Source organism: Stenella coeruleoalba (assembly GCF_951394435.1).
Source record: "Stenella coeruleoalba genome assembly, chromosome: X".
NCBI classification, from domain to species: domain Eukaryota; kingdom Metazoa; phylum Chordata; class Mammalia; order Artiodactyla; family Delphinidae; genus Stenella; species Stenella coeruleoalba.
In genome coordinates, this window is record NC_137152.1 from 40,504,042 (window position 1) to 40,648,220 (window position 144,179).

At 38.3% G+C, this 144,179-nt stretch overlaps 1 protein-coding gene across 4 annotated transcripts; it reads left to right on the forward strand.

Annotated features, from left to right (window-relative positions):
• The first annotated feature begins 22,677 nt into the window (after window positions 1-22,677).
• MAGED1 (MAGE family member D1) lies at window positions 22,678-96,054 on the forward strand. Of its 4 annotated transcripts, none has more exons than XM_079911494.1 (15): window positions 22,678-22,696; window positions 57,330-57,433; window positions 57,535-57,628; window positions 89,902-89,975; window positions 90,689-91,417; window positions 92,079-92,747; window positions 92,880-92,943; window positions 93,160-93,239; window positions 93,468-93,559; window positions 93,786-93,865; window positions 93,957-93,999; window positions 94,273-94,335; window positions 94,907-95,021; window positions 95,256-95,641; window positions 95,851-96,054. In XM_079911494.1, the coding sequence occupies exons 4-14, from the start codon at window positions 89,931-89,933 to the stop codon at window positions 95,631-95,633; spliced, it is 2,358 nt and encodes a 785-aa protein (XP_079767620.1). In that variant the 5' UTR covers window positions 22,678-22,696; window positions 57,330-57,433; window positions 57,535-57,628; window positions 89,902-89,930; the 3' UTR covers window positions 95,634-95,641; window positions 95,851-96,054. The 4 variants fall into 4 exon arrangements, with proteins under 4 accessions (XP_079767620.1, XP_079767619.1, XP_079767617.1 ...); XM_079911493.1 differs by lacking the exon at window positions 22,678-22,696 and adding an exon at window positions 56,036-57,138; XM_079911491.1 differs by lacking the exons at window positions 22,678-22,696; window positions 57,330-57,433 and having other exon boundaries at window positions 57,502-57,628.
• Window positions 96,055-144,179: the final 48,125 nt, after the last annotated feature.

The window sequence follows — 144,179 nt, forward strand, 5'->3', positions numbered from 1 at the left end:
TAGATTGTCTTTCTCATTCCAGTTGAGATTTTCCTGGTTCTTGATATGATGAGTGATTTGTGTTGTATTTTGGACATTTTTTGTAGCATGTTATGAAGACTCTGGATCTTATTTAAATCCTTCGTTTCAACAGACTCCCTCTGACACCATACAGGTGGGAGAAGGGGAAGTGCTGCTTTATCATTGCCAGGTGTATGTGGAAGTCTAGGTTCCTCACTCAGCTTCCCTTGATACCCAGGAAGGGAGGGGCTCCTCATTACCGTTAAAAGGTGGACAGGAGTTCAGGCTCCCTACTTGGCCAACACTGAGACTACCCTATCTGTATGTTGTGGGGCACCTCATTACTGTTCCCTGTATGGCCTCTACTGAAACCACAGGGGAATGCTTCCTTGTCACTGGGTGAGGATAAATGTCTCAGCTCCCCACTGGGCTTTGTCTGAAACCACTCTGATTCAGGAAAAGACATGCCTTGTTACAGCCAGGTGAGAATGGAAGTCTAAGCTCTCCACTCAGCCTTTATTGACCAAGGGGTGAGGTAAGGCCACATTATTTTCCATGATGTTTGGCTGGAGTAAGGCAATAATTGCCTTAATTTTCCTATCTTGTTATGCTGATGCTTGTTATCTTTTCCCAGTTCTTTGGCTACAGAAATAAGGCTTTTCTTGAAAATGTACCCATTGGCATTTCTGGGTTGCTAGATTCTGTTGCACCCAGTCTTGGATATATGAGACAAAAGAAAAAAAATTTAGGAACTCACTGCTGTGTTGTACTTCATGTCCTGAGGTTCCTAGCTGGTCTGATTTCTTCTTTTCGCCTATCAAGTGTAGGGTTTTCAGCTGTTCTTAGTGGAAAGAATGAGAAGTGTGTCTACTTTATCTTGTCCCATAAACTGACAGGTGATTTTTAATGAGAATTTTAGTTTGCAAGTGGATCAATAATTTATATCTTTGCATCAGTATGTTCTCTTCATATCTACAATGGAAAAAAGTCCTAATGAGAAGGTTTCTTTGGCGCACAAATAAGAGTCATAGTTCTTATGGGTTATGTCAATGAACCTAACATACTCATCGCTCCTACCAAAGGAATTAAATGTTTAAATTTTCTTCTTAATGTACTACTTGCTGGACTCCATATTGACACCCCATTCCCTCTTTGTTTACTAGCTTTTCTACAGCCTGTGTCCAATATAGTCTATTAGATTTCAAGTTTCTTGGATTCTAGCCTATGCTTTTCATATTGTACTCATCATTTTCATGGATCTAGGCATTGCTAAACTACTTCAGACACAAATTTGTAGACATGGTTGCAAATACAGCATACATAGTAGTCCATGATACATTATATAAGAGCATTTTGGTATCTGAATAATACATGAGAAATTTTAAAATGAAGTTAATATACCTTAATGGCATGATAAAATGACTTCATAAGTTTAGAGAAAGATAGAACTCAATTATCTAAAGTTCTTATGATCACTAACTTTAAAATATCATAACATGTTAAAGACATTTAAGATGGTATATAGAATTGTACAGTGTAGGCCCATGCACCCACCATCCTGCCTAATAAATTAAACTATACTAATGCTAATGTTTTGTGTTCTTTGAATCATTATTATGGTTTGGCAATTTTTGAGTACAGAGTAAGGAACATAAGAGTTGATGTCAGGCCTAGGATCTAGTCCAAGCTTTACTATTCACTAGTTAATTGACCTAGGCAAGTCACTTAACCTCTTTGACACTCAGTTTCCTCATCTGTAAAACTGGGGTAGGGATGGTGCCTATTTCACAAGGTGGTTGTAACAGTTAAATTAGATGATTTTCTTAGTTAAGATGTTTTATCCAGTGCCTGGCACCCAATAAATGTAGTTTCTATTGTCATTTTTGTATCATCCCAAGCAGTGCGAGGAAAACAATAGTGAGTAGGCCATTATTCTAGTCTTCAAGGAGCTTGTCAAAAAGTAAGAAGGATAAATTGGATACAAAAACAGCTACTATAAGAGCTGTGGTAAGATAAATACCATAAGGGTAGGATTGCCAAAATGCTGTGAGAGTTCAAAGGTTTGGAACATGGTAGCTGATGTCAGAATTTTGTACCCAATTGTTACATGTGTGATTTTGTTAACACTGAGGTCTGGATATACAGCATTAAAGCTAGGAGGGCAAGTATGCTGCCACCCCCCTTCTTATATCCATGGGCAGACACTACTTCTTGATCTCAGATATGGCCTTAAAATTTTCTTGACATACTGCCTCAAGTCATCATTATTAATCAACTGGAGTTGTCCCTGAAATAGCGTAGGTACCTAAAGTATGATGCTCCTGGGAGGACATCAAGAAGAAAGGGACATAGGCTAACAGTGCCAAATAGTAGAAACAAGAGATAGAAAGGTATTAAATTTTGAAGAAAGTCATCATTGGTGAATTTTGAGAGACACATTACATTAAATTGGATCCATAGTAAAGGTCATAGAGTTTGGAGCTTGAAGTGGATAGAGTTAATGGCCATTGGTGTTGTGGGCATCAAGGAGCTTTGAGGCTAAATTTGGATGGGTAATCCAAATAAATGTTGAAGTTGCCCATGAAAACAGCAGAAATTGCAGTGAAAAACAAGAACTGACTACAGTAGTCCCACCTTATCCGAGGTTTTGCTTTCTGTGGTTTCAGTTATCCAGAGTCAACTGCAGTCCAAAAATACTAAATGGAAAATTCCAGAAATAAAAAATTCATAAGTTTTAAATTGCACGCCATTCTGAGTAGCATAATGAAATCTCTAGCTGTCCCGCTCTGTCGCAGGCATCCCTTTGTCCAACATGTCCTGCCTGTTAGTCTCTTAGTAGCCGTCTAGGTTATCAGATTGTTGCAGTTTTGCAATGTTTGTGTTCAAGTAACCTTATTTTACTTAATAATGGCCCCAAAGCACAAGAGTAGTGATGCTGACAATTTGGATACACCAAAGGGAAGCTGTAAAGTGTTTCTTTTAAGTGAAAAGGTGAAAGTTCTCTACTTAAGGAAAGTAAAATATATGCTGAAGTTGCTAAGATCTACAGTAAGAACAAATCTTCTATCTGTGAAATTTTGAAGAAGGAAAAAGAAATTCATGCTAGTTTTGCTGTCGCACCTCAAACTGCAAAAGTTAGGGCCGCAGTGTGTGACAAGTACTTAGTTAAGATGGAAAAAGCATTAAATTTGTGCAATAAGATATTTTGAGAGAGAGAAAGACCATATTCACTTAACTTTTATTACAGTATATTATTATAATTGTTCTATTTTATTATTAGTTATTGTTAATCTCTTATTGTGCCTAATTTAGAAATTAAATTTTATCATGGGTATGTACACGTAGGAAAAACATTATATATATATATATATATATATATATATATATATATATATATTTCAGTACTCTCTGCAGTTTCAGTCATCCACTGGGGGTCTACTCTTGGAATGTATCCCCTGCAGATAAGTGGGGACTTCTATACATGCTGAAGAGGAATTACCTAGAACATAGTAGGCTATAACAAGGAAGAAGATTTGTTTACATGTCTACTCCCTCCCTCTACTAGATTGTGGCATCTCAAAGCCAAGGAATTATATCTTATTTTCTTGGAATCTCAGCACCTAATACAGAGTACAAAACATTGAATGAATGGTTGAATGAATAAGGGAATGTTTGGTGACGATCAAGCAAGTGAATGTAGGCAACGTATTTGAAAGCAAGTTGAAAAGACCACCACAAAAGAGATTAGATTGGGGACTAAAGAGAAGTGCTGAAAGCTGAGTTTCCCTTGAGCAAATTGTATCTTCCTTTTCCTGAGTCTTCAATAGGCAATTTGCCCTATTAAGCACTCATCCTTACCTCAGTCTATTTCAAAGGCTCTCATCCTTGTCTGCAACTTAGAAACACCTAAGTAGTTTAATTAAAAATTCAGTTGCCCTAGCTGTACCCCCCAGACCAATCAAATCAGAATCTCTGGAAGTATGACTTAGTCATCAGTATTTTAAAAAGCTCCCCAGGTAATTTGTGCTGCCAAGATTGAGAACTACTGGGTTGGGACTGGCTAAAACAAAGTACAAGTGTATTAAATTATTTAATTACACAAAAATTCAGTTTTACAGCCAGAATTAATTTCTAGTACTTTTTAAAATAAGAAATGGGGCTTCCCTGGTGATGCAGTGGTTGAGAGTCCGCCTGCCGATGCAGGGGACACGGCTTCGTGCCCCAGTCCGGGAAGATCCCACATGCCACGGAGCAGCTGGGCCCGTGAGCCATGGCCACTGAGCCTGCGCGTCCGGAGCCTGTGCTCTGCAACGGGAGAGGCCACAACAGTGAGAGGCCCACGTACCGCAAAAAAAATTTTTTAAATAAATAAATAAATAAAAATAAAATAAGAAATGAAGTATCTCAGTTCTCAACTTCTGTTGACAATGTTTATTCCATGATTACATAGTGCCTGGAGGCCTATAGATGGGTTGTGTTAGGCCCTCATAGTGCTGAAAAGTTTTGAATTGATTGCCAACATTTAAAAATCAGATTTTACATAAAAATAGCAGCTTCCAACTTCTCTTGAAAATTAGAAGTGCTGGTAACATGATGTTTGCAAAATTTATTGAGAATGCGAGTTCACTAGTGGTACCAATCAGTCAAAACTGAATAGCTGATGCCCCAGTTAGATGGAAATATTCAGTTGTGTTTCCTTTTTTTTTCTTTCTTTTTTTTTCGTTCTGATTAGAGATTTACCCATTTTATTGATCTCATAGAATGAGCTTTTTGTTTCATTAATTATTCTGTGTTGTTTTTATCTTTTCTCTTTCATCAGTTTCCACTTTGATCTTCACTATTCCCTTTTTTCTGCTTACTTTGGGATTAATGTTCTCTTCTTTATCTAGCTTCCTAAGGAGGTCATTAATTTGAAACCTTTCTTATTTTCTAATGTAGACATTCAGTGCTATAAATTTCCTCCTAAGTACTTCTATATTTTTATATAATTGACATGTAACATTACATTAGTTTCAGGTGTAAAACATAATGATTCAATATCTGTTCTAAGTACTTTAGCAGTATCCCACAAAATTTGATATACTGTGTTTTCATTTTATTCAGTTAAAAGTACTTTTTAATTTCCTTCTTGATTTACCCTATAGTCCATGAGTTATTTAAAAGTTTATTATTTAGTTTCCAAATATTTAGGGATTTTCCAGAGTCTTTCTGTTATTGATTTCTAATTTAATAACTTTAGCATCTGATAATACACTTTGTATGACTTAATTCCTTTAAAATGTATTAGGACTTGTTTTTATTCCACAGAATATGATCTATAACAGCAAATGTTCCATGTGTACTTGAGAAGAATGTGTATTCTACTGTTTTTGGGTACAGTGTTCTGTAAATGTCAATCAGGTCTAGCTGGTTGATTGTATTGTTCAAGTTGGCTTCATGTCCTTGCTGATTTTCCGCTTACATTTTCTATTAGCTATTGAAACAGGAATATTGAAATCCCTGACTATAATTGTAGATTTGAATATTTCTCTTTGTAGCTGTGAGATAATAGAAAATGTATATTGGTCTCAGATCCCAGTTTCTGACACAGAGCTCCTAAAACCCTTGTAAGTTCCTAAGGGATAAGAGTACTAGAAACATCTTTTGTTACAATATTTAGTCTTTGACCTCAGTTCCTGACACAGGGCTCCTGAAACCCTTGGAAATTTCTAAGTGATAATAGCACTAGAAGCATCTTTTGTGCTAATGAGGTGACTCTGGGTGGGCCTCTGGACAGGAGGTGGTCACCAGAATGATGAAGTCATGGTGAGAAGCTTGGAATTCTCAGCTTCACCCTCCCATCCTCAAGAGAGGGAAAAGGGGATGGAAATGGAGCTAATAATTCATTATGCCTACATGAGGAAGCCTTCATAATATCCCAGTAGTATAGTATTCAGAGAGCCTCACCTAGAACGGTGATGCATCCCAAATTCGTGGAAACAGAAGCTCCTGTGCTCAGGACCCTCCCAGGCCTTCATCTACGTATCTGGCTATTCATCTGTATCCTTTATCATATCCTTTAATAAACTGGTAAATATAAGTGTCTCCCTAAGTTCTGTGAGCTGCTCTAGCAAATTAATCAAACCTGAAGATGAGGCTATAAGAACCCAGTGGTCAGAAGCACAGGTGACAACCTGGACTTTCAGTTGGCATCTGAAGTGAGGGGAGCAGTCTTGTGGGACTGAATCCTTAAACCTGTGGGATCTGATGCTATCTCCAGGTAGTGTCAGATTTGAATTGAATTGAGTTAAATTGTAGGACACCCAGCTGGCATCACATAATTGCTTGGTGTGGGAAACCCACCCACACATCTGGTGTCAGAGGGTGATAGTAGTGTGAGAGTAAAGGAAAAACACAGGAAGAGGACTGGTTTGTTTTTTTTTTTCCTAACACAGTTCTATCAGGTTTTGCTCCATATATTTTGACACGATGTTATTAGGTACATAACCATTTATGATTGTTATGTCCTCTTATTTAATTGACTAATTTATCATTATTAAATATCCTTCCTTTTCTGTGATAATATCCTTTACCCTAAAATGTACTTTGTCTCATAAATTTAACATCTCCAGGTTTCTCTCCACTAGAGTTAACATGGTATACCTTTATCAAATCTTTTATTATATTTTTGCCTTTGCCTATATTTCTTATAGGCAGCATGCAGCTGTGACTTGTATTTTTATCCAATCTGCCAATCTATAACTTTAAATTGGGGTGTTCAGACAAGTTACATTTTGTCATTATTGATATGGTTTAGTTTGAGTTTAGTATTTTTCTATTTATTTCTATTATTTTCTATTCTATTTTTCTATTTATTTTCTATTTGTCCCATCTGTTCTCTGTTTCTTTCTTTCTCTTTCTCTGCCTTCTTTTCCATTAGTCAAGTATTTTTCTGATTCCATTTTATCCCCTTTGTCAGTTTATACTATAACTTTTTGTTTTGTTATTTTAGTGGTCAGTCTTAGATGACATATATCTAACTTACTGTAACCTACCTTCAAGTAATATTATACCACTTTGGGTACAATATAAGATCCTTAAAATAGCCTGCTCATTCTCCCCTCCTGGTCTTTATTCTATTGCTCTATACATTTTACTTTTACATATATTATAAAACTTACAATACATTATTATTTTTTGTTTAAACAATCAATTTTCTTTTAAAAAGTTTTAAATAATAAGAAAAATATTTTCATATAGTTATCCTTTTTGGTACCATTTCCAGAGGAAAAACACATTACTGTGTGTCTCCTCCATTTTCAATACTCTAACACTACTTCACTTCTGACACCAGATGTGTCAGGGTGGCAGGGAGTTTCCCCACAGCACACAATTCTGCACCAGCTGGGTGTCCTACAACTTAATTCTGACACTATCTACCTGGAGATAGCGTCAGATACCAAAGGTTAAGAATTCAGTCCCACAAAACCACCCCCATCACTTCAGATGTCAATCGCAAGTTCAAGTTGTTACCTGTGCTTCTGACCTGCTGACTATAAATCAGAGGTTTCCATGACCCCCTCCTCAGATTCAATTAATTTGCTAGAGCAGCTCACAGAACACAGGAAAACATTTATTTACTAAATTACTGGTTTATTATAAAAGGAATAGTCAGATGAAAGAGTTGCATAGGGCAAGGTATGTGGGAAGGGGCAGAGTTTCCATGCTCTCTCTGGGCGCACCCCACTCTTCTTGCATCTCAGGATGTTCAGCAACCTGGAAGCTCTCTGAGCACGTCCATTTGGGTTTTCATGGAGGCTTTATTACATAGGCATGATGAATTAAATATTTGGCTATTGGTGATTGAACTCAATCTTCAGCCCCTCTCCTTTTGCTGGAGGGTGTGTGTGTGTGTGTGTGTGTGTGTGTGTTTAGGGGGTAAGCTGAAAGTTCTAACCCTCTGATCAAGGTTGTTTTCCCCTGGCAACCAGCCCTCATCCTTAGTGGCTTTCCAAAAATCACCTCATTAATAATCTCAGACGTGGTTGAAAGGGGTTTGTTATGAATAAATAACAAGACACCCATTTCACCTTTATGCCCTAAAACTATTTCAGGAACTGAGGACAAAAGACCAAATATTATAACAAAAGATGCCCCTATGGCTCTTATGCAGGAAACTGCAAGAATTTTAGGAGCTATGTACCAAGAACAGCAGATGAAGACCAAATATATATTTCTTATTATTAATAACAATATCACACTATTTCTGGCCCTCTTTATTCCTTTCTGTAGATACATATTGCCATCTGGTATCATTTTTCTTTTTCCTGAAGCACTTTTAGTATTTCTTGTAGTACAAGTCTGCCAGTAATAAATTATTTCAGCTTTTATATGTCTGAAAAGTGTCTTTATTTTGCCTTTATTTTTGAAAGATATTCTTGCCAGATACAGAATTTACCTTACCATTTTATTTCCTTTCAGTATTTTAAAGATTTTTCTGCACTGTCTTCTCACTTGCATCGTTTCCCAGGAGAAATCTGATGTCATCATTTTCTTTCTTCCTCTGTATATAACGTCTTTTATCTCTGGGTGCTTTTAAGATTTTATCTTTTTCACTGGTTTTAAACACTTTGATCATAATGTAATAGGTGTAGTTTTCTTCATTTTTCTTGTGCTTGGAATTCATTTATCTTCTTGGTTCTGTGAGTTTATAGTTTTTATCAAATTTATACATTTTCAGCCATTATTTCTTCAATTTATTTTCTGTCTCCTTCCCTTCTCTCTTTCAGACTCCAATTATCCTTTCATTATTTACTGGTCCATAGCCCACTGATATGCTGTTCATTTTTTATAACTCATTTTTCTCCTGTTTCATTTCAGATAGTTCATGCCATCAAGTACATTAATCTTTTCTTATGCAACGTCTAATCAGCCATTAATTCTATCCATCATATTTTTCATCATAAAAATTTTATTTTTCATCTCAAGAATGTCTATTTGGGTCTTTTTCATATATTTCACATCTCTACTTAACTTTTTGAACATTTGGAATACAGTTATAATGTCTATTTAAATGTCTATGTCTGCTAATTCTAACATCTCAGCTTTGAATCAGTTCTAATTGAATTTTCTCCTTGATAATTTTTGTTTATATTTTTATGCTTTTTACATTCTTTGTAATTTTTAATTGAATACTAGCTAGATATTATAGATTTTACCTTGTTCAATGTTAAATATGTCTCTATTCCTATAAATATTCTTGACATAGTTCTGGGAAATAATTAAGCTACCTGGAAATGGTTTGATATTATTGGGTCATGTTTTTGTTTTATTACAGTACTGGAGTAGTGCTCATTCTAGGCCTAATGATTCCCTGCTATGGAAGCTACTCTTCTGTGTACTCTAACCTCATGCTCCATGAATTTTGAGGTGTTTTAGTGTGGCTGGTGGGAACAGGCATTATTTCTGGCTCTGCCTTCCCAGCATATACTGTTAGTTCTAATCCTATTGGGTGACTCTATATCTGGCCTTGGGTACTTTCCTCACATTCATGTTCTGATCAGTCATCAACTGAATGCTGAAGGGGAATCTCAGTAGATATCTGAAGTTTGACCTCTGTGCAGTTTCTTTTCTTTAGTACTCTCTCCTGAAAGTTCTAGCCACCTAGGTCTCTCTGGACACTCAGCCCCATGTTATCAATGCAAGGAGTCCATCAGTCTTCTTCTCAATTCTCCCTCCCTATGTAAATTGATACAGCCACTATGGAGAACAGTACGGAGGCTCCTTAAAAAACTACAAATAGAACTACCATACGACCCAGCAATCCCACTACTGGGCATATACTCTGAGAAAACCATAATTCAAAAAGAGTCATGTACCAAAATGTTCATTGCAGCTCTATTTACAATAGCCAGGAGATGGAAGCAACCTAAGTGTCCATCATTGGATGAATGGATAAAGAAGATGTGGCACATATATACAATGGAATATTACTCAGCCATAAAAAGAAATGAAATTGAGTTAGTTGTTGTGAGTGGATGGACCTAGAGTCTGTCATACAGAGTGAAGTAAGTCAGAAAGAGAAAGACAAATACCATATGCTAACACATATATATGGAATTTAAGAGAAAAAAAAAGGTCATGAAGAACCTAGGGGTAAGACGGGAATAAAGACACAGACCTACTAGAGAATGGACTTGAGGATATGCGGAGGGGGAAGGGTAAGCTGTGACAAAGTGAGAGAGAGGCATGGACATATATACACTACCAAACGTAAAATAGATAGCTAGTGGGAAGCAGCCGCATAGCACAGGGAGATCAGCTCAGTGCTTTGTGACCACCTAGAGGGGTGGGAAAGGGAGAGTGGGAGGGAGGGTGATGCAAGAGGGAAGAGATGTGGAGATATATGTATATGTATAGCTGATTCACTTTGTTATAAAGCAGAAACTAACACACCATTGTAAAGCAATTATACTCCAATAAAGATGTTAAAAAAAAAATTCTCCCTCCCTGCACTATAGCCCAGAAAATCTCTCAAAGCAATAAACTGGGGCAATCTTTGAGCTTACTTCATTTGTTTCCTGGATCTCTGGATTGCTGGATCTCTGGACCCCCAGTGTCTTGAAAACTGATGTTTCATATTATTTAAAACATCTTTTGGTTGTCCCAGCTTTGAGGGTAAATCTTGGTTTTTTACTCCATATTATCCATAAGCAGAAATATCTGTTCCTTTTTCTTATTGTCTTTTAAATTGAGGTATTTTACATGAAATAATATGCACTACTCATGTGTGTAGAGCTCAATTATCTAAATATCTGTGCAATCATTGTCCAGATCAAGTTATTAAAATTGTTAAGCACTCCTAGAAGGTTCTCTCATCCTCCTCCACTACTTTGTTTTATTGCAAGACAGCTACCTTGTTCTTATGCTACAGTCATGATAAATCCATGTAATTTTATTGCTGCCACACTTCAGCTATCAATCCCTATCTTCTGTCTTCTAGAAGTAGTCTCACTTCAGATATTTTTTAACAGGTGGCTATTACAGAACAGAGTGGATTTATTTGTACTTTTTAAAAATTGAGTTATAAAAACTGGACAGCTACATGTAAAAGAATGAAATTGGAACATTTCCTAACACCACATACAAAAATAAACAAAATTGATTAAAGACCTAAACCTAAGACCAGATACTCCTAGAGGAAAACATAGGCAGAACACTTTTTGACATAAATTGCAGCAATATATTTTTGGATCCGTATCCTAGAGTAATGGAAAAAAAAAGTAAACAAATGGGACCTAATTACACGTAAAAGCTTCTGTACAGCAAAGGAAACCATAAACAAAACAAAAAGGCATCCCACAGAATCAGAGAAAATAGTTGCAAACAATGCAACCAACAAGAGATTAATTTCCAAAGTATACAAACAGCTCATACAGCTCAATTTCAAAAAAAAAAAAAAACAACCCAATCAAAAACTGGGCAGAAGACCTAAATAGACATTTTCCCAAAGAAGACATACAGATGGCCAACAAACACATGAAAGGATGCTCAACATCACTAATTATTAGAGAAATGCAAATCAAAACCACAATGAGGTATCACCTCACACCAGTCAGAATGGCCATCATCAAAAAATCTACAAATAATACATGATGGAGAGGGTGTGGAGAAAAGGGAACCTTCCTACACTGTTGGTGGGAATGTACATTGGTGCAGCCACTATGGAGAATAGTATGGAGGTTGCTTAAGAAACTAAAAATAGAGTTACCATATGATCCAGCAGTCCCATTCCTGGGCATATATCTGGAGAAAACTCTAATTCAAAAAGATACATGCACCCCAATATTCATAGCAGCACAATTTACAATAGCCAAGACATGGAAGTGACCTAAGTGTCCATTGACAGATGAATGGATAAAGGAGATGTGGTAAATATATACAACAGAATATTACTCAGCCATAAAAAAGAATGAAATCATGCCATCTGCAGCAACATGGATGGACCTAGAGATTATCATACTAAGTGAAGTAAGTCAGACAGAGAAATACAAATATCATATGATATCACTTATATGTGGAATGATACAAACGAGGTTATTTACCAAACAGAAATAGACTCACAGACTTAGAAGACAAATTTATGGTTATCAAAGGGGACGGGGGGAGAGATAAATTTGGAATTTGAGATTAACAGATACAGACTACTATATATAAAATAGATAGACAAGACCTACTGTATAGCACAGGAAACTATATTCAATATCTTGTAATAACCTATAATGCAAAAGAATTTGAAAAAGAAACAGATATATATATAAATGAATCACTTTGCTATACACCTGAAACATTGTAAATCAACTCTACTTCAATAAAAAAATTAAAATTAAAAAAATAAGTAAATAAGGTAGTGGAAAAGAATGATAAGGAAGGTAAAGAACCCAAAATAGGTGCACAATTGGAGTTAATCCAGCTGGGCAACTCTGGGAGATAGTGAATGCATCTTAGAGTTATATCAATTAAGGTAGAAGAAACTACTGTATTTAGCCACTCACTCCCATCACTCATTAGTTGAGCATTACTTCTAAGGGAAATATCTCTCTAACACTTTTGGCTTGTTCTGATTGAAAATAAGTGTACTCCTGTAGCAAGAAACAAAATCAAAAGGTCCCTCAGACAGAAAGTTGAGATGTTCAATAAGGGCAACCTTCATTGTAAAGACGTGAGTGTGGACAGGATATGGTCAGGGCAAAAATATCTGCCACAGTGTCTATTTGATACTTAGTGATTATGTGGGGTATACAAAACCTTCAAATGTCAAATGTCAAACAAGATATGAGTATTAAAGTGTTAACTGACAATATTAAATACTATAAAGATTTTCTTAAAGAACACGTGGATCAACATAAATAAAAAGTACAGATAAATCATTTACATTCAAAGATATGACAGTTCTAGGTGGGAAATGAAATAATAAAAATAAGAAAATGCAGTATATTTTTTGATCAGTCAACGTAGTGGAAAACAGATGGAAATCTAAACTTTGAAAAAAAATAAAATTGAGGTATAATTGACATATAACATTATATTAGTTTCAGGTGTACAACATAATGATTTGATATTTGTATGTATTACAAAATGATCACCACAATAAGCCTAGTTAACATTTGTCACCACACATAGTTCCATAAACAATTTTTTTATGATAAGGACTTTTAAGATTTACTCTCTTAGCAACTTTCAAATATACAATCCAGTATTATTAACTAACTATAGTGACCATCTGTACATTACATTCCCATGACTTATTTATTTTATAACTGAAAGTTTGTACCTTTTGACTCCCTTCACTGATTTTGCCCACCCCCTACCCCCTGCCTCAGGCAACCACCAGTCTGTTTTCTGTATCTATGAGCTTGGTTTTTTTGTTTCTTTGTTTTGTTTTGTTTTTATTTCCACATATAAGTGAGGTCATCAGATACTTGTCTGTGACTTATTTTACTTAGCATAGTACCCCCAAGGTTTCCATCCATGTTGTCACAAATGGCAAGATTTCCTTCTTTTTTATGGCTGACTAGTAGTCCATTTCATATATATATATATATATATATATATATATACCCATCTCTTTATCTATTCTTCCATTGATAGACACTTAGTTTTCTTGCATATCTTGGCTATTGTAAATAATGCTGCAATGAACATGGGGATGCTTATATCTTTTCTAATTAGTATTTTAGTTTTCTTTGGATAAATTCCCAGAAGTGGAATTGCTGGATCATAAGGTAGTTTTATTTTCAGTTTTCTAAAGATCCTCCATACTGTTTTTTATTGTGCCTGCACCAATTTACATTCCCATCAACAGTGAACAAGCGTTCCGTTTTCTTCACATCCTTGCCAACACTTTTTGTCAAATGATACTGAGCCTGAGTATTCATATTTTCCCAGTTTGACACCAAAACCCACCCAATCTCACCATTACCAGTTATTTATCATTCACATAGTAGCCTATCAATAGATGCTAGTAAAAGTAAGCGTTGCTAATAGAATTACAACCATGACTCCAATCAAGAAAAGTAGCATGATGCTGTGGAAAAAGTAGTGGCTTACCTCCTCTTTTTCATCTTTCCTGTCTAGATAGCAAGTCAAAAACTTTATTTTTAAATCCGTGGTATTCTTTCCTGAGTTTATGATGTTTTTTCATCTGCCAATTACCAATTTTTCATGTTTCCCAGACTTCAACAGTCAAAAAAACTTAAATAAATAATAAAGGAATATTTCTTTGATTCTGCTCCCACCTAGTCTTCAGAAACTTCAGTCTTTGCCAAATTGCACCTAAATGACTTTGAGAGAACCCAGGGAGGTTTCTTTTGCCCTCCCGGTTTTCTTACCTTGCTTATCATAAGAATTACCTCAGAATCTTCTCACACCTACCCTTCTCCTCCTCCTCCTCCTTCTCCTTCACCTCCTTCTCCTTCTCCTTCTCCTTCTCCTTCTCCTTCTCCTTCTCCTTTTCTTCTTCTTCTTCTTCTTCTTCTTCTTCTTCTTCTTCTTCTTCTTCTTCTTCTTCTTCTCCTTCTCCTTCTCCTTCTCCTTCTCCTTCTCCTTCTCCTTCTCCTTCTCCTTCTCCTTCTTCTTCTTCTTCTTCCTCTTTTCCCTCTTCCTCTCCTTCTCCTTCTCCTTCTTCTGTTAACTTTTTTGTATAGTATGAGGTAGGGGTCCAAATTCATTATTTTGTATGTGGCTATTCAGTTGCTGAGGACCACTGAAAATACTACTCTGTCACTATGAATTCTTGTCACTCTTGGTCTATGGTTGATGAAAATCAATAGACTAATTGCAAGAGTTAATTTCTGGACTTTCCACTTCATTCCATTTATCTATATGTCTATTTTTATGCCAATACCACAATGTCTTGACTGCTCTAGGTTTGTAGAAAATTTTAAGATCAGGGATTCTGTGTCCTTCAATTTTGAATTTATTTTAAAGACTGTTTTAGCCATTGTGAGCCCCATGAATTTCCATATGAATTTTAGGGCTACCTTGTCAATTTCTGCAAAAATAATATATGTAGGATTTGATAAGGGATTCCACTGAATCTGTAGATCAACTTGGAGAGTATTGCCATCTGAACAGTACTAAGTTTTCTGATTCATGAACTTGGGATTTCTTTCCATTTATTTAGGTCTTCTTGAATTACTTTTAATAATGTTTTGTAGCCTAAGAGTATAATTTTAAAATTTCTTTTATTAAATTTATTCCTAATTATGTTTTCTGATTCTATGGTAAGTGGAATTATTTCCTTGATTTCATTTTTGGATTGTTCAATGTTAATGTATAAAAATATAACTGAGTTTCATATATTGATCTTGTACTTTACAAACATGCTAAACCCATTTATTAGTTCTAATAGGTTTTCTTTTGGAGATTCTTAGGATTTTCTATAAACGAGATCACGTCTTCTGCAAATAGAGATAGTTTACTTCTTTTCAATCAAGATTTCTTTTTTTTTAATCTTGTTGCATAACTGCCCTCTCTAGAACCTCTAGTACAATGTTGAATAGAAGTGGTGAAAGTGTATATCCTTGCCTTATCATTTATCTTACAGAGAAAGCATTCAATCTTTAATTATTAAATATGATAATAGCTGTGCATTTTTCATAGAAGACCTTTATAAGGTTGAGGAAGTTCCACTCTATTTCTAATTTGGCTTTATTTTTTTAATCATGAAGGGGTATTGGATTTTGTCAAATGCTCTTTCTGTGTCTGTTCAGATGATTTGTGGTTTTTGTCCTTTATTCTATTGATATGGTGACTTACTTTAAAAGATTTTCAGATTTTATACTAACTTTGCATTTATAGGATATATTCTACTTAGTCATAATATGATCCCTTGTATATGCTGGTAGGTTTGGTTTGGTAGTATTTTTTTGAGGACTTTTGCATAGAGGTCTGTAGTTTTCCTTTCTTGTCATGCCTTTGTCTGCTTTTGTTAATAGGAAAATACTGGCCTTGTAGAATTTGGGAAATATTTCTTTTCTTCTATTTTCTGTAACAATTTGTAAAGAATTGGTATTGATTTTAATTAATCATTTAAAAGTTTGGTAGAATTTATCAGTGTGTCTGGACCTGGACTTTTCTTATAGGAAGTTTTATAAATTACAAATTCAATCTCTATAGTTGTTATAGGTGTATTTTGATTCTCCACTTCTTGAGTTAGTTTCAGTAGTTAGATGAAATGGACAAATTCCTAGAAAGAATCAAAGTATTCTAATTTATTGGGAACAGTTGCTCATAGCATTCTCTTATATTCTTTCTTGTTTCTTTAATGCCAGTAGTAACACTCACTCTCTCATTCCTCATTTTAGTAATTTGAGTCTTCTGCCTTTTTTCTTTTGGTCATTCTAGATAAAGAGTTATGAATTTTGTTGCTCTTTTCAGAGAATTGATTTTTTTGTTTTGTTGATTTTCAATTTGTTGTTTTATGGCCTAGTATATTGTCTAACCTGGAGAACGTTCCACATGTACTGGACAAGAATATGTAGTCTGCCTATTTTAGGTGGAGCATTCTATAGATGTCTATTAAGTCTAGTTTCTTTATAGTGCTGTTCAGGTCTTCTAGTTCCTTGTTGATCTTCTGCTTTATTGTTCTAAACATTTCTGAAAATAGACTGTGAAAGTTTCCAACTATTATTGTTGAATTCTCCATAACTCTCTTCAATTCTGCAACTTTCTGCTTCTTTCATTTGAAGCTCTGTTTTGGGATGTATATATATTTACAAATTTAATATCTTACAGGCAGATATACTCTTTTATCCTTATAAAGTTTTTCCTTTATTTATAATAAACATTTTTGTTTTAAAGTCTATTTTTTCTAATATTATTGTAGCCACTCCAGCTTTTATACCTAATAGTGAAAAGCTGAATGCTTTCCCCTTAATTTCTGGAACAAGACAAAGAAACTATTCTTACCTCTTCTATTCAACATTGTATTAGAAGTCCTAAACAGTGCAATTAAGCACGAAAAATAAATAAAATTTACACTAATTGGAAAGGGGAAAAAAAGTTTCCTATTTGCAGACATAATTGTCTAGAAAAAAATTCATAAGCAATCTAGTGGGAGGGAGACACAAGAGGGAAGAGATATGGGGACATATGTATATGTGTAACTGATTCACTTTGTTATAAAGCAGAAACTAACACACCATTGTAAAGCAATTATACTCCAATAAAGATGTTTTCTTAAAAAAAGAAAACCCTAGAAGTATCAAGTGAGTTTAACAAAAACTCAGGATATCAGTCAACACACAAAATCAATCATATATCTAAATACTAGTAATGAAATTTTTAAAAATTATACTAACTCCAACATTTAAACAAAATAGGAGAAACAATACAATTTATGATAGCTCAAAAAGGGAAGCAATTAGGTGTGAATTTAACAATAACAACAACGAAACAAACAGGATCTACATATTGAAAACTGTAGGGCACTGATTAAAGGAAACTACGAAGATCTAAAGAAATGCAGACAGATCTAGTGCTCATGGATTTGTAGAGTCCTCTTTACAAGAGAAAAGGGAACACTCTTGCACTGTTGGTGGGAATGTAAATTGATACAGCCACTATGGAGAACAGTATGGAGGTTCCTTAAAAAACTACAAATAGAAATAGCATACGACCCAGCAATCCCACTACTGGGCATATACCCTGAGAAAACCATAATTCAAAAAGAGTCATGTACCAAAATGTTCATTGCAGCTCTATTTACAATAGCCAGGAGATGGAAGCAACCTAAGTGTCCATCATTGGATGAATGGATAAAGAAGATGTGGCACATATATACAATGGAATATTACTCAGCCATAAAACAGAATGAAAGTGAGTTATTTGTAGTGAGTTGGATGGACCTAGAATCTGTCATACAGAGTGAAGTAAGTCAGAAAGAGAAAAACAAATACCATATGCTAACACATATATATGGAATCTAAGAAAAAAACAAAAACGTCATGAAGAACCTAGGGGTAAGATGGGAATAAAGACACAGACCTACTAGAGCACGGACTTGAGGATATGCGGAGGGGGAAGGGTAAGCTGTGACAAAGTGAGAGAGTGGCATGGACATATATACACTACCAAATGTAAAATAGATAGCTAGTGGGAAGTAGCCGCATAGCACAGGGAGATCAGCTAGGTGGTTTGTGACCACCTAGAGGGGTGGGATAGGGAGGGTGGGAGGGAGGGAGACGCAAGAGCGAAGAGCTATGGGAACATATGTATATGTATAACTGATTCACTTTGTTATAAAGCAGAAACTAACACACCATTTTAAAGCAATTATACTCCAATAAATATGTTAAAAAAGATGACAATTATCTCAAGTTAATTTATAGATTTAACACAATTTCAGTCAAATCACAACAGGATTTTTGGTTGTTATAGGAAACCTGATTCCTTAATTTATAGGGAAAGTCAAAGGAATTAGAATCACCAAACCAACTTTGAAAAAGAAGAATATATTTGGAGGAATCACACACTACTTGAGATTAAGATTTACTTTAAAACTACAGTTATCAGGATAGCATGGTATTGGTGAAGGGGTAACACATAGATCAGTGGAAAAGAATAGAGCATTCAGAAATAGACCAATACAAATATGGTGAATTGATTTTTTTAACAAAGGTACAGATTCAATGGAGAAATAATTGTCCTTTTAACAAATTGTGTGCATACTAAAATCACAAAGAGATTCTACTACATATCTATTAGAAGGCTAACATAAAAGTAGCGTAAAGAATACCAAGTGCTGGCAAGGATGTAGAGCAACTATAATTCTCACACATTGATGGTGGGAACACAAAATGGTATAGTCAGTTTGGAAAACATTTCTGCAGTTTCTTATAAAGTTAAACATCTACACATCATAACCATTTATGAGCAGTCCTATTTCTAGGCATTTCTTTTGAGAAATTAAAATTGATGTTCACACAGAAGACTGCATATGAATGCTATAGCTGCTTAATTCATCATCTTCAAAAGTGGAAACCACCCAAATGTTTTTCAACTGGTGAATTGATAAACAATTTGCAACACATCCATATGATGAAATACACGTCATAAATAAAGACTAATGAATGGTTGATATATGCATCAACTTGGATGAATCTCAAAGGTGTTATCCTAGGTAAAAGAAGGCTGGCTCAAAAGGTTACATATTCTATGCTTCCATTTATGTGACATTTTAGAAAAGAAGAAACTAGATTGAAAGAGAACATTAGGGATAGGGAAGACTGTGTGACTAAAACAGGATATCGTAGGGACTTTTGGGGGTTATGGGATCTGAACCATCTCTCAACCAAGATAATTATTAATTAATTTCCTTGGGCTATGCAATCCTCCTCTGCCTCTCATCAACTACCCTATCCATCAATCCATGTCTTTCTGTTCATATAGGCATGTGTTTCCTTTTTAAAAATTTATTGAAATTTTTTATCCTATTCCATTTAATCCCTCTACAGGTTTAAATGTATGCATTTTTCCTTATTCTACTTTTTACTCTCACTGTGAATCTGTTATTTTAGTGGTAACTTTTGAATATTTCTTATAATTATTTAACTTAACAATGTCTGAACTTTAAAAATATATTAACCTCTCTCCCAAACAAATGAATTCTGATGTCCATCTCCTCCTGAGTTGTATGATATTTTTGTTCAGAATCTTTGAATCACCATTTTTTTCAACCCCAGCAATCAGTATGATTATTATGTTTTTATACACACCATGTTTTTTTAGATTGACATACATGTTTATCATTTTATTTGCTCTTAATTCCTTAGCTTTTCAGACTGTCCTTCTGGTATCATTTTCCATAGCCTGTAGTGCAGTAATTTTCAATCTTCTCTGTGCATCAGAAAGGAGCTTTAAAGGAGGTTTAAAAATATAGGTAAATGCCTGACCTCACTCCTAAGCTTTAGATTAATTTTGGCTGGGATGGGGATCAGGCATTGGTATTTAAAAAAAGAAGAAAGACGAAAGCTCTCCTAGTGATTCTAATGGGCACCCAGAGTTGAGAACTACTGTTTTATAAGGTCCATATTTATGTTATTTTGTTTATTGCTTGTCTTCCTAACTAAAATGTAAGTTACAAAAGTGCAGGGATTTTTTTCACTCTTTTATTTATGCATGTATCTCTACTGCCTTGAACAGTGACAATTACACAGAAGTTGACCAACAAATGTTTGTTGAGTGAATGAAAGAAAGTGCTAAGAATACTAAACATGGCAGACAAGGGGAGCAGTTGTCTGGTTTTGGTTAAGGAGTGAAATGAAACATCAGCAAGGTTTCATGAGAGATAAAATGTGAGCTGACCTTTGAAAGATGAATATGAGTTAGCGGAGTGTGAATGCACAGAGATTTGAGATCTTGGTGCACTTTCCAAATTATAAACAGTTGTGTAAGACTTGGATTTAGGGTGGGAGAGGTTGAGTGATGAGAGATGGGATGAGAGAAAGAGACAGAGTTAGACAACCAAGGCTTTTGTATACCATAGTTGGCATTTGGGGAGTAATATAGAAGGTCTGAACTAAGATAGTGATCCTGGTTACTGAGAGAAGTGAATAAAGTTTATAAATGTTCAGTGAGCTCTTCTATAATGGCAACCCTCTTCCCGTCCCCCACATAGTGTAACCCCCATAGTACATTGCTATCCCATTTACCTGGTTTATTTCTATGTAGCGCTTGTCACCACTTAACATGTGTTTTCTTAAATATTTTATTAGCCATGAAACAAGAATGTAAGTTCTGTGAGGGCAGAAATTTTTGTCCATTTTGGCCATGGTTCTATCCTCAGGGCCTGGTGCATATTAATCTGCTCAATAAATATTTGTTGCATGAAATAATCAAAATTTCATGAGGAGGGCATCAAGGAAAATGCTCAGGTTTCACTGCTTCTGGATTTCTGATAATCCACTGACTATTTTTTTCCAGCTCAGTTCCAAATACAATTAATTCTTAATAGCATAAACCCCTCATTTTCTGTATTTGGTCATTGATTACCACAATAGCCTCTAAACCAACCTCTCTGCCTCCAGGTTGCACTGGTACAACCCATTTTCTATATTTTGGTTTAAGACATTACTAGATGCTTTTTGTTGTTGTTGAGGCAAGAGATAGAGACTTTATGTGGAAAGCCAGCAGATGGAGAAGATGGCAGACTAGAGTCCCCAGAAAACCATCTTGACTAGATGCTTTCTTGCTTAAAATTCATTTTTGGCTTTCTGTTTTCTTCATAATAAGCTCAAACTCTGTAACATGGCATGCAAGGTCCTTCTTCATCTGGCCTCTTCTTACATCCAGGCTTCATCTCTCATCACCGCTTCTTTCACACCACACTTCAAATCCACTGTCATTCTTCCTTTTCATTCATCCATTCAATCACTTATTCAACATTAAACCAGCCTTTATTGAGCACCTTCTAGGAGATAAGGTCTGTTTTAGGTTTTTAGTATTCACCAGTCAATTGGATAGCCATAGTTGCAACACTGTCTTCTCTTTACCGATTATTATTGTCACATTATAGTGCTGCTAGTTGTTTATGTGTTCATTTCCCCCACTGGTTGGAGGGTCTTGAAATCCAGGACTATGTCTTATTCTTCTTTATATGGACAATATCAGGAGCAGAACCTTACACTGAGTGGTTGTTCAAAATCTGTTGGGTGAATGACAAAATATGAGTCAAATGTTGAAATGAACTATACAAATACTAGCAAAAGTAAGGACCTTGTGTCAGCCCCCGTCATTGCCTTGACCACATTTTGGTCATTTACTCATTCGACAAACATTTATAATCACCTATTTTATGCTATACTCTTATGTGTTTAAATGTCGCCTTTAGCCCCTCCCTATGTTGTGGGGTTCTAGTGCAATGCCTCTGGGTATAGAATAGTGTTTGGTACATTTGTGGATTTATTGAAAATAACCACAAAAGAGGAGGCCTGGGGTACAGATTTTGGGCCCAGAAGAGCTTTCTGGAGGTAATGACAATAGTTAACTCAATATTGAACTTTTAACCAGAGTAAGGATTATTCTTATTATTGAAACTTTTTATCAAATTATCATTGTCTTCATTTTCGGGGGGAGTATACAAGAACTCTTTCTAAATGAGTTCACTTTTATTTATTTGGAAATTTGAGTATGGCACGTAACTCTCTGGATACCATTCCAAGACAAAAATGATTCAGATTAAGAAGTTTTAAAAATCTTGAAATCGAAGTATGCCACTAATAAACATGAATTTATTATTATTTTTTTAATGCCAGGAAGCAGTAAATCAGTATCGTAAATACGTAACTGTAGACATCCGAGAGTTAAGGGACTAAAGGTAAGGGAGGTATTTGAAAGTCTGCATCAGGAAGGCGAGGTGACAAATTGGATACGTAGAGTTTGGCGGAGATGCTGTAGTACCTGGGATGACTAGGGCTAGGATTTGTAAAAAGTTACTGATTCCCTCTTCCAGACATCTTACGTCACTATCCGGGTTCCCATCTGGTGAGAGAGCCACTGAGATACAGTATTTCAAGAGCTTGCTAGAGAGGCACAGGAAGTTGTCTGGAGTGAAGGCGGGGGAAGGGTGTGGTGGTCCGGGCTAAAGCTTCCTCCAAACAAAAGAAAATAGCACTTCCGGTCACGCCATCGTCGCGTCGCGGCGTTCTTCATCAAGGTGAGTGTAAAGGAAGGGACTGGTAATTTTCACAAGTGAGTCCGCAGACACCTCAGGGACGGTTTCCTCCTTGCTTCAACATGAGGTGGAAAGAATTCATCCCCAGGGTACACTGAAGGATGTTTCTGACGCTTGTGGTTCCTATCGCTCACTCTCTCCTCTCTCTTACGCCTCGGGAGATGGCTGGCCGTCATCCCCTTCCGCCTTCTGACTCTCGTGGTCCTTTTATCCCTGATTATTCTTCACTTCTCCTCTTTATCCCGAATCCTCTAACCAGTCTTTCTGAGTTTGGGTCATTCCCTCTACCACCGATTTCCTTCCTACCTCTTACTCCCACCTTCCACCCCGCTCCCCTCTTAGCCTCAGAACTTTTGCTACCTCCTTCCCCCACTCTGAACCTACATTCTTCCTTCTTTTTACTTTCGACCCCAGTATTTTACTCCCCCTGAAGACTTCTGATCTCTTCGGTCCCACTCCTGCAGAGGCCGGTGAATTATATACTTTCTGAAATTAGATGTGACTTCAATTTCAAGGGCAAGGCTGGCTTTTGTTCTTTTTAAAAATAAGAAAAGGAGCAGAAATTTTAGAGCTCTCAGAGACATAGGAACTTGTTCAAATTATGTCCTTTTATGTATTTATTTTTTACCCAAAACGAAATCACATATCAGGTATTGCACTGGTTTCAGCCCTCCACTCATGACACTTAAAAATATTTTGGTATACAATTGAATCCCCAAATTTTTAGAGTGGCAAACATAGTGGATTTTGCCTATAATTTGGTGTCAGCTTTAGAGGCTGGAAGCTTTCCCATCCCCTTTAGAATTTCTCACAGAGCAGAAATGGTTGACAGATATGACATCCAATCACAAATTTATCGTTTCATGTGAGTTCGGTTTATTATGTAAATCTTTTTCTGGTGTCCAGTAGCAACATTGAAGAGCAAGTTGGCAGAATTTTCAGGCAAAGATTTTTTTCTAGGAGCTTCGCATGTATTATCTATTTGGTGCAATATGAACTTTGTCTTTTTTTTTCATTTGTTGCAATGTGAAATGTATTTTTCTGCTCCATTTATCATGTGTAATTTGTCTTGCAAGAATATTCATTAATTATCACAATTTATTATTTCAGTTCTTTACCCAAGGGAGAGGAAATGATCATTAAATTTATAATGAGTGTCAGGGATTTTTCAGGCTCTAAAGAGGAATTTAACCAGAGATCTCTTTGAACAAGCAACTTATTCCCTCTTCCTCCTGTAGCTAATGTGTTAGGCTTGCCAAAATAAGAGATGATTCTTTTTTCTAGGCCAGGTATAATTTTCAGTTCTTTAACGAGGAGACTGAGGTTTCATGACACCAAAACACTTAGGAACTTTTTCAAAGGGTATTGCTGATGTCTATTTATTATCTATTCAAATCATAATTTAACAGCACTTAAATATCACACTGGCTTTAACCCACTGGGTGTGCATCCATCCATCCATTCATTCAAGAGTTTTTTTATTGAATAGCTTTTATACGCCAGACAGTGTTTTAAGCACTGAGGATACAACAGTGGAAAATAAAAACAAGAACAAAGTCCTTTAAACTACTCGAGAGACAATAAGTGAATATATAAGAAATATGTAATAGATTGTGATGGGGAGGCTGTACTATGTTAGATAGGATGGTCAGGAAGGCCTCCCTGGTATCGTGACATTTGAGCAGAAACCTAAAGGAAGAGAGAGCACAAACTATACAGTTATTAGTGGAAAAATAGGGTATATCTATGACAGTGTCTCTGCATTTGTTGGTCACTCTGCTTCCAACATTCCCTCTCCTCCCTTCTGCTTGTGGTCACTTTACTGCATAGCATTAATGAACCACTCTGCATACTCAGATGATCTAATCTGTCTGTGTAAATTCCCCATATTCTCTTCTGCTTGGCTAGCTTCTTGCTACCATTTAAGTGGATTGTCAGTTACCAGCCCCTCTAGGAAGACGTATCTCTGTCTCTATCCTCACCTCTTCCTCAATCTGTTTATTTGTGGTGCATTGTGTGCTGTCCTACAGCATACTTGCTTTCCTCTCTCACTGCTCTTATCACTGCGTGTTCATAATATGTTGCCCATAAATGTTTGGTATGGTAAATTGAAATGAATTTAGTGGCTCCCTAATTAATGTTCAAAACCACTCTCTAAAGTCAGTATCATCATTGTCATTTTCCTGATGATAAAACCAAGACTCAGGTGGATAGTAACTTGCTAACTAATAAAACCAAGTTAGTAACTTGCTAACTAATAAAACCAGGACTCAGGTGCATAGTAACTTGGTAGTGGAGTTAATGGAGTTAAAGTCTGTCAGACACTCAGTCCTGGCCTGGTCCTCTCTTTCTCTGTCTCTTTTCATTAATGAGAAATAGAAAATACACAGAATATTTTATTTTATTAGAAATAGTCTGGGTATAAAAATTTCATTTTGTAAGTTTCCTTTCACAAGTCAGATTATATCAGGTGCTTGATTTACTTCCTAGTTATAAATATTAAGAACTGAGAGGTGTGATTATTCTTTTTACTTGAATATTTTTTAATAAAATATTTAAACAAGCATAAGTTGAAAGAAGAGTACAATTAATACTTTTATACTCTGAACCTAGATTCAACAGTTGTTAACTTTTGCCATATTAGCTCACTTATTCACTGACTTGCTCACTATTCATCCATCCAATTTTTAAAAATTGAAGTATAATGTTTTATCTATTTTTTGATCTATTTTGGCTGAACCATTTGAGATTTGTAGGCATTATTTTTAAGTAAACTTAAATACATGCAGAAAGGTGCACATATAAGTGTACAGCTCAAAGCATTTTCACCCCTGTGTAACCTACCATATGATCTATCAATTCCACCCCTGGGTATATATCCAGAAAAAATGAAAACACTAGTTCGAAAAGATGCATGCACCCCAGTGTCCATAGCACCACTAATTACAATAGCCAGGATATGGAAGCAACTCAAGTATTCATCAACAGATGAATGGATAAAGATGTGGTGTATATATACAATGGAATATTACTCAGCCATAAAAAAGAATGAAATCCTGCCATTTGCAGCAATGTGTATGGACCTGGAGAATATTATGCTTAGTAAAATAAGTGAGACAGAAAGACAAATACATTATGGTATCACTTATATGTGGAATCTAAAAAATAATACAAATGAATGTATATAGCCAAACAGAAACAGACTTAGAGATATAGAAAACAAACTAGTGGTTACCAGAAGGGAGAGGGGCAAATTACAGGTATGGGATTAACAGATACAAACTACTATGTATAAAATAGATAAGCAAGGAGGATATGTTGTATAGCACAGGGAATTATAGCCATAATCTTGTAATAATTTTAATGCAGTATAATCTATAAAAATATTGTCACTGTGCTGTACACCTGAAACTAATATAATATTGTAAGTCAACTATACTTCAGTAAAAAAAAAATAGAAAATGATCAGTATTTGAAATCCCTTGAATGTATTCCCTACCAGTCACAAACTGAACTCCAAATTAATCACATCTTGGCTTCTATCACTGTATAGTAATTTTGCCTATTTTTGGACTCTATAAAAATATAATAGTATAGTATGTATTTTTTGGTGTTTGACTTATTTGGCTTAAGATTTTGTTTTTGAGATTGATCCAAGTTATTGGACGTAGTAGTAATTCCTTCATTCTTATTGCTGTGTATTCCATTGTGTGAATATACCGCAACTGATGGGCATTTTGGTTTTTTACATCTTTGGCCTGCAAATAGTACTGTAAACATTCTAGAACATGTCTTTTGGTGATTATATGCACAGCTTTCTGTTGAGCATACACCTAATAGTAGAATTGATGAATCACAGGTTATGGATAAGATTAGCTTTAGTAGATACTGCCAATTGGTTTTCCAAATTGGTTGTACTAAAAAACTCCTAATAGAAAATTTTAAGAGTTCCATTTGCTCTAGAATATTGCCAACACTTGTCATTGTGTTGTCTTTCTAAGGAAAAAAAAAGTAGCCATTCTAGTGGTTATTAATGGTACCTCATTGTGGTTTTAATTTGCATATCTCTGGTGATAAATGTGTGTCTTTTCATGTTTGTTGGCCTGGGTATCTTTTTTTGAGGTGCCTGTTCAAGTCTTTTGACCACTTTTTCTCTTTGACTATCCTTTTCTTATTGATTTGTAGGAGATCTTTCTATATTAAGGATGTGAATACTTGTTAGATCTATTTATTTGCAAATCTCAGTTGCTTGCATTTTCAGTCTCTTAATGGTGTCTTTTGATGAACTGAATAAGGCACACCTTGGTTTGGTTCTAGACCATTGCAATAAAGTGAATATCACAGTAAAGCAAGTCTTATGAAATTTTTGGTTCCCAAGTACATATAAAAGTTAATTTTACACTATGCTGTAGTATAGTAAGTGTGCAATAGCATTGTCTAAAAAACAATGTACATACCTTAATTAAAAGATACTTTATTACTAAAAAAAGTTAACCATCATCTGACAACACAGGGTTGCCACAAACCTTTAATTTGTAAAAAATGCAATATCTGTGAAGCGTACTAATACAAGATATGCCTGTATCTCAATTTTAATATTGTTCAATTTATAATTTTTCCCCTTCATGAGTAGTGCTTGTTTGTCCTGGTTAAGAAATCTTTGCCTTTCCCAAGGTCATGAAGATATTTTTCTATGTGGTGTTACTGTTTAATCTCATTTATATTTCCAATTCATTTGATATTCATTTTATTGTATGTTGCCAGTATGAGTTATGGATATAGGTAAAGGCCCACTGTTTTGTTGTTATTGTTGAAACAGACGTACAGTCAATCCAATACCACTTATTGAAAAGGTCATCCTTTCCCTCCTATAGTGTCATCATCTTTTTCATAAATCAAAGGTTAGGTTATATATGACGGTTTGTTTCTGGATTCTGTTCATTTTGGTTTCTCTATTCTTATATGAGTACCACTGTCATAATTAATATAACTTTATAATGTATCTTATTTATGGTCAGTAAGTCCTACAGTTTAGCTCTTTTTCTTCAATAATGCTTTGGTTATTCTTTTCTTTTTTTATCGATATGTGGGCCTCTCACTGTTGTGGCCTCTCCCGTTGCAGAGTACAGGCTCCGGACGCGCAGGCTCAGCGGCCATGGCTCACGGGCCTAGCCGCCTCGCGGCATGTGGGATCTTCCCGGACCGGGGCACGAACCCGTGTCCCCTGCATCGGCAGACGGACTCTCAACCACTGCACCACCAGGGAAGCCCTATTCTTGGCCTTTTGAATTCCAATATACATTGTTGAATCAGCTTGTCAATTTTCACAAAAATCTTTCTTGGCATTATGATTGAGGTACCATTTTAATAGATCAGTTTGAAGAGCACATATGGCACTTTTCCCATAAATATCTCAGTGTTCATCTCCTAATAATAGGAACATTTTGTAAATAATTTAATTGCCATTATCTCACTAAGAAAAAATAACAATAATTCCTAATATCATCTAATACCTACCTACTCCATTTTCAAATTAATTTTTTCCCCACAACTATTTTATACTTGGTATTTAAAACCATCAGCCAACATAATGTGTTTTTTTAACATCTTTATTGGAGTATAATTGCTTTACAATGTTGTGTGTGTTTCTGCTGTATAACAAAGTGAATCAGCTATATGTATACATATATCCACATATCCGTTCCCGCTTGAATCTCCCACCTTCCCTATCCCACCATGCTAGGCAGTCACAAAACAGCGAGCTGATCTCCCTGTGCTAGGCAGCTGCTTCCTACTATCTATCTATTTTACATTTGGTAGTGTATATATGTCATTGCTGCTCTCTCATTTTGTCCCAGCTTACCCTTCCCCCTCCCCATGTCATCAAGTCCATTCTGTACTTCTGCGTCTTTATTCCTGTCCTGCCCCTAGGTTCATGAGAACCATTTTTTTTTTTAGATTTCATATACATGTGTTAGCATACGGTATTTGTTTTTTCTTTCTGACTTACTTCACTCTATGACAGACTCTACGTCCATCCACCTCACTACAAATAACTCAATTTCGTTTTTTTATGGCTGAGTAATATTACACTGTATATATGTGCCACATCTTCTTTATCCATTCACATGTCAATGGACACTTAGGTTGCTTCCATGTCCTGGCTATTGTAAATAGAGCTGCAATGAACATTGTGGTACATGACTCTTTTTGAATTATGGTTCTCTTAGGGTACATGTCCAGTAGTGGGATTGCTGGGTCGTATGGTAGTTCTAGTTTTAGTTTCTTAAGGAACCTCCATGCTGTTCTCCATAGTGGCTGTATCAATTTACATTCCCACCAACACTGCAAGAGGGTTCCCTTTTCTCCACACCCTCTCCAGCATTTATTGTTTGTAGGTTTTTTGATGATGGCCATTCTGACTGGTGTGAGGTGATACCTCATTGGAGTTTTGATTTGAATTTCTCTAATGATTAGTGATGTTGAGCATCCTTTCATGTGTTTGTTGGCAATCTGTATATCTTCTTTGGAGAAATGTCTATTTAGGTTTTCCACCCATTTTTGGATTGGTTTGTTTGCTTTTTTGATATTGAGCTGCATGAGCTGCTTGTATATTTTGGAGATTAATCTTTTGTCAGTTGCTTCATTTGCAAATATTTGCTCCCATTCTGAGGGTTGTCTTTTCTTCTTGTTTATGGTTTCCTTTGCTGTGCAAAAGCTTTTAAGTTTCATTAGGTCCCATTTGTTTATTTTTGTTTTTATTTCCATTTCTCTAGGAGGTGGGTCAGAAAGGATCTTGCTGTGATTTATGTCACAGAGTGTTCTGCCTGTGTTTTCCTCTAAGAGTTTGATAGTGTCTGGCCTTACATTTAGATCTTTAATCCATTTTGAGTTTATTTTTGTATATGGTGTTAGGGAGTATTCTAATTTCATTCTTTCACATGTAGCTGTTCAGTTTTCCCAGCACCACTTACTGAAGAGGTTGTCTTCTCTCCATGGTTTATTCTTGCCTCCTTTATCAAAAATGAGGTGACCATATGTGCGTGGGTTTATCTCTGGGCTTTCTATCCTGTTCCATTGATCTATATTTCTGTTTTTGTGCCAGTACCATACTGTCTTGATTACTGTAGCTTTGTAGTGTACTCTGAAGTCAGGGAGCTGACTTCTCCAGCTCCGTTTTTCTTTCTCAAGCTTGCTTTGGCTATTTGGGGTCTTTTGTGTTTCCATACTAATCGTGAAATTTTTTGTTCTAGTTCTGTGAAAAATGCCAGTGGTAGTTTGATAGGGATTGCATTGATTCTATAGATTGCTTTGGGTAGTATAATCGGTTTCACAGTGTTGATTCTTCCAATCCAAAAACATGGTATAGCTCTCCATCTGTTTGTATCATCTTTAATTTCTTTCACCAGTGTCTTATAGTTTTCTGCATAGAGGTCTTTTGTCTCCTTAGGTAGGTTTATTCCTAGGTTTTTTATTCTTTTTGTTGCAGTGGAAAATGGGGGTGTTTCCTTAATTTCTCTTTCAGATTTTTCGTCATTAGTGTATAGGAATGCAAGAGTTTCTGTGCATTAGTCTTGTATCCTGCTGCTTTACCAAATTCACCTCTAGCAGTTTTCTGGTAGCGTCTTTAGAATTCTCTATGTATAGTATCATGTCATCTGCAAACAGTGACAGCTTTACTTCTTCTTTTCTGATTTGGATTCCTTTTATTTCTTTTTCTTCTCTGATTGCTGTGGCTAAAAGTTCCAAAACTATGTTGGATAATAGTAGTGAGTGTGTACAACCCTGTCTTGTTTCTGATCTTTGAGGAAATGGTTTCAATTTTTCACCATTGAGAACGTTGCTGGCTGTGGGTTTGTAATATATGGACTTTATTATGTTGAGGTAAGTTCCCTTTATGCCTACTTTCTGAGGGCTTTTTGTAATAAATGGGTGTTGAATTTTCTCAAAAGCTTTTTTTTCATCTATTAAGATGATCATATGGTTTTTCTCCTTCAGTTGGTTAATATGGTGTATCACATTGATTGATTTGTGTATATTGAAGAATCCTTGCGTTCCTGGGATAAACCCCACTTGATTATGGTGTGTGATTCTTTTAATGTGCTGTTGGATTCTGTTTGCTAGTATTTTGTTGAGGATTTTTGCATCTATGTTCATCAGTAATATTGGCCTGTAGTTTTTGTTTTTTGTGACATCTTTGTTTGGTTTGGGAGTGTTCCTCCCTCTGCTATGTTTTGGAGGAATTATAGGTGTTAGCTCTTCTCCAAATGTGTGATAGAATTCGCCTGTGAAGCCCTCTGGTCCTGGGCTTTTGTTTGTTGGAAGATTTTTAATCACATTCTCAATTTCAGTGCTTGTGATTGGTCTGTTCATATTTTCTACTTCTTCCTGGTTCAGTCTCAGAAAGTAGTGCTTTTCTAAGAATTTGTCCATATCTTCCAGGTTGTCCATTTTATTGGCATATAGTTGCTTGTAGTAATCTTCATGATCCTTTGTATTTCTGCAATGTCAATGTTACTTCTCCATTTTCATTTCTAATTCTATTGATTTGAGTCTTCTGCCTTTTTTTCTTGATGAGTCTGGCCAATGGTTTATCAATTTTGTTTATCTTCTTAAAGAACCAGCTTTTAGTTTTATTGATCTTTGCTATCATTTCCTTCATTTCTTTTTCATTTATGTCTGATCTGATCTTTATGATTTCTTTCTACGAACTTTGGGGGTTTTTTTGTTCTTCTTTCTCTAATTGCTTTAGGTGTAAGGTTAGGTTGTTTATTTCAGATGTTTCTTGTTTCTTGAGGTAGGATTTTATTTGTATAAACTTCCCTCTTAGAACTGCTTTTGCTGCATCCCATAGGTTTTGGGTCATCGCGTTTTCATTGTCACTTGTTTCTAGGTATTTTTCGATTTCTTCTTTGATGTCTTCAGTGATCTCTTGGTTATTTAGTAGTGTATTGTTTAGCCTACATGTGTTTGTAATTTTTACAGATTCTTTCCTGTAATTGGCATCTAGTCTCATAGCGTTGTGGTCAGAAAAGATACCTGATACGATTTTAATTTTCTTAAATTTACCAAGACTTGATTTGTGACCCAATATATGATCTATCCTGGAGAATGTTCCATGAGCACTTGAGAAGAATGTGTATTCTTTTGTTTTTGGGTTGAATGTCCTATAAATATCAACTAAATCCATCTTGTTTCTTGTGTCATTTAAAGCTTGTGTTTCCTTATTTATTTTCATTTTGGATGATCTGTCCATTGGTGAAAGTGGGGTGTTAAATCCCCTACTATTATTGTGTTACTGTCGATTTCCCCGTTCATGGTTGTTAGCATTTGCCTTATGTATTGAGGTACTCCTATGTTGGGTGTATAAATTTTACAAGTGTTACATCATTTTGGATTGATCCCTTGATCATTATGTAGTGTCCTCATTTGTCTTTTAGTTATGTTTATTTTAAAGTCTATTTTGTCTGATGTAAGAATTGCTCCTCCAGTTTTTTTTTGATTTCCATTTGCATGGAATATCTTTAACCCTCCCCCTAGTTTCAGTCTGTATGTGTCCCTAGGTGTGAAGTGGGTCGCTTGTAGACAGCATATATACAGGTCTTGTTTTTGTATCAATTCAGCCAGTCTATGTCTTTTGACAGGAGCATTTAACCATTCACATTTAAGGTAATTATTGATATGTATGTTCGTATTACCATTTTCTTCATTGTTTTGCATTTGTTTTTGTATGTATTTTTCTTCTCTTGTGTTTCCTGCCTAGAGAAGTTCCTTTAGCATTTGTTGTAAAGCTGGTTTGGTGGTGCTGAAATCTCTTAACCTTTGCCTGTCTGTAAAGGTTATAATTTATCCTTTGAATCTGAATGAGATCCTTGCTGGGGAGAGTAACCTTGGTTGTAGTTTTTTCCCTTTCATCACTTTAAATATGTCCTGCCAGTCCCTTCTGGCTTACAGAGTTTCTGCTGTAATATCAGCTGTTAACTTTATGGGTGTTCCCTTGTATGTTATTTGTTGCTTTTCCCTTGCTACTTTGAATATTTTTTCTTAGTATTTAATTTTTGATAGTTTGATTAATATGTGTTTTGGCGTTTTTCTCTTGAATTGATCCTGTATGGGACTCTTTGCGCTTCCTGGACTTGATTGCCTATTTCCTTTCCCGTATTAGGGAAGTTTTCAACTATAATCTCTTCAAATATTTTCTCAGTCCCTTTCGTTTTCTCTTCTTCTTCTGGGATCCCTATAATTCAAATGTTGGTGCATTTAATGTTGTCCCAGCGGTCTCTGAGACTGTCCTCAATTCTTTTCATTCTTTTTTCTATATTCTGCTCTGACATTGTTATCTTTTTTCTTTATTCTGCTCTGCCATTGTTATTTCCCCTATTTTATCTTCCAGGTCACTTATCCGTTCTTCTGCCTCAGTTATTCTGCTATTGATTCCTTCTAGAGAATTTTTAATTTCACTTACTGTGTTGTTCGTCATTGTTTAGTCTTCAGTTCTCCTAGGTCCTTGTTAAACGTTTCTTGTATTTTCTATTTCCAAGATTTTGGAGTATTTTTGCTATCATTACTTGAATTCTTTTTCAGGTAGAATGCCTATTTCCTCTTTATTTGTTTGGTCTGGTGGGTTTTTACCTTGCTCCTTCATGTGCTGTGTGTTTTTCTGCCTTCTCATTTTACTTTACTTACTGTGTTTGGGGTTTCCTTTTTGCAGGCTGCAGGTTCGTAGTTCCCGTTGTTTTTGGTGTCTGCCTGCAGTGGGTGAGGTTGGTTCAGTGGCTTGTGTAGGCTTCCTTTTGGAAGGGACTAGTGCCTTTGTTCTTGTGGGGGCGGCTGGATCTTGTCTTTTTAGTGGGCAGTGTTGCGTCTGGTGGTGTGTTTTGGGGTATCTGTGAACTTAGTATGATTTTAGGCACCCTCTCTGCTAATGGGTGGGGTTGTGTTCCTGTCTTGCTAGTTGTTTGGCATGGGGCGTCCAGCACTGGAGTTTGCTGGCTGTTGGATGGACCTGGGTCTTAGCTTTGAGACAGAGATCTCTGGGAGAGCTCTTGCTGATTGATATTACATGCAGCCGGGAGGTTTTTGGTGGTCCAATGTCCTGAACTCAGCTCTCCCACCTCAGAGGCTTAGGCCTGACCCCAGGCCAGAGCACCAAGACCTTGTCAGCCACATGGCTGCCGAATCAACTAGCTCTGAAAATGGATGGCGCTGGAGCGTGGGGCCCACGCCCTCCATTGCTGGCAGATGGAGAGTGTGGGAGAGGTCAGGGGTGACAATGCAGTGTCCTAACATGTTTTTATATTTCTTAAGATTTTATTGTCATCATTTTCTATATTTTATTGAACTTGTTATATATTTAGTACTTTTCAATTCATTGCATTCATTATTTCTTCTATTGCTCAAACTATCAAGTTTGGAAGGAGCCAGTTGGAAGTCTTTCACATTGGCTTGTTTTTTTTTTTTTAATTGAAATTTTCAGATAGATTTAACTATTTTTTTTTTTTTTTGCGGTACGCGGGCCTCTCACTGCTGTGGCCTCTCCTGTTGCAGAGCACAGGCTCCGCACGCGCAGGCCCAGCGGCCATGGCTCACGGGCCCAGCCGCTCCACGGCATGTGGGATCTTCCCGGACCGGGGCACGAACCCACGCCCCCTGCATCGGCAGGCGGACTCTCAACCACCGCGCCACCAGGGAAGCCCCCAGATAGATTTAAAGTAGAAAATAGTAAAACACACACACACACCCAAAAACTGTGCATGACTCTATCCCTAAGCTTCAACAAGTAATACCATTTTGCCAATTTTGTTTGATCTTTTCTCCTGACCCACTTTTTTCACAGGGACATATTAAAGCAATCCCAGCCATCCTGTCACTGCACAGATAAATAACTCATTCTGTATCCCTAACTCATAGGTGCGTTATATAAGGAACCACTAGGCCATTATATTTACCTAATAAGTTTAATAATAATTCTTTATATTATCTAATGCTCAGTCCATATTCAAATTTCCATGATTGTCTTAAAAATGTCTATTTACAGTAGCTTTTTAAAATATATGTCCAAAGGCCATTTATTGCTACTGGATGTTTTTCTGTTGAGTCTCCTTTCCTATAAATCCTCTATACACCCCTCCCCACCCCCAATTTTAAAAACCATTGATTTATTGGAGAAACTAAATCATTTGTCTGATTGACAAATGGATTTAGATGATTGCTTCTTTGAGGTGGTTTTTATTGTGTTTTCCCCTCCCCATGTTTCCTGTTCACTGGCATTTAGAGCTAGAGGCTTGCGTAGATTCAGTTTAATTATTTTTTAAGGGAAAGAATCATTTCAGGCAGTGTTACACACTTTCTTTTGCATTTCATCATGTGTCATTTTATCTTTTTAACTGATGCTGGGATTGATTTGTGTTTGCAGGTGATCTCAGCCTGATACCTCCATTGTAGCATTTCCTACCACCCTTTCTCCTGTTGATTTTAGCAGCCGTTGAAGATAATTGTCTAATTCATTATTTCAGTAGTGGTTGGAAAGTAGTGGTCTAATTCTAGCACTCATTCTCCATTTGTTAGCTGGGATTATTTTATAAAGGAGACCTTTTCCTTACCAGGTATCTTTTTCATCCTGAAATGTGTTTCATGAAAAGAAAGTCAAGATTTACAAACAGAAATAGACTCACAGACATAGAAAACTAACTTATGGTTATCAAAGGGGATAGCAGGGTTGAGGGGAGGGAGAGATAAATTAGGAGTTTGGGATTAATGTATGCATACTACTATATATAAAATAGGTAAACAACAAGGACCTACTCTATAGCACAGGGAACCATACCCAATATCTTATAAAAACCTATAATGGAAAAGAATCTGAAAAATTATGTAATATATATATATACACTTTCACATATGTGTGTGTAAATGAATCGCTTTGCCATACACTTGAAACTAACAGAATATTGTAAGTTAACTATACTTCAGTTAAAAAATGAGTTAACGTTAAAAAACAAAAGGATAAATACTTTTTTATCATTTATTAATTTTCAGAGAATTGGTTTCCTAGAGACCTTCATTGTTTAATATCATTAGGAATTCATGGATTTTTATGTAGTTAATGTGTATCCATTGTGATTAAAAAATGTTTTTTACTGTGGTTGGTTTACAATATTGTTTTAGTTTCATGTACAGCAAAGTGATTCAGTTACATTTTTATTCAGATTATTTTCCATTATAGGTTATTACAAGATATTAAATATAGTTCTCTGTGCTATACAGTAAATCCTTGTTACTTATCTATTTTATATATAGTAGTGTGTATCTATTAATCCCATACTCCTAATTTATCCCTCCTCCCCCCCTCTTTCCCCTGTGGTAATTATAAGTTTGTTTTCTATGTCTGTGAGTCTGTTTCTGTTTTTTTTAATTTATTTATTTTTATTTTTATTTATTTTTGGCTGTGTTGGATCTTTGTTGCTGAGTGCAGGTTTTAGTTGGGCGAGTGGGGGCTGCTCTTCTCTGCGGTGCGCGGGTTTCTCATTGCGGTGGCTTCTCTTGTTGGGGAGCATGAGCTCTAGGCACGCAGGCTTCAGTAGTTGTGGCTTGCGGGCTCTAGAGCACAGGCTCAGTAGTTGTGGCGCATGGGCTTAGTTGCTCCGTGGCATGTGGGATCTTCCCGGACCAGGGCTCGAACCTGTGTCCCCTGCATTGACAGGTGGATTCTTCCCACCAGGGAAGCCCTGTTTCTGTTTTGTAAATAGATTCATTTGTATTATTTTTTAGATTCCACCTGTAAGTGATATCATATGATATTTGTCTTTCTCTGCCTGACTTACTTCACTTAGTGTGATATTCTTTAGGTCCATCCATGTTCCGGTGGCAATATTTCATTTTTTAAGTCTGAGTAGTATTCCATTGTATAGAAATACCATATCTCTTAAGCCAGTAGTCTGTTGATGGGCACTTGGGTTGCTTCCATGTCTTGGCTATTGTAAATAGTGCTGATATAAGCATTGGCGTGCATATATTTCTTTGAATTAGAGTTTTTGTCTTTTCCAGATACATGCCCAGGAGTGGGATTGCTGGATCATAGGATAGTTCTATTTTTAGTGTTTTAAGGAATATCTGTACTGTTTTCCATAGTGGCTGCACCAATTTACATTCCCACCAACTGTATAGGAGGGTTCCCTTTTCTGCACACTCTTTCCAGTACTGATTATTTGTAGCATTATGATTTTTTTTGATGCTCAAATTGTGCCATTTTATTTTATTTTATTTATTTATTTTAAATATTTTTTATTTTTATTTTTTAATTATATTTTTATTTATTTGGCTACGTTGGGTCTTCGTTGCTGCACTTGGGCTTTCTCTGGTTGCGGCAAGTCGGGGGCTACTCTTCATTTTGGGGCATGGGCTTCTTATTGCACTGGCTTCTCTTGTTGCAGAGCATGGGCTCTAGGCACGCAGGTATCAGTAGTTTTGGCACGTGGGCTCAGCAGTTGTGGTTCACGGGCTCTAGAGAGCAGGCTCAGTAGTCATGGCGCACAGCCTCAGTTGCTCTGCAGCATGTGGGATCTTTCTGGACCAGGGATCGAACCTGTGTCTCCTGCATTGTCAGGTGGATTCTTAACAGCTGCGCCACCAGGGAAGTCCTATTTATTTTCTTAACTTAATTTTTATTGTAGTATAGTTGCTTTACAATGTTGTGTTAGCTTCTACTGTACAGCAAAGTGAATCAGCTATACGTATAATATATCCCCTCTCTTTTGGATTTCCTTCCCATTTAGGTTACCACAGAGCATTGAGTAGAGTTCCCTGAGCTATACATTAGGGTCTCATTAGTTACCTATTTTATACATAGTATCAATAGTTGTATATATGTCAATCCCAATCTCCCAGTTCATCTCACACCCCCCTTGGTATCAATATATTTGTTCTCTACATCTGTGTCTCTATTTCTCCTTTGCAAATAAGATCATCTATACCATCTTTCTCGATTCCCCATAAATGCATTAATATATGATGTTTGTTTTTCTCCTTCAGACTTACTTGACTCTGTATGACAATCTCTAGGTCCATCCATATCTCTACAAGTGACCCAATTTACTACTTTTTATGGCTCAGTAATATTCCATTGTATATACATACCACATCTTCTTTATCCATTCCTCTGTTGATGGACATTTAGGTTGCTTCCATGTCCTGGCTATTGTAAATAGTGCTGCAATGAATATTGGGGTGCATGTATTTATTGAGTTATGGCTTTTCTCTGGGTATATGCCCAGTAGTGGGATTGCTAGGTCATATGTTAGTTCTATTTTTTAGTTTTTTAAGGAACCTCCAGACTGTTCTCCATAGTGGCCATATAAATTTACATTCCCACCAACAGTGCATGGTTCCCTTTTCTCCACACCCTCTCCAGCATTTATTGTTTGTAGATATTTTTTGATGATGGCCATTCTGACTGGTGTGAGATGATACCTCAGTGTAGTTTTGATTTGCATTTCTCTAATACTTAGTGATGTTGAGCACCTTTTCATGTGTTTGTTGACCATCTGTATGTCTTCTTTGCAGAAATGTCTATTTACATCTTCTGCCCATTTTTTGATTTGGTTGTGAGTTTTTTTTGGTATTTAGCTGCATGAGCTGTTTGTATATTTTGGAGATTAATCCTTTGTAAGTTGCTTTGTTTGCAAATATTTTCTCCCATTGTGAGGGTTGTCCTTTTGTCTTATTTATGGTTTCTCTTGCTGTGCAAAAGCTTTTAAGTTTAATTAGGTCCCATTTGTTTATTTTTGTTTTTATTTTCATTACTCTAGGTGGTGGGTCAAAAAAGATTTTGTTGCATTTTACATCAAGCAGTGTTTGCCTATGTTTTCCTCTAAGAGTTTTACAGTGTCTGACCTTACATTCAGGTCTTTAATCCATTTTGAGTTTATTTTTGTGTAAGATGTTAGGGAGTTTTCTAATTTCATTGTTTTACATGTAGCTGTCCAGTTTTCCCAGCACCACTTGTTGAAGAGGCTGTCTTTTCTCCATTGTGTATTCCTACCTCCTTTGTCATAGATTAGGTGACCATAAGTGTGTGGGTTTATCTGTGGGCTTTCTATCCTGTTCCATTGATCTATATTTCTTTTTTTGTGTCAGTACCATACTGTCTTCATTACTGTAGCTTGGTAGTAGAGTCTGAAGTCAGTGATCCTGATTCCTCCGGCTCTGTTTTTCTTTTGCAAAATTGCTTTGGCTATTCGGTGTCTTTTGTGTTTCCATACATAGTTCTTTGAAAAATGCTATTAGGAATTTGAAAGGGATTGCACTGAATCTGTAGATTACTATGAGTAGGATAGTCATTTTCTCAGTTATGTTTTTTTAACACCTTTATTGGAGTATAATTGCTTTACAATGGTCTGTTACTTTCTGCTTTATAACAAAGTGAATCAGCTATACGTATACATATATCCCCATATCTCCTCCCACTTGCTTCTCCCTCCCACCCGCCATATCCCACCCCTCTAGGTGGTCACAAATCACAGAGTTGATCTCCCTGTGCTATGTGGCTGCTTCCCGCTAGCTCTCTATTTTACATTTGGTAGTGTATATATGTCCATGCGACTGTCTCACTTAGTTCCAGCTTACCCTTCTCCCCATGTCCTCAAGTCCATTCTCTACATCTGCGTCTATATTCCTGTCTTGCCCTTAGGTTCTTCAGAACCTTTTTTTTTTTTTTTTAGATTCTATATATGTGTTAGCATATGGATTTTTTTAACATCTTTATTGGAGTATAATTGTTCTACAATGGTGTATTAGTTTCTGCTGTATAACAGTGAGTCAGCTATACGTATGCATATATCCCCATATCTCCTACCTCTACCTTCTCTCCTACCTATCTCCTATCCTCCTACCTCCCATCCTCCCTATCCAACCCCTCTAGGTGGTCACAAAGCACCAAGCCAATCTCCCTGTGCTATGCAGCTGCTTCCCGCTAGCTATCTATTTTACATTTCGTAGCGTATGTATGTCCATGCCACTCTCTTTCTTCCTCCCAGCTTACCCTCCACCCTCCCTGTGTCCTCAAATCCATTCTCTACATCTGCGTCATTTGTCCTGTCCTGTGCCTAGGAATTTGAGGACCGTTTTTGTTTTGTGTTTTTTTAGATTCCATATATATGTGTTAGCATACGGTATATGTTTTTCTCTTTCTGACTTACTTCACTCTGTATGACAGTCTCTAGGTCCATCCACCTCACTACAAATAACTCAATTTCGTTTCTTTTTATGGCTGAGTAATATTCCATTGTATATATGTGCCACATCTTCTTTAGGCATTCATCTGTCAGTGGACACATAGGTTGCTTCCCTGTCCTGGCTATTATAAATAGAACCGCAATGAACAATGTGGTACATGTCTCTTTTTGAATTATGGTTCTGTCAGCGTATATGCCCAGTAGTGGGATTGCTGGGTCGTATGGTAGTTCTATTTTTAGTTTTTTAAGGAACCTCCATACTGTTCTCCATAGTGGCTGTATCAATTTACATTCCCACCAACAGTGCAAGAGGGTTCTCTTTTCTCCACACCCTCTCCAGCATTTATTGTCTGTAGATTTTTGATGATGGCCATTCTCAGTGATGTGAGGTGATACCTCACTGTAGTTTTGATTTACATTTCTCTAATGATTATTGATGTTGAGCATCCTTTCCTGTGTTGCCAATCTGTATATCTTCTTTGGAGAAATGTCTATTTAGGTCTTCTGCCCGTTTTTGGATTGGGTTCTTTAGTTTTTAGTTATTGAGCTGCATGAGCTGCTTGTAAATTTTGGAGATTAATCCTTTGTCAGTTACTTCATTTGCAAATATTTTCTCCCATTCTGAGGGTTGTCTGTTGGTCTTGTTTATGGTTTCCTTTGCTGTGCAAAAGCTTTTAAGTTTCATTGGTCCCATTTGTTTATTTTTGTTTTTATTTCCATTTCTCTAGGAGGTGGGTCAAAAAGGATCTTGCTGTGATTTATGTCATAGGGTGTTCTGCCTATGTTTTCCTCTAAGAGTTTGATACTTTCTAGCCTTGCATTTAGGTCTTTAATTCATTTTTAGATTATTTTTGTGTATGGTGTTAGGGAGTGTTCTAATCTCATACTTTTACATGTACCTGTCCAGTTTTCCCAGCACCACTTTCTGAAGAGGCTGTCTTTTCTCCACTGTATATTCTTGCCTCCTTTATCAAAGATAAGGTGACCATATGTGTGGTAGTTTATCTCTGGGCTTTCTATCCTGTTCCCTTGATCTATATTTCTGTTTTTGTGCCAGTACCATACTGTCGTGATTACTGTAGCTTTGTAGTATAGTCAGAAGTCAGGGAGCCTGATTCCTCCAGCTCCATTTTTCGTTCTCAAGCTTGCTTTGGCTATTTGGGGTCTTTTGTGTTTCCATACAAATTGTGAAATTTTTTGTTCTAGTTCTGTGAAAAATGCCAGTTGGAGTTTGACAGGGATTGCATTGAATCTGTAAATTGCTTTGGGTAGTAGAGTCATTTTCACAATGTTGATTCTTCCAATCCAAGAACGTGGTATATTGCTCTATCTATTTGTATCATCTTTAATTTCTTTCATCAATGTCTTATAATTTTCTGCATAAAGGTCTTTTGTCTCCTTAGGTAGGTTTATTCCTAGATATTTTATTCTTTTTGTTGCAGTGGTAAATGGGAGTGTTTTCTTAATTTCACTTTCAGATTTTTCATCATTGGTGTATAGGAATGCCAGAGATTTCTGTGCATTAATTTTGTATCCTGCTACTGGTAGCATCTTTAGGATACTCTACGTATAGTATCATGTCATCTGCAAACAGTGACAGCTTTACTTCTTCTTTTCTGATTTGAATTCTTTTTCTTTCTTTTTCTTCTCTGATTGCTGTGGTTAAATCTTCCAAAACTATGTTGAATAAGAGAGGTGAGAGTGGGCAACCTTGTCTTGTTCCTGATCTTAGTGGAAATGCTTTCAGTTTTTCACCATTTAGGACGATGTTGGTTGTGGGTTTGTCATATATGGCCTTTATTCTGTTGAGGAAAGTTCCCTCTATGCCTACTTTCTGCAGGTTTTTTATCATAAATGGGTGTTGAATTTTGTTGAAAGCTTTTTATGCATCTATTGAGATGATCATATCATTTTCTCCTTCAGTTTGTTAATATGGTGTATCACATTGATTAATTTGCATATGTTAAAGAATCCTTGCATTCCTGGAATAAACCCCACTTGATCATGGTGTATGATCCTTTTAATGTGCTGTTGGATTCTGTCTGCTAGTATTTTGTTGAGGATTTTTGCATCTATGTTCATCAGTGATATTGGCCTGTATTTTTCTTTCTTTGTGACATCTTTGTCTGGTTTTAGTATCAGGGTGATGGTGTCCTCATAGAATGAGTTTGGCAGTGTTCCTCCCTCTGCTATATTTTGGAATAGTTTGAGAAGGATAGGTGTTATTTCTTCTCTAAATGTTTGATAGAATTTGCCTCTGAAGCCATCTGGTCCTGGGCTTTTGTTTGTTGGAAGATTTTTAATCACAGTTTCAATTTCAGTGCTTGTGATTGGTCTGTTCATATTTTCTATTTCTTCCTGGTTCAGTCTCGGCAGGTTGTGCATTTCTAAGAATTTGTCCATTTCTTCCAGGTTGACCATTTTATTGGCATAGAGTTGCTTCTAGTAATCTCACCTGATCCTTTTTATTTCTGCAGTGTCAGTTGTTACTTCTCCTTTTTCATTTCTAATTCTATTGATTTGAGTCTTCTCCTTTTTTTTCTTGATGAATCTGGCTAATGGTTTATCAATTTTGTTTACCTTCTCAAAGAACCAGCTTTTAGTTTTATTGATCTTTGCTCTTGTTTCTTTCATTTATTTCTGATCTGATCTTTATGATTTCCTTTCTTCTGCTAACTTTGTTTTTTTTTTTGCTCCTGTTTCTCTAATTGCTTTTGGTGGAAGGTTAGGTTGTTTATTTGAAATGTTTCCTGTTTCTTAAGGTAGGATTGTATTGCTGTTAACTTCCCTCTTAGAACTGCTTTTGCTGCATCCCATAGGTTTTGGGTCATCATGTCTCCATTATTATTTGTTTCTAGGTATTTTTTGATTTCCTCTTTGGTTTCTTCAGTGATCACCTCCTTACTAAGTAGTGTATTGTTTAGCCTCCTTGTGTTTGTATTTTTTACAGATCTTTTCTTGTAATTGATATCTAGTCTCATTGCGTTGTGGTTGGAAAAGATACTTGATATGATTTCAATTTTCTTAAATTTACCAAGGCTTGATTTGTGACCCAAGATATGATCTATCCTGGAGAATGTTCCATGAGCACTTGAGAAAAATGCGTATTCTGTTGTTTTTGGATGGAATGTCCTATAAATATCAATTAAGTCCATGTTGTTTAATGTATCATTTAAAGCTTGTGTTTCCTTATTTATATTCATTTTGGTTGAACTGTCCTTTGGTGAAAGTGGGGTGTTAAAATCCCCTACTATGATTGTGTTACTGTCGATTTCCCCTTTTATGGCTGTTAGTATTTGCCTTATATTTTGAGGTGCTCCTACGTTGGGTGCATAAATATTTACAATTGTTATATCTTCTTCTTGGATTGATCCCTTGATCATTATGTAGTGTCCTTCTTTGTCTCTTGTAATAGTCTTTATTTTAAAGTCTATTTTGTCTGATATGAGAATTGCTACTCCAGCTTTCTTTTGATTTCCTTTTGCACAGAATATCTTTTTCCCTCCCCTTAGTTTCAGTCTGTATGTGTCCCTAGGTCTGAAGTGGGTCTCTTGTAGACAGCATATATATGGGTCTTGTTTTTTATCCATTCAGCCAGTCTGTGTCTTTTGGTGGGAGCATTTAATCCATTTACATTTAAGGAAATTATCAATATGTATGTTCCTATTATCATTTTCTTAATTGTTTTGCATTTGTTATTGTAGGTCTTTTCTTTCTCTTGTGTTTCCTGCCTAGAGAAGTTCCTTTAGCATTTGTTTTAAATCTGGTTTGGTGGTGCTGATTTCTCTTAATTTTTGCTTGCCTGTAACGTGTTAAATTTCTCTGTCAAATCTGAATCAGATCCTTGCTGGGTCCAGTAATCTTGGTTGTAGGTTGTTCCCTCTCATCACTTTAAATATGTCCTGCCACTACCTTCTGGATTGCAGAGTTTCTGCTGAAAGATCAGTTGTTAACCTTATGGGGATTCCCTTGTGTGTTATTTGTTGTTTTCCCTTTGCTGTTTTTAATATGTTTTTTTTGTATTTAATTTTTGATTAAATACATATTGATTAAATATGTGTCTTGGCGTGTTTCTCCTTGGATTTATCCTGTATGGGGCTCTCTGTGCTTCCTGGACTTGATTAACTCTTTCCTTTCCCATATTAGGGAAGTTTTCAACTATAATCTCTTCAAATATTTTGTCAGTCCCTTTCTTTTTCTCTTCTTCTTCTGGAACCCCTATAATTCGAATGTTGTTGCGTTTAATGTTGTCCCAGAGGTCTCTGAGACTGTTCTCAATTCTTTTCATTCTTTTTTCTTTATTCTGCTCTGCAGTAGTTATTTCCACTATTTTATCTTCCAGGTCACTTATCCGTTCTTCTGCCTCAGTTATTCTGCTATTGATCCCATCTAGAGTATTTTTCATTTCATTTATTGTGTTGTTCATCGTTGCTTGTTTCCTCTTTAGTTCTTCTAGGTCCTTGTTAAATGTTTCTTGTACTTTCTCTATTCTATTTCCAAGATTTTGGATCATCTTTACTATCATTATTCTGAATTCTTTTTCAGGTAGACTGCCTATTTCCTCTTCATTTGTTAGGTCTGGTGGGTTTTTACCTTGCTCCTTCATCTGCTGTGTGTTTTTCTGTCTTCTCATTTTGCTTATCTTACTGTGTTTGGGGTCTCCATTTTGCAGGCAGCTGGTTCGTAGTTCCCGTTGTTTTTGGTGTCTGTCCCCAGTTGCTAAAGTTGGTTCAGTGGGTTGTGTAGCCTTCCTGGTGGAGAGGACTAGTGCCTGTGTTCTGGTGGATGAGGCTGGATCTTGTCTTTCTGTTGGGCAGGTGTACGTCTGGTGGTGTGTTTTGGGGTGTCTGTGGCCTTATTATGATTTTAGGCAGCCTCTCTGCTAACGGGTGGGGTTGTGTTACTGTCTTGCTAGTTGTTTGGCAAAGGTTGTCCAGCACTGTAGCTTGCTGGTCGTTGAGTGAAGCTGGGTCTTGGTGTTGAGATGGACATCTCTGGGGGTTTTCGCCGTTTGATATTACGTGGAGCTGGGAGGTCTCTTGTGGACCAGTGTCCTGAAGTTGGTTCTCCCACCTCGGAGGCACAGCACTGACTCCTGGCTGGAGCACCAAGAGCCTTTTATCCACTCAGCTTGTATCCAGAAGAAAGCACAGAGAGACCACTGGGAAAGACGCTTGGCTGCAGAAACCAGGCTGCCTAACCTGGCCGAACAAACCTGGAGCCAGGCCGAGTTTCACTTGCTCACAGGGTGCCTCGTGCAGAGGCCTTGCACGGCCCTTCAGCACAGATTCCCTGTATGCTATAATTTATAAACCACTCTGTCAACCTACGACAGTATTTTTCAAAAGCATTTTTGTTATTTTTGAATCCCTGTGTGGACATATTGAAAACAGCACTCCAATGATTGTTGTAAAGCAAAGGATGCAACCTTTCACGCCACCCTAGTCTCGAAGCTCCCATCCCTGTTCCTCAGGCCGAGTCCCCATGGGAACCCTCCTTATTAATTTTCTGTCTGGATGATCTGTCCATTGGTGTAAGTGGGGTGTTAAAGTCTCCCACTATTAATGTGTTACTGTCGATTTCCCCTTTTATGGTTGTTAGCATTTGCCTTATGTATTGAGGTCCTCCTATGTTGGGTGCATAAGTATTTACAATTTTTATATATTCTTTTTGGATTGATCCTGTGACCATTATGTAGTGTCCTTCCTTGTCTCTTGTAACAGTCTTCATTTTAAAATCTATTTTGTCTGATATGAGTATTGCTACTCCAGCTTTCTTTTGATTTCCATTTGCATGGAATATCTTTTTCCCTCCCTTTAGTTTCAGTCTATATGTGTCCCTAGGTCTGAAGTGGGTGTCTTGTAGACAGCATACATACGGGTCTTGTTTTTGTATCCATTCAGCCCGTCTGTGTCTTTTGGTTGGAGCATTTAATCCATTTACATTTAAGGTAATTATCAATATGTATATTCTTATTACCATTTTCTTAATTGTTTTGGGTTTGTTTTTATAGGTCTTTTTTCTTCTCGTGTTTCACACCTAGGGAAGTTCCTTTAGCATTTGTTGTAAAGTTGGTTTGGTGGTGCTGAATTCTGTTAGCTTTTGTTTGTCTGTAAAGGTTTTAATTTTTCCGTCGAATCTGAATAAGATCCTTGCTGGGTAGACTAATCTTGTTTGTTGAAATTGTGCCTTTCTAGAAATTAGGGGTCCTTTTTGTTTGGTTCCTGTATCATTTTCACATGATTTCATTAGATCTTGACTTCACTGCTCTCTGATATATTTTCAGCTCATCATGTATACTCCCTGCTCCAGCCCTGGAATCAGTTATTTTGCAAGGAATTGTGTATTCTTTCAGTAGGGATTGGTACTTAGAAAACAAGATGTGAATTCTCAGGGGATTTTTTTTTTTTTTTTTTAGTCCTGCTGCCTGACCTTTTGTTATGCCATTTTCCTCACTATTTTGAACACATTTGAATGACTCCATCAGCATTGCATTGAAAATTTGCTGAGCATGACCTTTATTTGTTTATGTACTCATTCATTCAGCAAAAATGTATGGAGCACTTACAACCAGGTATATGGTCTTATGTTCAGTGCAGGAGATGTGAAGGTAAACCTGACTGGTTTCCAGTCCTTGGTGAAGATTCATTATTGTGGGGATATGAGTAAATAAACAGGCAATGTCTAAAGACTGTGATCAGTACTATGGTGGACATAGGCAAGTGGGATTGACAGTCTGTGGGAGCACAGATTGGGCACCTGAAAATGCTTTGGAATGGGGCGATAATGGTTGATATTGGATGAGTAGAAGAAGTATGAAGGTGAAAGAGCCATGAAGGGTGTTCCAGTCAGAGGAAGCTGGAAGAGGCAGTGGGATCTTGATGTATTCAAGGAGAGGTATGTATGTAGTTAGTTATAAGTGGAACATAAATTTTATGTAGGGGAGGAGAGACAAAACTGGAAACATGAATGGGGGCCAGGACATTGAGAGCCCCAGAGGTCAGGTCAGAGAACTGGGATTTCACTCTGAAGGGTATGAGGGAGAAGTAATGCAGTTGTCTTAAGCAGATGAGATATATAATCACCCCTGTGATGTACTGATGATGCATTGGGTGGTAGATGGGAGTGGGGCAGTATGAGAATGGTAAGAAGGAGAGAGGTGTAACTGTCAGGAGAGAGATAATGTCATGTTACAGTGCGCTTTAGATGTGTGTGTGATATGTGGGAGAATTGTGTGTGTGTGTGTGTGTGTGTGTGTTACAATAGGTTATAATATACATACCATAGGTTATATATACACACAATAGGTTATATATGTTATATATACAGTTGTATACAACAGATTATGTATAAAACACATAATATATAATGTATATACATATACATAACTTTCCCACACACCACACACATGTATAGAATAATATATAATATATACAAAATAGATCTGTGCATACACATGGATGTAGTGTTGTATGTCTGTAATTCTGTTTGCTCATGTATATCCAGGGGCCGTCTCATTGCCACAGGTCTAAAATAGAGAATATTTCAGTGGAGAAACATCCCCCAAGGAAAGCTGAAGAGTGGGAAAGGGCTAACAAAGACTGTCTCCTTGACCAAACTTTAGTCATGTTGCTTTGAGCCCTCTTTTCAACTAAACCTCATCCTTGGGCATTGTCTTTGGCCTGCTTAGTTTTAGAAAGGATTCTGCTAATTCAATTTAGCCAGAATCCCCCAACCCTTACTTGATATTTTAACACTCTGGTCTGCCTTCAGCGAGAATCCCAAGTTAGTTTAGCAACAATCACCTTCGTCTTGACGTTTCCTTTTAGTAATTTTCTATAGCTTCTTGGCTATAGATCCCCAGCTGTCTTTACTGTACTCAGAGTTGAGTCCAATCTCTCTCCCCTGTAGCAATAGTCTTGACACCTATCACAATAGTCCTCAATAAAGTCTTTCTTACCATTTTAACAAGTGTCAGAATAATTTTTTCTTTAACAGGCCACACCAAAACTTTTGCCTATTGTGCTCTTCCTCTTCAAAGCTCCACCAGTTGGCACCGAGGCCCAGTTGTGTATCCTTGAGTAATCTGAGAATTCCTCTTCCTCCTCTCCTTCCTGGGATTTAAGGATATGAGGTGATTTTTTTTTCAGCTTCTCCCAGAGGTTAGAATATAGCTTTAACAGTTATCTCTGGGAGGGTGGAATGATGATTGAAGATGCTTATCTCCTTTTATGTGTTTCTCTGTGCCAGGCACTGTTGTACACTAATGAACATGTATTGCACTTCTTTTTTAAAACTACTATCTTAAACTTTTAAAAATATAAAATGTGAAATTTATCTACATGGATATATAACGTGGATTTGAGAGTGTTCTGTTAGGTTAAGGATTTAGGGGAAACCAGAGCAGTGAGCGTGTATGGATCAGTGCATTGATGAAGGCTAAAATACAGCAGGCCAGTAGTGTAATTGGCGAAAGTGTTGATGAAGTGAATGTAGACTACTGTGTCAAGACTCTTGTCTATGAAAAGTAGAATAGATAACAAATGGTATGTGTATATTTTTAGGATGAGAGATCTGAGCGTGTTTATATGTTCTGCAGAGGAGGAGCTAATAAAAACAGAGGTTATTGAAAATACAGGAGAGAAATGGGGTAACTGGAGAAGCAAATGTGGAAAAGCTGTGGTATAGAGAACACGTGGAAGGACTGGCCATGAACAAGAGAAAGGGCATCACTTCTGATATTGCAGTTAAAGAGGGTCAGAAAGGCTTGTTTGTGAGGTTTTGGAAAGGCAAGAGATTGAGGGAGTTTCTTTCTTGCCCCAATATATTCTCTCTGAATAAGGCAGTAAGGGCATTCTGGAGTGTGAGAGGGGATGACCAGGAGCCAGAGGAAAGAGGAAGAAGGTTGCACCCTTCTTTGGGGAATGAGAGAAGATTGATGGGCAGTAATGAACACCTCTCTGAGCTGGAAATAAAATGTTTTTAGTCTTGTCCTTTTTTCCAGGTGTGTTCGGCTGCCAAAAAGTGGGAGCAAGGAAGGCAAGCATTGGGTTTGATTTTAGACTTGTGAATGTGTGATGATGATTTTGGGTGGTGGGAGGTTTGAGGGGCTAAGTAGATTATTGAGGTTACTGATGAGATTAGTTCAGGTTATAGACCATGGGATTTAGTCTCATCAGGAAAAAGTGTGTTCTCAGGAGGATTCTGTAGAACCAGAGAAGGAGAAGCTGTGTGAATATGTGGGTGGGTGTCAGTGAAGCTGTGTGGAGGTTTCAAAGCTCAAAGAGTGGATGTTAGATAGAGGTGGAATGGCAGACAAGAAATCATGGTCAGAGTAGGATATAGGAGCTTAAGATTTCAGGGGGAAAGTAGTTCTGGATGATGAGAAGATTCCGTGGGTGGGTGAGCTGGAGTAGAAGGAGGTCAAGGAACTGTGAAGCTGGGGTGATGGACAAGTTAGCCATGGGATCATCAAAGATAGTAGGAAAGGTTTAGCGTGTAAGAGTAGAGAGGAAGGCGAGAAAGATGCTCTTTTGTGGAAGAAGGGGTGAGTGTAGCTAAGAGGCACATGGCATGACAAAGGAGTGGGGATTTTTACAGAAGGGAGGAAGAGTTAGGGAATGGAAGCAGCAATGGCCAGCGTGAGTAGTTGCCCTTAACCAGCTTTGCAGTAGATCCCTTGGATAGTCCTGGCTTTGTTTCAACTTTGTCGTTACTTCACAAACCTTATTTTATTTTTGCCAATAACCAGGGCCAAGAAAGGACTGGCGGTAAAATCTTGAATGTAAGGGGAGCTAAGATAGCATTCTATTCACTGCTTCCTGTACCTGGAGGGACTTGAACAACTGCCCTTAGCAACTTTAAGGGAAATGGCACTGCTGGTAGGACCCTGGCCTGCCCAGGCTTCCCTTTCCAAAAATCCTATTGTAAATGAATGTGGATAACCAGTCCCCATAGCTTTTACAGAGGGGTGGATGCTTTTTATGTCATTCCTTACCTCAGAAAGGTTGAGAACACGTGCACTTAGGGGATGCTTTAAGGGAGTTCCATAGGGAGGCCCGAATTCTTTTTTTTTTTTTAATGTTTTTCGAATTGTGCAATATAACAAAAATACCAAAAGTTGCATAAAATGTAAATGTACACTAAAATGAATAATTATAAAGTAAACACCCATAAAAGAACCTTCCAGGGCCAAATATAGAACATTGCAAGTTATCCAGAAGCCTCGTCTTATCCCTGTTTCTCTCCCAAAGGTAACCATTTATCCTGACTTGCCTTTTATGATAATCATTTCTTTGCCTATGTATACAGATACATGTGGACACACACATCTGTCTATACATTCTACTGTTTATGGACATTTGGATTGCTTTCAGTTTTGGGGTATTGTGAACGGTACTGCTGTTCTTATATATGTCTCCTGTTCCACATGTGCTTGAGTTTCTCTAAGATATATATCTGGGAGAGGGATTATCTGGTATTAGTTTATGCATATTTTCAGCTTTACTAGATAGTGGAAAATTGATTTTCAAAAGGATTGCATCAATTTTAACTCCCACTAAAAGTATATGAGGATACATACCTTGGTTCTTTTCTCCCCCAGTCTTGAGGCCAGAAAACTATGGCTCAGAGATGATCAGGGATAGCCAGGACTTGTGATTTGCTGTGGATATGGGGGGGTCTTGGTTACTATTTCACATTTCTCCTGGAACAGTTGCCCTTAGCTGCTTCAGTAGGAGAACCTTGGTTTGGTCCTATCTTTTCCAGAGTTTCTAGGCCCAAGAATTGGGCCCTAGAATTGAGTGTGGTTGCTCAGCCTCTGAGGCCATTTGAGAAGGAAGACAGCTGGGTTAGCATCCTACAATGCTCCTCTTTCTTGGATGGTCCAAACAATTGATCTTAGCAATTAGCCAGAGGTTCTGTGGGTGGGCTCTGACTCAGTTAACTCTTCCTCAAACTCAAGGGTCAAGAACCAGAACCAGGAAGTGATCAGAGATAATTAGCATCTATGTCTAGCAGAATATGAAGACTGGGGTAGTGGCTTAGATGACCCTGTGTCTTTGGAGGATCCTTGAACAACCATCTTTAGCCATCTCCAAGGAGGGAGCTGGCTTGTTCCTTTCTTTTACACAGTCTGTCCCTTAGGGAATCTTGTCCTTAGGGAGGACCCTGGCTTGTTTGTTTCTCACCCAAAATCTCAAAGATTGAGAACCTTGGTTGGTTTATTTCTGTGGCCAGTTAGAAGTGAAGATGGCTGGGTAAGCATTTGGAGTGCCTCCTAGAGTCTCATCTTATGTTTGTTTGTTTATGGCACACCTTTAATTACCTGAATTTTGTAGAAATACAGTTGAAGTGATCAAAAATTGCATATGAGTTTATCAACTTTTAGAAAATTGACAAAATTTTATATGAAGGTGTGAAATATTATACATATGTATTATTGTTTTTTAATTTTAAAACTAGTAATGGAATAATAAATAATTCCAAACCTTAATTAAAATTAGTATTTAATGTACTTCTTGGACCTGATTTACTTCACTAATATTAGAGCATATTTAAAATTAGGAGATGCTTATTTCGTATTTTAGTTCTCTGTTTCTTTACTTTTTACTATTGTTATTATTTTTGCTTTCTCTATGCATGTTGAGAATTTGAATTTTCAAGATATTGAAAACAGTGGCATATTTATTGTGGTTCTCCACTTGATGTCCTTTCATCCTTTGGCTTCTATTTGTGTCAATCTGTTTAATGCTCTTGGCTGCATTTCCATACATACTCACAAGGCAGAGTTATTCTAGAAAACATCATCCTTCTTTACTACCAGTTGAACACTACAGTGTAGTCCTACAATACAGTTAATATAGGACCCAGTTATCTTTTACAACACGTTGGGCTCTGCTCTGTATCACAGGGCAAGCCACCTGAGAATGTCCATCTGACAGATACTTCTTGAGTAGCATGTTATGCAGAGGTTTCACATACCAGTGTGTGTGGTTTACCAGTTGGGAATTTTGGGACCAGGGATGTGGGAGAACCAGCAGGCTCAGGAGAGAACTATTTCATTTATGGCTAGAAGGTGAAGGGGGTGTTCTATACATCACTGAAGGGTGTGGTAAGCTTATTTTTCAAGGAGGGGGATCCTGGAGGTCACAAAGGAAAGATTCTAGGTGGGAAGGAGAATAGTGAACTGATAGCTTCAAGAGGCAATGAGCGTGGCTTGCTACTTTTCATTCCCTCTATTTTCTTGGTTATCAGAAAAATATTTTCCCAGGACCCTCGTAGATAGGAAGTATGAGTGAAGAAAGAGGGAAGTTACAGAAGATGAGAGAGGAAAACATACATAGTCTGAGAATGTCAGAAGTGGTAGGATACCTGTGGGGAAGATAGATTGATTTCAAACCTTAGAAAAGTTAGCTAGACCATTAATTAATTAATCAATCAAGAAAATAAGTAAAAAATGTAGTGATATAGACTCTGCTGAATAATGAGGACATGTTGTTGAATTAGATGTATTTTCTACTGAGTCTGGTGGGTGAGATAGACACAGACATTACAACAGGGAATATTATGACAGAGAGACCAGGGTGTGGTGCTTTCAGTAGAAATATGGAGGAGGGTATCTCTAACCCCGGGGCTCAGAGAAGGCCTCCTGGAAGGCACCATGGTAAGAACTTAATTTTCCATAGAAGTAGCAGTTAATCTGGCAGTGGCTGAGAATCCTCTTGAGTGTGGGGACCAGAGAGCAGGTGGTCATTTAGACCATGTACGGTAGCTACCTGGGTATGTCATCTAGCCTTGAGCTTGGGAAGTACCCGAAGAAATGAGCAGTTGAGAGGCCACTCTGGTCTAGAAGAGCTAGGGAAAGGGGACAAATAGAAATAGTTTCATAAATGGTTCAGTTTATGCTATAATATTGATCACCTTAGCCTTCATGGAAGAGCAGCTACTTCCATTTCCCCATGAAATTATCAGTTTCTCTTTATGACATGTTTTTTGCATCTTGTTTAGGGAATTCTTTCTCACCTTGATTTCATAAAGGTGTTTTACGGTATCTTCCTGTAAAATTTTTATAATTTTCTTTTCACAATTAGGTTTATGATTCACTTGGAATTTATTTTTATGTACTATATGATGTAGAGATCTTATTTTTTTTTCTGAATGATTAATCGGTGGTTCAAGGACTATTTACTGAGTTGTCTGTTCTTTCTCCACAGATTTATAATGCTGTCTCTATAATATACCAAGTTGTAATGTATGTATATATCTGTTTCTAGGCTTTCTGTTCTCTTCCACTGGTCTATTTGTCTATTTCTATACTAGTATTACACTGTTAATTACTATAGTTTTGTAATGCATCTTAATATTTGGTAGGGAAAGACCCCTTCCTTAACTCTTCCTCAAAAGTATATTCTTTGCCTTTTACTTTTCCATATGAATTTTGAGATACGCTTAATATGGTCTCTGAGAAACTGAAATTTTGATTAGAACTGCATTTTAGTTATAGATTATAGATACAGAAATGGCATCTTTACAACAATGAACGTGGTTTATCTCTCCTTTTATCTAGATATTTTTAACGTCTTTGAAAAAAGTTTATTATAATTTTCTCTGCAAGGGTCTCATGCATATCTTGTTAGGTATATTTCTGTGTACTGATAGTTTTTGTTGCTCTCGCTAATATTTTTAAATTACATTTTGTAATTCATTGTGACTGGTATATGGGAATGCTTGTTTCTGGTGTATAGTTTCTAGATCCATTCACCTTACTAACCTCTTTCTCTAGATCCAATTGTTTGTTTGTAGATTTTATTGTTTTTATATAACATTTATGTAAATCATACTTAAAAGTACGTGAATTATACCTGTACAGCCCAGTGAATTATCACAAAGTGGTTTTGGTTTGTTAATGTAATTTGTGAATAACTATAATTATTTTTCCCTTTCAGTCCTTATACCTCTGTAAGTTGATATCATTGTGTATAAAGTAAAGTAGAATTCTTTTCTGAAACAAGTTCACTTGAGCATCTCTGAGGCCTCATGCTCTAATGAGCTGTGTTTGACGTGTAAATACTTTAGAAGTCATCAAAGAAAGGAAATTACCTTTATTTGGAAATTTTAACAGTACTTAATAAAAGAGCCTACAAGGTGGTAGTATTTCAGTTAATTGACTACTGTCCAGGATTTGGTCTTTAGCATTTGTGAAATGCTAAAATGAAACTTGGTGATAAACAAATACAAATTAATTTACTGAGACTAAGATTCAGAGAGAAAAGCACACACGTCTCACACTAATATTTTCTTGTGGCGAGAACACTCAGGTCCTCTCTCTAGGGTATGTCATTTGGGGTACTTGGGAAGTCAAACTAAGAAAACAGCATGTTGCTTACTGTGAGATCATCGAGTTAAAGCAAAAAGGTAGAGCATCTCACAAACATGGAGTCTTTTGTGCAGCTGTGGGTTGTTTGAGGAATACATTTAGATGTTCTACCCTGTCTTCATCACACCCCAAGCAGTTTGAGAGGCAGCAAGATGTAGTGAAATAATACTAGACTTTGTAGCCAGTAGACAGGGATTTAAATCCTAGCTTATAGTGTACTGACCTTAGGGGTTTCATTTTTCTCACTGGTGAAATAGAAATCATGACACTGTTCATTTAAAAGAAATATATCCTCTCAAAGTATTTGTTACATAGTAAATCCAGCAGAATCATGGATTTATATTTGTTTATCCATGCCTATGGGTAGAGAGGAAAGTGCCAATGATCTTTTCCTAATTTGTCAGAATGGTCTTAGAAGTATTAATCTGTTTTTAAATACAGAGATAGCAATTTCAGCTTTATCACCAGATGTATTAGTTTCCTATTGCTGCTGTAATAAATTGTGGCAAACGTAGATAATAAACACAGATTTATTATCTTGTAGTTCTGGAGGTCAGCAGTCCTAAAATCAAGGTGCTGGCAGGGCCGAGCTCCCTCCAGAGGCTCTAGGGGAAATCGGTTTCCTTGCTTTTTCCGGCTTCTTAAAGGCTGCCGGCGTTCCCTTGGTTCATGGTCGTTTTCCCTATCTTCAGATCTACCAGTATATCGTCTTCAACTCTGTGACTCTGACCTTCTACTTTCATGATCATATCTCCTTCTCTGACTCTCATCCTCCCGCTTCCTTCTTATAGACTCTTGTAATTACATTGAGCCCACCAGTATAATTCAGGATAATCTCTCCATCTCAAGATCCTTAATCACACATGCAAAGTCCCATTTGCCATGTAAGGTGACATACTCACAGGATCAGGATGTGGACATCTTGGGAAAGCCATTATTCTGTCTACCCCACCAGGTTAATGAATTACCAAATAAGATACTTAATTAGAATTACACATTTCATTTGTGGGTTATTTTCGTAGAAAAAAGCATCAATTTCTAAAGTTGCAAGAGTCTTATAAAATGCCTTTCTTTAAATAATACTTCTAAGGAAAGATATGTATTAACAGAGAATAGAATTAGTTGGTAGCAGTTATGAATATTCATAAGTCTCCATATTGTAAAAGAGAACAAGATTGACATTCTCATTAAAATTCTCAATTTAACATCTTTCAAATTTAGATTATTTGAAATAATTGTGAAGCAAAATGGTTTCCACCCCTTCAAGGCTGTAGGGAGAGAGTACAGAGCCCACATTTCTTTTTGAGTTTCCTTTTGTTGATTGTGAACATTTGCATTTGTAAAGTTAGGCTCTGGAATTTCACTAGCTACTTTTAAAGAAAAAGCAGGTCTGGAGCCCAATTTTGCTTGTAGAAATGGAGAAAGGGCTGAAAAGGATTTTCTGTATTATCAGTGAAATTATATATTTTGTGCCTCGTAAAGTAGTTGTTAAGATTCAGCGTGATCACTTTTACGAAGTCCTGACACCTGCTTCAGTGAGTGAGAGCAGTTTGAGTCTCTTACACTCTTCTGTACTTTCCATCTTTTGTCTCTTATTAATTTCCTGACTTGTCTTAAATTTTCATAAATTATTTTCCTAATCTCCTGATGAAAGCTATACCTTGAGTTTTTCATTTGGGGTATTGTATTTTTTTTTAAGTTGATTAGGTTTACTTATGATATACCACTTATTACAGTTTCCTGTTGCTTGGAAGTATCTTTAAGTTTGTTACTTATTTCTTTATCCATGGTAAAATACTGATTTTATGGTTTGTGTTTGCTAATCCCAGTGTTTGAAGTCTTTTCTGTTATCAGCTGATCCTGCTGATTTGCTTCTTTGTCTAATTCAAGGTTCAAGGATCCCAGGGCAAGTCCTGTAGTTCAACCTGAGCTACAAAATGACCTGCTTCCTACCCCGAGATGGTAGTCTTTGGGGTCCCAGCTTATTGTAGGGAGGGTCTCCTGATAGTTTTCCTACTCTGTGTAGTTCTGGGCTTTATCTGTTTCCTTTGCCTTTCAAGGCAACTGAAATATAGAAAGTTAAATTTTGGGGGGATTGCCTCTCTGCTTATATTTACTTCTCTAGGTTCCCCTTTTCCCATGGTGTTGCTCTGATATTTCCATATTTTTATTGCCCTGTCTTTTTGTTGTTTTCAAGTAGTTGTTACTTCTTTTTCACCAAGATTTTTTTTAGTTGTTTTATCATGAGGGTTTGTCCAAACAAGCTGCGGGGGCAGAACTAGCAAATTTTCCTAGAACTCTTTCATTTTCTTTTGAGATTAGGTTTAGGCTCAGAACGTCTCATTACCTTTTGGGTTTTTATTTGCTTTATTTTATAGAGGAAATATCTGTTGGCTGAGGAAATATGTACAACCTAAAAGTAGCGAGTTAAGTTTGATTCGGGGACCTTACTGAGGGAGGAGACAGGGTATATAGGAGTTCTTTGCTGGAAAAAAATGTAGTTGAACATCAAAATATTACTGCTAATCACAAAAATAGACATCTCAAGTTAACCATTTTAGTACTTTCTATGTATGGGAAGATGCGAGAGTCCAGGCTCAAATTATTCCTTAGATACGCATCTTATAACTGTCTAGGGCCAGTATCCCCAGCACAGAATGCTTCCTGTTTTTCTCCATCGTGAATTCCTTTCAGGGCGCACCATGCGGGAGGAGTGGGGGGCGGCTGCAGTGGCTGCTGACTTGATGGCTGGCAACATTGTTGTTTACTGGAATGGCAAGCAACACTCCCTTTGCACACATCCAGTGCTCAGAAAAGTAAGGATATTTGCCCAAGGTCCAATAGCAAGTAAGAAGTAACATTGGGATTTTAGCCTTGCTCTCTTCAACCCTGAAGCCTATATGCTTAACCAATTCAGTGCACTGTAACCTTTGGATTCCAATGTTTTCTGTTCCTGGATGATGGAACAAATCCATGGAGAGTAAATGACTTGTGTTTTTCTTATCAGGTTTTCATCCCTCAAGGTCAGCGCCCTCTCCGTGGCTCTTGGGAACACAAGCATTTCTATGCCTCTTTCACAAGACCTTTGCCTGGTTCTAAAACATCTAATAAGTAAGAAACCCCCTTCCATCACCCCCCCTGTACCCTTCAGAACTGAATTTAAGGACATGCAGTACCCCACCTCTAACCACAAACTTTTATTTCCTTTTCAGCTGCAGGATTTTCCACATCAAAAGACCAAAATAAATTCCCATCTGAATTTGGAAAGAGCTAAGGACAAAAGAACCCAGAAAGAAATCCTCTTAGGTGAGCAAAGGAAGGAAAATGAGGTAGGGAGGGACTTGTGAACTTACAGCTTTATTAGATAGTGTTAGGATAGTTTTGGAATTTTGGTTGGTGAATGCCCACGAGGCCCCTTGGCATGGTGGAAAACACAGGAGCTTAAGAGCCAGGCATACTTGAATTGGCTGTCAGTTCCCCTACTTACTAATTCTAAAATATTGAGTAACTCAGTTTCCCTCTCTGACCATCAGTTTCTTCATCTATACATTTGTAATAATAATACCTATCTCTCAAGGTTTCCATGTGAAATATAGTATTTCAGTGAGTGTTTGTGCTTGGTATATGCTTACTAAATAGTTGTAGTAGTTGTTGTCTTTATTGTTGCAACTGTAGGGGTGGGAAAATTTTCCCTTCTTCCTTTATAGGTCCCTTGACTGGTCTAATAATTAAACTGACATAAGACAGATTAACAGGATAAAAACAAATTTAATTTTGTATGTACAGGAGTCCCACAAAAATGTGAGACTCGAGTGATCAGAACAGAGAGCTGTTATACCTTGTAGATTAAAAAAACAATGTATTGGGCTTCCCTGGTGGCGCAGTGGTTGAGAGTCCGCCTGCTGATGCAGGGGACACGGGTTCGTGCCCCGGCCCGGGAAGATCCCACATGCCGTGGAGCGGCTAGGCCCGTGAGCCATGGCCGCTGAGCCTGCGCGTCTGGAGCCTATGCTCCGCGATGGGAGAGACCACAACAGTGAGAGGCCTAAATACCGCAAAAAAAAAAAAAAATGTATTTATGAAGAATCGACAAGGCAAAGGGGTTTGGCCTAGAAATAGTAAAGAATTAACAAGGTTTGTTTGTACAGCCTTCTCGGGCCCTAAATTCCCTGTCTCTGGTGATAAGGATGCCTTCTACCCTTCTGGTACAGGGAGGATCTCTTTCTCTTGAGAAAGTTTTCTCCTGCTTTCAGGGGGACAAAGGAGGGTCAGAGTATCATTCTTGCACCAGCTGGTTCTCAAGTACCTTTAATTCAAAATAATCAATATGCCAACATGGCATATTTTGGGGTTACATATTCTAAACCCCTATACCCCTCTCAAACTCTCCATCTGGTGGGTACCATAAAATCAGGCAAAAGAGAATCTTTCTTTTCCTGTTTTCTTTTTGGTTACCTTTTTGTTAGCATGCCCAGTTACTTCTCCCTTCTCTATTGCTTCCCCTTCTTCAGTGCCCTGAAAATGAATCTCTTGCCGTCTCCCTTCTTCCAAATCCTTGCTTTTCTCTCTTAGTTCTACACATTCAACACCTCCTTTGTTTAGGGCATCTTCCCATTTCCACTCAGTTGAATCTCTTTCATTGTCTCTGCCATTAGCCTCCAAACAAACTAGTCATCCTCACATCACTTTGCTTCTCCAAGTCCCTCTCTCCCTGAGTTGGGAGGCCACCTAAAAGTGAGACAAAGCCATGAAGTCCCTAGACCTTAGTTTTCTGACTAATTTTCTTTCTACCTCATTTTGGCAGCTTCATTTCATCAAGTAAAAGTTATATGTGTTTTTTCTATCTATTCTGTGTTTGCTTGTGGATATCTTTATCTTTTTTTTTTACATACTTTGTATTATAAAGGTAGACACATGCTCATCGTGAGGATTTTGGAGAACAACAAAACTTTATAAGGAAGGAAATAAAAATTGTTCATTTCATTACCCAGATATAAATCCTATTAACTAATTGATATATTTCCTTTCAGTATATACAATTTTGTATCCTGCTGTATTAGTTTCCTAGGACTGCCATAACAAAGTACCACAGGCTGGGTATCTTAAACGGCAGAAATTTATTTCCTCAGAATTCTGAGGCATAGAAGTCTAAGATCAAGGTGTTGACCAGGTTGGTTTCTTCTCAGTCCTCTCTCCTTGGCTCGTAGATGGCTATCTTTTCCTCCCTGTGTCTTCACATGGTCTTCCCTCTATGTGTCTCTGTGTTCTAACTTCTTCTTATAAGGACACCAGTCATATTGGATAAAGGCCTACCCTAATGATCTCATCTTAACTAAATTACCTCTTTAAAGGTCCTATATCCAGGTACAGTCACATTCTGAGGTACTGGAGGTTAGGACTTCAACATGTGAATTTTAAAGGGACACAATTCAGCCCATGCTTTCTCCTCTAAAACCTGTTTTCTTTAAAAATTATCTCACATGAGAATCTCCCTTGTCAGTAACAATTTTGGGCAACATTTTTGTTGGCTGCGTAATATCCCTTCATAAAAGTATACTGCAATTTATTTAACCATTTCCATGTTTTTGGATATTTTGTGTGTTTCCATTTTTTCACTAATATAAATGCTTCAATGAATCGTTTTGTACATGAATCTTTATTTGCATATCTGACCATTTTGTTTGGTAGATTGTTTAAAGAGTAATTACTGGCTCAAAAGGTATGACTATTCTATGGCTCATAATTACACACTGGAAAGTTGTTTTCTAGAAGTTTTTACCAGTTTACATTCATACCAGCAAGGACAGCAGTCAAACATGCACTCATATAAACTGCTTGGTGAGAGTGAGAGAGGAACAGTTAATCTCACATGGTTGTTTCAATTTACAGTTATTGATGACTGATAAGGTAAAATATTTCATGTTTTTATATTTCCTTTTTTGTGACTGGTTTACGTATGTTTTTTTGCCCATTTATGTTTGAGGATCTATCATTTTAGATGATAAGCTTATGACTAAGACTAGGATCTATTTCAATGAGGGAAATCTCAGAAAAAGCCAAATTCCGAAGAATATTATGGATCCAGAATCCAAGACCAATTGGTCAGAGTCTCTTCTGTGGAGAAGACTTGGCATGTGATGACATAGGCTGCAAGAAAGCTTTGCAGGGAAGAATCTAACATATTCCTTTCTCCAGGGAAGTCTGTTGTGGGCACAATACTGCCACTTATAAAAATAATCTTACTGAAGAGAAAGGCTGAGAGTGCATTGGCTGAGAAAAGGCTGAGCTAGATGTCTGTTATATGAGGAGAGCCCCTAGGAGAAAGAGCATAGAGATATGGTTCATAGGACTATGACTCTGCACAGTTTTTAGAATGTGTGAGACACTGGGAAATTTTTGATGCACAGAAGCCCTACATGTATGATTAGTGTCTAAAAGTCTTTTGTTAGTGTTCAAGGTTGATGCCTCAGAGAACTCTAGTAGAGAGAAATCCTGTGAAGGTAATGAATATAAAGGAATTTTTAGTCATGAGGCCGATCTTAATTTGACATCTGAGGATTCACACTTGAGAACTTATTAATTAATATGGCTGTAAAAATGTGGGAAGGCCTTCAGGCAGAACTCGGTTCTCTTTCAACACCAGAAGTTTCATAGGGTGGGGAAACTTTCCCAATGTGAAAGAAATTGCAGTGAATAATCAAGGTTTTTCCACCATATGAAAATGCATAGTGAAGAGAAACCCTATGAGGGTATTAACTGGGAAAGACTTCAGGACAAGCTCAGACATTTTCTTTTGAAACATGAAAGAGTTCCAAGGTAAGAAAATGGTTGCAATGCCTGTGTGGAAGGCTTTTCAGATCTAGCTCAAATCTTATTAAGCCAAAAAAGAATTCATGGTGCAAAGAAAGCTTATGCATGTAATGAATGTGGGAAGGGGTTTTGGTGATATCAGTCCTTATAGAATATCAGAAAATTCATAGTGGAGATGGAAGGAGATCCTTGTTTATCATCTGCAAATTCATAGTGGAGAGAAACTACTAGAATGAATAAGCCTTCAATTAGAGGCTAAGTCTTATCTATCATTAAGTGATTCATAAAGGCAAGACCCTCAATGTATGTAAAAAATATGAGTGGGCTTCCCTGGTGCCGCAGTAGTTGAGAGTCCGCCTGCCAATGCAGGGGACGCGGGTTCATGCCCCGGTCCGGGAAGATCCCACATGCCGCGAAGTGGCTGGGCCCGTGAGCCATGGCCGCTGGGCCTGCGCGTCCGGAGCCTGTGCTCCACAACAGGAGAGGCCACAACAGTGAGAGGCCCGTGTACCGCAAAAAAAAAAAAAAATGAGTATGCTTTCCTTAGGATTTAGCCTTATTTGGTATCAGTGAGTTCATAGTGCAGTGAATGTAGAAAGGCCTTCAATTTGAAGTGTAATCTTGCTCAGCATTAGACAGTACAGGAATCTGATTAATGTAATGCTGTGGAAAGGTCTTTGTGAGAAAAATCAGATCTTGGTAAAAATGAAAAAAGGATTCATAATAAAAGTTAATTAAAATACTTTCCATTTATTGCATATAATTATACACTTACCATGTATACTACTACTATAAGAACTTTACATAGTTTGTTTAATCATTTAATTCTTGGAACAATCGGATAATATAGGAACTCTCATCCTTGTTTTACATGTGAAGAAACCAAGAAAAAGAGATGGAAGAATTTTCCCAAGGTCACACAGCTATCACTGGAAGAGCCAGGGTTTGAATCCTAGACAGTTTAATTATTCTAGGTTTATACTGGCAATGTGTAAATCTTCAGAGATTTGTTAGCCTTTATTCATCATTAAGTGATTCATTCCAGAAATCACAATTCACTCTTCAGTGCAGTGAGTTTTGGTAGCCTTCAGTCAGTTTTGGAATCTGGTAAATACTCCCAGAAACTCCACATTGAGCTCCAGAAAATGGAGTAAAGGTTATAAAGCATTTATTGCTTTGAATAGGGATCACCTCCAAACTTGAAAGATTTCATTAATAACTGGATTCTCTTCTCAAATGTTCACCACAACCACTTCTCATGGTGTAGGCTCTGAAATTGGCTAGGTCAGTTTCATCATCACAAAATAAGGGAGAATTGTCCAGTTCTACAAAAGACTGAGTAGGAATGAAGGCCAGACAGATGTGTGTGCTGGAAGCTTCAGGAAAGGTTCCAGATCATTTTAGGAATTATAACCAGAAAAGCCAAAATAAACCGAGAAAATCTAGCCGATAAGAAGTGGAGAAACTAGGGTATATGGAATGATTTTCCTCCCGGTATGGGTATAGACATAGGTTGCTTGTCTATCACCCAGTATTCAGAGGAACTACTGCTTGAAATTGCCATAGGAATATTCAGTGCCTTAGCATTGACAGATCAGTATGCCTTCCAGAAACTCAAGGTATAAGAACTCTAATACATTGATTTTTATATCCTCTCACTTTAAGAAGGCAGCATGGGGATTTCCCTGGTGGTCCAGTGGTTAAGACTCTGCGCTTCCACTGCAGGGGGCATGGGTTCAATCCCTGGTTGGGGAAATAAGATCCCACATGCCGTGTGGCACGGCCAAAAGAATAAAAAAAAAGAGAGGCAGCATGGTACAGCAGAAAAGTATTTGTGTTCTAGAATCAGCTATACCTAGGTTTATTTACCAGCTTAACCACCTTCTAGCTGTGTGACCTTGGTTATATTTAATAAATCTCTCTGAGTCTCATGTTGCTCATTTTTTGGGTCAGAATATTAATACCACAACAAGTTGTAAAGATTCAAGGGATTTTAAGGGTTATAAAGTGTCTAGTGTAGTGCCTGGCACATAGTACACACTTAATGAATGTTTGCTATAATTTTTTTAGTTCTTCCAGGGCCTCAACCCTCTATAATACAGAGCTCCCTGACCCCCGTGTTTTACAGCTGTGTTGAGATATTAATCACTTTAGACCATGAGCTTCTGCTAAGTCATATGGTACCTTTGTGTGAATTGGAATATGGTATCTCTTCCTCAAAACATTTTATTACTACCTGCCAGAAAATTGTCATAATAAATGCAAATATCTATGATGTGCACAGTATGAATGATACCCTGCAGAATCATGTGATGCACAGCTTGCACAATCTGCAAATGGTAGGCTAAATAGTGGACCTCCAAAGATGTCTGTCTTAATTCCCAGAACCTGAATATGAACCTAATATGTTACTTGAAATGGTAAAAGGTTAAGGATTTTGAGCTATGGAGATTGTCCTAGATGATTAGGGTGGGCTCAGTATAATCACAAGGCTCTTTATAAGAGATAGGCAAGATGGTCAGAGTTATAGAGAGAAGATATGTGGGCAGAAGCAGGGGTCAGAGAGGAAATAAGATGCTAAGCTGATGACTTTGATGTTGAAGAAAGGGACCATGAGCCAAAAAATGTAGACTCTAGAAGCTAGAAAAAGCAAGGAAATGCTTCTCCCCTAGAGCATCCAGAAGGAATGCAACCTTGTGAACCCATTTTAGACTTTCGACTTCTAGAACTGTAAAAGAATAAACTTATGTTGCTTTAAGCCACTAAGTTTGTGGTAATTTGTAGTGACAATAGGAAACTAATACACTGTACAGGCAGCCCAATTTGCCTGGAGCTTCCAGGCCAGTTACTTCTGGCAATGAACAGTCTTGTCCAGTATAGCCCCATGTCTGTAGATAAGTTATCATTTTGTATATGTGTTATGGTCTTAAGATTTGGAAACAGTGCTCCAATAGATTGTTGTTCCATTTGAGAAAGGAGTTTTTTCTCTTCTGTACTTTCCCAGGGGTTCTGGATGCAGAAGGAATGAAGATAAGTTGATCCATTGTTTCTCCAAGTGTGATATGCCTGGTAGCTCAGGTGCAGCACTTTGCTTGTTATCAGATTTCTGATCCTTAGAGAGGAATATTTTCTGAATCAATTGAGACGAAATTGAAGTATAAATCAGAATACCAATATGTGGGGTTTTGTCTCTTCTGATGACAAGATGTCTCTTCAATGGGTAGTGCTGGATGTATACAGACAGAATTTACCTCCTGATGCCAATTTTTGCTACAACATACTGTTGCAAAGAGTGTTTAGGAGATACTCTGCCATTGGTTATGTTTATTCTCCCATGTTAATTCTCTTAGATCAACTCCAGTAATTACTGAGGCACTCCATTGTGACAGCCTACATTCCAGGATAAGAAATAAATTTTATATCTTGTGCCAATTCCAATTGATTGAAATCGGTTTTAATAATATGCTGGCTTGACAATGATTCTGAGGTGCAAGGGGACAATTCTATGGTAGATTGCTGATGTCTGCCATAGATAGGAGATTGGCATCAGGCTGGCCTCATATATTACATCCTTATGATGATTCTTTTATTTATTCAGAAACATTTGTTAAGCATCTTCTTTATACCAGGCACTGTGATATATATTTTGAATAGAGAGGTGAAAAAGATATGTTCCTAGTCCTAGAGAAGCTGATATTAGTAGAAGAGACACATAAACAAATGTACACAGCAAAATATCACAGATGCTTGATAAAAGTCTATATAGAATACATTAGAGACACAGAGGAGGACATAGTTAATTCTGTTGGGTGGGAGAGGGTTCCAGAAAGAAATTAATGCCTAAGTCCTGCAAGGTGTGTAGATGTTGTCAGCTTTAACTGTTGGGGCTGAGAAATAGAAGAGAGTCATTCCAAGCAGTGGTGGTATGAGCAAAGACACATTATATGAAATAATTCAATGTTTTCAGTATATTTATGGTATGTTCAAAATGGTTAGTATACTTGGAACATAGAAAGTGAGAGGGTATTTAATGAGAAGAAGATAGTGGCCAGATCATTGAGAGCCTTGAATGCTATACTAAGAACAGTGGGGAGATATTGGGATTTTAGTCAAGGGATTATTAACAGGAACAGATTTGCATTTTAGAAATATCCAGTGAATGAGTTTTTTTTAATTAATTTTTATTGGAGTATAGTTGCTTTACAATGCTGTGTCCATTTCTACTGCACAGCAAAATGAATCAGCCACACACATACATATATCCCCTCTTTTTTGGATTTCCTTCCCATTTAGGTCACCACAGTGCATTAAGTAGAGTTCCCTGTGCTATGCAGTATGTCCTCATCAGTTGTCTAGCGGATGAGATTTTGATGGATAGACTGGAGAAGACAGAACTGGGTACAGGGAGACGAGTTCAGAGGCTATTACAAAAGAGGAGAGATGTTGAAGCCTGAGTTAAGGCAGTGGGAATGAAATTAGAATACATGTATGTGAAAAATTAAGAACTCAGTGGCTGACTGGAGGATATAGGGAGGCCGATGAGAAGAAGGAATCTAGGATGATCTTCAGTTTTCTTTCTGCCTTTGGTGGTTGAAATGTAAAAACCATTCCATAAGCTGGAGAACTCAGAATGAGGAACAGGTTTGAGGGGAAAAAATGATGAGTTCAATTTTGAACAAAGTCTGAAGCACCTTTGGAATGTCCAAGAGGAAGTATTCAGCAGGCAGTCAGGAATTTATTCTGCTGTGAAGCAAGTAGGGTTACAGATAGATTTGGAGGTCATCAAGCATAGAGGTGCTGGTTTTAATTAAGGTATGAATGAGCTTGCCCCAGGAGAGTGTGTGGAGTGAGAAAAGGTGGGGGCGGGGAAGAATCTCAGAAATACAGGCATTTGGGAGTGGGGATGGGGGCAAAAAAGCTGAGAATGAGCAGCAGGAAAGGTAGGAGGGGAACCAGGGGAAATACTACATTCTTCTTGTGCTCTCTTGTGGCAGTCTGAGTTTCTTTCCCAGAATAAATTTCCCCTCTCCTGTCTTCAGTCTCCCCTGTCTCTGACTATCTTGGACCCATAATTTCCAGTTCCACCCTACCTGTGAGACTGGGGCTACCAGGTCCTCTGGTGGTCACTTCTCAAGTGTAAAACTCCCCTTTGACTATTGCTACAATTTAAGAACAATTTGGAACACCCACTTCCCTGAGTTGCAAAAGAATAAAAGGCAAACATTGGGAGCCCTTCACTTTCTACATTTATATGCTCCTCACCTCTTGATCTATTCTGTTGGCCATATTAATTTCAGTAAATCCCAGTTCTCATCATATCCCTTTCCTTTATAATTAACTAGCTCCCTTTATAATGAAAGTATATTCTATTTTGTATTTTTATTATAGTAAGTATAATATTTAGATACAGTATATTCTATATTATAATAAGGCCTATATATGGCTTAAAAATATTTAGTCATAACAAAAAATAGCAGTATTTAGCTTCACCTCCCCACACTCACCAGGCTCAAGTGCCTGAAGTAACCAACTTTGAAATGTGTTAGCTATTTATTTTGGTTTTTATCTCAATAATTCTAAACAATACGGCTATACTATTATTTCTTGAGTTACTTATTTCAGGTATTAGCTGTTGACTTCCTGTTGTGGTAGATGAAGATTAAATTTTCACTTTTCCTCTCCTACTTCCCTTCTCCATCCTTTTAATATAGTTATAGCATACATTTTTAATGATAACATTTACATTATTGTGTGTGCATTGTTCACTAAAGAAACCAGTAGTGAATTGTGATTACATTTTTCTTGTACACATTTTTATCAATTCTAGATTGAATAATTGCTTTTCACTTGCATTTTTTATATATTACTATCTTTTCCATCTAATCTGTATGTCTGTTTTTTTTGGTTTTGTTTGGGTTTTTGCAACATACTCAAGTAAGTTAGGTTATTTTCTGGAAATCCCCTTTCTAGAGCTTTCTGTCCTATTCCAGTCTGGACTATTTCCACCCCCAACTCCTGGAAGCTTTTAGAATTTCTACTTTATCACTGATATTCTGAAATTTCATGGTGATGTGTGGATATCTGTGTATCTATTGTACTGGACACTTGGTAGACTCTTTCAGTGTGTATGTTCTTGTGCTTAAGCTCTGGAAAATTTTATTGCAAGCTCCATAAGGACGGAGATTTTTATCTAATTTATTTCTGTGTCTACAATGCCTAGAATAATGCCTGATACATGATGGGCACTTATTATTTGTTGAATGAATGAATGATTATTTACATTTAAAATAATATGAATAAAATAATGCCAGTAAACCCACCATCCAGGACAAGAAATAGAACATTAGCCATACCTTAGTGCCCCCCCTGCCATGTGCGCTTCTCCAATCACCCCTCCCGTCTACCTCCATCTAGAGGTAACACTTCTCCCTGACTTTTGTATTAACAGTCCCCTTGGTTTTCTTATAGTTTTATCACCTTATATGTATGTCCCTAAACAATATATCGTTAATTTAAAAAAAATTGAAAAGCACACATCTAGTTGCATGAGAAAAGGGTAGTATTGCCCCTGTTAGATAATGTGTCCTAGGAAAACATAGGTTCTGAGTCAAAGACTGACTTCAGCGTTCCTGAGAATTTAGTAAAGCCATTTCTGGGAAAATTAGTGATTGAAATCATGAAGTTTCGTGTAAAGTTCTTTGCCTGTCTGGCTTTAATTTTTCTATTGTAGATAATTTTTTCTTTCTATCTGTAAGGTTGTAAGATGTTTTCTTTATTCTTTGAGTTCAGGAATTTGATCAGGGTATGCCTAAGTATGTTTTATAATGTAAGCTTCATGAAGGCAGGGATTTTTGTCTGTTTTGTTTACTGATATATCTCAAGGGCCTTAGAACCATGCCAGACACATAACAGGTCCTTATTAAATGTATTGATTAGATTAACATATAGCACCATAAAGTAATGAATGGATAGGTGAATGGATAAATGAATTAGTCAGTGTCAGTCTTGTCTGGAATTCAGAGGGATCATATGGTAGTTCCATTTTTAGTTTTTTGAAGAGCTTCCATACTGTTTTCCATAGTGGCAATTTACAACCCCACCAACAGTGTACAAGGGTTCTCTTTTCTCCACATCGTTGCCAACATTTGTTATTTGTAGACTTTTTGATGATAGCCATTCTGACAGGTGTGAGGTGATATCTCATTGTGTTTTTTTTTAAATTGAGGTAGAGTTGCTGTACAATATATGTTTCAGATGTACAATATGCTAATTCACAATTTTTAAAGGTTATGCTCCATTTATAGTTATTATAAAATATTGGCTATATTCCCTGTGTTGTACAGTATATCCTTGTAGCTTATTCACTTTATACCTAGTAGTTTCTGCCTCTTAAATGCCTACCTCTGTCTCGCCCCTCCCCCTTTCCCTCTCCCCACCGGTAACCACTAATTTGTTCTCCATGTCTGTGAGTCTGTTTCTTTTTTGCTATATTCACAAGTTTGTTTTATCTTTCAGATTCCACATATAAGTGATATCATAGAGTATTTGTCTTTCTCTGTCTAACTTATTTCACTTAGCATAATACCCTCCAAGTCCATCCATGTTGCTGCAAATGGCAAAATTTCATTCTTTTTTTATGGCTGAGCAGTGTTTCATTGAATATATATGTCACATCTTCTTTATCCATTCGTCTGTTGATGAACACTTAAGTTGCTTCCATATCTTGGTAATTGTAAATAGTACTGCTAATGGATTAGCAGTATTGACCTTGTTGTATTTGGGTCAGTACCACTAGAACACCCAACTATGTGCAAGTATGAAAAGTGTTCCTATGCAAAAGAGGTCACATGTGAAGTCCAGTTCTCACACTGCTTTATTTCCAGAGAACAGTTGGCATTTCTGTACAACACAAATTGTCCTAGGGTAAAAACTGAAAATTCCAATATTTGGGCCTAGTTACCTTGGACACAAATTGTACTCTGAAATGGTGTTATTTCACTAATAAGTAGACAAGCACAGTATTTAAGTTTGTATGCAAGGGCTCAAAAGCTAGCACAAAGCTAGCTAGCAAAAAGAAAAAAAAGAAATAGCTAAAATGTCTGTTAGAGTATAAATTTCCAGAAAACTTGTTAACAAGAACATCCTATCAGACTAAATTCTAGTTTTTTCTTAAAAGGGTTTTTTACCCCTTAAGAAATGGTTCACCGATGTATAATCTTGTCTTTCTCTAGTAAGGCTTCCGTACATCTGGATGAATATCTAACTCCTTTTCTAGTATTTCACATAAAGGTTTGCCACCCTATCCCATGAAAGAATTCTAAGCAATCTTAAGTGCTAATCAAAAACAAACTCCACCTTGAAACTTGTTTGTGTTAAAGACAGATAAAGCCAGTAAAGAGAATTTACATGATTTCAGTGGTCTACATTGTGTGGGAATTGTAAGGGATCAATAAATAACACTTGTCTTCCCTGCCTAGGTTCAAAACCAATTGAAATATAAATGTAGGAATCAGATAGATGGAGATCAAAACATCATCTTCATTACTAATAAAGCTGGTTGGAGAAGATGCTTTTAGTGTGGAGTTCCAATTAGTGTGGACCCCAGAATTAGGCAGATTTGCCCAGACAACTGCAAAACCACAAGACTCCAGGCCAAAGTAGGCCCCTTATTGTATGGCAGGGAGCCAGTCAGAATGCATGTTCACTATAGGCACACAGATTCCTGAAAGAGAAGCAGAGAGCAAGGGCCCAAGCCAAGCCTACTCAGATATTTCTCCTAAACATATTAGTCATATAACTCATCTCTTTTCCCATGGACAGAAAAGCAGGAGTGTTAGTCTAGTTGAAGTTCTTCCACATGGAAGCATGAGAAGTGAAGATTAAGTGTTCCATCTAACATAGCTTAGTGATATCTTCAGTATTGCCATTTGCTTGAACCTGTCTATCCTCTACAGTACCAAAAATATCACAATTTTGCTTTTAGCTTCACAAAAAAAACTGTTGGGATATTTTAGGAAGACTTAAGTATAGTGCAAATAACTTAACTGCATAGTTTCATATTAAAGTCATATCAATGGAATATTTAAAAACTTCATCTAAATGCAGTAACAAAACATGAAGAAATGTTTCTTAAAGGCAAATGTACCAAAAGGAATCCATTTACAACTAGCTAAAGTGGGAACACAAAATATTGTAATTTGACCATGGTCTGTTCCTCTACTTACTAAAGCTTTGAAATGAAGCTTCATGTAAGAAATTTCCCTACTATATCTGCATTCATGTAATAACCACATATTGGGAAAGTATGTGGTATGGGGGTGGGAGAGAAGAGAAGGGAAGGGAAAAAAGAGAGAAAATGGGAAAGATTGCAGGGGATGGGCACCATGTGTGAAATTGTGGATGATCTGAGCTGTGTATTTGATGCAGAGATGGGGAGAGTATTGAGTGACAGTGGGATAGTGGGAAGTGATGTGAGCAAGGTATGTGTGATCATGGTGGCAATGGGGACGGTGTGAATAATAGTGGAGGATGGTATGAAATCACTGAAAATGAAGTCGGGCAATGTGAATGTTAGTGACAGGACAAGATCAGAAAGTATGTGATAATGATAGGGATGCAGTGCATGTCATACTGTGGAAGATGAGAACTGTGCATATGTATGGTTGTGTGAAAGAGTAGGGAGGGAAAGAAAATAGTGAGAAAGGACACGATGTTAATGAGACCCTGGGATGCTTGTGTGTTTGAAAATGTGGATGGGGCATTTCAAGCAATAATAGGAGGACGTAGACAGTGGGTGGAATGGGGAAAATGTAGTGTGATGGTAGAAGATAGGTACATGGTGGAAGTGATAGGGTTAGTGTGTTTATATGTTTGAGTGTGTGATGCTGGGGGCAATAAGAAGTATATCAATTAGTGGGGGCAGATAGGTACAGTGAGCATGCATGACAATGGGGAATGGTAATACTTATGATAACTTAGAGCATGGAAATCATGAGTGTCTGAGTGCAGTTGTTGAATAAAGTGTGTGATGGGTAAATGCAGTTTCTGAGTGTCAGTGAGGAATGGCAAAAGAATGTGTGAGAATGGAGGTGATGTGGTTATTGATTGTGAGTGTGTATGATATGGAGATAGCATGAGCATGTGGGAAAGGAATTTTGGAGGATGATGGAGGTTTTATAGTGGGGATGTGGACTGTGTGTATGATAGTGGGTATGGATAGGCACTGTGTGATAGTGTAGGGATTGAGTAATGGTAGATGTGACTGAGTGATGGAGATGGTGTGTGTGATAATGGAGGTTGATTAGAGGTACTTACATTTGACAGTGGGTGTCATGGTACTGTATGGACACTTGTGTGTATGATAGTACAGGATAGGATAATGTATGTGCAGAAATGGGAGTAATAAAGACAGTGTGTGGGTTAGTGTGATAGTTTGGAGAACTGGGACAGTGTGTGGAGATCATAAATCACAGTCATTATCACATAAGTCATAGAGGGAATCATGTGTGAATGAGATAGTGTATTAAAGATTCCGTGTGTGTGTTTGTCAGAGAGAGAGAGAGAGAGATTTCATGTTTTGTGATAGGCATTTGGAATTGCATTTGGATATGAGTAACAGAGATCTGAAAAGTAAGTTGCTTAAAATGACTAGGGGATATCTTTATCTTACTAAAACAAATCCAATGGTATAAAGCCCAGGACTTCCATGATTTCATCAGTGTCTCAGGTACCACATATTTTTTTGTTGTTGTTCCATGATCCTTAGCATGTGGCTCCCATCATGGTTGCAGGATGGCTGCTGCAACTCCACCCATCATTTACATGTTCCAGGTAGGAAGATGAGGAAGAGGAGAGGGTAAAATAACTTGTCAGTAGAATTCATCTCCTTTATACAGAGCTTTCCCCCAAATCCTACCCAACAATTTCCATCTACATCCAGTGGACAGAACTGTGACACATGACCACCACTGTCTGCAAGGGTGTCTGGGAAGTATGTTTACAATTGGGAACATTATCACCCATAATAAAAATCAAGGTTTATTTAGTAAGAAAAAGGGATGTTGGGTAGGATACAGCCAGTAGAGAAAGAGGTTGAAGATATGGGAGAGAGGGTTTATAATTAATAGATTAAAATCCCAGAGGTGAGAGACACAGTATTCAGGGTACAGGAACACTATATGATTGGCACAGTTTGAGTTGCTGGGGATATCATAGTAGGCAGAAATAAACATGTTTTCTTTACCCTCATGGAACTTACTGTCTTGTGAAGAAGACAGACATTAATCACAGACCAAATTTTTGTGAAGTTGACACTGCTGTGGAGGGTAAGTAGGGGGCTTTGTGAGTAGGTTTAAAGAGGATTTGATCTACTCAGGGAGGTGAAAGATGGAGGAAGTGATGATTGAGCTGAGACTTGAAGGCAGATTCAGAGTTAACTGGATGAAGGATGGATGGATGGTTGGGATGGGGGAAAGTGTTCCCAAAAGAGGAAACAGTGTAAACAAGGGCATTTATGTGCTGTTTGTTTTTAAATTTTTATTTTTATTTAATTTAGAATGTTTGCTATTGTTATGTCTTCAAGTTCACTTGGAACTTGAATTAACTAGGAAAGTTCACTAATCTTTCCTAGTTAATTCCATCCAGTGTATTTTTTATTTCAATTATTCTGCTTTCTATCACTAAGCCCGTGATTTGCACCTTATTAAATATATCTCATTTCTCTACTTAACATGACCATTCTTTTTTCTAGCCTTTTGGACATATGGAACATAGTTATAATAACTTTTTTAATGTGCTTGTCTGCTAAATATAGCATCTGTGTAAGTTCTGGGTCAGTTTGGATTGATTAACTTTCTTTTTCCTCCTCATGATGGGTCACATTTTTCTGTTTTTTCATATGCTTGAGTTTTTTTTTAATTGCATGCCAGGCATTATGAACTTTACTTTTTGGTAAAATTTTGGTATAAAGGTTTACCTTTTGGTGCTATTATTGTATTATTATACATCTTCTTGAGCTTTATTATGAGAAGCAATTACTCGGAAGCAGTTAAATCTTTTTCAGGCCTTGCTTTTAAGATTTATTAGGCAGGACCACAGCATTGTTCTGCTAAATTATCCCAGCCTACTGAGGCAAGCCCATCTGAATACCCCATGCCTCAGGAATTGAGTTTTTCTGCTCTGGATGGTGGGAACAGGCATGATCCCCAGACCTGTCTGAGCTTCTGACACTTGTTCCCTCTAACACTTTCAGGTGGTTCTTTTCCAAGCCTTGGATAATTTCTTTATATGCATTCACTAATCAGTACTCTCCTGAATATTTTATGGCAATCCTTCAAAGGTGTCTGGAGTTCTCCCTAAGTGCAGCGCTCTCCTTTTTGGTATTCTGTTCTCTGAACTCTAGCCACCTTGGTCTTTCTGGTCTCATCTCTGTCACCTAAACTGAGTGAATCCTTTGGACTTTGACTGCGTTCTCCCTCATTGCACCACAAACTGGAAACTCCCCCAAGTTGTAAAGGTTCACCTCATTTTTCCTCATCTCTCAGGGATCACTGATTTTCATTCCTGGATGTCCAATGTCTTGAAAACAATTATTTCACATTTTTTATCCTCCATTTTTTTAGTATTTTTGTCAGGTTGGAGGGTCAATTGAGTCTCTAGCTTGCCTCTTAGGAAGCTATGTGGTGGAGACTTGTTTAAGAATAATTTCCTTTCTTTCTTTCCATTTTCGTTTCCATTTCCTTTTTCTCTTCTTCTTTACTCTTCCTCTCCTCTCCTTTGAGCTGGTTGGTTTCCTCACTACTGCCAAGTATCAGATATAAGTGATAGCTGTACTTTAAAAATCTGTGTTATCAGATGAGGAGAAAGAGCCTGAAAAAGAACAAGAAATTTATTCAAAATCAAGGATTTGAGGAAGATTTTGGATCACGGGTAATGTGACCACATATTCCAAGGATAACTCTTCATAACTCTGAGTTTAAGAAACTTCTGAGTGTAAAGACAGGTTAAAGAGACAGATTAACCTCCCTTCAAAGGATAGATGTTTAAGCCTTAGGATAGATACTCACAGAATTGGCTCCCAGCCAGGGAGCTTCCAAGACTATAGTAAGAATTAGAATAACTGTGCTCTAATCTTAGACACTGTCCTACATTAGGATGAATCTATACATAGGACAGACAGCCCATGATGTGGGTCACATGATCATAGCTTCAGTCCAACTTCAGAGATTATAAGTCACCAAGAAGGTCATGATGGTGAGAAAACATGTGCAAAGAGTATTGAAGAGCCTTTAACCAGGCTTCAGATCTCGTTAACATCAGAAAATTCATCAGCAGAGATAAGCCCATGTATGTAGTGATCATGGATGATCTTTCAACCAGAGTTCAAGTTACTCAACATCGCTAATCATCAGAGAAATGCAAGTCAAAACCAAAGTGAGGTATCACCTTACACCTGACAGAATGGCTATCATCAGAAAGAACACAAATAACAAATGTTGGCAAGGATGTGGAGGAGAAGGAACCCTCTACACTGTTGGTGGGAATGTGAATTGGTTCAGCCACTATGGAAAACAGTATGGAGGCTCCTCAAAAAACTAAAAATAGAACTACCATGTGATCCAGCAATTCTACTCCTGGGTATATATTCGAAAAAAACCAAAAAACACTAATTCAAAAAGATACATGCACCCCAGTTTTCATAGCAGCATTATTTACAATAGTCAAGATAAGGAAGCAACCTAAGTGTCCATCAACAGATGAATGCATAAAAAAGATGTGGTATATAAATACAGTGGAATATTAACCATAAAAACAAATGAAAGTCTGCCATTTGCAACAACATGAATGGACCTAGAAGGTATTATGCTTATTGAAATGTCAGAGAAAGACAAATACTGTATGTTATCACTTATATGTGGAATCTAAAAAATAAAACAAACAAATGAATATAACAAAACAGAAACAGACTCCCAGATACAGGGAACAAGCTAGTGGTTACTAGTGGGGAGAGGGAAGGAGGGAGGGGTAGGGGATTAAGAAGTATGAACTACCATTTATAAAATAAATAAATCACAAGGATATATTCTACAGCACAGGGAAATATAGCCATTATTTTATAATAACTTTAAATGAATATAATCTATAAAAATATTGAACCACTATGTTATATACCTTAAACTAATATAATATTGTAAAACAACTATAATTCAATATAAAAAAGTTATTAAGTGTAGTTGAATACATGGTGAAGAGAAGCCATAGGAATGCACTTAATGTAGAGAGGTCTTTAGGAGCAAGTCAAACCTTAGTAATCATCAGAAATTCCAATCTGGAAGGAAACTGTTGACTATCCAAAATGTGATAAAATACTCCCCTCTCTTCTTATCTCATGCAGATTCCCCCAATCTCTATAAGTCGTTCTTTGGATCCCTCTTCACATGGCTTTGGCAAGGGAGTCGCATGCCCTTCCCTTCCTCAAGGGAGAGAAAGACACTCTTTCCCAAGCCAAGGACCCACAACACTGTAAATTGTTCTCTAATTCTTTCTAGTCTCTAAGTACATTTGGGCTGAGAAGGAATGGAATAAGTATCAGTAGTATGAGTAGTCTGCCACCCCTGCCTAAGCCCTATTGGATTGTGTTCAGGACTCCTTGGTGGCTCTCTTTAGAATATGGGGATACTTGGCATCTTTTTTTTTTTTTTTTTTTTTTTAGCTATGTGGCTTTAACCAAAATTCTGAGGCAACTGTAAAAGTCCCAGTGAATATCCTACTGAATTTGTATTGTGTTTTCTTACTTTATACTTCATGCTTCTGTCATGAAAATCATCAAAATAATTCAGATTTTTATCATTTCCCACTTAGAGCATAGTCTTGAAAGGTAAGTTACTGAGAAAGTATTTTTAGGCCCTAAATACACATTTCCAAATTAATCTCCAGAAAAATGAATATTTATTTGGCTTTTGGATTGGGAAGGACATCTGTAGCATTAAAAATATAGAGGAAATGACAATGGAAAAGAAAGTAATGGCTTACATTTTTTCCTAGATCAAGAATTCATGAACAAAATTAAGAGGCAAGCCACAAACTAAAAAATAAATTGCAGCAAATGAGCTAGATATAAGGTTAATAATCTTAATATTTAAAGAACTCTCACAGCAGAAGTACAAATGTCTAATAAACATTGAAAGTGTGTTCCACTTCATTAATCATGAAAGAAATGCAATTTAAATCAATTAAATATCATTTTGTCTATCAAACTGGAAAATATTTTTCAAGCAAACACTCAACACTATCAGAGGTACATGTGACCTCTTCTACATTACTAGTATTGATCAAAATCTTTCTGGAAAGCGTTTTGGTATTATTGAATAGCAACCTTAAAATAGTTCATACACCTTTGACCTAGTAATTCCATTTCTAATAATATACCATGAGAAAATAATTTGAAATATGCACCGAAGTTTGTGGGGAAAAAAATCACCACAATGATAATTTAATGAACAAAAATAAATAGAAATAATACTTTTGTTAATTAGTCATAGGTAAATTCATATCATTGGATATTGCATAGTTATTATAAAGGAAGTTTGCAAAGGCTTTTTAATGTCATGGAAAATGTTATGTCAAAATAATTGTGATGTAACATCATGTACTAAAAAACAGTCTCAGGTGGAATATATCATTTACCATTGTGCATGTGCGTGTGTGTGTACAATGTTGGAGTTGGTATGGTATCCCAGTGCTTTTCAGATTATCCTTGTTTCATTAAATGAATCAGGAAATGCCATAAAGCTGAAGTATGTGATGACTTGTCTAAGCCCAGCTCCCTGTTATAGTTGTCGTTAAAGCTTTGTGATTCTCAAATTAGGGGGTTTAGAAGTTTTATATTGATGCTGAACATTAAAAGACACATATGGAGCTAAATCATATCCCAGGTATATGAGAACATTCAGATATACCTCTGTATTTTCCAATGCAAATGATAGAGGGCCTGTGTGTCACAAGATACCAAGAGCCCTTATGGCAAGATCATCTGATAAAATATCAAACATCCTCAAACTGTGTGGAAGTTCTACTTGCAGGCTTCTTCCTCTTGTCTCTTCTGGTAACCTTCTGCTTATTAATGGAATATTAATTGCTAGGTGGTGGGAGGGAGGAATTAACTGGAAGGGAAATGTGGAGTATGAAGGAAGGTGTAACCTATTTAAGTTTATAAAAAAATCATTTGATGTAACCTCGAGATGTCAGTTTGGCTGATCCCGTGATACAAATTGGCATGAACCGCTCAGTAAGGTTTCTTAAAATTGTGTGAGCGTGACTGGACTCAGTTTGTTTACATTAGACTGAGATCCATTAGTCCTTGAAAGCAGGTAATATGTGTGTTTTTGCTCATCATTATTTCCCCAGCACTTACCACAATACATAGCACCTCTTAAGCATACAGTACTTTAAAATTTCTTTCTTCATTCTTACACATATGTAAATGAAACAGATGAAATCAAGTTACCTCCATTCCAGAAAACATGGAAGAAGGATTTAAGAATTCCATAATGCTCATTTTGAGGCACCATAATATTTTATGTTTGGGCCTCAATGAACAGTATCTTTGTAAGAGTTTTAAGAATCATATTTTGAATGATTAGTCTATCATTCACTTAGGGGTGTTATAATAGCATGATATGATTTTGGTTTTATTATTCCTTCTTGCACATCTATTAAATTATGATTTGTATATTATTCTGTTTACATTATGCAGTGAACTTTTAATCTAGAATGTTTTGCCTTAAAGTACTATGTCTAATATTAATACATCTTCTTTTGTTTATTAATTGTGTGCCATAACTTAATTCATCCTTTTATTTTATCCTTGCTATATGTTTATGGTTGAAATATTTCTATTGTGAATTGCATGTAGTTGTTTAATAATGGAAAAATGTATTGCATAAATTTCCTTTGATTAAAGCATCCCAGAATGTCTATAATTGTAGTTTTGATTTCCTCTTTGAAGGAAAGCTTCATTTATTCCCTCTCTGATGCTTTTCCTGTCTTTATGTAGTTCTGCACTTCTGCCCTATATCATTTTCCTTGTGCCTGAAAAATCTTTTGACACTTCTTGCAGGGCAGATCTACTGGTGATGAATTCCTTCAGTCTTTGCTTGTCTGAGAAAGTCTTTATATCTCCTTCACTTTTAAATGATACTTTTGCTAGACATAGAAATCTAGGTCACTGGATTTTATTCTTTTAACATTTTAAATATTTCACTCCACTTTCTTCTTGCATGCTTGGTTTCTGGTGAAGTCTTCTGTAATTCTTGTCCTTGTTCTGATATAAGTATACTTAGAATTTTTTTCCCTCTGTCTTCTTCCAATATTTTTCTTTGTTTTTGGTTTTCTGCAGTTCGAATATGATGTTCCTCAGTGTAAATTTTTTAGTATTTACCTGCTTGGTGTTCTCTGAGTTTCTTGGACCTGTGATTTGTTGTCTTCATTAATTTTGGAAAAGTCTTAGCCATTATTATTTGCAATATTCTTCTGTTCCATTCTCTCTCTTTTCTCCTTCTAGTGTTCCAGTTATGACATAGTTGTATCCTTTGAAATTGTCTCACAATTCTGGAATGTTCTGTTCTGTTTTTTTCATTCTTCTTTCTATTTATATCAGTTTGGCAAGTATCTCTTGCCCTGTCTTCAAGTTCATAAACTCTTTCCTCAGCTGTGTCCAGTCTACTAATCAGCCCATCAAATGCAGTCTTTATTTCTGTCATGAGATTTTTTTATTTCTAGCATTTCCTTTTGATTCTTTCTTAGGATTTCCATCTCTCTGCTTACATTACCCATCTGTTCTTGCATGTTGTTTGCTTTTTTCATTAGAGCCTTTAACATATTAATTGTAGTATGTTAAATTCCCTAATAATTCCAATAGCTCTGTCACATTTGAGTCTGATGCTTGCTTTGTCTCTTCAGACTTTTTCTTCCTGCCTTTTGGTGTGCCTTGTAATTTTTTGTTGAAAGCTGGACAGGTCATAGGAACTGAGAGAAAGAGAGGCCTCTATTGTGAAGATTTATGTTAATCTTGCTAGGAGTTGGGCTTTGTTTAAAATTTACTTTAGCAACAGGTGGCAGAGGCTTCATATTCCTCTAGCGTCCTCTCCTCTCTTGACTTTGGGCTTCCTTAGAAAGTCTCTGTCTTGCAGCTCATTCCGCTATAATCCACTATAATATAGTGGAGCCCTGTTGGTATGGTGGTATGGTGTGGGGGAAAGGGAGTGTTTTGTAATATTCCAATTAAATTTCAGTGTTTTAGTGAGCCTGTGACCCTTACAAGTACTTCTTCTTGTATAGTCCCCACATCTCCACCCACACAACTCTCCCTCTGCCACACACACACCTTAGGTGAGACAAGAAAGCTAGAGGGGGGCTGGAGTGAGAAAAATAATGTCCTACCTTCATGGCTCTGGGACAGGGCTCTGGTAGTCCTTCCTCCTGGAAAGTAGGGCGTTGTTATGGATAAGGCTCTGGGCATATTTCACAAGGATAATCACAAAGACTCTTACCCTCCTCCTGCTGGGGCTGCCAAGGTGTCTTTCTCGTATCTTTACTGTGAGAACCTGGTGAGATTCCTGGAAATAAAGCCCATGAAAGTGTGCTTTCTCAACAAGACTACCACTCCCAGGAGTTTCTCACTCTCATTCTAGTCCATATTCAGCCTCTAGCAGTTTGTCAAATTTTTCATTTAAGAGTTCCTACAAGGTTATGGCTCTAGTGGCTTCTGCCTTAGGTAAGCAGATCTTGTCTGTGACTCTTGATTTGCCTGTCCCTCAATATTTCAGGATGGTGGTTTGCTCTGAAACCTTGTTTCTCCTTGAAGTCTAAGAAAACTCATTGACTTTTAGTTTGTTTAGCTTTTTGTTCTTGTTAGCACTTCTTTTCAAGACTGTATCTCTAGCCTCATATTCATTTTGGGAAGAAAAGCAAAGAAGAAGTAAGAAGTCAGTAGATATTGTGGGTTACTGAAAAAAGGAGAAACCTAGACCCTGTGTTACAGGGATGGGAAGAAACCCAAGATAGGTTTGTAAGATCCTCTAGCAATGTGGCCTTGTGCCTCACTTCTTGGGTAAGGCCAGGAAGAGGACAAGGACAAGACTACAAACTAAAAATGGTTGTGTGGTATCTATATGCTTTCTGAGCTTTGGGCTTCCTCACATAGTTTCTCTCAGCTCAGGATATCATGGGAGTATAAAAAGAATATGTTAATCAAAGACAGCCTCACAGAGATGAACATATGATAGGAGTAGCAGAATATTTCCCATGTATATGAGTGGGGTATGACACCCTCAGAGAGAGTCAGACCCCAAAAGGGGCTTTGTGGTAAAGAATTAGGCTCAACTCAACAGCTAGCTGCTTGGACAAACATTGGTAAACCAGATATGACATCATGTCATGCTGGCATGGACATGTGATACTCAACATATATCACTCATCCTGATGTTTTGACACTAAGATACCATAACTTACAATCCCAAAGAATGGAGTGCGGAGAACTTCACACTGCTGGAGTTGAGTTTCAACCACTCAGTAGATTGGGAACTTGACAGAATTCAAGTTGAATTGCAGAGAAAAAGAAAACTTACATTTCCTGCATACCTAAATTTGTCAGATAACATCCATACCTGATGAATAACGAGCAGCAGAAAGTATGTGATAAATGCTGAGTATCACACACAAATTTATCTATTCAAAATGTGGGGCACGTGGTGCTTACTGGTTGAAAACCACAGTGGTCTTACCTCTAGGCAAGAGTGACGTCCTGTGAGAAATTACCTCTGGCACTTTGATGGGTACCAAATATAAAGGGAACTAGGTATTTGAGGAGAAAAAAGAAGTTCTAACATTAAGCATTCTTCTCTCTGCAGACTGAAATCTGCCAATAGTGAGGTGTGATTCCACATCATTCCTCCTTCTCCCTCTCCCCCATCCCCCTTCCTCTTCCTCCTCCACCCTGCCCCTCTTACTTCAGACACTCCTCTTTCCTCCCTAGTTATTTTCTCTACACCCTCCTTCCTCTTTCTCTTCCTTCCCCTTGTTTATTTTCCTTTCTTTTTCATTTACCCCTTAATCTCTCTATCTCCTTCCACCTCCCTTTCACACTCTTCCATCCTACATCTCTTCTCCCTTATGCATTCTACTTCCTCATTCTCTTTCATCCTGCTTTGTCTATTTCAACTTAGTATCCATTCCTTCTCCATTCTCTTATTTCTCCTTATCTTAATAATTCCATTTACTTGCAACTGCTATTGTCACTCATTCTTTCTTTTTCTTCTTTCCTTCCTCCCTTCTCTTTCTCTTCATCCCCTCTCTTTTCAACTTTTCTCTCTCCATTTCTCCCTCTCTTCATGCATCCTTCTAGCAATAGGATGATGAAAAGCGAGAGAATAGAATGGAATCGAGGTGTACTTAAAATGGTAGAATCAACAAGAATAGGTGATGGATTAGATTTGGGAACAAGGCAGAAAGAAACATGAGTAACTGTAAGTAAAATAGGAAGAGAAATAAACTACTAAATATGTTGTTTGAAAGCTACTTATAAAAAAGCAACAAACATTCTAAATGGTAAAATCATTTCAAGAAAAAGAAAGGGATGTTACTTTTTCAGATTATTGCCCAATATTGTTTTTGTTATTTCAGCAACTCATATAAGACATCAAAATGACTGCAATATATATTGTTAATTAAGTGATCAAATTATTTTTTTCTTATAGTATGATTTTACATTAGAAATCTCAATAGTTATAACTTTTTTAAAAGCCCCCAACTAGAATTGGGGGCTTCTGCTTCCAGCAGGAAGAGGTAAATGGTATAGATGTACTCTTCCCTATTTGTCACTGAGCATTATATATAAACCAAACGTGTAATGACCCTGAAAGTAGGAGATAAGATGGCATGCTCTCTAGGGAACTTGGATCCCAAGCAATGATGTGGTGGTGAGTTCCCTGGCTATGTAATTAGGCACCTGGTCTCTCCCAATCAGGGTGGTATCAGTAAAAGCTTAATATGGAGCTGGAACTCTCACTTAGCCCTCAGTAACAAGAAGCCCCTCTCTCCCAGGTGTCAGTGGAGGCTGAGTAGGAATGTGGACTTCCACCCACATGTGGTAAACCAGAAGATTTAAGTAAGATTCAGATCCTTATAAGATGCAAAATATCCTGGATGCAATTGAAAATCAATTGTCATATCAAGAACTATGATAATCACAACTGGAATGAGAAAAGACAGTCAACACACACCAACACCAAGATGACAGATATTAGAGTCATCTACAAGGGTTTTTAAACAGCCTTGATAAAAACGTTTCAATGAGCAATTGTTCATAGGACACATGAAAGAATAGAAAGTCTCAGCAAAGAAATAGAAAATCTTCAAAAGAATAGAAGATATAAAGAAGAATTTTAAAAATTTAGGAACTGAAAAATCCAATAAATGAACTTAATCAATAGATGAACTCAACAGCAGAATAAGAAGACAGAAGAATGAATTAGTGAACTTGAAGGTGAAATGATAGAAATTATATCTGACAGAGAAAAATAGACTGAAAAACAAAAATAAATAGAGCCTTCAGGTATTTGTTGGACTATTGCAAAAGATCTAACATAGGTGTCATCATAGTCACAGAAGGAGAGAAGGAGGAAGGGCTGAAAAAGTGGCTGAAAACTTCCCAAATTTGGAGAAAAGTATAATCAGATAGACTCAACATCATCAGCCAACAGGATCTAACTGATATTTATAGAACACTCCACCCAACAACAGCAGAATACACAAAACTCTGATGAAGAACTCAAAGAAGATCAAAATAAAAGGAGAGACATACTGTATTCATGAATTAGAACAATCAACATAGGAAAGATGTTAATTCTCCCTAAATTGATATACAGGTTGAATGCAGTTGCTATCAAAATTACAGTAAGATGCTTTGTAGATATAAATTATTCCAAAATATGTAGAAAAACAGAAGAACTAGAATAATAGATAAAATAATTCTGAAAAAGAAGAATAAAATTCTATCCAACTTCAAGACTATTGTATAACTACAGTAATCAGGACTATTGCAGTATTGATGGATGAGTAGACACACAGACCAGTGGAACAGAATAGAGAACTCAGAAATAGCCTCATGCAAGTATGGCCAACTGATTTTTTACAAAGGTGCAAAGATAACTCAATGGAAGGATTATCTTTTAAACAAATTGTGCTGGAATGATCAGATGGATTTCTGTAGCTCTGCCTCTCCCATACCCCCAAATAAAACTCGACCTAGACCTCAAATCTCATTCAAAATTTCAATCCAAATGGATGATAGACTCCCATATAAAAGTTAAAACCTGGGCTTCCCTGGTGGCACAGTGGTTGAGAGTCCGCCTGCAGATGCAGGGGACACGGGTTCATGCCTCGTTCCGGAAAGATCCCACATGCCGCGGAGCAGCTGGGCCCGTGATCCATGGCCACTGAGCCTGCGCATCCGGAGCCTGTTCTCCGCAACGGGAGAGGCCACAACAGTAAGAGGCCCGTGTACCACAAAAAAAAAAAAAAAAAAAAGTTAAAACCATAAGTCTTTTAGAATATAATATAGGATAAAATCTTCAGATCCTTATGGCTTGTTGAAGAGTTCTTAGAAATGACACAAAAACCACAGTCTTTGAAAGGAAAAAAAAATCAATAAATTGGACTTCTAAAAAGTTTGCCATGTGACTCTGTTAAGAGGATGAAAACACAAGCTACAAACTGGGAGAAACCAGTTTGCGAACCATATATCTGACAAAAGACTCGTACATAAAATATATAAATTCTCAAGGTTCAACACTTTAAAAAAAAGAAAGAAAACAATCAATTGAAAAATGGACAAAAGACATGAAGAAACATTTCTCCAAAGAGGATATATTGATGGCAAATAGGCATATGTTAAAAATGTTCAACATTATTAGCCATTAGGGAAATGTAAATTATAACCACAATGAGTTATTATTTCACATTTATCAGAATTCCTAAAAATATGCAACACATGCTGCCAAGGATTTGGAGAAAATAGATCCACTCACATATTGTTGGTGGGAATGTAAAATGATACAATCACTCTGGGAAAGTTTGGCAAGTTTCTTATAAACCTAGCATGCTCTTATTACACAATCCAGCAATTGCCCTCTTGGGCATTTATCCCAGAGAAATGAGAACTTATGTTCACAGAAAAAACTGTACAAAAATGTTTATAGCAGCTTTATTCTAATAGCCCAAACTGGAAACCACACAGATGTACTTCAGTGGGTGAATGGTTAAACCAACTGTGGCACATCTATACCATTGAATAGTACTCAGCAATAAAAAGGAGAAAACCACACAACTTGGATGTATCTCACAGGCATTATGCTGAGTGAAAAAAGTCACTCAAAATGTGACATACTGTATGATTCCAATTTTATAATCTTCTTGGAATGTTAAAATTACAGAGATGGAGAACACATTAATGGCTTCCAAGGGTTAGGGATAGTGGTGGGAATGGAGGTAAGTGTGACTATAAAGGGGTAGTACAGGGAAATCTTTGTGGTGACAGAATAGTTCTGTATCTTGGTTGTTGTGGTGATTACTGTGGAAACCTCCACATGTGATAAAGTGACATAGAACTATACACACATGTGATACCAATGTCAATTTCCTGGTTTTGATATTGTATTATATGTATATAGATGTGCTCACTGAGGGAAGCAGCTAAAGGGTACATAAGACCTCTCTGTACTATCTTTGCAATTTTCAGTGTATCCATAATTAATTTTTAAAATTTAAATATTCTTAAGTATGTTAAAGTGGTAGAATTAATAAAATAATTTGCTAAGAGCAGCTGGCCCAGCTGTATTTCAAAAATCATGCCATAAATATTGGCATGGTTGGATACTATTACTGTCACCACTGAATAATACTGTATACTGGATGCTGCCCTTGGCCCTGCTACCAATGCTGCGCCTAGAAACTGGATTTTCTTGCGGTTCCTGCTCCCACCATCACAGATATGGCATTGAATTCCATCATTGAATCTTTGAATCACTCCTTTCAGATCAAGTGTTAGGTTGGAATTATGACTGTGCAGTAGAAGACTTGACTCGGCAGGTCTGGGGTATTCAAACCCTGTGCATTCCGAAAAATGTCTGCACATTCCAAAGAAAGGTCCAGCTCTTGACAAACCCCTGGGAGATAACCTCTAAGCCTTTGGCATATGGTGCCTGATTAGAGTCTCTTTGTTCACCCGGGGCTTTGGGCCAACAGATGGTTTATGTTAAGAGTATGATTTATAGTGGGACCTTGAGCCTTGCGGCATTAGTTTGACCTCTGCACAGGCTGAAGACTGAGTAAACTAAGGTTAGCCACCCAGGTGTTCCATGCCTACGTGACTGACCTCCAGTAAAATCCCAGGCGCCAAGGCTCAGGTGAGCTTCCCTGGTTATCACACATCTTGCTGGGAGAAGCACTGCCATACAACTCCACTGAGAGAGGACAACTGGAAGCTCATCCCTGTTCTCTCCTGGACTTTGACTTAATGCATCTTTTAGCTTTGTGGATTTAAATCGATATCCTTTCATTGTAATAAACCATAGCCATGAATGTAGCACCTATCCTGAGTTCTGTGAGTGCTTCTAGTGAATCATTGAACCCGATGGTGGTCTTCAGGACCCCACCACACTGGTAAATCCTAGATCACATTCTCTTAGCTGCTAAGGGAATGTGCATAAGTGAATAATATATCTGGCCTTTTTGGCAGATATATTCTTGCAGTTGGAACTGTTACATAGTATAGAGTATACACACTTACTAAAATGTGAAAAAAAACATTTGCAATACATCTAGCTCTAAGGGATTTCAATAAGCATCTGTAGGACTGTACCAAGAAGTCCGCAAAATAATTAAGACAAAGACAACACAAGAAAAATAGGTAAAAGACTTGCATAAGTACTTTCCAAAAGAAATCCAGTAGGTCCATTCTTATATGAATATGTGGTCCACTACTTACTTATCAGAAATGTAAATTAAAAACAGAAGGAGATACCAATAAAATACACATCAGATTGGAAAAAAAATTGGAAAAGTCTTATGACACCAAACGTAGAGTATATCAGTCTTACTCCTGGGCATCTGATGTCATAGGAATAAATATTGAGCATTAAAATATAAGGATATATGTACAAGTATTTTATTGCAATGTTGTTGGTATGTGCTCCCTCCCTCCGCCAAAACACCTGAAACCAAAATGAATTACCATCAGTGAGGAAATGGTTGAATACATTGTGGTCCATCCCTATTATGGAATATTATGCAGGAATATAAAAGAATGAATCAGAGGTAGATTAGCATTAACTAAGATAAATCAGATGCATTAAAGTGTATATAATATGATCTTAATTTTTGTAAAACAAAAAACATGGAACATGTTTGGACATAAAAGGATATAAAAATGGCTGTTAAAAATGCATGTCTCAGGACTTCCCTGGTGGCACAGTGGTTGAGAGTCCACCTGCCGATGCAGGGTACACGGGTTTGTGCCCCGGTCCGGGAAGATCCCACATGCCGCCGAGCAGCTGGGCCTGTGAGCCATGGCTGGCTGAGGCTGCGTGTCCAGAGCCTGTGCTCAGAAACGGGAGAGGCCTGCGTACCGCAAAAAAAAAAAAAACAACCATGTCTCAGATGAGGGTATAGAGGTGAAAGAAAGTGGGAGGCAGTAAGTAAAAGAATGCAATTTAAAGTATGGCATATATAATGTAATCCCATTTATGTAAGAATATATATGCATAAAGTGTATGAAAAGGTAGCATCAAAATCTTAATAGCAGTTACCTCAAGGTGGTGAGATTTGGAGTGATGGCTACTTAATTTCTAAAATATTTAGGTAATGTTTGAATTTTTAATGATGAATATGCATTATTTGTGTAATGAGTAAAAGTAAGTGAATTCATCACAGGAAAGAAAAAAGAGTGCCTCTCAGGTTTCTTGCATAAGCAGTAGGGTGGATGGTGGGATTCATTCATTCATTAAATATTTTTTGAGCATATAAAATATGCCAGGCATCATTTTAAGTGCTAGGGATACAGCAATGAATAAAACAAACAAAAATCCATCTCTCTAAAAGAGAGAGAAGGGCATGACTAAAGGAGAAACACAATGTGCTGAGGAGGAGGATATATGGGACCTGTTAATAGTAAAAATACCAAGACAATTGCAGAAGTGAGGTAGTCTGTTGGATTATAGATCTAGAACTCATAAGCCAAGTCAAGAACTGGAAATACAGATTTGGGGGCAGAAAGCATATAACATGGTGTTTCAGACCTTTCCTGAGTCTGATCACGTCCCACTGCAGACACTTTACAGAGGAAGTGCTGAGGAAAAACAGGCAGCTTGACAGGGGAGGTTGCTATGCAACAGATGAGGAAAGTCATCCAGCCAGGCAGAATTGATGTTGGCCCTTGGGGACCAAATGCTGCAGTTCTTCCCAGCATTAGCTTCCTTTCATATGTTGGCTCCTGGCAGGAGCTGATGCAAGAACAAATGTGAAGTGTACAAAGATCTACCTTGGATTTTTGGAGAGTATCAGTTCAATTTGAGTCATTTCACATCTGTATATCATTTTCTGCCTTTTTGAGCTTCTCCAGTCATTCTGGAAGTGCAGCACGTTTGTTGTTGGGTAGGACCCCCGTAAGTACTACTTGTGCTTCCCGTTGAGAAGCCAGGCTCAGAGAATTCCAGTGGCCTGAGTGGGCTCATGCAGCTAGTGACACACTGGTCCAGCACTCCATCCCACGAATTGAGGCCCAGCCCTGGAAGGAAGCAGGGCAAACGTTTACTCTTAATCAAGGCTTGCCATGGCTCAGACATACAGGTGCCTTATTGTCCTGGCTGCTCCAGCAGGCACCAGAAAGGCCTCAGGGACAGCGTTTGTGCCACTCATAGCAAAGAGGCCTGACGGAGCAGGGAGTGGACCCCAAGGAGCAATTTGCACACTGGGATGGACCCACGTAGAGCAGGCGGGGAGGGGGGAGCGGGGGACTTCCACCTGTGCCCTCCGGGATGCAGAGCGTGAGCTTAGGTCTCAGGGAACAGAACACTTGCTTGCTTGGGACGGGTGCTGACAGAGCAGGGGAGGTGGGGCGGATCTGTTGCTCAAACTGAAGAAGGGAGGGTGCCTCAGTCCCCGGGCCAGCGATGGTGCAACAGGGGTTTTTAGGGTCTGGAAGACCCAGGCCCACATTTTGCATTTTCTGTTTACTGGCTCAGTGTCCTTGTCTAGTTCATGTTATGTCTGTAGCTCAGCGTCTTTATCTGTACAATGGAGATGCTGATATCCACCTCCCAAGGCTGCTGTGAGAGGAAAACAAGCTCCAGCGTAGATCGTGCTGTGAAGTACACGTTGTGCCCTTCCCTCCCCTCCTCCCCGCCTCCACACACAAAATAAATAGCTGGAGCTGCAAAAGGGCAGGAAAGAAGCTAATGTTTATGAGTCTGGAAGCTGTTGGGTGGGGGGGAAGATCATGTAGAGTCACGTGGCAGGCACAGACTTTTTCTACCTCCATTAATGTATCCTCTCTGGCCATTCCTTTTCCTAGGCCCCCTAAGTGGATGAGCTTATTTTTAGCAGGAGCCAAGCACTTGTTGCAATTAGAGACCCCACACAGAGACCTCCTTAATAGTGACCTAAGTGCTGCTAGACTAGAGGGTGGAGTTGCATGCCCACCTGACAGGAGGGGCCTTGAGAGGGAGGGATAGAACAGAGACGCATTGCGGAAAAGGTAGGGGGCCGGTGTGTGGGGCAAGGGGTGGGATCTAGAGGCACAGCGCATCTGTTTGGGGGAGGGGATATAGAGGAAGGGGAGGGACCGCTGTAAACTGTCCACCTGGTTGGTGGTGGGGTGGTGTGTTGGCAAAGGGGCGGGACTGCTTCCCGCTGCACATGCGCAGCTTAGCCTTCAGGGCGAAGCTTTTGTTGGGCAAACGGGCGGGACTCTTATTTGGTCGGTCAGTTCTTGCGCATGCGTACAACCATGTGAGGCGGTGGGTGGTATATTAGGCGAAGAGGCGGGGTCGTCCTAGCTGCCGCGCTGGCATTTTCTCCTGGACAAGGAGAGGGTGCGGCTGCTGAGAGCAGAACACTGCAATCCCGATCCTCTGAGTCGTGAAGAAGGGAGGCAACGAGGGGGTTGGGGTTGGGGCCTGAGGCAAGGTGAGAATTAGCCCCCAGACAGGGCATCTTGCCCCCTGGTGCGGGCCCCCCATTTTTCATCCCGATCCCTTTACCCCGGATTCTGATCCCTCTTCCACTCCCCGAACCCCGATTCACACACCCCTCACCTGAACCTCCCTTATTCAGAATCCCTGTTTGCTCTCTGAACCCCTCCCATCGTTCAGAATCTCTACAGATTTCTCGACCTCGATCTGTACTGTTATACGATTCCTCCTGATTGGAAAACTCCATTCAATTTCCCAAATGCGAATCCCAACGCAATCTGCCTGGATTCAGAACTCTTATCTGAACCCCGATTTGAAGCTTCTCCCCGTCGTAGCTTCTCGGGATTCAGAACCTCCATCCGGACACCCATTCACTTTTCGCACTCCGATCTGGCCCGTTCCCCTCACATTCAGCACCTCATCCGCCCCCACAATCAAACCTCAAACACCACCATCTCCCCAAATTTGTTCCTTCGCATTTGCCCTCTGTAGTATAATGCCCAACTCCTCCTCCACACCCCCCAGGCTCTGCTCTTGCCAGAGGGACAAGAACCATGTCTCAGAAAATGGACTGTGGTGCGGGCCTCCTCGGCTTCCAGGTGAGATCTCCACTCCCCTCCCCACCATTTCCCTAGCCGACAGTTCCCCCCGGGCCCCTTTGGCTGTCCAGACGCCTGGATCCGATTTTGCCTTCTTGGTGCCTAGATTCCGTCGTTTTTCAAATTCCCATGGTTTAAGGGCGCGGGGTGTGGGGGGGGGTCGTCCCTTTTCAGCCATCAGTCCCTGCTCAGAGAAAGGGGAGACCCTGTTAGTAGTCAGGGCAATCTGCCCAGAGAATCCTGGTTGGGTAAGGAACCTTTTTTTTCCGTAGTCCTGAGGCTTGTAGAGCTCTCCGCCGCCCCCTCCCCCAACCTCCCGCCTCCACCCTCCCTTTCTCCAGCACTCCCCACCCCCTGCGACCCCCTTATTCTCCTCAACTCCTCAAGGCGGCACTCTTGCTCCGCCTCCTCCTCCTGAGCTCCTACCTCACTCTGCATTGCCCTGTTCTAACCTCACTCCTAGATCAGCACCCCCCATCCACTTTGCCCCCTCTCCTCATTTGGCCCCACCCCTTTGTTTAGCCCCTGCCCCACTCAGCCCCTACCACAAGTTTTGTTATCCCTTAATCCACGCAGGCCACTAGATCTCTTCCTCAGCCTTCCTCTTTTTGCACCAACCGCTCGCCTGCACCTTCCCTGCATGTTCTCTCCCCTATCCTCCCAACCCCACTTCGCAGACCCAGAGATTTAATTTTTTTCCCCCGTATTTGCAGGCTGAGGCCTCCGTGGAAGACAGCACCTTGCTTATGCAGACCCTGATGGAGGCCATCCAGATCTCAGAGGCTCCGCCTACCAACCAGGCCACAGCAGCTGCCAGCGCGCCGAATGCTAGTCCTCAGAGTTCACAGTCCCCAACAGCCAGTGAGATGGCTGATATGCAGGCTTTAGCAGCTGCCACTAAGCCTAAGACAGCTTTTAAGGCCCAGAATGCCACCACAAAAGGCCCAAATGCTGCCTATGATTTCTCTCAGGCTCTTAATGCCAAGGAGACTCCCAACACACCGCCTACAGCAGCCTTTAAGTCCCAGAATGCCCCCCCAAAGGGCCCAAATGCTGCCTATGATTTTTCCCAGGCAGCAACCACCAGTGAGTTAACTGCCAACAAGTCGGAGATGGCCTTTAAGGCCCAGAATACCACTACTACGGTGGGCCCAAATGCCACCTACAATTTCTCTCAGTCTCTCAGTGCCAGTGAGATGGTCAGCACTCAGCCCAAAACAGCCTTCAGGGCTTGGAATGACACCACTAAGGCCCCAGTAGCTGATACCCAGACCCAGAATGTTAACCAAGCCAAGATAGCCACTTCCCAGGCTGACATAGAGGCTGACCCATGCCCGGGTATCTGTGAATCTGATGGTGCAGCTGCACAGACATCAGCAGATGGTTCCCAGGCTCAGAATCTGGAGTCCAGGACTATAATTCGGGGCAAGAGGACCCGCAAGGTGAGATCCCTGCTAGTTCCACTTTGCTTTGGGCGCTCTCTTTTCTTCTCTGAGGTTGTTCATTTGTTCTAAACAAAACAAAACAATATATGTAACTGTCTGTATTTGACTAGGTTGTAGGGGATGATAAAGGTGAAAGTGTTAATTCCTGTTCTCTGAGTGTCCGCAGACTAATGGGGAGATGAGACATGGACACATAATATATACAGCCTGTATGTAATTCACTTTACGTTTTGAAAGTAGCCACCATGTGTTAGGTCTTGGCCTAGGCACATTCACACAGGTTATCTCACTCACTAAATCTTCAAGGTACCTCATACCAGCTAGGGATCATAGTTTCAGTTTTATGAGAAGGAAACTAAGTCCCAGAGAGGTGAAGTGACTTGAGTGATTTGTCCAGGGTGGTACAAGCAGAGCCAGTGGTGGACATGGGAAGAGGAGAAGCCTCAGGCCCCACCCTTGGGTTGCTCCTGGCCTGGTTCAGAGATGAAACTCCTGCCTGGAAGACAGTGAAAGACAAGCCCAGGACTCAGGGTGACCATTGGCTAGTGGGTCAGGCTGTCACTACAGGTGAGGGTTTTAGGGGGCCTTCCTGGAATAGATATGGTGAGGACATAGAAACAGTTGGTGACCCTGACCTTCCTTTTCTCTGATGATGCAGATTAATAACTTGAATGTGGAAGAGAGCAGCAGTGGGGATCAGAGGCGGGCCCCACTGGCTCCAGGGACCTGGAGGTCTGCACCGGTTCCAGTTACCACTCAGAGCCCACCTGGCGCACCCCCCAATGTGCTCTGGCAGACCCCATTGGCTTGGCAGAACCCATCAGGCTGGCAAAACCAGCCAGCCAGGCAGACCCCACCAGCACGTCAGAGCCCCCCAGCTAGGCAGACCCCACCAGCCTGGCAGAACCCAGTTGCTTGGCAGAACCCAGTGATCTGGCCAAACCCAGTGATCTGGCAGAACCCTGTGATCTGGCCGAACCCCATTGTCTGGCCTGGTCCAGTTGTCTGGCCGAACCCATTGGCCTGGCAGAATCCACCTGGATGGCAGACTCCACCTGGATGGCAGACTCCACCAGGCTGGCAGGGTCCTCCAGATTGGCAAGGCCCTCCCGACTGGCCACTACCCCCTGATTGGCCACTGCCACCCGATTGGCCGCTTCCCACTGACTGGCCGCTCCCACCTGACTGGATCCCCACCGATTGGCCAGTTCCACCTGACTGGCAGAACCTGCGCCCCTCACCAAACCTGCGCCCCTCTCCCAACTCGCGTGCCTCACAGAACCTGGGTGCCTCACAGCCCCGAGATGTGGCCCTTCTTCAGGAAAGAGTAAGAACTGTAACTCCCCAGTCACTTCTCCCCCCACCCCTTGCTCTTTTCATTGTTGTCTTTCCATCTATAATTCAACCAAGTGTTCTGTAAATATCTTATAACTTTTATGATTTCCTTTTTCCCTCCCAGGCGAATAAGTTGGTCAAGTACCTGATGCTTAAAGATTACACAAAGGTGCCCATCAAGCGCTCAGGTAGGTATCCAGTGCCCTCTCCTGGAGCTCTGCTCTTCCCCTCACCCCGTGCTCTGTGGACATCTCTTTGCTTATATGTCCCCTCCTCTTCAATCCCGTCCTTCCATGGTTGAGTCTTCCTTTTTCACTGACTGTGCTCCCCTGGGCAGGGCTGGCAAAGAGGTCGCAGCTCTGTGGCCCCTGCTCAGCTCAGGTGCTCCCTCCTCTCTCCTACAGAAATGCTGAGGGATATCATCCGTGAATACACTGATGTGTATCCAGAAATCATTGAACGCGCATGCTTTGTCCTGGAGAAGGTGAGAAGGCAGCCCTGAGGAACAGAATGATGGGGAAAGGTTTTTTGGTTTTTGTTTTTGATAGATATCATGGGAAAGTCTTGATTTAAAAGATTCATGGGATTCCTACTGGGAGTTTAGGGCAAATCTCACAGGGAGGCGAAGGAGTAGCTGAGTGTGGGTAGTACTGAGTGGGGGTAGCTTATGCTAGATTTTGTAATTTCATAGTCTGTTTTCTTGTCCCTGTAGAAATTTGGAATTCAGCTGAAGGAAATTGACAAGGAAGAACACCTGTATATTCTCATCAGTACCCCTGAGTCCCTGGCTGGCATACTGGGAACGTAAGATGGGAAAGGAGGTGGAACATTGCCTTTCTCAGTGATGCTTTTTTCCTGGAGTTTCGAGTAGGCCAGGGTCCAGGATTCAGGGTCACATAGCAGGTCATGGGCAGACCTGGGGTAGAATTATCCCCTAGCTGAGGAATACTGGGGAAGCTAGATGGGTAAGCTGCCTGGGGTGTCTCATGCAAATGACTGCTGAAAATATATTCTTTTTGTACTTCTTTAGGACCAAAGACACACCCAAGCTGGGTCTCCTCTTAGTGATTTTGGGTGTCATCTTCATGAATGGCAACCGTGCCAGTGAAGGTGAGTGGCTGGGCCAGCAGCTGGGGGTTGGCTACCGCCTGTTTTCCACGCTCATTTTCCATCCCTTGTCTCCCCTTGCCTCCCATTGCAGCTGTCCTCTGGGAGGCACTACGCAAGATGGGACTGCGTCCTGGGTATGATTGGGCTCTCTCATCTCTTGCCTGTGTATATCATCCTTTGGCAACAGAGGATGGTCCCAGGATTGCATCAGCCTGGTGGTCTAAGGGAATTGGTTTGGGGAGGTACAGAGCCCAAGGATGTGACCTGGGTGGATGGGGAAATAGTCCTGACCTCTCTGCCTCTTCTCTTGTCTCTGACCTCTGTGCTGGAAAACTCTTTTCTTTCCTTTGGGCAATGTCATAGTGTGTGATTATGGATCCCTTTTTTGTTGTTGTTGTTACTATCAGGGTAAGACATCCCCTCCTTGGAGATCTGAGGAAACTTCTCACTTACGAGTTTGTAAAGCAAAAGTAAGTGATGCCTAAGCAGCTTTGTCTGGTCTTCATGAATTCTGTGTGCTGGTCAGCCTCAGAAAACCCTTTCCATGCTCATTTCTTATACTAACTATACCTATACCTATGCATATACACACATATGTACGCAGGAGTATTTATTGAGTATGCTCCTTGTGGTTGGATTTTCCTGCAGTATAGTGATCTTGCAAGTGGAGCCTGTCCACCACGCCCACAGTAGATATTCCAAAGGCTGAGCTTAGCTGAGGCTTTGCAATGGGCCTATCTGTGATTCAATGACAAGATTATAAGCACTTGGAGCTAGAGCTGTGACAGAGAGGGTGAAATTAAGTGTTGTCCTTTCTATGACCCTACTCAAGCCACCCTCCAGGCCTAGGTGACTGCTTTGTGTAGAAGCACTGGCACAGGAATTCAAAGGCCTGATTATTAGAGGGTAAATCTGTGTTTAGGAATGAGACTGGGGGGAGTTGCTACCTGAAATCTGGGATGTCAGAATCTCAGATTATTATGCATTGATGGACTATCATTCTGCCTGGGTAGAAACAAAGGCCTTTCTCCTCTTTCTAAGGTACCTAGACTACAGACGAGTGCCCAACAGCAATCCTCCTGAGTATGAGTTCCTCTGGGGCCTCCGTTCCTACCATGAGACTAGCAAGATGAAAGTGCTGCGATTCATTGCAGAGGTAATAGAGGAACTGCAAGACTCAATAGGTTAAGGGATGAACTGTGACTGACTGGGAAAATTCCAGAGCAGGAATGAGATTTTAGGTATCACACACGGTAGGTACCACATTATTGGTGGTATTTGTTGTTACTACATAAACAATAGCACAAAGTAGGGTGCTAAATATATAGTAGGTGCTTCATAAATATTAACTAATACTATTATGGGTTTTATTTTCTATTCCTCATCTCAGGTTCAGAAGAGAGACCCTCGTGACTGGACTGCGCAGTTCATGGAGGCCGCAGATGAGGCCTTGGATGCTCTGGATGCTGCTGCAGCTGAGGCCGAGGCCCGGGCTGAGGCAAGAACCCGCATGGGGATTGGAGATGAGGCCGTATCTGGGCCCTGGAGCTGGGATGACATTGAGTTTGAGCTGCTGACCTGGGACGAGGAAGGAGATTTTGGAGATCCCTGGTCCAGAATTCCATTTACCTTCTGGGCCAGATACCACCAGAATGCTCGCTCCAGATTTCCTCAGACCTTCGCCGGCCCCATTATTGGCCCTGGTGGTACAGCCAGTGCCAACTTTGCTGCCAACTTTGGTGCCATCGGTTTCTTCTGGGTTGAGTGAGATGTTGGGTAGGTATATCACTTTGGATTGGGCACTTAGGGTCATTGGGAGATATAGAATCCATGGGAATGTATTTATGTGCTCTAGCTGGGAGTCCTAGGAAACACGTGGTGGGTAGCAGAGGGAAGTATGCGGAAGCAGTATTTGTTATTTATGTTCCTTACTATTTGGTATATAGCATTGACTTTTACATTTTTTTTCTTTTTTATGTTCACAGATATTGCTAATCAGTTGCAATAGTCTTTCCCCTGAGTGAGGCTGAAGCCTCAGAATCCTTCTAAACACAGCTATCTAGAGAGCCACATCCTGTTGACTGAAAGTGGCATGCAAGATAAATTTATTTGCTGTTCCTTGTCTATTGCTTTCTTCCCCCCCTTGTGTGCTGTCAAGTTTTGGTATCAGAAATAAACGTTGAAACTGCAAAGTGAATTAGATGTGCTCCCTGTTTTTTCTGTGTTTAGGGAGAGATCAACATGTTTATATGGGAGAGATGGGGCCTCAGTTCTAGCCTGAAGGGCGGATCAGCTTTCTGACTAATGGATAGGGAAACAAAGGAGGGATTGATGAACACGAATGTTAATGAGGTCTAAAAAAAAGTATGGTATTAAATATCACTGAAGTGACTCATATGTGATAGATATGCTGCTAGGTGTTTTGAAGTGACATTGAAAGATGAAATAATGAGAGAGGGTGTAGGTGGTCAGACAGTTGCATTTAAGAAGACGGAGGAGGTAGAACTCCAGGTAATAATAATAAAGTTCGGAGAGTGGGTAGTTGAAGGTAAGGGGAGATAACTGTTCCTGGAGATAATGTTCTGGGGACTCCAGGGTGTTCGTTATATTATCCATGTGGAAAGTGAAATGACCCCAGGATGGGGGCAGGAATAGGAGCAGAGAACATGATGAGCCAGGTGCCAGAGTTTCCTGTGTGAGAAGGAAGATCTCATACCCCTAGTCATATTGCTCATAAAGGGTCAGTCCCACTGGTGCCCCTTACTTCTGGAAATGCTGCCCAGGAATCTGCCTCTAGAAAGCCTTCACAGTCCCCACCCCCACAGGAACAGGGCCTCATCACAGAGACAAGTTCTTATGCATAGTGAAGGAGGCCTCACAATGGCCACTTCTCCCCCTCCTGCAGGGAGAAAGAGGAACCTTTGTTGCTCAGGGAACAAGAATTGAGAAAGTAAGACAAAGCTCCATGCAGAGCCAGACAGTCTTTCGGCTGTGACTGTGAACGGGGATGGCTTGAGCTGCTGAGGTCTTGCTGGAAGCAGAGCTCTCTCGCTGAGGATCAACTTAGAGGCCATAACTTCCTCAGAGGCTTAGTGTTACCTGAGCATATGGGCAAGGGCAGACGCAGGAGCTCCTGGGGTAGAAGAAAGCAGGAGCAAAGGCAATTTAGCCTCCTGGGAAGGGCTCAGTAGTGGGCAGGGACAGTGTCCAGGGCTTCCACAGTTTGCCGGGTGACATTCACATTCTGAGAGGAGAGAACCCAGTATTAGCAGGAAGCAGCCAGCAGTGTGGAGCCCCCGCCCCTCCCTGCCTCTTGTCCTTACTGCCAGGCTCCCCTCTTTCAGACAGGCCTGGATCCTGACCCTCTTCTCAGGCAAGTATGGGGGAACCTCAGCCAGAGAGGCCTTTTAGGCAGGGTTGCTCTAGCTGTGCGTGTCTATGGTGCCTCGGGTCTGGGCTGTGGTTCCTGCATTTCTGGGTGCTGGTTATTCTACCTGTTGGTGGAAACACCCAAGCTCTGTGGGACTGGGGCTGCCTTTCTGCAGGGGAGGGTGCTTTCACCACGTGCCAGCTTAGGCCACAGAGTCCCTCACCTACCTCAGGCTTCTCCCGATGTGTGTTTACAGCCTCCACGTTCAGGTAGATGGACTCCACTTTGCAGCCTCAGAAAAGAACAACCCGTTCATCCATAAGCCACCCGGGTAAGCACAGGTCTTCCCTGAGGTGTCATTCCCTCCTCCACCCGTCACCACCCACACCCCCAGCTCCACGCTGTGCGCAGACTGTGACTGCCCTTTAGGGAGGGGAATTTAGACCACTTGTGTGATGTCAGGGGAAGACACTAGGCCTAAGAGACAGGAATGGGGCATCCCCCCAGCTCTGCCCCTAATAGTCTCAGACTTCTCTGAGCCTCCCTTGCCCAGTTGTCAATGGGAATGAGAGATGACAAGAGATGATTTTTGCACCCTTCCCCAGCTCGTGTCTGTGAGACAGAAACCTAATAATAACAATGGAGCTCTGTGGATCCTCCCAGCTGTGTTAGGTGCTAAAGTGGTGGAAGAGTCCTGGGGCCTCTGCCTGGGGCGACCAGTCCCAGGTAAAGTTTATTTCCAGAACTATGTGGTTATGGCAACATCAGAGGTGTGGAAGGTCACAAGGGAGTTCTAGGAAGCCTGAAGAAAGAGGAGGGTGGTATCATTGGGGCCTGGAGCGGGCAGAGGAGGCCCAATGCCTATGGAAGCCCCCTTAGCTCCATCCCTGTGGATTGAACCCTAATCCAGGCTTCAGTACACCATCTGCCCTATTCATATCCCAGAAGAGATTTGATTCTTTTCCTTCACTGCTCATGAAATTCTGGTGCAATTTGGACAGTTGGCAAAATCTGAATAAGGTCAGTTATTGGTCTGTTAGTGTCAATGTTAGTGGTCTGATTTTGATTATTGTACTGTTTTCTGTAAGAGAATGTGTTTGTAACTTACTCTCAAAATATTTTAAAATTTGTGTCCACATGTATGTGTGTATAGAGTGTGAGAGACAAGGAGAATAACACAAATATAGTAAAATACTTACACTGGAGAATCTAGGTTAATTGTACACGGGAATTCTTTTTACTATCCTTGCAACTTTTTTGTAAGTCTTATCAGAATAAAAAGTTAAAAAATTATTTTTACTTTAATATTTACTGAAGTTCACTTATCCAACATCTACACACACTCCTTGCCATTGCACCCTTTGGAAATATATATATATATTATATGAATATATAGGATATGCATCCAGATCTAAGTCCGGGGATAATGGTTCATCCTAATTAGCAGAGATTTTGAATGAGGACATTTGGGAAAATGGACACAAAACAGATCTAGGGAAGTGGTATATGGACTTCTTGGAACCGGTCCGGAGCATGAGACTATTAGTGTTAGATGTGACTGCTCACATCAATATGCTTTCAGTAATCAGGTGGGCAATATGACCCATTCAGTGGAGGTCAGTAAACCTCTTTTCTCAGACACTCCTGTGCTTCCTTAATGGGCACCTGTAGAAAGTGGTCATGGTGGCATGAACAGAGGCTATACATGACCTCAGCAATATGGTTTCACTTTACAAAGGCTGATGTGACCACCCCCGCTGCTGAATGCCCAACTTGTCAACACTGTACTGAATTCCTGTTACATATCAATCTCAAGGGGACCAGCCAGGTACCTGGGGGTAAGTTAATTAATTTGGAGCCATTATATCATGGAGGAGTTAGTTGGCTTTATAATTTCTCTGGAATAAGTGAGTATTCTAGACATGGATTTGCCTTCACTGCCTGCAGTACTTCTGTCAGTACCACCATCTGTGATCTTACAGAATGTTTTATCCATAGTTGTGAAATTTTATGCAGACTTGCTTCTGATCAAGGGACATTTTAAAACTAAAAAAGTGTGGTGATTGGCTTATACCTACGGAATTCGTTGTTTTATCATGCACTCCATTACTCATAAAAAATGTTGTCCTTATACAGTGGAATAATGACTCTATTGAAGACAGTTATGCCACAAGTTGAGAGACAACACCTTGTGTGTTAGAGGTGCTGTCCTACAATATATGCTATGTGTCTTGAACTAGCCACCATATACAACATATAATGTCATCTAGTCAACAACCAGAATTCCTAGGTCTAAGAACTGAAAGATGGAATTTAGAGTTGCTCCTAAAGGCCTATTCACAAAATGTTTCTGGTCCTTGCAACTTTGGACTCTACTGGTTTAGAATTTTTAGTAGGCACCTGGCTCCAAGCTGTATAGCTACCTTCAGTCATAAAGAGATGAGAAGTTTGCTTTCCCTCTGTATAAAGCCAATTAGCTGACGCAGATGGTCACCCCAATTACCGGATAAAGTTAGTGACAAATGGTGCTGTCAAGTGCTAACATGACTGATTTCAATCTTCAAGGGGAAGTAGGGTTGCTGCTACATAATGGGTGCAGAAAGGAGTGTGTCTGGAGACCAGGAGATCTTCTAGTGTGCCTTATCATGTCCCAACATGGTTAAAATTATTAAACAGCTGCAGCAATCCCATACAGGCAAGGCTACCAATCTCTCAGACTGCACATAAATAAATGTTTGAATCATTCTTCTACATAACCCATCCAACCCAGTCAACCCATGCTGACTGGATGAAAAGAAACATAACAGGAAGAGTGAAAAAAGAAAGTTTATATCAACTTTGACCTAGTAACCAGTTTTAGAAATGAAGGCTGCAGTAGCTGCCATATTTGATTCTTTGCAAAAATATGCATATATGTATATATTTTAGTGTGCCCCTTTTTATTACTTTCTTTTTACTATTACTCTCTTTTCTTACTATTTTATACATGGTGAGTTGGTGGTAGTTTTATTTTTTATTTATTCATCTTATTACAGAATATTGATGCAGTATTGTATTGAACTAGAGGAAGAATGGATGCCATCTGAAGACCCTGAACTTGCACATGGATACTATGACTGATAACACTTCAGGTTTGGCTCCCTTTGGGGATGAGTGAATACATTTCTTCTTGTATGAAGAATAGTTGCATGTTGCCATTTTCCAAAGTATAAGATGGCAAAAAGTATGTGTAGATGTTGGACAAATGGACTGTAGAGAATATCTGTCTTGTTGGTATACATTCATTCTCCTAATGGCACTCAATTTCCTTTTAAAATAATAGAGTTCCCCCATTTTTGTGGTAGGAAGAATTCTAGGATGACTCACGAGATCCCCACCCTTGGTGTACATACACCTTCTCACCATTATTCAATAAAACACTAATCTAGACACTGCTGTGAAGGGATTTTCCACATGTAATAAGGTCCCAAATCAGTTGACCTTAAAACAAGATGATCATCCTGGGTGGGCCGGACCTAATCAGGTGAGATCTTAGAGGAGCCTGTACTCTTCCTGTTAAGAGATATTTGAAGACTGAGAGAGATTTAATACATGGAAATCATCCATTCCTGGATTTGAAGATTGAGGGGCTATATGGCAAAGAAAATGGGTGGCCTCTATGAACTAAGTGAGGCCCTCAGCTGATAGCCAGCAAAGAAACGAGGACCTCAGACCTACAGCTCAAAGACAGGAGTTCTGCCAATAATCTGAATGTACATGGAAGTGGATTCTTCCCCAGAGGTTCCAGAAGGGAATGTAACCCTGCTGACTCCTTGATTTCGGGCTTGCCTGAACAGAGAACCCAGGCAAGCCATGCCTGGACTTCTGACCTACAATTACTATGAGATAATAAATGGATGTTGTTTTCCACTCAAATTGTGGTCATTTGTTTTTCATTAATAGAAAACTGATACATAGTCTTTGTGGGATGACATGTTCAGATGTGTGCCTCCTCCCACTGAAATGTTATAAGCCAGATTCTTCCTCTCCCTCTCCTGGTATTGTCAAGGGGCAGGCATGCAACCTACTCTTCTCAATCACATGTCCTTTCCTTGGACTTTGAAACTTAACTGATTGACACAAGAGTAAAAAAAATGGGTTATGGGATTTTTATCCCCAGGGCAGCATTCTGATCAGACTATTTCTGTCTTTGTGCTCCCTATCCAGTTCTTAAGTTCCTTTCTCCAGTCTCCCTCCAGTTCTGTGAGTCTCTGATACCTTTCTAATAAAGCCTACTTATTTACTTTGGCAAGAAAGACTTCCTATTGCTTATAAGCAGTGATGTGCTGCGGCCAGCTTGCTCCTGTGTGCACTTCATCCTGCCTTTACATTCAGTGAAACTGGTAACTTGAAGTTGACCATGGTGAGATTATGTACTCCATGAAAAGCGGCAAAGACTACCAATCAGGGATATTTTTGTTTTGTTTTGAGAACCAGTTGTTAACCATTTACCAGCATACCATTGCTTACAATCTTAAGTGATGGAATAGGTGAGTGCATGGAAAAGGGCAGGGATACTGTGAGCTCTAGGAGAGCTGAGACAGCAGGATGTTGTAGAAAGAACTTGGACTTTGCCATCAGAGAGCCCTAGCTTCTAATTCTGCCTCCCCCAGTGGTGTCACTTGGGGCAAGTATTTTCTCTTCTCTGTGTTTTAGCTTATTTATCTATGAAAGTATATGAGAAAGCCCATATACAACAAACCCACAGCAAACATCATTTTCAATGGTGAAAAACTATAAGATTTCCTCTAAGATCAGGAACAAGACAAGGATGTCCACTCTTGCCACTTTTATTCAACATAGTTTTGGAAGTCCTAGCCACGGCAATCAGAGAAGAAAAAGAAATAAAAGGAATCCAAATTGGAGAAGTAAAACTGTCACTGTTTGCAGATGACATGATACTATATGTAGAAAATCCTAAAGATGCTACCAGAAAACTACTAGAGCTAATCAATGAATTTGGTAAAGTTTTAAGATACAAAATTAATACACAGAAATCTCTTGCATTCCTATATGCTAACAATGAAAGATCAGAAAGAGAAATCAAGGAAACAATCCCATTTACCATCGCATCAAAAAGAATAAAATACCTAGGAAGAAACCTACCTAAGGAGGCAAAAGACCTGTACTCAGAAAACTATAAGATACTGATGAAAGAAATCAAAGATGTCACAAACAGATGGAGAAATATACCATGCTCTTGCATTGAAAGAATCAATATTGTCAAAATGACTATACAACCCAAAGTAATCTACAGATTCAATGCAATTCCCATCAAATTAGCAATAGCATTTTTCACAGAATTAGAACAAAAACTTTTACAATTTGTATGGAAACACAAAAGACCCGGAATAGCCAAGGCAATCAATTTTTTTGGTTTATTTTTAAATTTAATTTTATTTTTTATACAGCAGGCTCTTATTAGTTATCTAGTTTATACATAGTAGTGTATATATGTCAATCCCAACTTCCCAGTTCATTCCACCACCACCCCCTCCCTCCACGCTTTTTCCCCTTGGTGTCCATATGTTTGCTGTCTACATCTGTGTCTCTATTTCTGCAGCCAAGGCAATCTTGAGAAAGAAAAATGGAGCTGGAGGAATCAGGCTCCCAGACTTGAGACTATACTACAAAGCTACAGTAATCAGGACAGTATGGTACTGGCACAAAAACAGAAATATAGATCAATGGAACAGGATAGAAAGCCCAAATAAACCCACACACCTATGGTCACCTAATCTATGACAAAGGAGGAAAGAATATACAATGGAGAAAAGACAGTCTCTTCAATACCTGGTGCTAGGAAAACTGGATAGCTACATGTAAAAGAATGAAATTAGAACATTCTCTAACACTATACACAAAAGTAAACTCAAAATGGGTTAAAGACCTAAATGTAAGACCAGATACTATAAAACTCTTAGAGGAAAACATAGGCAGGACACTCTCTGCCTGATCTTTTTTGATCCATCTCTGAGAGTAATGAAAATAAAAACAAAAATAAACAAATGGGACCTGATGAAACTTAAAAGCTTTTGCACAGCAAAGGAAAACATCAGCCAAATGAAAAGAAAACCCACAAAATGGGAGAAAATATTTGAGAATGAAGCAATCGACAAGGGATTAATCTCCAAAATATACAAACAGCTTATGCAGCTCAATATCAAAAAAACAAACAACCCAATTTTTAAAAATTGGCAGAAGGTCTAAATAGACATTTCTCCAAAGAAGACATACAGATGGCCAAGAGGCACATGAAAAGATGTTCAGCATCACTAATTATTAGAGAAATCCAAATCAAAACTACAATGAGTTATCACCTCACACCAGTTAGAATGGCCATAATTTTAAAAATTCTACAAACAAGAAATGCTGGAGAGGGTGTGGAGAAAAGGGAACCCTCCTATACAGTTGGTGGGAATGTAAATTGGTACAGCCACTATGGAGAACAGTGTGGAGATTCCTTAAAAAGTAAAAATAGAGCTACCATATGATTCAGCAATCCCACTCCTGGGCATATACCCAAAGAAAACTATAATTCGGAAGGATACATGCACCCCAATGTTCATTGCAGCACTATTTATAATACCCAGGACATGGAAGCAACCTAAATGTCCATTGATGGAGGAATGGATGAAGAAGATGTGGTACGTATATACCATGGAATATTACTCAGCCATAAAAAGAATGAAATAATGCCATTTACAGCAACATGGATGGACCTAGATATGGTCACACTGAGTGAAGTAAGTCAGACAGAGAAAGACAAGTATTATATGATATCCTTTATATATGGAATCTAAAAAATATGGTACAAATGAACTTATTTACAGAACGGAAATTGAGTCACAGATGTAGAAAACAAACTTATGGTTACCAACGGGGAAATGGGGGGGGAATATTGACACATAGACACTACTATATATAAAAGATAACTAATTAAAACCTACTGCATAGCACAGGGAACTCTATTCGGTGCTCTGTAATGACCTATATGGGAATGGAGTCTAGAAGAGATTGGATACATGTATATGTATGGCTGATTCACTTTGCTGTACAGCAGAAACTAACACAGCATTGTAAATCAGCTATACTCCAATTTAAAAAATTAATTAAAAAAAGAAAGTATATGAGGAAAATTCAGTATTTGGCAACAAAGCAAAAAACAAACAAACCAACAAACAAAAAAACCCATCAAAACCACTTAGTGCTTACTTTTCCCAGGCACCTTTGCAATTTTGTTGGGATCATCTGACTATTTCTAGCCAATGGATAGAAGTAATATGTGCATTTCCAGGACATCACCTAAAAGCCCATGTATCTTTAAAATAATGTGTGCCCAGCAGACTCCTGGAGGAGGTTCCCTGCATGGGTAGCTTGATGTCATGGTGGAAGTGGGACTGTTAGTAGTAGAATGAGAACATGGAAGGACTGGGGTGGCCTCTAAATCCTGGGTCTGGCCCCAACTTTCTCTATCTCTGCCAGAACACTGAAGTACAAAAAGGTTCACACGCAGAAGTAGTTTTTAGTAATTTGGTTTGTTATGGAGAGGTGCAGGTGAATGACATAGACAGACTGGATTGGGGGTTCCCAGTCCAAAGGGAAACAGAGGAACAAGTGTAAGCTGGGGCCAGATTAAAGAAAATCCCCAAAGACCAGCCTGGGCAGCTTAGACCCTCTTCTGGGGTATTAGTCATCCACGCACATGATGCCAATTTTTTTACCCATTAATTTTAGTATCATTGATAATTCTTGCCTCATTCAGTTATTACCATGCTTATTGTCCAGAGATGACTTCTATTTTCATCACTTTTTCTACTTTTTAAAAGTTGGATTTCTACTATTGAATTCTCTGCTATAAAGAAATTTCTTTCTCTTCTCATGTAAGAATGTATATATGTATGTATGTATGTATGTGTGTGTATGTATATCAGTGTTGACTCTGATTATTATTCTATTCAATACAGTATAATCCTTTACTAAGATTTATTTAGATATGCAAATACTTACAGATTTGATCAGTAGGAATCCCTTCTAGTTGACTCTTCAGTTCATTTGATGCATCCCCATCATTTATTGAGCATTTCTTACATTTGGCACAGCAAGGTAATACAGACTCATTTTGTATGTTTCCTGCCTCAGCCATCATACATTTCACCATGGAGCTCTTGCTTTTTTTTCTTCAGTGGGAAATGGTGTTTATAAACCAAGACCTGTGTGCTAAATGTACTCACTGCTATTGAGGTATCATTGCTACAGGCCATCTCAGAAGACAGATCTAGGAGAAGTGTGTGTGTGTGTGTGTGTGTGTGTGTGTGTGTGTGTGTGTGTGCATCCATATTTTAATCTATTGATATTTTACATCCATTTTAAAAGCAATGAGTTCATACTGTTACCTTACTTCCAGTCCAACACAGGATTCATTTCAACCTTCTCCCTTTCAATAATTGTAATCCCCTTCTCCAACAGTGAGAAACCTGGCTCTCATTATCCACTAATTTATTTATTTGTTCAATGCTAGTCTACACAAAATTTAGTTTCAGAATTTTTAACCCATACGTCTTAAAGAAAAATAAAATCAACAACAAAAACGACAATAAAACTATTACTTAGGGCTTCCCTGGTGGCGCAGTGGTTGAGAGTCCGCCTGCCAATGCAGGGGACACGGGTTCGTGCCCCGGTCCAGGAAGATCCCACATGCCGCCGAGCGGCTGGGCCCGTGAGCCATGGCCGCTGAGCCTGCACGTCTGGAGCCTGTGCTCCGCAACGGGAGAGGCCACACAGTGAGAGGCCCACGTACAGCAAAAAAAAAAAAAACCCAAAAAACCCCCTATTACTTAGAGTTCAATATTTAAGTTGGTTTTGTTGTTAGTCCTAAGGCATACAATGCACTTTTCAAAAGTCACTTTGGGGGACTCTTGCTTCCAGAAATATGGAGTAGACGTACTTAAAAAATATTCCTTCCAGAAATAAACCTTTAGACAGTAACTGCAAAACATCATGAAAAAACTGCAGTGCACTCCAACACCCTCACCCCCAGTGAAGGTCAAATGGAGAGCCTAGATTTCTACCCTCGCATGGGTGTAGACAGGCACTATAGACTCTGACCTTGCCAGGATGGTGTCAGAGAAAAGTAAATGGGGATCCAGAACTTTTGTCCTGTCTGGGTAGCAACTAGTTCCACTCCTCGCCTCAGATGTCAAGACCATGTGCAGAAGTAATGAGTAGTCCTTCCCCCTTCTGATTGTGGTGATGTCAGAGAATACCTAAGTAGAGAGTCAGAAATTTCACCACCTCTAGGGTAAGGAGTCTACCATCATCTCTGGAAGTGTCAGTGAAGGCAATATGAGGAGCCTGGACTTCTACACCTACCCAGAAATAATGAAGCACCCCTCCATCCCCACTGGGATGGTGTCAGAGAAGGTCTGTAGAGAGCCAGGACTATCACTACCCCTTATCCTTAACAAGGCCACCATACCACTGTGTCAGTAGAAACCACATGGGGTGCAGTAACAAAACACTTCTGCCTCTATCAGCCAGGGTGGTATCAGCAGAAGCCTAAAGAGGAGCCTGAACGCCTGCCCCTGCACAGTGGTAATAAGGAGTCTCTCTTGCACTCTGGGTATCAACAGAGGCCAAGTGGAGAACCTGCACTTCAACTCCTACCTAACAAGAATGAGGCAATACCACCTTTCAACAGCTGGAGCAGTGTCAGAAGTTGCTTGCTAAAACATAAAATTTAAGTAAGATATCGAGTCCCATCACAAAATACACCAAATTTCCAAATTTCAATATGAAATCACTCATCATAGTAAAACTCAATTTGTGTTTTAAATATTTTAGTTCAATTTTTTTTATTATGGCAAAATACACATAACATAAAACTTACTATCTTAAGCAGTTTAAAGTGTACAGTTCAGTGGTATTAAGTACATCCATATTGTGCAACCACCACCATCATCCATCTCCAGAATTCTTCATCTTGCAAAACTGAAACTCTGTACCATTGAATGATAACTTCCCATGACCCAGCCTCTGGTAACCACCACTCTACTTTTTGTTACTACAAGTTCAGGTTTTTTGTTTGTTTGTTTTTATTATATTCTACATATAAGTGAAATCATGTAGTATTTGTCTTTCTCTGACTTATTTCACTTAGCATAATGCCCTTAAGGTCCATCCATATTGTCACAAATGGCAGGATTACCTTCTTTTTATGACTGAATAATATTCCATCATATATAATTGGCTATTGTGAATAATGCTGTAATGAACATGGGGGTGCTGATCTCTTTAAGATAGTTGATTGCATTTTCTTCAGATATATACCTAGAAGTGGGATTGCTGAATCATATGTTAGTTCTATTTTTAGTTTCTTGAGGAATGTTCATACTGTTTTCCATAGTGGCTGTACCAGTTTACTTTCCCACCAAGAGTGCGTAAAAGTTCCCTTCTCTTCACAGTCTCTCCAACACTTGTTGTTGCTTGTCTTTTTGATAATAGCCATTCAAACAGGTGTGAGGTGATAGCACATGGTAGTTTTGATTTGTATTTCCTTGATAATTAGTGAAGTTGAGCATCTTTTCATGTGCCTGTGGGCCATTTGTATGTCTTTGGGGAAATGTCTGTTCAAGTCCTTTGCCCATTTTTTAATAGGATTGTTTATTTTTTCGCTATTCAGTTGTATGCATTCTTCATACGTTTGGATATTAACCTCTTATCAGATAGATGGTTTGTAAGTATTTTCTCCCAGTCTGTAGTGTACCTTTTTATTGTATGGATTGCTTCTTTTTCTGTGCAGAAGATTTTTTTGTTTCATGCAATGCCACTTGTTTACTTTTGCTTTTCTTACTTGTGCTTTTTTTGTCATATCCAAAAAAATCATTGCTAAGACCAATTTCAAGGAGGTTTTTACCTATGTTTTCTTTTAGTAATTTTACACTTTTGAGTCCTATGTTTAAGTCTTTATCCACTTTGAGTAAACTTTTTGTGAGTGGTGTAAGATAGAGGTCTGATTTCATTCTTTTGCATGTGAATATACAGTTTTTCCAACACCATTTGCTGAAGACACTATCTTTTCCCCATTGAATATTCTTGGCTCTCTTATCAAATATTAGTTGACCATATACGCATGGGTTTATTTCTGGGCTCTTGATTCTATTCCTTTGGGCTATGTGTCTGTCTTTATGCCAGTGCCGTATGGTTCTGATTACTATAAATTTGTAATAAAATTTGAATTCAGGAAGTGTGATGCCTCTGCTTTGTTCTTCTATCTCAGGGGTTGCTTTGACTATGCAGGGTCTTTTGTGGTTCCATACAAGTTTTAAGATTATTTTTTCTACATCTGTGAAAAATACCATTGGAGTATTGATATGGATTTCACTGAATCTATAGATGGTTTGGGGTAGTATGGATATTTTAACAATATAAGTTCTTCCCATACATGAACATGGAATATCTTTCCACTTGTGTCTTCCTCAATGTCTTTCATCAATGTTTCATAGTATTAGTGTACACATCTTTCACCTCTTTTAAATTTATTCCTAAATATTTTATTATTTTTATGGTATTGTAAATGGGATTATTTTCTTCATCTTTTCAAATAATTTGTTGTTAGTGAGTAGAAACATAAGTGATTTTTGTATGTTGACTTTGTATCCTGCAAATTTAGTGAGTTTGTTTATCAGTTCTAACAGATTTTTCGTGGAGTCTTTAAGGTTTTCTATCATGTCATCTGCAAACGGAGACAATTTTATTCTTCCATTCTGATTTGTGTGCCTTTTATTTCTTTTTTCTTGCCTAATTGCTACTAGAACTTCCACTACTATGTTTAATGGGAGTGGTGAGAGTGGGCAACCTTTTCTTATTCCTGACCTTAGCAGAAAAGCTTTCATAGTTTCACCATTATGATGTTAGCTGTGAATTTGTCATATATGGCCTTTATTATGTTGAGGTACATTCCTACTACAGCCAAGTTTTTGAGAGTTTTTATTATGAAAGGATGCTGAATCTTGTTAAATGCTTCTTCTGCATACATTGAGATTATGATATGATTTTTGTATTTCATTCTATTAATGTATGTTACATTTGTTGATTTGCGTATTTAGACCCATCCTTGCATCACAGGGATAAATCCCACTTGATCGTGGTGTATGATCCTTTGAATCTGCTGTTAAATTTGGTTTGCTATTATTTTGTTGGGAATTTTTATAAATATATTCATCAGGGATATTGGCCTATGGTTTTCTTTTCTTGTATGTCTTTATCTGGCTTTGCTATTAGGGTAATGCTGGCCTCATAAAGTGAGTTTGGGAGTGTTTCCTTCACTTCAATTTTTTGGAAGAGCTTGAGAAGGATTGGTATTAATTCTTCATTGAATGTTTGGTAGAATTCACCTGTGAAGTCATCTGATCAAGGGCTTTTATTTGTTGGGAGTATTTTTTGTTTTGTTTTTAATTACTGATTCAATCTTCTTAGTCATTAGCCTGTTCAGCTTTTTTATTTCTTCATGATGCAGACTTGGTAGGTTGTATGTTTCCATAAATTTATCCATTTCTTTTAGAATATCTAATATTATGGCATAAAAGTGTTCTCTCTTTTTTTCTTAGTATAATTAAAAGTTTGTCAATTTTGTTTATGTTTTCAAAAAAACCAAATCTTGGTCCCAGTTCAGAAAGCTTCCTGGGCATGAAGGCTCGAGAGTTATTTCATAATAAGAGTGAGAGCCAGTGCAATGAGGATCGCATGATCATCAGCAGCCTTTCTGAGACCCTAAAGACAGAGCTGGGCAAAGATTTAGGTATGGAAACCAATACTCCCCTGAATCTAGATGGCCTGCACCCATCCCCCTCACACCTGGACAGTGTTGGACGTCTCTGTGTCCTGGACTACAATGAGACTCATCATGAACACAGCTAAAGATGATGATAAATCAGTGTTAACTTGTGTATTGCTGGAAAAGAACAGGAGGTGTGAAAAAAAAACCACTCAGTTTCATTCATCTTTTATATTGTGTTCTTTGATCTCTTTTTCATTTATTTGTGTTCTGATCTTTGTTATCTTCTTCCTTCTAATAACTTTGGGCTTAGTTTGTTCTTTTTCTATTTCACTGAGGTGTAAAGTTAGGTTGTTTATTTCAGATTTTCTTTTTTCCTAAGTCCCTCTTAGAACTGCTTTTGCTGCATCCCATAAATTTTGGAATGTTGTGCTTCCATTATTGTTTCTTTTAACATATTTTTTATTTGCTTTTAATTTCTTCTTTGATCTATTGGTTGTTCATAAACATGTTTAATCTCTACCTATTTTTAAATTTTTCAGTTTTCCTCCTGTTATTTAGTGTCATACCACTGTGGTCTGAAAAACTACATGATATGATTTCATTCATCTTAAGTTAAAAAAAAATTATTTATTTATTTACTTACTTACTTACCTAGGCTGTGCTGGGTCATAGTTGTGGCACACAGAATATCCATTACGACATGCAGGAACTTTAGTTGCGTCATGTGAACTTTCAGTTGCATGCAAGATATAGTTCCCTGGAGAGAGATCGAACCCAGGCCCGCAGCATAGGGAGTGCATAGTCCTACCCACTGGACCACCAGGGAAGTACCTCATTCATCTTTTTTTTTAAAACATCTTCATTGGAGTATAATTGCTTTACAATGTTGTATTAGTTTCTGCTGTATAACAAATTGAATCAGCTATATGTACACATATATCTCCATATCCACTCCCTCTTGCACCTCCCTCCCACCCTTCCTATGCCACCCTTCTAGGTGGTCTAAAGCACTGAGCTCATCTCCCTGTGCTATGCAGCTGCTTCCCACTAGCTATCTATTTTATATTTGGTAGTGTATATATGTGAATACTACTCTCTCTCTTCATCCCAGCTTACACTTACCCCTCCCTGTGTCCTCAAGTCCATTTTCTACGTCTGCAACTTTATTCCTGTACTGCCCATAGGTTCATCAGAACAATTTTTTTTTAAGATTCCATATATGTGTTAGCATATGGTATATGTTTTTCTCTTTCTAACTTACTTCACTCTGTATGACAGACTCTAGGTCCATCCACCTCACTACAAATAACTCAATTTTGTTTTTTATGGCTGAGTAATCTTCCATTGTATATATGTGCCAGATCTTCTTTATCCATTTATCTGCTGACGGACACTTAGGTTGATTCCAAGTCCTGACTACTGTAAATACTGCTGCAATGAACATTGTGGTACATGTCTCTTTTTGAACTATGGTTTTCTCAGGATATATGCCCAGGAGTGGGATTTCTGGGTCATATGGTAGTTCTATTTTTAGATTTTTAAGGAACATCCATAAGGTTCTCCATAGTGGCTGTATCAATTTACATTCCCACCAACAGTGCAAGAGGGTTCCCTTTTCTCCACATTCTTTCCAGCAGTTATTATTTGTAGATATTTTGATGATGGCCATTCTGACCAGTGTGAGGTGATACCTCACTGTTGATTTGATTTGTACTTCTCTAATGATTAGAGATGTTGAGAATCCTTTTGTGCATTTGTTGGCAATCTGTATATCTTCTTTGGAGAAATGTTATTTAGGTTTTCTGCCCAGTTTTAGATTGGGTTGTTTTCTTGATTTTGAACTGCATGAGCTGCTTCTATATTTGGGGGATTAATCCTTTGTCAGCTGCTTCATGTGCAAATATTTTCCCCCATTCTGAGGGTGGTCTTTTCGTCTTGTTTATGGATTCTTTTGCTGTGTAAAAACTTTTAAGTTTCATTATGTCCTACTTGTTTATTTTTGTATTTATTTCCATTTCTCTAGGAGGTGAGTCAAAAGGGATCTTGCTGTGATTTATGCCATAGAGTGTTGTGACTATATTTTCCTCTAAGAGTTTTATAGTATCTGACCTTTCATTTAGTGCTTTAATCCATTTCGAGTTTATTTTTGTGTATGGTGTTAAAAAGTATTCTAATTTCACTCCTTTACATGTAGCTATCCAATTTTTCCAGCACCACTTACTGAAGAGGTTGTCTTTGCTCCATTGTATATTCTTGCCTCCTTCATCAAAGGTAAGGTGACCATATGTGTATGGGTTTATCTCTGGGCTTTCTATCCTGTTGCATTGATCTATAGTTCTGTTTTTGTGCCAGTGCCACACTGTCTTGATTACTGTAGCTTTGTAGTATAGTCTGGTGTCAGGGATCCTGATTCCTCCACCTCCATTTTTCTATCTCAACATTGCTTTGGGTCTTTTGTGTTTCCAAACAAATTGTGAAATATTTTGTTCTAGTTCTGTGAAAAATGCCAGTGGTAATTTGATAGGTATTGCATTGAATCTGTCAAATGCTTTGGGTAGTATAGTCATTTTCACAATGCTGATTCTTCAATTCCAAGAACATGGTATATCTCTCTATCTGTTTGTATCATTTTTAATTTCTTTCATCAGTGTCTTATAGTTTTCTGCATACAGGTCTTTTGTCTCCTTAGGTAGGTTTATTCCTAGGTATTCTATTCTTTATATTGCAATGGTAAATGGGAATGTTTCCTTAATTTCTCTTTCAGATTTTTCATTAATAGTATATGAGAACACAAGAGATTTGCATTAAATTTGTATCCTGTGACTTTACCAAACTCACTGATTAGCTTTAGTAGTTTTCTGGTAACATCTTTAGGATTCTCTATGTATAGTTATCATGTCATCTGCAAACAGTGACAGCTTTATTCCTTCTTTTCCAATTTGGCTTCCTTTTATGTCTTTTTCTTCTCTGATTGCTGTGGCTAAAACTTCCAAAACTATGTTGAATAATAGTGGTGAGTGTGGGAAACCTTGTATTGTTCCTGATCTCAGTGGAAATGGTTTCAATTTTTCACCATAGAGAATGATGTTGGCTGTGGGTTTGTCATATATGGTCTTTATTATGTTGAGGTAAGTTCCCTCTACACCTACTTTCTGGAGGGTTTTTTTCATAAATAGGTGTTGAATTTTGTTGAAAACTTTTTCTGCATCTATTGAGAAGATCATATGGTTTTTATCCTTCAATTGGTTAATATGGTGTATCACATTGATTGATTTGCATATATTGAAGAATCCTTGTAATCCTGATATAAACGACACTTGCTCATGGCACATGATCCTTCCAATGTGTTGTTGGACCCTGCTAGTATTTTGCTAAGGATTTTTGCATCTATGTTCATCAGTGATATTGACCTGTAGCTTTCTCTCTTTGTGATATCTTTGTCTGGTTTTGGTATCAGGCTGATGGTGGCCTTGTAGAATGAGTTTGGGAGTGTTCCTCCCTGTGCTATAATTCGGAAGAGTTTGAGAAGGATAGGTGTTAGCTCTTCTTTAAATGCTTGATAGAATTCGCCTGTGAAACCGTCTGGTCCTGGGCTTTTGTTTGTTGGAAAATTGTTAATAACAGTCTCAATTTCAGTGCTTGTGATGGGACTATTTTTTCTATTTATTTCTGGTTCAGTCTCAGAAGGTTGTGCATTTCTAAGAATTTATCCATTTCTTCCAGGTTGTCCATTTTATTGGCATACACTGCTTGTATTAATCTCTCATGATCCTTTATATTTCTGAAGTGTCAGTTGTTACTTCTCCTTTTTCATTTCTAATTCTATTGATTTGAGTCTTCTCCCTTTTCTTCTCGATAAATCTGGCTAATTGTTTATCAATTTTCTTTATCTTCTCAAAAATCACCTTTTAGTTTTATTGATCTTTGCTCTTGTTTCCTTCATTTCTTTTCCATTTACTTCTGATATGATATTTATGATTTCTTGCCTTCTAACTTTGGGGTTTTTTTGTTCTTCTTTCTCTTATTGCTTTAGGTGTAAGGTTAGGTTGTTTATTTCCAATGTTTCTTGTTTCTTGACGTAGGATTCTATTGCTATATACTTCCCTCTTAGAATTGCTTTTGCTGCATCCCATAGGTTTTGGGTCGTTGTGCTTTCATTGTCATTTGTTTCTAGGTATTTTTTGATTTCCTTTTTGATTTCTTCAGTGATCTCTTGAATAGTAAGTAGTGTATTGTTTAGCCTCCATGTGTTTGTATGTTTTACAGATTTCTTCCTGTAATTGATATCTAGTCTCATAGCATTGTGGTCGGAAAAGATACTTGATATGATTTCAATTTTCTTAAATATGCCAAGGCTTGATTTGTGTCGCAAGATGTGATATATCCTGGAGAATTTACCATGAGCACTTGAAAAGAAAGAGTATTCTGTTGATTTTGGATGGAATGTCCTGTAAATATCAATTAAATCCATCTTGTTTAATGTATCTCTTAAATGCTGAATTCTCTTAGCTTTTGCTTGTCTGCCAAGGTTTTAATATCTCTGTTGAATCTGAATGAGATCCTTCCTCGGTAGAGTAATTGTGGTTATAGCTTTTACCCTTTCAGCACTTTAAATATGTCCTGCCACTCCCTTCCAGCTTGCAGAGTTTCTGCTGATAGATCAGCTGTTAACCTTATGGGGATTCCCTTGTATATTATTTGTTGTTTTTCCCTTGCTGCTTTTAATATTTTTTCTTTGTATTTAATTTTTGATAGTTTGATTGATATGAGTCTTGGCATGTTTCTCCTTGGATTTATCCTCTATGGGACTCTCTGTACTTTCTGGACTTGGTAGACTATTTTCTTTCCCATGTTAGGGAAGTTTTCAACTATAACCTCTTCAAATGTTTTATCAGACCCTTTCTTTTTCTCTTCTTCTTCTGGGACATATATAATTCGAATTTTGGGATGTTTAATATTGTCCCAGATGTCTTGGAGACTGTCCTCAATTCTTTTCATTCTTTTTTCTTTATTCTGCTCTGTGGTAAGTATTTCCACTTTTTTTCCCCATGTAACTTATCCGTTCTTCTGCCTCAGTTGTCCTGCTATTGATTCCTTCTAGAGAATTTTTAATTTCATTTATTGTGTTATTCATCACTGTTTGTTTGTGCTTTAGTTCTTCTAGGTCCTGGTTAATAGTTTCTTGTATTTTCTCCATTCTATTTCGAAGATTGTGGATCATCTTTACTATCATTAGTCTGAATTATTTTCAGGTAGACTGCCAATTTCCTCTTCATTTGTTTGGTCTGGTGGGTTTTTACCTTGCTCCTTCATCTTCTGTGTGTTTCTCTGTCTTCTCATTTTGCTTAACTTACTGTGTTTGGGGTCTCCTTTTCACAGCCTGCAGGTTTGAAGTTCCTGTTGTTTTAGGCATCTGTACCCAGTGGCTTAGGTTGGTTCAGTGGGTTGTGTAGGGTTCCTGGTGGAGGGGACTGGTGCCTGTGTTCTGGTAGCTGGGGCTGGATCTTGTCTTTCTGGTGGGCAAGGCAGTGGCCAGTGGTGTTTTGGGGTGTCTGTGAACTTAGTATGACTTTAGGCAGCCTCTCTGCTAATGGGTGGGATTGTGTTCATATCTTGCTAGTTTTTTGGCATGGGGCATACAGCATTGGAACTTGTTGGCCGCTGGGTGGAGCTGGGTCTTAGTGTTGAGATGGATATCTCTGGGAGAGCTGTCACCGATTGATATTATGTGTGGCAGGGAGGTTTCTGGTGGTCCAATGTCCTGGAATCAGCTCTCCCCCCGCCAAGGCTCAGGGCTAACACCTGGCTGGAGCACCAAGACCCTACCAGCCACCAGTCTCAGAAGAAAAGGAAGAAAGAAATGGCAAAATAGTAATAATAGAATTTTAAAAAAGAGAGCAACCAAACCAATAAACAAATCCACCAATGATAACAAGCACTAAAAAATAAACTAAGATAAATGTAAAACTCAGAAACAAATCCATCGCAGAAAGCAAGCCCCAAGTTTACAGTTGTCCCCAAAGTCCACTGCTTCAATTTTTGAAACATTCCTTGTCTATTCAGTTATTCCACAGATGCAGGGTTTATCAACTTGATTGTGGAGATTTAATCCGCTGCTCCTGAGGCTGCACGGAGAAATATCCCTTTCTCTTCCTAATTCGGCCAGCTCCTGGGGTTCAGCTTCGATTTTGGCCCTGCCTCTGCATGTAGGTCCCCTTCAGGCATTTGTTCCCCACCCAGACAGGAAGGGTTTAAAGCAGTGTCTAATTAGGGCTCTCTTGCTCAATCAGGCTGTGGAGAGGGAGGGGTACAGTAGTCATAATTGAAATGCAGGGCAAGCCTGAGGTGACAGAGGCTGGCGTGACGTTGCCACAGCCTGAGATGTGCCGTGCATTCTCCCAGGAAGTTGTCCCTGGATCTCGGGACTCCCTCCCAGGTAGTTGTGGCACACTAGCTCCCTTCAGGCTGTCATCACACAGCCAACCCCAGTAGTCTCCCTGGGACTCAGCAACAGGGGTGCAGAGGGCAAAGTGGAGAGATTCCTGTACAGAGGATCAGTGTCAACCAGCACTCACCAACCTGAGACACTTGTCTGCTCACCCACCGTGGTGGGTGGGTGATGGGTGCTGAGGCTCAGGCTTTGGAAGTCAGATCCCAGGGAGACTACTGGGTTTCGCTGTGTGAAGACAGCCTGAAGGGGGCCAGTGTGCCACAACTAGCTGGGAGATAGTCTGTAAAAATGTCTGGACCTGCCGAAGAGGCAAAAGACCATTGTTCTAGGGTGCACAAAGAAAAGGGATTCCTTCCACATGTGCCCACAGAAGGCAGAGCACCGCCTAAGTGAGTTTCAGAGACAGGCATGAGATGCAGCTATCAGCTCAGATCAGAGGAATAGGCATGAAATGCTAATTCTGCTGCCACTGCCACCAATAATCCTGTGTGCAAGCACAGGTCACTACCCACACCCCTCCGGGAGCCTGTGTAGCACACCGCTGCCCGGGTCCTGAGATCCAGGGACAACTTCCCTGGGAGAATACATGGCACACCTCAGGCTGTGGCAATGTCACTCTGGCCTCTGTCACTGCAGGCTTGCCCCGTATCTCAATTATGACTACTGTACCTCTCCCTCTCCACAGCCTGAGTGAGCAAGAAAGCGCTAATTAGATGCTGCCTTAACCCCTTCCTGTCTGGGTGGGAAACAGATGCCTGAAGGGGACCTACATAGAGAGGCAGGGCCAAAATTGAAGCTGAACCCCAGGAGCTGGGTGAACAAAGACGATAAAGGAATGTTTCTCTGTGCAGCCACAGGAGCAGTGAATTAAATCCCTGACATCAACTTGATAAACCCTGCATCTGGGAATACTTGAATAGACAAGGAATGTTTCAAAAATTGAAGCAGTGGACTTTGGGAGCAAATGTAGACTTGGGGTTTGCTTTCTGCAATGGATTTGTTTCTGAGTTTTATATTTATCTTAGTTTATTTTTTAGTGCTTGTTATCATTGGTGGATTTGTTTATAGGTTTTGTTACTCTCTTCATTTTAAATTTTTTTTTAATTTTATTGTTACAATTTTACCTTTACTTTCTTCCTTTTCTTCTGAGACTGCTGGGTGGCAGGGTCTTGGTGTTCCAGCCTGGTGTCAGGCCTGAGCCTCGGAGGTGGGAGAGCCAAGTCCAGGACATTGGACAGCCAGAGACGTCCCAGCCACACATAATATCAAATAGCAAGAGCTCTCCCAGAGAGCTCCATCTCAACACGAGGACCCAGCTACACCCAACAGCCAGCAAGCTCAAATACTGGATGCCCCATGCCAAACAATGAGCAAGATACAAACACAATCCTACCCATTAGCAGAGAGGCTGTCTAAAGTCATACTAGGTTAACACAGTAAGTTAAGCAAAATGAGAAGACAGAGAAACACACAGCAGATGAAGGAGCAACGTAAAAACCCACCAGACCAAACAAATGAAGAGGAAGTGGGCAGTCTACCTGAAAAAGAATTTAGAGCAATGATAGTAAACATGATCCAAAATCTTCAAAATAGAATGGAGAAAATACAAGAAACTATTAACCAGGACATAGAAGAACTAAAACGCAAAGAAGCAATGATGAACAACACAATAACTGAAATTAAAAATTCCCTTAAAGTAATCAATAGCAGAATAACTGAGGCAGAAGAACGGGTAAGTGACATGGAAGATAAAATAGTAGAAAGAACTACCACAGGGCAGAATAAAGAAAAAAGAATGAAAAGAATTGAGGACAGTCTCAGAGACATCTGGGACAATATTAAACACACCAACATTCGAATCATAGGGGTCCCAGAAGAAGAAGAGAAAAAGAAAGTGTCTGAGAAAATATTTGAAGAGGTTATAGTACAAAATTTCCCTGCCATGTGAAAGGAAATAGTCTATCAAGTCCAGGAAGTGCAGAGAGTCCCACACAGGATAAATCCAAGGAGAAACATGCCAAGACACATATTAATCAAACTATCAAAAATTTTTTAAAATAGTAAAGAAAAAATGGAAAAACAGAAAAAAACATACAAGGGAATCCCCATAAGCTAAACAGCTCATCTTTCAGCAGAAACGCTGCAAGCCAGAAGGGAGTAGCAGGACATATTTAAACTGATGAAAGGGAAAACGCTACAACCAAGATTACTCTACCCAGCAAGGATCTCATTCAGGTTCTACAGAGATGTTAAAACCTTGGCAGCCAAGCAAAAGCTAAGAGAATTCAGCATATAAATGATACATTAAACAAGATGGACTTAATTGATATTTATAGGACATTCCATCCAAAATCAACAGAATACACTTTCGTCTCAAGTGCTCAAGGACATTCTCCACGATATATCACATCTTGGGTCACAAATAAAGCCTTGGTATATTTAAAATTTGAAATCATATCAGGTATCTTATCCAACTACAACACTACGAGACTAGATATAAACTACAAGAAAAGATCTGTAAGAAATACGAACACACGGAGGGTAAACCATACACTACTTAATAATCAAGTGGTGGCTGGAGAAATCAAAGAGGAAATAAAAAAATGCCTAGAGACAAATGACAATGGAGACACGATGACTGAAAACCTATGGGATGCAGCAAAAGCAGTTCTAAGAGGGAAGTTTATAGCAATACAATCCTACTTTAAGAAACTGGAAACACCCCAAATAATAACCTAAACTTGCACATAAAGCAATTAGAGAAAGGACAAAAAACCCCAAAGTTAGCAGAAGGAAAGAAAACATAAAGATCAGATCAGAAATAAATGAAAAAGAAATGAAGGAAATGAGAACAAAGATCAATAAAACTAAAAGCTGGTTCTTTGAGAAGATAAACAAAATTAATAAACCATTAGACAGATGCATCAAGAAAAAAAGGGAGAAGACACAAATCAATAGAATTAGAAATGAAAAAGGAAGAGTAACAACTGACACTGCAGAAATACAAAGGATCATGAGAGATTACTACGAGCAACTCTATGCCAATAAAATGGACAACCTGGAAGAAATGGACAAATTCTTAGAAATGCACAACCTACCGAGACTGAACCAGAAAGAAATAGAAAATATGAACAGACAAATCACAAGCACTGAAATTGAAACTGTGATTAAAAATCTTAAAACAAACAAAAGCCCAGGACCAGGTGGCTTAACAAGGGAATTCTATCAAATATTTAGAGAAGAGCTAACATCTATCCTTCTCAAAATCTTCCAAAATATAGCAGACAGAGGAACACTCCCAAACTCATTCTACGAGGCCACCATCACCCTGAAACCAAAACCAAACAAAGATGTCACAAAGAAAGAAAACTACAGGCCAATATCACTGATGAACATACATGAAAAAATCCACAACAAAATACTAGCAAACAGAATCCATATAGCACATTAAAAGGATGGTACACCATGATCAAGTGGGGTTGATTCCACAAATGCAAGGATTCTTCAATATACGCAAATCAAACAGCGTGATACACCATATTAACAAATTGAAGGAGAAACACGATATGATCATCTCAATAGATGCAGAGAAACCTTTCGACAAAATTCAACACCGATTTATGATAAAAACCCTGCAGAAACTAGGTACAGAGGGAACTTTCCTCAACATAATAAAGGCCATAGATGACAAACTCACAGGCAATATCGTCCTCAATGGTGAAAAACTGAAATGATTTCCACTAAGATCAGGAGCAAGGAAAAGGTTGCCCACTCTCACCAATATTATTCAACATAGTTTTGGAAGTTTTAGCCACAGCAATCAGAGAAGAAAAAGAAATAAATGGAATCCCAATAGGAAAAGAAAAAGTAAAGCTGTCACTGTCTGCAGATGACATGATACTTTTCATAGAGAATCCTAAAGATGCTACCAGAAAACTACTAGAGCTAATCAATGAACTTGGTAAAGTAACAGAATACAAAATTAATGCACAGAAATCTCTGGCATTCCTATACACTTATGGTGAAAACTTTGAAAGTGAAATTAAGAAAACATTCCCATTTACTATTGCAACAAAAAGAAGAAAATATCTAGGAATAAACCTACCTAAGGATACAAACGACCTGTATGCAGAAAAGTATATGACACTGATGAAAGAAATTAAAGATGATAGAAATAGATGGAGAGATATACCATGTTCTTGGATTGGAAGAATCAACATTGAGAAAATGACTGTACTACCCAAAGCAATCTACAGATTCAATGCAATACCTATCAAACTACCACTGGCATATTGCACAGAACTAGAACAAAAAATTTCACAACTTGTATGGAAACAAAAAAGACCCCAAATAGCCAAAGCAATCTTGAGAATGAAAAACGGAGCTGCAGGAATCAGGCTCCCTGACTTCAGACTATACTACAAAGCTACAGTAATCAAGACATAACGGTACTGGCACAAAAACAGAAATATAGATAAATGGAACAGGATAGCAAGGCCAGAGATAATCCCACACACATATGGTCACCTTATCTTTGATAAAGGAGGCAAGAATATACAGTGGAGAAAAGACAGCCTCTTCAATATGTGGTGCTGGGAAAACTGGACAGGTACATGAAAACGTATGAAATTAGAACACTCCCTAATACCATACACAAAAATGAACTGAAAATGGATTAAAGACCTAAATGTAAGGCCAGACACTATCAAAGTCTTAGAGGAAAATGTAGGCAGAACACTCTATGACATAAATCACAGCAAGATCCTTTTTGACCCAATTCCTAGAAAATGGAAATAAAAACAAAAATAAACAAATGGGAACTAATGAAACTTCAAAGCTTTTGCACAGCAAAGGAAACCATAAACAAGACCAATAGACAGCCATCAGAATGGGAGAAAATATTTGCAAATGAAGTAACTGACAAAGGATTAATCTCCAAGATTTACAAGCAGCTCATGCAGCTCAATAACAAAAAAACAAACAACCCAATCCAAAAATGAGAAGAAGACCTAAATAGACATTTGTCCAAGTAGATATACAGATTGCCAACAAACACATGAAAGAATGCTCAAAATCATTAATCATTAGAGATATGCAAATCAAAACTACAATGAGATATCATTTCACACCGGTCAGAATGACCATCATCAAAAAATCTAGAAACAATAAATGCTGGAGAGGGTGTGGAGAAAAGGGAACACTCTTGCACTGTTTGTGGGAATGTAAATTGATACAGCCACTATGGAGAACAGTATGGAGGTTCCTTAAACAACTACAAATAGAGCTAGCTTACGACCCAGCAATCCCACTACTGGGCATATACCCTGAGAAAACCATAATTCAAAAAGAGTCATGTACCAAAATGTTCATTGCAGCTCTATTTACAATAGCCAGGACATGGAAGCAACCTAAGTGTCCATCATCAGATGAATGGATAAAGAAGATGTGGCAGTATATACAATGGAATATTACTCAGCCATACAAAGAAACGAAATTGAGATATTTGTAGTGAGGTGGATGGACATAGAGTCTGTCATACAGAGTGAAGTAAGTGAGAAAGAGAAAAACAAATACAGTATGCTAACACATATATATAGAATCTAAGAAAAAAAAAGTTCATGAAGAACCGAGGGGTAAGATGGGAGTAAAGACACAGACCCACTAAATAGATTTGAGGATATGGGGAGCGGGAAGGATAAGCTGTGTCAAAGTGAGAGAGTGGCATGGACATATATACACTACCAAATGTAAAATAGGTAGTTAGTGGGAAGCAGCCGCATAGCACAGGGAGATCAGCTCGGTGCTTTGTGACCACCTAGAGGGGTGGGATAGGGAGGGTGAGAGGAAAGGAGACGCAAGAGGGAAGAGATACGGGAACATACGTATATGTATACCTGATTCAGTTTGTTATAAAGCAGAAACTAACACACCATTGTAAAGCAATTTTACTCCAATAAAGATGTTAAAAAAAACCCAAGAGATCACTGATGAAATCAAAGAGGAAATCAAAAAATACCTAGAAATAAATGACAATGAAAACATGATGACCCAAAGCTTTGGGATGCAGCAAAAGCACTTCTAAGATGGAATTTTATCGTAATACAATCCTACCTCAAGACACAATAAACATCTCAAACAAACCATGGAATCTTACACCTACAGCAATTAGAGAGAGAAGAACAAAAACACACCAAAGTTAAGAGAAAGCAAGAAAACATAAAGATCAGATAAATAAATGAAGTAAACAATAGCAAAGATCAGTAATACTAAAAGGAGATTCTTTGAGAAGATAAACAAAATTGATAAAACATTAACCAGCCTCATCAGGAAAAAAAAGGGAGGAGACATAAATCAATAGAAGTAGAAATGAAAAGGGAGCTGTAACAACTGACACTGCAGAAGTTCAAAGGATCACAAGAGTTTACTACAAGCAATTATATGCCAGTAAAATGGACAACCTGTAAGAAATGGACAAATTCTAAGAAAAGTACAACCTTCCGAGACTGAACCAGGAAGAAATAGAAAAAATAAACAGACCAATCACAAGCACTGAAATAGAGACTGTGATTTAAAATCTTCCAAAAAACAAAAGCCCAGGACAAGATGGCTTCAGAGGTGAATTCTATCAATCATTTAGAAAAGAGTTAACACCTATCCTTCTTAATCTCTTCCAAAATCTAGCAGAGGGAGGAACACTCCCAAACTCATTTTGTAAGGTCTCCATCACCCTGATACCAAAACCAGAAGAAGATGTCACAAAGAAAGAAAATTACAGGCCAATATCACTGATGAACATAGATGCAAAAATCCTCAACAAAATACAAGCAAACAAAATCCAATAACACATTAAAAGGATTATGCACCATGATCACGTAGGGTTTATCCCAGGAATGCAAGGAATCTTCAATATATGCAAATCAATCAATGTGATACACCATAATACCAAATTGAAGGATAAAAACCATATGATCTTCTCAAAAGAGGCAGAAAAATCTTTAGACAATATTCGACACCAATTTATGAAAAAAAAAAAACCCTCCAGAAAGTAGGGATACAGGGAACTTACCTCAACATAATAAAGGCCATATATGACAAACCCAGAGCCCACATCATTCTCAATGGTGAAAAACTGAAACTATTTCCACTAAGATCAGGAACAAGAGAAGATTACCCACTCTTACCACTATTTTTCAACATACTCTTGGAAGTTTTAGCTGCAGCAATCAGAGAAAAAAGAGAAATAAATGTAATCCAAATCACAAAATAAGGAGTAAAGCTGTCACTGTTTGCGTATGTCATGATACTATACATAGAGAATCCTAAAGATGCTACCAGAAAACTGCTAGAGCTAATCAATGAATGTGGTAAAGTTGCAGGATACAAAATTAATGTACAGAAATATCTTGCATTCCTATACCCCAATGATTAAAAATCTGAAACATATATTAAGGAAACACTCCAATTTACCATTGCAACAAAAAGAATAAAATACCTAGGAATAAACCTACGTAAGGAGACGAAAGAACTGTATGCAGAAAAGTATAAGACACTGATGAAAGAAATTAAAGATGAAACAAACAGATGGAGAGATTTAACATGTTCATGGATTGGAAGAATCAACATTGTGAAAATGACTCTACTACCCAAAGCAATCTATGGATGCAATACAATCCCTATCAAGCTACCAATGGCATTTTCTGCAGAACTAAAACAAAAAATTTCACAATTTGTATGGAAACAAAAAAGACTCTGAATACCCAAAGCAATCTTGAGAATGAGAAATGGAGCTGAAGGAATCAGGCTCCTAGACTTCAGACTATACCACAAAGCTACAGTAATCAATACAGTATGATACTGGCACAAAAACAGAAATATAGATCAAAGGAACAGGATAGAAAGCCCAGAGATAAACACATGCACATATGATCACCTTATGTATGATAAAGAAGGCAAGAATATACAATGGAGAAAAGACAGTCTCTTCAATACTTGGTGCTGGGAAAACTGGACAGCTATATGGAAAAGAAGAAATTAGAACACTCCTTAACACCATTCAGAAAATAAATTCAAAATGGACTAAAGACATAAATGTAAGGCCAGACACTATAAAAGTCTTAGAGGAAAACATAGGCAGAACACTCTATGACATAAACCACAGCAAGATCCTTTGTGACCCACCTCCTAGAGAAATGGAAATAAAAACAAATATAAACAAATGGGACCTAATGAAACTTCAAAACTTTTGCATAGCAAAGGAAACCATAAACAAGGCGAAAAGACAACCCTCAGAATGGGAGAAAATATTTGCAAATGGAGCAACTGACAATGGATTAATATCCAAAACATACAAGCAACTCATGCAGCTCAATATCAATAAAAGAAACAACCCAATCCCAAAATGAGCAGAAGACCTAATAGACATTTCTCCAAGAAGACATACATATTGCCAACAAACACATGAAAGTATGCTCGGCATCATTAATCATTAGAGAAATGTAAATCAAAACTACAATGAGATATCATCTCACACCAGTCAGAATGGCCATCATCAAAAAATCTAGAAACAATGAATGCTGGAGAGGGTGTGGAGAAAAGGGAACACTCCTGCACTGCTGCTGGGAATGTGAATTGGTACAGACACTATGGAGAACAGTATGGAGTTTCCTCAAAATCTAGAAATAGAACTACTATATGACCCAGCAGTCCCACTACTGGGCATATACCTTGAGAAAACCGTAATTCAAAAAGAGTCATGTACCAAAATGTTCACTGCAGCTCTATTTACAATAGGCAGGAGATGGAAGCAACCTAAGTGTCCATCAACAGATGAGTGGATAAAGAAGATGTGGCACATATATACAATGGAATATTACTCAACCATACAAAGAAACGAAATTGAGTTATTTGTAGTGAGGTGGATGGACCTACAGTCTGTCATACAGAGTGAAGTAAGTCAGAAAGAGAAAAACAAATATCATATGCTAACACATATATATGGAATCTAAAAAAAAAATGGTCATGAAGAGCCTAGGGGCAAGACGGGAATAAAGACCCAGACCTACTAGAGTATGGACTTGAGGATACGGGAGGGGGAAGGGTAAGCTGGGACAAAGTGAGAGAGTGGCATGGACATATATACGCTACCAAACGTAAAATAGATAGCTAGTGGGAAGCAGCTGCACAGCACAGGGAGATCAGCTCGGTTCTTTGTGACCGCCTGGAGGGGTGGGATAGGGAGTGTGGGAGGGAGGGAGATGCAAGAGGGAAGAGATATGGGGACATATGTGTATGTATAACTGATTCACTTTGTTATAAAGCAGAAACTAACACACCATTGTAAAGCAATTATACTCCAATAAAGATGTTTAAAAATCAAACAAACAAATAAACAAACAACTGAATCCAAATCTGGGCAAAAACCCTAAATAGACATTTCTCCAAAGAAGATATACAGATTGCCAACAAACACATGAAAGGATGCTCAACATCCCCAATCTTTAGAGAAATGCAAATCAAAACTACAATGAGGTATGACCTCACACCAGTCATAATGGCCATCATCAAAATATCTACAAACAATAAATGCTGGAGAGGGTGTGGAGAAAAGGGAACCCTCTTGCACTATTGGTGGGAATGTAAGTTGATACCGCCATTATGGAGAACATTATGGAGGTTCCTTAAAAAGTAAAAATAGACCTACCATACCACCCAGCAATCCCAGTACTGGGCATATACCATGTGAAAAGCATAATTCAAATATAGTCATGTACCACAATGTTCACTGCAGCTCCAATTACAATAGCCAGGGCATGGAAACAACTAAGTGTCCATCGACAGATGAATGGATAAAGAAGATGTGGCACATATATACAATGGAATATTACTCAGCCATACAATGAAATGAAGTTGATTTATTTGTAGTGAGGTGGATGGACCTAGAGTCTGTCACGCAGAGTGAAGTAAGTCAGAAAGAGAAAATCAAATACCATATTCTAACACATATATATATGGAATCTTAAAAAAAAAGTTTCTTAAGAACCTAGGCAAGGGATAGGAATGAAGATGCAGATCTAGAGAATGGGCTCTGGACCCGGGGAGGGGGAAGGTTAAGCTGGGACAAAGTGAGACAGTGGCATGGACTTATATGTATTACCAAATATAAAATAGCTAGCTAGTGGGAAGCAGCCGGATACCACGGGGAGATCAGCTCAGGGCTTTGTGAACACATAGAGGGGTGGTATAAGGAGGGTGGGAGGGAGATGCAAGAGGGACGAGATATGGGAATATATGTATAGCTGATTCACTTTGTTATAAAGCAGAAATTAACACACCGTTTTAAAGAAATTATACTCCAATAAAGATGTTTAAAAAAACCCAGAAAAACAAAACAAAATCTTAAATTTGAACACACCCTAAAGTTCTACATTTTACTCTCCCTCCCCACATTTTCTGTATTTGATGTCACCATTTACATCTTTAATATAGTATATTCATTAAGAAATTATTAAGCTGTATTGAATACTTTTGCCTTATAATTTTATACTACAATTATAACTAATTTACACACCACCATTAGAATATTAGAGTATTCTGAATTTAACTATACATCTACCTTTACCAGTGAGTTTATACTTTCATATATTTTCATGACACTAATTAACTTCCTTTCATTTCAGCTTGAAAAACTCCCTTTAACCTTTCTTATCAGGCTGGTCTAGTTATGGTGAACTCTTTCATCCTTTGTTTGGCAAAATTTTTATCTCTTTTTCAGTTCCAAAGATAGCTTTGCCAGGTAAAGTATTCTTGTTTGGAAATTTTTTTTCTTTCAGTGCTCCCTTTTGACTTACAAAATTTCTGCTGAAAAATCCACTGATGTCCTTAAGGGGGTTCCCTTGTATATAACAAGTCAGTTTTCTCTTGTTGCTTCTAAGATTACCTGTGTCTTTAACTTTGGACAATTTCAATATGTCTCAGCATCGGTCTCTTTTGATTTATATTTTTGTTATCATTTAGGTTTCCTGCATCTGGATTTTTGTTTCTTTCCCCAGGTTTGAATAAGCTTCATAACCCTTTCTCTCTCTCTCTTCTCTTCTGAGACACTTATAATTCATATATTGATCCACTTGATAGTGTCTCATAAGTCCCTTAAACTATCTTCACTATTTTCATTCTTTTTTATTTTTGCTCCTCTGATTGGAAGATTTCTCCTGGCCTGTCTTTTAGTTCTCTGATCCTTTCTTCCACTTGATCTAATCTGATGTTGAATCCTTCAATTGAAATTTTCAGTTTAGTTACTGTTTTCAACTCTATGATTTCTGTTTGGTACTTTTAAATATTTTCTCTGTTGAAATTCTCACTTTGTTCATGCCTTGTTCTCCTGACCTGATGAGTATATTTATGACCATTATTTTGAACACTCTGTCAAGTAAGTCGCTTACTTCCATTTCATTAAGGTTGGTTTCTGGAGATTTACCTTGTTCTTTTGTTTAGAACTTATTCTCCCACTTCTTTATTTTCCTTGACTGTGTTGGTTTTTGCACATTAGGTGAAACAGTGATATCTCCTAGTTTTGACAGACTGGCCTCATGTAGGTGATGAACTTCATCAATCAGCCCAGCCTGAGCTCCTTGATGCTTTTCAAATTTTCTGTTTGCCCAAGCTGCCATCTTTGTTCTTAGTGGCTCCCAGTAGATTAAGATTACCAAGACTTTCAGGGTCCCAAATGCTTGGGAATGCCTACATTCCTGTTCAGGCTCCTTAAGGACTATTAATTTACTACCCCTTCAGCTTCCTGATGCAGACTAATTAGAAGTTCAACTTTTTGGATGCAGGTGGTAATGTCAGAAACTTAGATATGCAGTTTGGCCTGTGTCAGGGAGAAACCAAGAGCTAGGTGTTTGTACCTACTTGCTTAGTCTTGAGCCAGAGGGAATAGACATTAGAGTGCTTATGCAATCTTATAGAACCACCTCTTTTTTGTGTGTATTCTAGGGGATTCGTGAATGCCAAGCCCTATCATCTCCCAGAACTAAGTAATTTTGGAGCTCATTCCCCAGGTGGCAGCCATAACAGTTAAGGTGCTAGATTTATGAGAAAATTCCTTCCAAAAAGAAGCTGGATATTTGATTGTACTGTTGGAGTGAGCCAGTGGGAGAAGGTGGGGAACATGGCCACCAGCTCTTTCTGGATCCTGGGAGGATCACAGTCAGCTCTCACATGCAGGCTGAGTAGAAGCCAGACCTTCAGGCAACAGCTGGGAAAGTATGCAGTCAAACTTCTTCCAGGGAGAACTTGGGAAATGGGTGTTTTTGCTGTTCCCTCTGTGCTGAGCCTGGGGATATAGCTTCAGGAAGTTCTAATGCACCCACTTAAAAACTGATTCTTTGTTTAATATAATTAATATGTAGTGAGTGCCAAGCCCCATTGGCTGTCAAAACTAAGAAGACTCATCCATTGGGTAGAAGCTATAAAAGTTGGGATGCTTGCTGTCTGCACAAGTTCCTTCCAGGAAAAACTAGTGACTTGGTTTTGTTGGAATGAACTGGAGAGAGAAGGTAGCGGATATGCTCACCAGCTCTTTCAGGCTTCAGGGAGGATCTCAGTCAGCTCTCAGATACAGGCTGATAAGAAGCTGGATCCTCAGGCTGCAGCTGGGAAAAGACGCAGTCATAACTCTTCCAGGGAAAAACTAGGAGATTGGCATTTTTTTCCCGCTCCATCTGCACTGAGTTTGGGGAGGCGATAGCTGCAGGATGTGTTAATATGTCCATTTAACAACTGCTTTTTTCTTTGCTATGATCTTATGAGACTCATATATGCTGAGCCCTATTGGCTCTCAGAGCTAGGTGATTTGAGTGGCAGACTTAAAAACTGGACACTAAGAGGGGGATTAAGATGGCAGAGTAAGAGGATGTGGGACTCACCTCCCTCCACGAACACATCAAAAATACATTTACATGTGTAACAATTCTTATGAGAAACTAACTGGAAACTGGAAAAATAACTCTTATACAACCAAGGCTATAAGAAAGATACACACATAATTGGGTAGGATGAAAAGAAAAGCATTGGGTCAGAACCTATGACCCTGGGAGGGGACTAAGAGGAAAAGGGAGATTACACAGTTGGACACTCACCCTGGAGAGTGAGTGGGTTAAGCCACAGACTGGGTGTCCCAGCCCTGGGGACCTATGCATAGGAGACAAGCCCTCTTGGCTGCTTGTAGAATCACTGGGACAAGTAAAAAACTGGAGATGCAAAAACTCCACTTATGAGGGGTGTGTAGGTGCTGGCTTGCCACCAGACAGGACGGAGAGAGGTGTGTCCTAGTGGCAGCCACCTCACTGCACTCCTCAATCCAAATTGAGTGAACACTCACTCCATGCCATAGCTAGGAACTGAATCTATTGTGACCAGGACCTGGGAAAATAATCTAGGAACAGAGGTAACCTGGGGGACCAAAGTGTGGTCCAAGTGAGGCATCAGTGGCCATTGTTGGCACTAGATCAGATAGCATTACAGAAGCAGCCCAGACTTCTGATTGCCACTTGAATTCCCACAATCACCATGCCCGTTCCCCAGCCCCAGCCAAGCAAGTGCTCCAGTCAAGGCCACTCCATGCCACAACGTAACACTAGAGCTAGGATGACCACAACAGGGGAGAAGGCTGTGTGTGAGCATAGCTACAGATGCCTACACAGGCAGACCATCAGACCTCAGTAAACACTGCCTTCCTTTGGGGCAAAGGCCACAGTGCAGGAAGAAGGAAAAACACACAATGGAAACAGAGCCAGTTTGAGCCTGATCCTCAAGCCTTTCACTCTAGCAATTTGGGAGCAGGCCCTGCCCCTGACAGGGTGGTAATGGCCACTGAGCAGAGAGAAAATCCTGCCTCACACCCTGCACAGACTCTAGCTCCTCCATCAAAAGCCACACCCCCTACCAAAGTGATGGTGGCCAGGACATGATGAGGAAAGACATGACTGGTGTCCACATCAAATCCATCCCTCACACCAGGGGCACTGGGCATATGCAGTCTACATAGGGACATGCCCACCTAAGAACAACCCTTCAAGACCACAATAGATAACTCTTTCAGCTAAATTCTTAGAGACAGAGAAAGTTAAGTAGGATAAAAAGTCAGAGGAACTACTCTCAATTGAAAGAGCAAGAGAAAATCCTTGAAAAAATAGTGAAATAGAGATAATCTGTCTACCAGACAATAAATTGAAAACACTGATAATAAAAATGCTAAATGAATTAAGAAAGAGAATTGATCTGAGCACAGGTCATTTTAACAAACAACTAGAAACTATGAAGAAGACCCAATCAAAAATAGATAATTCCATTTCTGAGATAAAAAGCACACTAGAAGCAATGAATTGCAGACTAAATGACACAGAAGAATGCATAAGTGATCTGGAAGATAGAATAATGGAAATCACCCAATCAGAACAGCAGACAGAAAGACAAATTTAAAAAAATGAAAGCAACATATGACATCTATGGTATAACATAAAATGTGCCAACGTTTGCATCATAAAAGTTCCAAAGGAGAAGAGAGAAGGGGATCAAAATATATCTGAAGAAATTATGGCTGAAAACTTCCCAAACTTAAAGAAGGAAACAGATACAGAAAGCACAGAGGATTCCAAAAAAAGGTGAACCCAAACAAACCTACACCAAGACATATCATAATTAGAATGGCAAAAGTTAAAGATAAAGAGAGGTTCTGAAGGTAGCAAGAGAAGAACAAAGAGTCATATACAAGGGAATCCCCATAAGGCTATCAGCTGATTTCGCTGCAGAAACTTTGCAGGCCAGAAGGGAGTGGCATGATATATTCAAAGTCCTGAAATGGAAAAACTTGCAACCTAGGATACTCTACCTAGCAAGATGATCAGTTAGAATAGAATGAGAGATAAAGAACTTCTCAGACAAGCAACAATTAAAGAATTCAGCAATACTAAATCTACCCTAAAATAAATATTGCAGGATCTTCTCTAAATGGAAAAGAATCTATAGAAAATGGAAAATCCCAGTAGGAAAGGCAAATATATAGTAAGAATAGAAGATCACTTAAACCAGAACATAGATTAAAAGACAGAAAAATTGCAAAAGTAAATATAACTATAACACAAAGTAAAGGTATAAGCATGAAGATGTAAAATATGACATCAAAAACACAAAATGTGGTGGAGGGGAGTAAAAAGTGTACATCTTTTAGACTGTTTGAACTTAAATACTATCAGTTTAAAGCAAGTACCTATAATTATGGGTCAACATATGTGAACCACATGGTAACCACAAATCAAAAACTTACAACAGGTACACAATAACCACAAAGAAAGAAACTCAAGCATACTACAAAAGAAAAGCATTAAACCACAATGGCAGGAGAAAAAGATGAAGAAATGAACAGAGAGGAACTACAAAAACAACTGGAAAACAAGTAATAAAATGGCAATAAGTACATAACTATCAATAACTACTTTAAATGTCAGTGGACTAAATACTCTGATCAAAAGACATAGAGTGGGCTGATTGGATAAGAAAACAAGACCCTTCAATATGCTGCCTACAAGAGACTCACTTCAAGTGAAAGACACACAGACTAAAAGTGGATGGAAAAACATATTTTATGCAAACAAATGACAAGGAAGCAGAGGTAGCAATACTCAGACAAAATAGACTTTAAAACAAAGGCTATAATGAAAGACAAAGAAGGGCATTATATAATGATAAAGGGATAAATACAAGAAGAGAATATTACACTTGTTTACATATACGCACCCAATACAGGAGCACCTAAATATATAAAGCAAATACTAACAGACGTAAAGGGAGAAACTGACAATAATAGTAGGAAAATTGAACATCCCACTGACACTAATGGACAGATCGCCCAGACAGAAAATCCATAAGGCAACAGTGGTCTTAAATGACACAATAGACCATTTGAACTTAATTTATATCTATAAGACATTACATCTAAAAACAAAAAGCAGAATACATAATCTTTTCAAACGCACATGGAATGTTCTCCAAGATAGATCACATACTAGGTCTCAAAACAAGCCTCAACAATTTTAAGAGGATAGAAATTATATCAAGCATTATTTCTTACCATGACAGTATAAAACTAGAAATCAATTACAGAAAGGAAAATGGGAAAAGAACAAACATGTGGAGACTAAAATACACGCTACTAAAAAACCAACAGTCAATGATGAAATCAAAGAAGAAATCAGAAAATACCTCAGGACAAATGAAAATTGAAACACAACTTTCCAAAATCTCTGAGATGCAGCAAAAGCAGTTCTAAGAGGGAAGTTCATAGAGATATAGGCCTTCCTCAAGAACCAAGAAAAATCTCAAATAAACAACCTAAACTACCACCTAAAAGAATTAGAAAAAGAACAAACAAACCCCAAAGTCAGCAGAAGGAAGGAAATAGTAAAGCTCAGAGAGAAAATAAATACAATAGAAATTTAAAAAATAGAAAAGATTGATGAAACCAAGAGGTATTTTTAATAAACATTTTATAAATTTGTTTTAAATTTTGTACTAATGGATGTCTCTAAATCTTGCATCCAACAAATGCAAAACACCTATTTTTCCATGACGCATATACATTACAATTGCAAACAACTTGTCTATTAGAGAAATTTCAACAAATTTCCAAAGGCTGATAATTGAACAGGAGAGGTTCTTCAACTACAATGGATTTAAGGTTTATTTTTTAATTTAATATAATCTATTTTTTTATACAGCAGGTTCTTATTAGTTATCCATTTTATACATGTTAGTGTATATATGTCAATCTCAATCTCCCAATTCATCACACCACCACCACCTCACCTGCCAAGAGGTATTTTTTTGAAAGGATAAACAAAATCAACAAACTTCTAGCCAGGATCACCAAGAAGAAAAGAGAGCACCCAAATAAACAAAATAAGAAAGGAAAGAGAAGAAATAACATCTGACACTACAGAGATACAAAAAAATCATAAGAGAATACTATGAACAGTTATATGCCAACAAAGACTCAATATGATAAAGATAGCATTTCTTCTCATGTTGGTCTATAAGTTTAATTCCTATAAAACTCTCAGCAGGATATTTTGTAGATATAGACAAGCAGATTCTAAATTAATATGGAAAGGCATTAGAATATCAAAAATAATTTTGAACAAAGAATAAAGTTTGAGGAATAAGACAATCTGATTTTAAGAATGACTATGAAGTGTTTCTCAATCTCAGTACCATTGACATTTAGGCCAGTTGACATTTAGCAACCCCACCACCACCTCCAATTGTGAAAACCAAAATATCCCCAGCTATTGCTAAATGTCTCTTAGGAGCAATATTATCTCTCATCAAGAACCACTTAGTATAGTAATAAAGACAGTGTGGTATTGGCAAATATATAGACATATAGACCAATGGAACAGAATAGAGATTTGACAAACTGAGAAACAGATCCACACAAATATGGGTATTTGATTTTTTTTTTTTTTTTTTTTTTTTTTTGCGGTACATGGGCCTCTCACTGTTGCAGCCTCTCCCGTTGTGGAGCACAGGCTCCGGACATGCAGGCTCAGCAGCCATGGCTCGCAGGCCCAGCCGCTCCACGGCATGTGGGATCCTCCTGGACTGGGGCACGAACCCATGTCCCCTGCATCGGCAGGTGGACTCTCAACCACTGTGCCACCAGGGAAGCCCAGGCATTTGATTTTAACAACAGTGCAAAACAAATAAATAAGACAGGACAATAATTTCAACAAATGTTGTTGGAGCAATTAGACATCCATGTGCAAAAAAAAATTGAACCTTGAATTAAACCACTCACCTTATACAATATTTAAATTAATATAGATTCTAAATCTAAATATCAATGTAATATTATAAAAAGGAGAGAACATAGAATAAATTGTTGCTTGAATTAGGCAAAGAGTTCTTAGATATAACAGCAAAAGCATCATTGTTAAATTGAATTTCATTAAAATTTTGCTTTGCAAAAGTTACTGTTAAGAGAATTAAAAGACAGGCTACATACTGAGAGAAAATATACAAACCACATATTTAACAAAGGGCTTGTATCCAGAAGATATTTTTAAAACTCTCAAAATTCAATACTAAAACAAGAACATTTGAAAATGGGCAAGAGACTTGAACAGACACTCAACAAAGACAAATAAGAATGTGAAAAGATATACAACATCATTAGGTAAATGCAAATTAAAACCACGATGAACTACTACTACTTGCCTGAATGTCGAGGATGTGGAGAAAATGGTTCTCTGATACACTGTATGATAGAGATTTCTGTGGTGATGGAATAGTTTTGTATCTTGACTGCCATGGTTGTTACAAGAATTTATACATGTGATAAAATGGCATATGACTATACATACATTTTATGTGTCAATTTTCTGGTATTCTACTATACTATGGGTGTGTAAAATGTAATTGGGGAAATTGGGTGAGAGGTACACAGTACCTGTACTATTTTTTTCAACTTCCTGTGAATCTATAATTATTTCAAACTAAAAAAAAATTTTAAGCTAATGAAACTACCAGGTGCTAGAAAGACTGTGGAGCAAGTGGAAATTTCATACATTGCTGATAGGAAGGCAAAGTAGTAAACAATTTAGGATATGGTTTGGAGGATTTTTACAAAGTTAAACATACATTTGCTATATGACCCAGCAATTACTCTTGTGGGTATTTACCCTTGACAAACGAATTTATAATTAAACATAAACCTGTATATGAATGTTTCTACCTGCTCTATTCAAAATCTTCACAATTCTGAAAACCAGACAAATGTCCTTCAACAGGTAAATGGATTAAAAATCTGGATACAGCCGGGCTTCCCTGGTGGCACACTGGTTGAGAGTCCGCCTGACGATGCAGGGGACACGGGTTCGTGCCCTGGTCCAGGAAGATCCCGCATACCGTGGAGCGGCTAGGTCCGTGAGCCATGGCCACTGAGCCTGCATGTCTGGAGCCTGTGCTCCGCAATGGGAGAGGCCACAACAGTGAGAGGCCTGCGTACCGAAAAAAAAAAATCTGGATACAGCCAATAAATGGAACATACCTCAGCAGTAAAAAGAAGTGAACTATGGACAGGTGTGGTAACTTGGATGAATCTCAAAAGCATGCTTAGTCAAAGAAGTCAATCTCAAAGAGTTACATAACATATTGTTCTATTTATATGATATTCTCAAAAAGATAAATGTAATGTAGAACACATTGTGATTATTGTCAGGACAAGGACTGGGGAGAGGGTGTGACTATAAGGCAGTGGTACATAACTACAGGAGATTATTTTTCTCCTCCCAAGGGAACATTTATTTGGCAATGACTCCAGACAATTTTGATTGTCACAACCAGGTGCTGCGGGGAGGTGGTGGCTGCTACTCGCACCTCGTGGGCATAGGCCAAGGATGCTTCTAAGCATCCTACAGTGCACAGAAAAACTCTCTACAACAAAGAAGTATCCAGCCCAATATATCAATAGTGCCAAGATTGAGAGATTCTGCTATGATGAAATGGCACAAGGGAGTTTTGGAAATGATGGCACAGTTCTCTATTCTGACTGTAGCAGTGGTTACATAAATAAAATTCATAGGACAAAGGGAAGAGATCAATTTCAATGTATGATGATTTTAAAAATAAAATAAATTAAAAATGTTATACCACCTGAGTTGTAGCCCCAAATAAATCAGATGGGAGCTATTCAATACTGGTCTAAATATACAATAGCAATAATCAGAGGGGCAAACCAGAAGGTGCAAAATGCTGTCAAAGTATGCACAATGTTCTATGCCCAAGTCCAAGATTTTTATGCACAACAAGTTGAGAAACTTTGAGCACTAGCATACAAATTCATATCCAATGACTCCAAACCCATAATGTTTCTGAAAATCTATTGTTTTAAAAACAGAGGGTTCTTTCAGGATCTAATATCTCCCAAGTTAAAAAATATTTAAACAAATTTCTTCTGTTTCTTGTTTCACTTCCATTTATTTTATTATAGCCTTAAAATTTTACTTTAATACATTTGATTCTAAATAGAATGTAGGCTATGTAGGCTATAAGCCTATTGTTGTCAAATTCATTTCTGTCAAGTTATCTTTCTTTCTAGCTATCCACATATTAATCTATATTTTTATTTCACACATGAAGAAATATGTATCAGTTAATTTTTTAAATTAAACTTTTAATTTTGAGGTGACTGTAGATGCTTATAAAGTAAGATTTTTAGATTTGCTTTTTTAAAATTCAGCATAATGCTTTTTTTTCTTTCAGCATAATGCTTTTAAGATTCATGCATGTCATTGCTTATAAATTGTTAGCTCGTTTTTATTGCTGAGTAGTATTCCATGGTATGGATGTACCACCATTTGTTTACCCATTCACCCATTGAAGGACATCAGAGTCATGTCCAGTTTTTAGCTACTATGAATAAAGGTCCTATGAACATGCATGTACAGGTTTTTGCATTATCCTAAATTTCCAATTCCCTTGGATAAATGCCCAAGAGTGGAATTTCTGAGTCATATGATAGTTGCAGATTTAGATATATTTCACTGAGTTATACTCACATATAACAGATTTCATCATTTTATAGTGTACAGTTGAGTAATTTTTAGTATATTCACAAACTTATGTATTCATCACCACTAACTTTTCCAAAAAATTTTCATCATCCCAAAAAGAAAGCCATCAGCAGTCATTTCCCATTCCCCCTTTCCTTTGTACCCTGGAAACCACTTGACTAGTTTCTGTTTTTGTACTGACATGCTTGCATTACCTTCATTTCCTTTTGTGTATATCCTATAGATATTTTCTTTGTGATTACCGTAGGTCTTATATAAACATCTTAAAGTTATAACCATCTATTTAAACTGATAACAACTTAACTTCAGTGGTATAAAAAACTCTACTCCTTTACAGCTCCACCCCCACTTTATGTTATTCATGTCAAAATTTACATCTGTACATGTTGGGAACCCATTAACATAGATATATAGTTTCTTTTTATACTTTTATCTTTTAAATCTCATAAAAGAATTAATACTGGATTTATGAACCAAAATTACAGCATTACAGATTTTTATATTTGCATATATATGCATTTTTGTATTTGTGTGTGTGTGTATATATATATATATATCCTTGATGGAGCACTTTATGTTTTTGTATGGCTTCAGGTTACTGTCTAGCCTCCTTTCATTTCTACTTTAAAGGACTCCTTTTGGCATTTCTTGTAGGTCTTTTCTAGTGGTAATGAACTCCCTCAGTTTTTGTTTATGTGAGAAAGCCTTAATTTGTCCTTCATTTTTGAAGGACGGATTTGCTGTATATAGTATTCTTTGTTGATAGTTTTTTCCTTTCAGCACTTTGAATGTATTAATTCACTTCCTTCTAGTCTGCAAGCCTTCTGCTGAGATTTCCATTGATAATCTTACAGAGGCTTCATTGTATGTGATGAGTCAGTTTTTTCTTGCTGTTTCTAAGATTCTCTCTTTGGCTTTGAATTTTGACTGTTTAATTATAATATGCCTCAACTGGGTCTTTTTGAGTTTATCCTACTTAGAGTTCACTTAGCTTCTTGTATTTGGATATCCCTTTCCATCCTGAAATTTGGAAAGTTTTTAACCAATTATTTTTTTAAAAAAGCTCTCAGCTCCTTTTTCTCTCTCTTCTCCTGCTGGGATTCACATAAAGTATATACTGATCCATTCAATAGTTTCTTATAAGTTTTTTAGGCTCTATTTGCTTTTCTTCATTCTTTTTTCTTTTGCTCTTCTGACTCAATAATTTCAAATGACCTGTCTTCACTGATATTTTTTTCTACCTGATCAAATCTGCTGTTGAAACCCTCTAGTGGATTTTTCAACTCAGTTATTGTATTCTTCTTTTCTAAATTTCCTGTTTCGTTCTTCTTAATAATTTTAACCTCCTTATAGATATTCTCATTTTGTTGGTGTCATTTTCCTGATTTTGTTTAGTTATCTGTCTGAATTCTCTTTTACCTCATTGAGTATTTTTTAAACAGTTGTTTTAAATTTTTTGTCAAGTAAGTCAGAGGCCTGCATTTCTTTAGGTTGATTTCTAGAGACTTTGTTCCTTTGAATGGGCCAACTTTTTCTGTTTCTTTGAATGCTTTGTGATATTTTGTTGAGATTTTGGCATTTGAAAAAATAGCCACCTCTCCAAACCTTTATGGACTAGCTTTGTGGAGGGGAATAGCTTCACTGACCAGTCTATCTTAAAGGCTCATTGTTCTTTTAAGCCGTTTTTATTTCTTAAACATTTTTTATTGGAGTGTAATTGCTTTACAATGGTGTGTTAGTTTCTGCTTTATAACAAAGTGAATCACTTATACATATACATATATCCCCATATCTCTTGCCTCTTGCATCTGCCTCCCTCCCACCTTCCCTATCCCACCCTTCTAACTGGTCACAAAGCACTGAGCTGATCTCCCTATGCTATGAGACTGCTTCCCGCGACTGCTTCCCACTAGCTCTCTATTTTACATTTGGAAGTGTATATATGTCTACACTACCACTCCCTCACTTTGTCCCAGCTTACCCTTCCCCCTCCCCGTGTCCTCAAGTCCATTCTCTAGTAGCTCTGTGTCTTTATTCCTGTCTTGTCCCTAGGTTCTTCATGACCTTTTTTTTTTTTTAGATTGCATATATATGTGTTAGCATATGATATTTGTTTTTCTCTTTCTGACTTACTTCACACTGTATCACAGACTCTACGTCCATCCACCTCACTACAAATAACTCAATTTCGTTTCTTTGTATGGCTGAGTAATATTCCATTGTATATATGTGCCATTTCTTCTTTATCCATTCATCTGTCGATGGACACCTTAGGTTGCTTCCATGTCCTGGCTATTGTAAATAGTGCTGCAGTGAACATTGTGGTACATGACTCTTTTTTAATTATAGTTTTCTCAAGGTATATGCCCAGTAGTGGGATTGCTGGGTCATATAGTAGTTCTATTTTTAGTTTTCTAAGGAACCTCCATACTGTTCTCCATAGTGACTGTATCAATTTACATTCCCACCAACAGTGTATGAGGGTTCCCTTTTCTCCACACCCTCTCCAGCATTTATTGTTTGTAAATTTTTTGATGATGGCCATTCTGACTGGTGTGAGATGATATCACATTGTAGTTTTGATTTGCATTTCTCCAATGATTAATGATGTTGAGCATTCTTTCATGTGTTTGTTGGCAATCTGTATATCTTCTTTGGAGAAATGTCTGTTTATGTCTTCTGCCCGTTTTTGGATTGGGTTGTTTGTTTTTTTTTTTGATATTGTGCTGCATGAGTTGCTTGTAAATTTTGGAGATTAATCCTTTGTCAGTTGCTTCATTTGCAAATATTTTCTCCCATTCTGAGGGTTGTCTTTTGGTCTTGTTTATGGTTTCCTTTGCTGTGCAAAAGCTTTGAAGTTTCATTAGGTCCCATTTGTTTATTTTTGTTTTTATTTCCATTTCTCTAGGAGGTGGGTCAAAAAGGATCTTGTTGTGATTTATGTCATAGAGTGTTCTGCCTATATTTTCCTCCAAGAGTTTGATAGTGTCTGGCCTTACATTTAGGTCTTTAATCCATTTTCAGTTCATTTTTGTGTATGGTATTAGGGAGTGTTCTAATTTCATTCTTTTTCATGTACCTGTCCAGTTTTCCCAGCACCACTTATTGAAAAGGCTGTCTTTTCTCCACTGTATATTCTTGCCTCCTTTATCAATGATAAGGTGACCATATGTGTGTGGGCTTATCTCCGGGCTTTCTATCCTGTTCCATTGATCTCTATTTCTGTTTTTGTGCCAGTATCATACTGTCTTGATTACTGTAGCTTTGTAGTATAGTCTGAGGTCTGGGATAAGCCTTTTTTGATATGTTTCTTCACTGGACTTATGTTTTACTTTTATTCCAGTTCTCAGTGTATACAGCTGCTTTTAAATGGCTTGATTTCCTTAAGAGTCTCATCCGTGCTTCTTTTCAGAAGCCTTGGTTTTCTATTATATTCCTCTGCTCATAACATCTAGCCCCTGGTGCCTGTGGGTCTGCAAGTCCCCTGAGCTCTGTTGCATACACCACTACTCTCTGTCTCCCAAATTGCTATCCAAACCATGTCCTAATACACATTAGTGCCCTGAGTCACAGGACAAAAAAACTAGTCTCTTCGACATCTCTGAACAGAGACCACTGCAAGTAAGTTACTCTTTTCCTTACCTCCTGAGGGAGGAACTGGGAATTGGGAAGTTTCTTCCCGACCATGCTGTGCTGAGCTAAGGAGGAGGTGGGGCAAGAGTGAACAAAATGTCATGAAATTTCTTACCATCGTAATTGTGGCTTTTCCGTATTTAGATGTTTGGTTGGTTGTTGCTGCTTCTCACCTGGTTTCTAGAGTTCTCAAAGTTATTTTGGTTCATATATTTTGGTTTACTCAGTGTTTCTGTGGAAGACTGAATGCCTAGAGCTTCTTAGTTAACCTTCTTGCTGACATCACTCTCTCTTCTTTAGGCTTTTGATATGATGGGTTTTATTGATTGATTTCAGAATGCTGCACCAACCTTGCATACTTGAAATAAATCCTACTTGGTTATAATGTAGAATTCTCTTTCTACATCTCTGAAATTGATTTGCTAGTATTTCATGGAGAATTTTTGCATCGACTCTCATGAAAGTTATTTTGTAGAGTTTTCTGTTTTTGTACTATTTTTGCCTGAATTTAGTACCAGAGTAATACTGGCCTCATAAAATTAGTTTGGAACTGTTTCTTCCATTTTCTGTAAGAGATTGTATAAAATCAATATTAATTGTTTAAATATTTGTTTATGTTCTTATGTGAAGCTCTCTGGGCTTATAGTTTTCTTCTTCAGGAGCTTTTACATTACAAATAATGTTCTTTAATAGTTATATATCTCTTTAATCTTGGTTTAATTTTGACATCTTGTAGTTTTGAGGAATTGATCTATTTCTTCTAAGTTATGGATTTTATAAGTGTTAAGTTGTCACATTCCCTGTTATCCCTATAAGCTTGCAGGATCTATAGTGTTATCCCTTATTTTATTCTTGATATAAGAGATTCATATCTTCTCTCCTTTTATATGTGTCAGTTTTGCTAAAGGTTTGTCAATTTTATTGATATTTTCAATGAATCAACTTCTTGTTGCATTGATTTTCTGTATAATTTCCCTCTTTTCACTGTTACTGTTTTCTACTTTCTTCTTTATTATTTCCTTCCTTCCACTTATTTGTGTTAACTTTGTTCTTCTTTTCCTAGTTTCTGGAGATAGAAACTTAGGTCACTGATTTTAGACCTTCACTCTTTTTAATGTAAGCATTTAGTGCTATAAATTTCCCTCTCATCATCACTTTAGTTGTATCCCACATAATGTTGATATGTTGCATTTTTATTTTCTTTCACTTCTATGCATTTAAAAAATTTCCTTTGAGACTTCTTTGATCCACAGATTAGGTAGAAGTATATTGTTTGATTTCTAAGTATGCATACATTTTCTGTTGCTTTTTCTTTTATTGATTATTATTTTATTCCTTTATGGTTGGTGAACATACTCTGTATAAGGTCAATTCTTTTAATGTTGCTGAGGTTTGTCTCCAAGGTATGAGTTATCTTGTTGAAAATTCCACGGGTACTTGAAAAGAATGTGTTTTCTGCTGCTGTTAAGTGGAAAGTTCTCTGTATATACATCAATTACATTATTTTTGTTGATTATATTATTCAGTTCTTCTATATCCTTACAGATATTCTGTCTCATAGTTTTATCAATTGCTGAGAGTATGCTGTTGAAGTTTTATAGTATTATATTTTTGGATTTGTCTACTTCTCTTTTCATTTATATCAGTTTTTCCTTCATATATTTTGAAGCTCTGTTTGATACACACATATTTAAGATCACAATTTCTTCCAGGTGATTGACACTTTATCATTGTCTCTACTTTGTCTCTACTTTTGTGTGTGTGTGTATATATATATATATATATATATATATATATATATATATATATATATATATATACTTTGTCTCTATTTTTGAGAATTCACATTTGTTTTTGTAAATAGGTCCACATTTTAACAGTTTCCAGGTTTGGTACATTTGAAATTTTAACAGCACAATCAATTTTTATGCATAGCCTAATATGTTTATGATCAGATTATTTTCTATTCAAGCATTAGTGATCTATGTCCTTGGGTTGGGGTGAATTTCTCTTACAACTGCTCCCTAGCCCAGGGAAACTCCCCTTCTCTCAAGCCCTTTCCTCACTCCTCCCTTAGAGGGAAGACTGATGTGATGGGCTAGATTCCAGAGCACTGTGAGCAGTACCAATGTGCACTGCGAGGGGACACCCATACATGGAGGACATGTCTATGCCCTTCTCTCTCTCATGATACTAAGCAGTAGGTAAGCTGAGCCAGTGCCTACTAGCAAAGGCTGGGTGCTGCCACATCACTGTCTCCTTCTTTCTTCTCACTGGAGATTTTGGGCTCTGTCAACCTTGCACATTAGGGAGCAGATGGTGGTAAGACGCAGAATTAGAACCAAAGAGATTCTGCTTCATTTGTGAGCCCAAGCAGTGCAGTGCTTCAACCCAGCTCGACCAGAAGACTCTTCTTTTTAACTCCCCTGTGAACTGGCCATGCTCAGTTACCTATCTGCACATTATGTTCCCTCTCTAGGCAGTTACCCTTTCTTCCACTGATTTTCTTGATTAATTCTGCACTCTTTGATCCCCGTCTTTCCTGCCCAGCTCCAGTATTGATGTCCAGAAGACACAATTAGCACTCCATTATATTCATACATTTCATCCGTGCTGCACTTTACCAAATTTTCTTAGTGTTTGACATATTATATGCTATTTTGTATTGGTTGCTACTTTTAAAAGTTGTCACACATTATTCTACAGTCTGTTATAAAATGTGATTTAATGAAAGAATCATGTGGTTTGAGTTCTGACTTAACAGTTTTCTAGCTGTGCAGAAGGCTCTACATTGAGGGGTACTGGGAACTGGCCTAGTGACTGATATTCCAGATTCTTGTGTGTATGTCTCCTGTAGGTAAAGGCCTGGGAGAGGGCAGAGTGGCAATGTAGGGTGGAAGTGAGGCATTCTTTTGTCCCCTGGACAAATACTAGCCTCATATAGTCAGATTCTCACCAGGAACCTCACACTCTATTGCATATCATGAAAACATCCACCGAAAAATCATAACCCACATTGAAATGTCACAGGTACCCATTCAAATAGACATGCTCTCAGGTGTTGCCATGCTCTCATCCAGAGGCCAGCACTTGGTGTTTGCAGATATGGCTGGTGAACCCCATGTATAAAATGACAAGGTAATTTTCTGCAATTCTTAGTTGTTTCAACGATTTGCAGAGTCATTATTTCCTCCCTGTTCTTCTGCTTCTTACCCATTCATGTCTTTGGTGATTCTATTCTATTTGGGCATTTTGTCACCTGCTTTCATTTTCTGGGTTCATATCAGGATGTCTTCAGTACCTTTCTGCCTTCCTAGGGCTGATGGTAATATAAAGACAGGCCTACCAATAACCTGAGTGGGAGGACTGTTGATAAGAGGTCAAGGCTTCCTGAGTTCTGGTTCTTAAACTGTTTT

Coding starts and splice junctions, on each gene's coding strand:
- MAGED1 (XM_079911494.1), top strand. CDS start 89,931: ATGTCTCAGAAAATGGACTGTGGTGCGGGCCTCCTCGGCTTCCAG. Junction 89,976..90,688: donor CGGGCCTCCTCGGCTTCCAG/GTGAGATCTCCA, acceptor CCGTATTTGCAG/GCTGAGGCCTCCGTGGAAGA. Junction 94,336..94,906: donor TACGAGTTTGTAAAGCAAAA/GTAAGTGATGCC, acceptor CCTCTTTCTAAG/GTACCTAGACTACAGACGAG.